At 45.5% G+C, this 113,016-nt stretch overlaps 1 protein-coding gene across 4 annotated transcripts; it reads left to right on the forward strand.

Moving 5' to 3' along the window:
• The first annotated feature begins 254 nt into the window (after positions 1-254).
• On the forward strand, positions 255-70,701 carry UCKL1 (uridine-cytidine kinase 1 like 1). 4 transcript variants are annotated; one of them, XM_088467127.1, is made up of 15 exons: positions 255-320; positions 11,002-11,186; positions 17,208-17,314; positions 33,365-33,535; positions 36,829-36,900; positions 38,653-38,842; positions 40,369-40,430; positions 56,001-56,020; positions 60,952-61,050; positions 63,400-63,493; positions 68,024-68,086; positions 68,442-68,564; positions 68,788-68,895; positions 68,985-69,141; positions 70,095-70,701. In XM_088467127.1, exons 1-15 carry the CDS (start codon positions 268-270, stop codon positions 70,163-70,165), a joined length of 1,575 nt encoding a protein of 524 aa, XP_088323253.1. In that variant the 5' UTR covers positions 255-267; the 3' UTR covers positions 70,166-70,701. The 4 variants fall into 4 exon arrangements, with proteins under 4 accessions (XP_088323253.1, XP_088323254.1, XP_088323252.1 ...); XM_088467128.1 differs by having other exon boundaries at positions 269-320; positions 11,007-11,186; XM_088467126.1 differs by lacking the exons at positions 255-320; positions 56,001-56,020 and adding exons at positions 6,464-6,570; positions 44,711-44,727.
• Positions 70,702-113,016: the final 42,315 nt, after the last annotated feature.

Raw genomic sequence — 113,016 nt, forward strand, 5'->3', positions numbered from 1 at the left:
CATCATTTTTACGTAGCTATCCTGTTGTTTGCATGTATGTAGGTACTGTATGGTAATACCGATAACACCATGACAACCAGGATACAAGCACAGTTTTGATGCTGCTGCTGCTACAGCTTGGATGTGCGTCGCTTAGTGTCGTGAGAGCTGCCGGGAGTTGTAGTCCATCTCTGTGTTTTACGCTCTTTATATAGCGTTAAACGTGTATCCGGTTTAAACTACAATTCCCATCAGCCTCTAGGGCAGCTCTTTGTGACATTCCCAGGAATGGCAGAGACTGAGATGGCCCGGCCTAGGAAGGAGGCTGGGAGCAATGAAAGGTGAGATGGATCTCGGGAAGTTTCCATGGAAATTGGTTACTTGGACTTGTAGGCAATATAGTTATTAAGCAGTTTCAATGGTGGCACTCTAAGAGCAGGTGCTGTGCTGGTGAGATGACTGCTGCGGCACATGTGGCTTTAAACAGCTGCTGTGAAACTACAAGTCACAGCAGGCCCTGCCATCCACGTGGCATGCTGACACTTGTAGTTCCACAGGAACTGAAAGTCACTAGATGGCTTATCCCAGCCATAGATTTATGCAGGTTACCAAAGCCTGGTCTAATGTAGATTTGCACTTCAGTGATGTCACTAAGCTCATTTACGAAACAGTGCTAATGCTATCCTTAGGAGGATTTAGGCATCTTGGGAGTGTTGCACATGAAAGAAAAAAAAAGATTATTAAATAAGTTAAAGATTTGCGATAACACTCATTATGGGGAACGTGTCAGTGTTACAGGAGTGTACATAGACCTGTTCTCCCAGTGAAAGGCTTTGGGTTAGATATTATATACTAAGGTGCAGGTTGTCAAAGCAACCAAACTTTGATCTATAGTTTTAAAACATAATAATAAGTGTCAATGCAAAACAAAACAGCAATAGGAATAAATTCTAAACCAGCCTAATTTAGCATTCATTTGTACTGTCGCTTTATAACTATTGATCGACTGGTGGCTTTGACAATCTGCAACTTAGTAAATCTACCTCTTCAATTTTTCCACCATCTCAGGTCTACTTGCGTTTTGAAACCACCAGTTGCATCCCTGCAGAAATGTGCTCTTCACCAATGTGATAACAATCTTCAATCATAGAAAAGTTACACAAGTAATAAAACCCAATATCCACTTTAACACCAGAGTAAACACTATAACAGTTAGTGCCCTCCCCATATAAATCACAACAACCCCAACAAATGACTTTCCTTTTAAATAAAGACAAATGACATGTATCTAGCAAAGACGATACAAAACAGCACAGCAAATGAACTCTAGCCATGCCTAAAACCACCCATCCCTAGCTCTAGGTCCTGAGGACTTCACCCACCTTCCCCTGGCTATGCCCAAAGCCAACCCCCCCTGATTAAATTTGGTGTCCCTGTGGACATTCCTAGAGCCCCCAAAAGCTGTTGACTGCTGTGCTTTTCTGCCACCGCCTGGTTCCCCATGGAAGCACAGCCTTCCACCACCACTGTGACCCATCACCACCCAATATCATGTCCCATTGTAAACTGTACATATGCTTTATATACTGTCAAGGGGGATCCTAGCCATCTCCCTGCCTGTGGCTGCGCTTTTACTGTTTACGCATACAATCATAAGGATTTGTATTAGTGTAAAATAAACTGCAAAATACATATAGTGCCACATATATCATTATGTAATTTACTAACTTTTAACGAGTCATATACATTATAACATTTACTATAATTTACAAACAGGATAGAATCTAAAAACAATACTGCCCAAAAAAATTGTCTTGTGTTGCTTGATGATTGGCAGATGAACCCTGTGTAGCATACCTACAGGAACAATGTACAAGATTATAATGGGTACAGAAATGTTACTTTTTAACACGAAAATATTATCTAAGTACCTAAACCTTGAGTGAGTTAAGAAAACTGTGCTAAGGGTAATTTCATACAGGGCGACAAGAAAGCTGTCAGTTTGCTGCTCATTTTAATTTTTGACTTTTGCTTTCATTATATATATATATATAATTTCCATTCAGGGTGATTAATATCTTGTGTACTAAGAACCACTAATCTTCATAGACTGTGATCGGAGGGAAAACCATAGATGAAGCATACCGTATATTCAGAGAAGAGTTTTGGAAAGTATTTGATGTGCCCTGAATGTTTAGGAGAGCTTTAGAAGTGTCTCTGAGTATACAATTACTCCCTTAAAGATTAGGGGGCTGACGCTTAGTTGCACGCAATACAGATGTTCACAGAGTTGAGCTTTTTTTTTTGCGCGGAAATCCCTAAAAACTTGTATGGTGCATGTGTTCCACAGAGTGTACGCACAGAGCAGTTGCAAGGTGGGGCCTGCAGCCCTTACCAAAACTGCCAGAGGAAATGCCGGTTAAACAATAAAATGAAGCAGAGGTGTCACTGGGTCTGGTGACGCCCAATGCGCACTATGACTATCCCTGCGCGCCTGCGTCCAAATCAGCGGCTTGACCTAATATAAAGGGGCGTGGCCTTGCGGGGGATCCCCATGACTTCACTCCGGGGGCAGCCGAGCATTGCCGGAGATGCAGGGCTGCACCCCAGAGTATGGGCCAGGTGCTGCAGGAGAATGTCAAACTGTAACACCCGACTCCTGTCACTGCAGAGGAGCCGGCATTTTGGTGTCACCCCCTCCGAAGGTGACACTCGGAGCGGCCCGCATGCCCTGCATTCCCCTCATGACACCACTGAAATGAAGTCTGCTCCAAACGCTGCTGCTGGGGATCTATCATTCTATCATTAAACTCACCTGGGAAGGATCAGCTAGGTCTCTGTGTGATTGACAGGTGCCCCGGATTAGTCCACCCCAAGACACCTGTGTCAGCTAGCTCCCATTGGCTAGTTTTGGCCAATGGGAGCTAGACCCAGCAGATCCCCAGTGAGTTTAACGAACCCCGGCAGCAGTGTTTGGAGCAGGGTAGATTAAATTTTATTGCTCAAACGGCACCCCCTCTGGCAGTTTTAAACTGTGCTGCAGGATGGACCTTGCAACCGCCACTGATTGCGATTGAGACGCATGGTATGAACAAATGTTTTGGAAATGTGCTGGATGGTGACTAGGGTGTGTCTATTCAGACTCACGGGCGGGTCATGGAAGTGTTGCTGAACTGGTTGCGTACACAGACTCTTAATCAGTCACATTGGAGGCCATCCTCAGACAGAGAATCTGCAACTACTATAGGGCTAAGTTTCAATGGTGGCGTTTAAAGATGCACCAAGCGGTATTACAGTGTCTATAGACGCTCAAGTGGGCCCATTCAGAGGCATGCTTGTACGCCAGGGGGAGGGCTGATACTAGCATTAGCATAATGTCACAGACGACAAAAGACGCTAAATCGGTTGCAGCAGTGGGTGACTCAGAACCAGGCCCTATCGGTTGCAGCAGTGGGTGACTCAGAACCAGGCCCTATCGGTTGCAGCAGTGGGTGACTCAGAACAGGCCCTATCGGTTGCAGCAGTGGGTGACTCAGAACCAGGCCCTATTGGTTGCAGCAGTGGGTGACTCAGAACAGGCCCTATCGGTTGCAGCAGTGGGTGACTCAGAACAGGCCCTATCGGTTGCAGCAGTGGGTGACTCAGAACCAGGCCCTATCGGTTGCAGCAGTGGGTGATTCAGAACCAGGCCCTATCGGTTGCAGCAGTGGGTGACTCCGAACCAGGCCCTATCGGTTGCAGCAGTGGGTGACTCAGAACCAGGCCCCATCGGTTGCAGCAGTGGGTGACTCAGAACCAGGCCCTATCGGTTGCAGCAGTGGGTGACTCAGAACCAGGCCCTATCGGTTGCAGCAGTGGGTGACTCCGAACCAGGCCCTATCGGTTGCAGTAGTGGGTGACTCCGAACCAGGCCCTATCGGTTGCAGCAGTGGGTGACTCCGAACCAGGCCCTATCGGTTGCAGCAGTGGGTGACTCCGAACCAGGCCCTATCGGTTGCAGCAGTGGGTGACTCAGAACCAGGCCCTATCGGTTGCAGCAGTGGGTGACTCCGAACCAGGCCCTATCGGTTGCAGCAGTGGGTGACTCAGAACCAGGCCCTATCGGTTGCAGCAGTGGGTGACTCCGAACCAGGCCCTATCGGTTGCAGCAGTGGGTGACTCCGAACCAGGCCCTATCGGTTGCAGCAGTGGGTGACTCAGAACCAGGCCCTATCGGTTGCAGCAGTGGGTGACTCAGAACCAGGCCCTATCGGTTGCAGCAGTGGGTGACTCAGAACCAGGCCCTATCGGTTGCAGCAGTGGGTGACTCAGAACCAGGCCCTATCGGTTGCAGCAGTGGGTGACTCAAAACCAGGCCCTAGGACGTTTCAGAGGTTTTTTTTTTATACTTATAGTAAACGCCAGCTACAGGAAGTGACAACATGAAATAAATGAAAAGAGTTGCTTATTGCATTCTGTAGAGACAAATGAAACCTTCTCTCTATATTTTTATTTTATTTTTTGAAGGGAAATGCCATACACTGGCATGGAAACAAAGACTCTTTTTACTTTCTCATGGGTGTAGTGACATAGGAAAAACCTTTATAGGGTCCTCCAAAAGTTGTAATTATTGTCTGAATGCAGCCAGAATGCTACAATTGTGGTATCTTTATGTGATATCACTCTAGCAAATCTGTTCCCAGCAATTACTTCATTCAGCTTGGCTTTATTCATTTGGCATATATCACTTCTATTTGTATATGTCTTATGCATATACCATGTCAGCTGAGCAGGTAGTCCATGTGCGGTGTAATGTTAAAGATCTTCCCTTCTCGGGACAGTTGATTGAAACATATCTTATATTATTCCTATTTAATCTCTATTTGTTTACAAAATAAACTTTTTACCAGTACTGTTAATTTTGTATTCCTATGAGAAAGATCTGCATCCAGACTGTAAGCACGTGCGAGCAGGTCCCTCTTCCCTAGGTCTTCTCTACAAAATTCTGCACAATGTAATAATGTATTTATGTGAAACTGTTAACTTGTTTATATTAGGCTGTATTTATACAAAATATTATCAGCTGTATACAAACTGTTCAGCACCTTTATAATTAAGTGAAAATATCAATATTATGGTCACTGTAAGATATTTATGATTACAATTAGCAAGTAACTGCATAGTCTAGTCGCAGTGGTTCCCAAACTTTTTTGAATCACGGAGCCCTAGAGTATCTGTATTGGTTTTACGGCACCCCTAAGCCAAATGTTTGTTATTGAGAAATTTAGAAACAAAAGTAGTAAAGTGAAGTAAATTGTGCTTACCTGTCATCCTTAGGTACAGTTATATAGTGGTGGACAGGTTTGCGCTTCTGTTTGTTCACATATTTACATTACATTAACCATAAATAATTAAATTTGATGCTGGACTACCAACCTGAGGCACCCCTGCAATTGTCCTGAGGCACCCTAGGGTACCACGGCGCACAGTTCGGGATGCAGGGTGTGCGGTGCACACAGTCACACCATGCACCCATATTATATTTATCACTCCAGAGTCCCACGTCGGCACCAGTGTCAGCGCTGTAAAAAACGCCTGGAAAATGGCTGGCGCGGCCATTTTCCCTTCGTTTTGCGCAAGCGCAGTACAGGAAAAATATCCGCCACAGCCAATTTCCCGGTGACCTGCGCATGCGCTATAGACTCCGGGCACACTCTAGAGCCCGAAGTCTATTAGTGCGGTGCTTAGTGCACTGCCGGCCGCTGGACTGGGAGGAGGGGGCCTGTGACGGAAATTGCAAATGAGCCCCCTCCTCTCTAGAAATGCCCCTGTTGGGAACCACTGGTCTAGTGCTTACAGCACGTGACATTTTCCATCTTGCTCCTCAGTCAATTCTTGTCATTGATATAGCTTCCAGATTTTCATGTCAGATGTATACATTTTAATTACTCTTTGCAGAGCACCCTATTTACATATCACCCTGTTGTTAAGTTACTATAATCTACTATCATTTTTTTTCTAGTATATTATCTAATTTCTCTGCGATAAGACACATCTCTACTTTTCTCTGAATAGAGTATCCAGAGGGCAGTTTGTGACTTATCTCAGGGCAACCAAAATAAACAACTGCAGGTTGATGATAGAAAGACACGATTGAAAAGCACAGAACAAAGCTGCAAAAATAAAATGTGGTATATGGTAAAAGAAACAGAAGGACATGCACAAACCATTCATTAATATCCTATAAGGGTAGAAACCTCATTATAATGAGATTCCTTTTCTCCCCCAGTGCTGGTGCTCATATTGTGTCAGTGTTAGCACTGCCTTGTAGAATGTGTGTAGATTGTGGACGGCACTAGGAAATGTTTGTGGCAGAAAGCAGCAAAGTGTATCAGGAAGTATCATGTACAATGATCGGACATGTCCTGTGACCAGATGTGTTTGTGATTGGTTGCACAGCCATGTTTCCATATTTATAACCTCCACGCTATTAATATCAGGCTGGAACATAATCTCACTGGACAGGGGCACACAGGATTTTCTCAGGATGAATCTGCCTGTGTATACGGGAACGGGGGTGACAGAGTGCTGGAACCTTGGGGCACACAACTGGTGAGTGCCACTTACCTATGGTAACACTATAATGATAGCACTTTTGTGACACTTTGCACTGCTCTCTAACAGAAGCAGCAGTAGTCCACGTGCAGTGGTGCCACCTGTTACACAAGCCACATCCGCACATTTCCCATACTATAAAGGTGCCACACTGTAACTCTGTACCTTTCAGACCTTGTTTATCTACTGCTCAATCTGAGCTGTCACTGATACTTTGGATATCCAGAAAATGATTATGGGACGTATCCACCTCCTGACATTACTCGGTCACCTCTTCCTTACAGTGCAGGGGATAGCTCTTTATATATCGTGATCACACCATGTTTTTTTGCAATGTGGGAATGGATTAAAGCTAACTGTAACATTTAGAGCAGTGAGAAATATGATAGGGAATGCCTCTCTTGAATACGTATTGTGTGTGTATTATACTTTGTTTACATTGGACATGGCAATACAGAGCCACAAAAAAAAGCCCCATAAGGGCCTGATTCAGAGATGGACACAAACCCCGTCTTGACTGTATCTATGTATGTAACAACCGTGCGAATATACGAAAATATGCAAATGTCGCAGCTGCCTAGATTTGTATTTTCAAATCCAAGCGATTGCTTACAAAGACGCATCATCGGATGCAGATCAGTCGATAATTGGACTTCTGAGCAGCCCTATGGTTACTCAGAATGTTCATTGGAACTAATACGCCACAGCCAGCTAATCTGCGTACAAGGATGCAGTCACTGGTTGTGACACGCTGAAAAAACAAAGTTGTGACACGCCCGCGTTTCACTAACTACCACCCTTTTACCTCCCACAAATGGTCCCCAACTGTCAATCACTCTGCGTGAAATCTTCTCTGCGAGTGATAATGGTAATCCATTGGCATATATGCACCATTCAACTCTTGACGCAAGCGCAGTCATTAAAACATTGGCCAACTGTGAAACTATCGAGTTTACGACCATCTCTGAATCAGGCTCATAGGCAAGAATATACTGGCAGGTTAATAGGCTCCTACAAAAAAATTTTCCCTAGTGTGTGTGTACATGTGGTAGGGAATATATATTGTAAACTCCACTGGGGCAGGTACTGGTACTGAGGTCCAGTGTTCGATTCCTGCCATGGCCCTACCTATATGGAGTTTGTATATACTCCCCGTGCTTGCGTGGGTTTCCTTCAGGTACTCCGCTTTCCACCTACCGTACAAAAATATACTGGTTGGTTAATTGGCTGCTGACAAACACGAGTCCTATGTGTGTATATATCTGGTAACGAATATAGGCCCTGATTCAGAGCCGGACGCTCTGACCAGAGCGCTCGCTCTGAATCAGGGCCCACCTCCATAAATATGGAGCGTCCTCCTGGACGCTCGTATAGCTGTGGGTCACCACCCACAGCATATACGAGCGTGCAGGATGATGGTCGCGATGGTATTGACCATCGCGACCATCGCCACTGCGAGCAGAAGCCTGCGGTTGAGTTTCTCAATCGCAAGGCCAGGAGTGATTTTGGCTCTATCAGAGCCAAAATCACTCCCACTGACATCACTAGTGATGTCAGTGGGGCCGGCTTCTGACGGTAGGCGTTCTCGTGGGAACGCCTCCGTCTGGCAGGCACGCCCACCAAAGGGGGCGTGCTGTCAATCAACATCGACAGCACGCCCCCTTTGATCAGACACTACGAGCGAAGGAAAGTCCTTCGCTCGTCGCGTCTCGCGCATGCGCATGACGGAGCTCCCTCCGTCGTGCGCATGCGCAGTGCAGACCATCGACCCACTTGCGAGTTGACAGCCGCTCGCGAGTGGGTCTAAATCAGGCCCATAGATTGTAAGCAGCACTGGGGCAGATACTGATGTGAATGGGCACTAATATTCTCTATAAAGTGCTGTGGAATATGTGTGTGCTATATACAGTCAGGTGCATAAATATTGGGACATTGACAGAATTTTCATATTTGGCCTCTATTCACCACCACAATGGCTTTGAAATGAAACAAACAAGATGTGCTTTAACTGCAGACTTTCAGATTTAATTTGAGGGTAATTACATCCAAATCAGGTGAACGGTGTAGGAATTATAAAGGTTTCTATATGTCCCTCCCACTTTTTAAGGGGCCAAAAGTAATGGGACTATCAACTCAAAAGCTGTTTCATGGACAGGTGTGGGCTATTCCCTCGTTATTTTATTATCAATTAAGCAGGTAAAAGGTCTGGAGTTGATTCTAGGTGTGACATTTGGATTTGGAATCAGTTGCTGTCGACTCTCAATATGAGATCCACAGAGCTGTCACTATCAGTGAAGCAAGCCATCATTAGGCTGAAAAATCAAAACAAACCCATCAGAGAGAGAGCAAAAACATTAGGTGTGGCCAAATCAACTGTTTGGAACATTCTTAAAAAGAAAGAATGCATCGGAGAGCTCAGCAACACCAAAAGACCCGGAAGACCACGGTATACAACTGTGGTGGATGACAGAAGAATTATTTCCCTGGTGAAGAAAAACCCCTTCACAACAGTTTGCCAAATCAAGAACGCTCTCCAGGAGGTAGGTGTATATGTGTCAAAGTCAACAATCAAGAGAAGACTTCTTAAGAGTGAATATAGAGGGTTCAGCACAAGATGTAAACCATTGGTGAGCTTCAAAAACAGAAAGACCAGATTAGAGTTTGCCAAACAACATCTAAAAAAGCCATTACAGTTATGGAACAACATCCTATGGACAGATGAGACAAAGATCAACTTGTACCAGAGTGATGGGAAGAAAAGAGTATGGAGAAGGAAAGGAACTGCTCATGATCCAAAACATACCACCTCATCAGTGAAGCATGGTGGTGGTAGTGTCATGGTGTGGGCATGTATGGCTGCCAATGGAACTGGTTCCCTTGTATTTATTGATGATGTGACTGCTGACAAAAGCAGCAGAATGAATTCTGAAGTGTTTCGGGCAATATTATATGCTCATATTCAGTCAAACGCTTCAGAACTCATTGGACGGCGCTTCACAGTGCAGATGGACAATGACCCGAAGCATACTGCAAAAGCAACCAAAGAGTTTTTTAAGGCTAAAAAGTGGAATGTTATGCAATGGCTAAGTCTATCCCCTGACCTGAATCCGATTGAGCATGCATTTCACTTGATGAAGACAAAACTGAAGGGAAAATGCCCCAAGAACAAGCAGGAACTGAAGACATTTGCAGTAGAGGCCTGGCAGAGCATCACCAGGGATGAAACCCAGCGTCTGGTGATGTCTATGCGTTCCAGACTTCAGGCTGTAATTGCCTGCAAAGGATTTGCAACAAAGTATTAAAAAGTGAAAGTTAGATATGAATATTCTGTCAATGTCCCAATATTTATGCACCTAACTCTACAAAACAGGTAATAAATGATAAATAGATAATCATTTTTCCTTGGTGATCCCTAGCAATAATCTATTAGATTCGCCTGCTTCCATCATCACTTTCTCCCCTCGCACACACATATTCAAGAAACACAATCTTTTTGCACCCTAAGCTCCTCCACAGCTCTTTTTGGGTGGATGGATGGGTGGGTGGGTGGCAAAACCATGTCCTACTCTCCCTGAGCTTGACACCACCCTCCTCCCCTAGAACATACCTACCAACTCTAAAACCAGAACACAACAAGAGGGAGTCCTAGTAGGGGCAGCAATGCTGTAGGTGGTGGTATCGGCTGCTGTGATTTGCGTCATTTAACAGCAGGGTCACAATGATGCAATTTATTGCAAATTGCGGCATCAAATCCCGGCCTCCCACTTATTTCAGTTACAGACGGCGGGCCAAACGGAGGGTTGTAATAGCCCCGAAGCAGTGATGAAGCTGGGGGGAAATCCAGAGCAGGGTATTGGCAAATAGAAGATCATGGGAGCAATCATTGTGAATCCGGAGCCCAGTCTGATGGTAGAAGTTGGGCCCCAGCAAGGGAGGTCACCAGGCACGTCTGCTCATCTCTCTGTGCTCATCAATAGAAAAGTCATATTCTGTGTTCAGCCGCTGCAACTGTTAAAGTGCTGCCTCCACTGTAATGCGCTCCTTTACAGCATATGTAAAGTGCTTTGAGTCCTTTTGGAGAAATGTGCTAAATAAATAAACATTATTATTATTTAGATTATAAGCTATCACAAGCAGGGCCTCCTTCCCTCTTTGTGTGCCACTGCCCCTCTGCTCTTATACATGTGCCCTATATTGTGCATGTCTGCTTTCTGTTATCCCTGTATTGCTCTATCTTTTACTTCTCATCTTCTGTCATGTGAAGCCAAATACTGCATAGCAGCCTGTATCTGTCATGTTATGTTATATCGTCCCGCTTGTTTTGTTTATCCGTATTGTCCTACCTACTGTCGGGCGCTACAGAATTCTGTGTGGCGACTTATCAATAAAAACAATAATAACTAATATGATACTTACTGTCACCTGCAGCACAGACAGCAGTCATGGCATGCTGCCCCCAGTCAGCTCTGGACGTTCCTCCCGCAGACGCACAACCAGTCAGTGTAAATCAGAGCCCCCACTGCTTCGAACCAGCAAAAGGACCATCTACACAGCTGGACGTCCTCCTTGGTACAATGAGCATGGGACCCAGTCTAAGGAGGCTTTTGTCATAGGTATGAAAAATGTCTGTACACACGTTGTAGTAATTATGTTACAATAAGCAATAATAGCAACATAGGGGCTTTCTGTCAGTTTTACGTCACTACATGTTTATAGGAAGACACAAAAACAAGATCAGTATTAGGGGCCTATTCATCAACACTAAAATAAAGTCTTTAAGGACATTTTCCTTAAATAATGTTATTTTGGTATTCATGTAGCCACTTAGCACAGGAGATATCACAGATATCTCCTTGCTAAGTTCCCCTGCGTTAATTTCCACACTCCCCATACATTAGTATGGGGATGTGGAAATTGTGGTATTCATCAAATTCCGAAAATTATCAATTTTCGGAATTTGATGCAGTTACTATTCGCCACTGTGAGGTGGCGAATAGCAGGTGAAACTTACCTGTATCCGTGTGTGCAAGTCTCCCGACGAGTCCCTCCAGCGCTCTGCTCCGTCCTCAGGCTCCGGATGCTGGTTGGACATGTGTGCTCCCCAGCAGAGCACAAGAAAGATTAGACAAAAAAAAAAAAAAGTTTTTTTTTTTTTCTAATCTGTCATGTGGTCTGCTGGGAAACCACATGACAGACCAGCAGGACGGAGACGGAGGCTGCTGCGCAGACAGGTAAGTCGGGGGGGGAGGTGAGCAGAGGGGGGGGGGGGGGTACACAAACTTAACGCATCTGTAGGCAGTGCTGCGCATGCGCTGGTTTTACAGATGTAACAGCGCATGCGCAACACTGTTTCCAGACGCGATAAGGTAGAGTAGATAGGGAAAAGTATCTATTTCCCGAAAAGCTGTCATCGCAAAAATGACAGCTTTTCGGAATAGATACTTATGGAGAGGTGGAATGATGAATTCCACCTATAATTAGCTAGAACTCCATGAGAGTTCTAAAGCTAATTATCTCCAGAGAATTTTTAGGTTTAATGAATAGGCCCCTTAGTCTGTTTTGTGCAGATACTTCACAAAATATAATTTTGACACGTGATGTGGTAGCACAGTGGTCAGCATTATTGTGTGATAGTGCTGTGTTATGGGTTCTGTACTGTCCAGTCAGTGTATCATTTGTGTGGTTATGGTATATTCTCTGTTTCCTCCGATTATTCCATATACTCTCACAGCCAAAAAATATAATGATTGGTTAATGTAAGTGGATGTGTGTGCGGTACAGAATTATTGCTGTACACTCTGGGGCACGGACTGATGTGAATAATTAAACATTCTCTGAAATCGATGTATATATGTTGGTGCAATATAAATAAAGGTTAACACATTTGAATTAACCGTTCCTTGGCTTTCATCTGTCTGGTCACAGAGTGCTGTCAGCTACAGTACTGCTCAGATTATGACCTTAGAAATATCTACTACTTGACATCCCAAGGGACACACTTGGGCTTTGTAATGTGATAAAGACCGCTGTGAAAATGTGTGTAGTTGAACTGCATAAAATACTTATGGAAAAAATACAACAGACTTGAAAATAATAGAACTGTCATCTGTAAGACAATTTTTTTCATACATCACGCGGCAGGCCCACGGAGACAGGACCTCACCATCCAAATACTGGAACAGGACTACACATAGAAACAGAAGGAGCTTTTATTGTAGAGTAATTGTAGGGTAATCCAAGGGCTACTATAAGCTTATAATAGGTCTGATTCACCCCAAACATTGTGAAAGGTCCTGTTCCTCCTTACCACTAAACACCACTTTTTGTAAAAAGAGTATAAACATTCAAAATTGTCTTATATACGACGGTTCAAATATTTTGTTGTGTTTTTTTCCATATGTACTTTATGCAGCTCAACTAGAAACATTTTCACAGCACTCGTTATTATACAGATGTGTCCTCATACATGTAGCCTCAATATGCCATGCGGCACCTGGCGTGTGTGAGCCGCTCCAAGCGGTGTATCGTATTTTACGCCTTTTTTTCTTGAATGTGCAGTTTAGGCACAACACGATGTGACAAAACCGCTTCATGAGTCTGCACTGATTAATTTTACATGTGATACTTGTATATGTTATACAGTCAGGTGCATAAATATTGGGACATTGACAGAATTTTTATATTTTGGCCTCTATTCACCACCACAATGGCTTTGAAATGAAACAAACAAGATGTGCTTTAACTGCAGACTTTCAGATTTAATTTGAGGGTAATTACATCCAAATCAGGTGAACGGTGTAGGAATTACAACGGTTTCTATATGTGCCTCCCACTTTTTAAGGGGCCAAAAGTAATGGGACAAACTAAACAATCTTAAATCTAACTTTCACTTTTTAATACTTTGTTACAAATCCTTTGCAGGCAATTTCAGCCTGAAGTCTGGAACACATAGACATCACCAGACGCTGGGTTTCATCCCTGGTGATGCTCTGCCAGGCCTCTACTGCAAATGTCTTCTGTTCCTGCTTGTTCTTGGGGCATTTTCCCTTCAGTTTTGTCTTCATCAAGTGAAATGCATGCTCAATCGGATTCAGGTCAGGGGATTGACTTGGCCATTGCATTACATTCCACTTTTTAGCCTTAAAAAACTCTTTGGTTGCTTTTGCAGTATGCTTCTGGGTCATTGTCCATCTGCACTGTGAAGCGCTGTCCAATGAGTTCTGAAGCATTTGACGAAATATGAGCATATAATATTACCCGAAACACTTCAGAATTCATTCTGCTGCTTTTGTCAGCAGTCACATCATCAATAAATACAAGGGAACCAGTTCCCTTGGAAGCCATAGATGCCCACGCCATGACACTACCACCACCATGCTTCACCGATGAGGTGGTATGTTTTGGTCATGAGCAGTTCCTTTCCCTCTCCATACTCTTTTCTTCCCATCACTCTGGTACAAGTTGATCTTTGTCTCATCTGTCCATAGGATGTTGTTCCAGAACTGTAATGGCTTTTTTAGATGTTGTTTGGCAAACTTTAATCTGGTCTTCCTGTTTTTGTGGCTCATCAATGGTTTACATCTTGTGGTGAACCCTCTATATTCACTCTTGTGAAGTATTCTCTTGATTGTTGACTTTGACACATGTACATGTACCTCCTGGAGAGTGTTCTTGATTTGGCCAACTGTTGTGATGGGGTTTTTCTTCACCAGGGAAATAATTCTTCTGTCATCCACCACAGTTGTTTTCCGTGGTCTTCCGGGTCTTTTGGTGTTGCTGAGCTCTCCGGTGCGTTCTTTCTTTTTAAGAATGTTCCAAACAGTTGATTTGGCCACACCTAATGTTTTTGCTATCTCTCTGATGGGTTTGTTTTGATTTTTCAGCCTAATGATGGCTTGCTTCACTGATAGTGACAGCTCTTTGGTTCTCATATTGAGAGTCGACAGCAACTGATTCCAAATGCAAATGTCACACCTAGAATCAACTCCAGACCTTTTACCTGCTTAATTGATAATGAAATAACGAGGGAATAGCCCACACCTGTCCATAAAATGGCTTTTGAGTTGATAGTCCCATTACTTTTGGCCCCTTAAAAAGTGGGAGGCACATATAGAAACCGTTGTAATTCCTACACTGTTCATCTGATTTGGCTGTAATTACCCTCAAATTAAATCTGAAAATCTGCAGTTAAAGCACATCTTGTTTGTTTCATTTCAAAACCATTGTGGTGGTGAATAGAGGCCAAAATATGAACATTCTGTCAATGTCCCAATATTTATGCACCTGACTGTACTTACAAACTTTGCATTGTGTAGCTGAGAGGGGGCTCTGATGACGCGATTCTGCTTGAATCGCGTTATCGCCCCCCAGACCGCCCACTTGTACTCTGTAAGTGGGGGTGGGGTGCGAGCGTTTGGAGGGGGTTGTCACTTTTCCAGGTGGCCGGGAGCGCAGCCTGATTTCCGGGAGCCTCCCGGCCATTCCGTGAGAGTAAACAAGTATGATATATCTGTGTGCCAGAGTGTTCCCGATCTCCTGAGCTCGCACCATCTTTTTGAATATTTCCTCGGAAAGGTGGGCGCCAGCAGCAGGTATAGTGACGGGGCCCACTGCACAGAGCCATTTGTATGTCTCTGGTCTGGCCACTACAATCCAACAATTTCAAGTATAAAAGTTGGCTACATTTTCCGAATACATCGCCCAAAAGATTGCTTTCAACACAAAGGTATAGCGGAAGGTGCCCTCACCCATTATAGATATGTCACTGAGCTAGATTTGACATCACTAAAGCAAAGAGAAGAGAAGGCAGAGGACAGCCGTGCCTAACACTATTATGTCTGTGAAAGTTGGCATGTTTGAATCCGGTCACTAAAACTGTGGCTGATGAATTTAAATAAAGATGCTACTTTTATTAAAGACTGATCTCCCATGCCCATAGCTAAGATTGTTGAAAGCCTTTTTTTACATCCAATGCTACACTAAGGGCCAGATTCAGTTAGCCACGAAAAGCCGCGTTTTGGTGAAAAGCGTTGACAGGTGCGAACTTTTCGCACAAAACGACATATCATGCAATCCTATTGCCGAAGTGTTTGCTGCATAGGCAAAAGTTTTCACCATCTCAGAGCAGTTGGAAAAAATTTTCAAAATCCATATTTTTGGCTAAAAATGTGAGGACTTGGTCAGAACCATTTGGACACCATGACTAATTAGGCACAAATAATATTTTAAATAGCTTAATTCGCCACCAAATAATGACGTCATTTTTGGGGTGAAAATTTAAAAAGTATTGGAAAATGGGGTTAAACTACTGGGTCAGGAATTATGGGGGGCTGTATGGATGGGACTTGTGTGTTTAGGATTGCAGGTGGCTGCAGCAGGTATATTTGACACAAAATTATACTAGAACTCATTTTAATGTACCCCCCAATTTAACTACAGCAATTATTTTTTTTTTAAATATAGCTTTTATTAATTTTTCCACACTTATGCAAATATGCATATAACAGCCATTTGACTCAATTTAAGAACCCACAATACTTTTATTAGGGCCACTAATACACTTCTATATTGATCTCCAGTGTCAGTTAGGCTTTTTATGGGGTACAGACTGCTTTCCCCAAAATGTGCTGTACTTTTCGCTGGTTTCGCCATGCGTAGTTTTCGCACGTATGCGTTTTCGCATCTTTTGTAATAGGAAAGGGTGAAAAACTGGATTTTTATGGGGTACAGACTGCTTTCCCCAAAATGTGCTGTACTTTTCGCTGGTTTTGCCATGCATAGTTTTCGCACGTATGCGCTTTCGCATCTTTTGTAATAGGAAAGAGTGACAAACGGGAGCGGGCATTGCTAAAATATGCAAAAAATAGTGAGAAAACTTCTCTGGCGTTAAGTTTTAATTTTATCACGGCTAATGGAATCTGGCCCTAAGACTCTGTATTATTCGCTTATTAGCAGTTTCTAAGATCGATTGCACTTCTAGTATTATCAGATGCTTGTGAACTGTGTAAGAACCCCGCCTGGTAAGGGTGTATGAGGGATGTGATAACCTTTTTACGTCTATTACCAATAGCTTGAGATCAACATTTAATATAATATAGGTTTATAGTTGCCACAGCAAGTAGGGCCCCTATATTGCTTGGGGATAACAACTATTTCTGCGCCTGTGCTGGCAGCATCAAATTTGTGGCTGTCTAGGAGAGATTAAAAGACCAAGAAGCATAGGCGTGAATTAATCAGACAATTTCTTATAACAGATGGCTATAAAACCATTAGGGCCAGGAGGTGAGACATTTTTGGCTCCTTAATAGTTTGAGAGATTTCATTTGGCTTAATTTCTTTATTCAGATGCTCGCTTTGTGATTCAGTTAATTTGGGATTATGGGGGAGATGTACTAAGCCTTGAAAAGTTATAAAGTACCAACCAATCAGCTCCTGACTGTTATTTTTCAAAAGCCTGTAACATGACAGCTAGGAGCTGATCGGTTGGTACTTTATCACTCTTAATTTTTCACTTTTCAAGCTTAGTACATCTCCCCCATAGAGGAGTCTAGAATTTCGCTGTTGTTAATTTTAAGACTGTGGAGTCTGAGATCTGAAGGCCAAGATTACACCTGTATCACTTTTCTATGTCTCAGGTTTGGGTGGTGGCAGTGCATCTGGTAAAACCACAGTAGCTAGAATGATTATTGAAGCTTTGGATGTTCCCTGGGTGGTTCTTCTATCTATGGACTCGTTTTACAAGGTAAACACAATTAGTTCCTGATGCAGCTGACAGGTACTGATGCCTGGTAATGTGATTAAATAATATGTGGTCTCCATCAAGTGAACTGTTATCTTGTAATATGATTAGATAATACATTGTATCTCTCCTGAGAACTATTGTGGGATAATATTAATATGTGGTACCTCTCACAAGTTCTGGTAATGCAATACGTGGTCTCACTCACAGGTAGTGATTTCTGGTAATGAGATCTATAATATTTGGCCTCTCTCTCGCAGAAACTGTTGTCTGGTAAAGTGATTAGATAATATGTGTTAACTCTCCCTAATCCTGACTTCTGGTAATGAGGTTAGTTAATATGTGGTCTCTCTCATTAGACAATAGTGCAAGAAACAAAAGGTTATGTCAGTAAATAGGTGCACATTAATTGTTGCTTATAATATAAAAACTTAACATTTATTAGATTATACATTAAAATATCCCTATATGGGACAATGGCCAGCGAAATAATGATTACAAATTAGAAGTAGTGAGAAAGGTATGTATTAGAAAATGTGTATTAAAATAAAATAAAGAATATCCCGGCTGTGGGTGTTCGTTATTGATTCATCATTAAATATATTTTGAATATTCGTGGAGAGGGTAAGATTAAATTATATTTAGATACCATCAAATCTCAATAGATAAGACTTCCAGGAATTTGTCCCAAACACTGTGTAGATGTGATATTATTTATGCGTAGATCTGTGGATTCGTCCAACAAATACAATGCTATCATATTAAACATCCATTTGCTCTCACAGGCAGGGCAATCCTATATGATCTCTAATATTGGTGATCTAGTCTTATTGTATGATGTTTATTCATATTATTATAACCCTTATCGATACCTGAGTCACAATTTTGCCTTGAAAAAGCCTTACTAGCGAAACGTGCGTCGGCAAGCCCACGCTGTGGACCTCATTCAGAGGCGCTCGCAAAATGCGAGCGCTCGCTCTGAATGAGGGCGGCCGCATCTATTTTCCAGCCCTGCCTCCTGGGCGCTCGCTAGGCTGTGGGTGACCATCCACAGCTTTAGCGAGCGGCCAGGATGGTCAAGACCATCGCGAACATCGGGGCTTGCGACGAGACCCTTGTGGTAGGGTCTCGTCTGCCGCAAGCCCCAGTGAGTTTTTGGCTCTATTAGAGCCGGGAGCTCACCACTGAAAGTAGGGCCACCCCCCCCTGCCCCTCCTGCAGAACGGTGCGAGCTGTCGATCACCATTGACAGCCGCCCCTTTTGTAGTAAGCCCTGGAGCGAGAGAATTTCTCTCTTGTTCCGGGCTTGTGCGTGTGCAGGGCCTCTACATCGACCCGCTTGCGAGCTAACGAAACTGGATCAGAACCTTTATATACCCCTGCCTATACCTTCTAAATATCCTTCCTATAAACCTCTAAGAATAACGCTAATTTGCGTACGCAGTCTGACCGCAAATAAAGACAGGAGTGGAATCTGTGGTTCCAACGCACAATCAGTCAGTTACACGCTATGATCTGTGTATAATAAGCGCAAATAAATACGAGATAGACAGAGAGAGAGAGAGACAAAGAGAGAGACAGAGAGAGAGAGAGAGAGAGACAAAGAGAGAGAGAGAGACACTTTAGGCGCAAAAGGAAATTATACAGACCCCAAGTACAGTATACATACGCTGCGCCTCCGGGCCCGGAGATAGACATCAGTAAGAGACCTTCAGTTCATACAACCTTCAGCATGGACTAAAAAACCAGTATTCGGGCACACATATTTATCCCCCTCAGACTAAAGCAGGACAATGGGGAAGTTTCTTGCTGATGTCATTGGTTCCCAGAGGAGAAGCATATGTTACAGCACATTTAACAGGCTGTTTCAAATAGACTCTCCCTGCCTCTAACAGCAGGGGAATCTTTCTAGTAACACCTTCTGTACATTCCAACAGTTTAAACATTTTGTTGCTTGTAGGTTCTGCGATCCATAACTTGAGTTTGCATGATGCGATCTCTCCACCGATAATACTGGAATGCTGTAAAAGGCGTACGCATCAGAACAAGACCAAACACAACTTGCTTATCATGTATAATACCTTAGTTATCAAAAACCTTTATTTCTCAGCATTTAAACTAAAATAACCAACTTAAATCATACATTTTGATGCTTATTGAACCTTATGAGTGAATATGAAATGTGTGGGTATTCAGGGTTTGATATAAAGACATATTTAATGTGTGTATGAAGATGAGTGCATTTGTCTCTAACATTTTAGCATGCTGGGCCAGATAGTTCTACCTGTCCTGTCAGCAGACCCTCCCACCTTTCCTGTGTCCAAAGGGAAAAACCTATTTTGTTCTCCTAGACTCTTGTGTGGAATCCAAATGTATTATCACCTCAAGCTGTGAAATTTGGGGCCATCCTGTCTAGGATTCAGACAAATCCAATTGTGTATATCAATGCCTGGATTATATTACAATTGCCACAACTTTACTTTATCTGCATCCAGGGATTCCCAATTTGTATGTAAAACTACCCATTGTCTATTTCTATTTACTTTTATTCAGAAAGCTTGTTTTTCCAGTTGCCCTTGGTAGATTAACATTGCCATCTGTTCTTAGCTCCTGAGTTATAACTTGAAATGACGTTGGTCATAAAATGGCGTCTTGCAGATTCTTGTTTCTAAAATGGAGTCTAGCTGCCATTTGCAAGATGGTGTCGCGCACGCTTCAATTTGAAACTGATCTTGTCTCAGCTAATAATCCAGTTTTGACAGTCCACCCTTTGATAGCGAACAACATGCTATCACAATCTGCTATTTAAATTTAATTTATGCTTACATTTACATATTATTTAGTGTTATTATGGGATGGCACAAGATGGTTCTTAATCCATCAATAATGTGTCTCTAGGTGGGGACATAAAACTACTATTATACGCACACCGCGGATCTTGGAAGATCATGTGACAGGTGTGGGAATGCACCTGTCTTATAATAGCAGTCTTGAAGGGGAATTGAGACTTTACATTGTCTGAGGTGTTCTATAAATAACATGTCAATAATATATTCTATGCATGTCTAAATATTATACATTTAAATGATGGTACTTCCTAGCTCAGGGTTGTAATGCAGTTCTGTATCTACCTCGGTATACATATTATCATTTCTGACCACCATCATAGTTTCATTCTTTTGTTTCACTCTGTTTTTACATTTTCCACACTTCAACACAATAGGAACACACCGGACGCATATGCCAATTACTGTGATGACAATCAGTATAAGGATCAAGAATTTGCCTATGCTGGCGATCATTCCCCTAGACCTGAGAACCATTTCACTGGGTTCAGCCATGACACCCATCCTTCTATCTTTTCCCCTGCTTCAGCCACTGATGCGTTATGGTTCTTACGAAATTCCCACTTTAGCTGCAGAATCTCATCCATCTTCTGGTCTATCACCTCCTTAGGGTCGCTGGTATCATGGGTGACATAAGTGCAACATTTTACTCCAAATTGGGTGGCTAACATTACGCAATACCCTCCATGAACAGCAGTTAAATAATTCAACACTAGCCTGTGTTGCACTAGTTCTTTCTTGTACGCTTACAATTCTCTCCCTGTGTACCTGAATGTGTCATCGTACATCTCGGTGATATTATCTATCAATTTAGCAAGTTCCTGGATATATCTAAAATTTAATGTACCCCGAGCAATCCTGGTGGGATCCAGTGCGACTAAAACTTGGAAGCCAGTTGTCTCACTGATTAACTGAGCGGCTTTATGCATATCACCAGGTATCATATTTCTCTTGCCTCTGTGTTCATATTGTGTGTGAAGATATGGTGACAGTGTGTTTTTATGTATTCCCAACATTTCAACATGTGTGAGGGTCATAACTTCTGGAAGTATTTTTCCCAAATAACATAACAATTACAATACTAAAATTGGTCAGAAACTCCCCTGATTGGCATTGCACTCCTCCTGACTCCACTCCATCAGCTCCGCCATCAGCTCACATCTCCTTTATCGGTCCCCCATCACAGACACTGAGTATCCCCAAACAGATCATCATGACAAAAACTCTGGAAAGAAAAAGAACTAGGATGACCACAGCAGACCACTCCATTGCTGGAAGCACTGATCTACACATTTGTTTAGCTCAGATATCTCACCGTCACCTTTTTAATTCTTCCGGCACAAGCTCGCAATCGACAGGTCCATGTTATCGGCCTTGTCTCTGCCTTATATCTCCACCGGTTGGTTAACCTCCCTATAGTGAGTGGAATGGACCCACGTATCTTCCCCGGCCACCCTTTGAGGATGCTGTATTGTCAGATACGGACCTTTCCACCGATCAGTCAAACCACCTGAGCAAAAAAAAGTTTGGATCATAACAAATTCTTCCAGATTTTGACATCATGACAGTTTGCATTAGACATGTTAGTTAATAACACTTTCAATTTCGGTTATTCTCATTCATCTTCGTGAGACCCTGCACAGTAACCTCATTATCATATTTTCACATGAGGCTGCCTGTTTGAACAGTATCTCAAAGGGGGGCAAATAAAGGAAAAGACAGTCTGGGATAATCTCAGTGTTGTTACCCATCATCTTACACATGTTCTTGGAAACGTCACCTGTAAAATAAGTCCCCCTATCATTTTTAATAATTCTAGGGATATAGTATATGCCTACAGGTTCCTGCAATGAAATCTTGTTATTAATAGCTACTGCTCTAAATAATGCCTGTGCCACTGTTTTGGATAGTATTCCGAGTAGTCGACCTCAGCCTGGCATGGCTGCCGTTTATCCTCAGCAATCTTGTGTCCTATGAGTGGGAGATAAAGCACAACCGTTTAATATCATTTAAACATGACCTAAAATACAACAATAAATCATCCACATTTTACATTAGAACAGATTCATTGATAGGACTATAAACAGTCATATAAGGCCTGGGAGAAGATACTGGGGTTACCTATGAACCCATGGGAAACTCGAGTTCCTGTGTGGTGTTCTTCATTTTGCAGTTCTTACTTACGTGTCCCACTTGGTGACAGTTAAAACATAATTTTGAACGGGGTGGATGAAAAGATTGTTGTGGGATTTGAGCAAGAGGGAAAGGTGGTGGGTATGGGTAAGGATAGGGAGGGTAAGGATATTGTGGGGGATATGAGTATGGGACCTGTGGTTGTGTATGATATGTGGGGTAAGGATGTGTTTGCTGTGGTGTGGGATTGGTGAGGACGTGTAATTGTTCAGGTGCAGGTGTGTCGGTTGGCTGTGATGTTATTGTCATTCCTTCCAGATCTTGGATGCTGATAGCCATTAGTTTTTCGCTCTGGGTCTCTCTCTTCTTTGTGATATTTTTATCATGTTCTATGGCAGACTCTATGAGGTTATCTATTGTGAGTCCCCTCCAGCCAGGTTGTGAGGTCTGAACCCGAGTCTTTAAATCGTCTTTCAGACCGTCCATGAGTACCGTGACTATCATTCCCCTGTGGTGAGTGCTATCTTTAATATCTTCTATCCCAGTGTACTGGGTGATAGCCTGCAGAGCCCGGTCGCAATAGTCTTCTGCAGTTTCATTCTCCTTTTGTTTGATTGTGAAGATTTTGTTCCAGTTAACTACTACTGGAAAATATATACCCAATTGAGTCACAATGCGGGAAATGTTACCTTGGTTTACTTGGTCTGTTAAGGGAACGTCACCATCCAATACACAATCCGTGATAAATTTTGTCACGTCGTTATTGCGTGGCAGACAGGCCCTTAACACCACACGCCAATCTTTATTAGTGGGCTCATGAGAACTACCCAAATTTCTCAAAAATCTTTGACATTTGGCTAGTTCCTTTTTGGGATTGGGGAAATCATTTATGATGGAATTTAGTTCTGCTCTTGTCATTGGACAATGCATTACTACTTCCCTCGTGGGCACTACACCGTTTGCATCCGCATTTCCATTCGGAACAGTTATTGTCCGAATGGGATGCAGACTGGCAGCGTTGCTACCTCTGACCTGGTTACCTGGCTGGGGGTTTAATCTGCTACTGCTACGTATGGTATTAACAATTTCCTCTATGGGTGCAGAGTGTGTTAACACTTCCATTGCTGTTACCAATGGAGATGGCGGCACCACCCATGATTGTGGTGATGCAACATCTATCATTTGCACAGCATGGGAAATGGCAGACATTACAATAGGCTCATCATCCGCATCATGAACATTTTCTTTATAGTTGCTTAAGAGAGGGTACAAGTTGCTTGTTACATTTTTATGGGGTTTTTTTGTAACTGTACTTGCACCTCCATCCACATAAGGTGGGAGAGGTGAGTGTGAACTGCTGGCAATACTCTCCACGATGCTACCTTGCCGCACGTGCGCGCCAATTTGCGGCTTGCCCGTATTGCAACTCAGAGTCGCGGATGTATTTTCTGGCAATGCGCTCGCAACGCTGGTTTGCGTTGTTTGCACATTTTTAAGCCTTCATGCTGCCATTTTTAAGCCTTCATGCTGCCATAGTTTTAAACATTCAAAATACTTAATCTTTTTCTCTCGGGATCGAACCATACTGATGTGATCCTGGACATTGTCTAACACATTTTTATCAAAACTACCAATTCTGGGAAACGGTCTAACACTCTTCCTCATCATATTAAACCATAAATCACAATACCTTATTGCATAAGTACCGTACTTAGTATGCATAATACGACTGGCCGATTCAATCGGAGCCTCCATTAGCAGCACATCATTGCCTAACATCTCTACTGTTTGCGTGGCTCCCATTCTGAGACAACTCCTACGCTTTTCAATAAAAATTTAAACTGGTGAAAGACAATCAAGATACTTTCACTTACCTGTGGACGATTTAAGTCGGCGGCGCCCACACACCTGGATAAGATTTAGTAAGGTAACTTCCAAACCTATGAGAGTTTATATGTCGGCTACTCTAACGCACCTCTATACAACATGTACACCTGCTACTGTGTATAGAACGGTAAAGCTGGTTACCGAGCGACTAGGCTAACCCTTGCACCTAGCCCTTAAGGATCATACGATACCCTTAACTTTGTTCAACAAATATTCACTGTTACACACTTTTTTCCTGCGTAGAAAAATACACGTTAACCCAGATATTGGTAATAGAAAAAAAAAAAAAAATGTAAACCTCAATGGCTTTGTTCAAACACGTGACAGCAGGACCGGAAGTGCGTATACGCTATTGTGCGACCATCCACATACACATTAATGCGACTACCACACAACCGTATAATGACTTTTTAACTGCGTACGCAAAAATGCGTTTTAGCCGCGTACGCAATACTGCGGCACCCCTGAAAACGCAAGGTTCTATCAACAGAGGAAAACAAACTTTTTCCTCTCTTGTCCCTGGATTCTAGTCAGCTTCCTTAATTCACACGGAGACGGATAGCGATCTTTCAGCACAAAGCGGTTGCAGGCAAACCCTGCATGTGGCCACTAAACCCTTTGCTGAAATATTGATGACCGTATGTACCGTGTGAGCAGGTAAGTGACTTCTTTACGAGCCCCCAACTAACGAAACTGGATCAGAACTTTTATATACCCCTGCCTATACCTTCTAAATATCCTTCCTATAAACCTCTAATAATAACGCTAATTTGCGTACGCAGTCTGACCGCAAATAAGGCAAGGAGTGGAATCTGTGGTTCCAACGCACAAGTATTATTCAAGTAAAAGTACAGTCAGTTACACGCTATGATCTGTGTATAATAAGCGCAAATAAATACAATGAGATAGACAGAGAGAGAGACAGAGAGAGAGAGAGAGAGAGACACAGAGAGAGAGAGACAAAGAGAGAGAGAGACACTTTAGGCGCAAAAGGAAATTATACAGACCCCAAGTACAGTATACATACGCTGCGCCTCCGGGCCCGGAGATAGACATCAGTAAGAGACCTTCAGTTCATACAACCTTCAGCATGGACTAAAAAACCAGTATTCGGGCACACATATTTATCCCCCTCAGACTAAAGCAGGACAATGGGGAAGTTTCTTGCTGATGTCATTGGTTCCCAGAGGAGAAGCATATGTTACAGCACATTTAACAGGCTGTTTCAAATAGACTCTCCCTGCCTCTAACAGCAGGGGAATCTTTCTAGTAACACCTTCTGTACATTCCAACAGTTTAAACATTTTGTTGCTTGTAGGTTCTGCGATCCATAACTTGAGTTTGCATGATGCGATCTCTCCACCGATAATACTGGAATGCTGTAAAAGGCGTACGCATCAGAACAAGACCAAACACAACTTGCTTATCATGTATAATACCTTAGTTATCAAAAACCTTTATTTCTCAGCATTTAAACTAAAATAACCAACTTAAATCATACATTTTGATGCTTATTGAACCTTATGAGTGAATATGAAATGTGTGGGTATTCAGGGTTTGATATAAAGACATATTTAATGTGTGTATGAAGATGAGTGCATTTGTCTCTAACATTTTAGCATGCTGGGCCAGATAGTTCTACCTGTCCTGTCAGCAGACCCTCCCACCTTTCCTGTGTCCAAAGGGAAAAACCTATTTTGTTCTCCTAGACTCTTGTGTGGAATGCAAATGTATTATCACCTCAAGCTGTGAAATTTGGGGCCATCCTGTCTAGGATTCAGACAAATCCAATTGTGTATATCAATGCCTGGATTATATTACAATTGCCACAACTTTCATTTATCTGCATCCAGGGATTCCCAATTTGTATGTACAACTACCCATTGTCTATTTCTATTTACTTTTTCTCAGAAAGCTTGTTTTTCCAGTTGCCCTTGGTAGATTAACATTGCCATCTGTTCTTAGCTCCTGAGTTATAACTTGAAATGACGTTGGTCATAAAATGGCGTCTTGCAGATTCTTGCTTCTAAAATGGAGTCTAGCTGCCATTTGCAAGATGGCGTCGCGCACACTTCAAGTTTAAACTGATCTTGTCTCAGCTAATAATCCAGTTTTGACAGAGCGCATCGGCGCTTGAGAGCGGGTCTGAATGAGACCCTGTGTGGTTAATAGCAAATACATGCTTTTGATGTTGTAATCCCAACTCATAATGTTATACCATTAAATTGCTTTGTTAAACTCGTCCTAGTTACATGGACGCTGAGCTACGTGTGAGCCCTTGATGCATAATCTGACAGGGATAGATATTGGCAACATTGTTGCTATGTCTCAGCCTCGAATCCTCAATGTAACCACAATAATAGAGATCTTATAATGTCATATTGTCAATACTAAATGAAGATTCATTGCAGATCTGGACAGTAATGTGGATTTGAGTGTAATTTAAGAGCTCTCATCACATAGTCTGAGTTCAATGGTTGGGAGTCACGCTGTTCATATGCATTTCTCCTGAATATCTGTATAGCAACCACAAGAATAAATCACTACAATTTGCAGTAAGAGACCCTATGATACTAATTGGAAACTGTGAAAGGGGCATTATTACAAATTGTGACTCAGATATCAGTAAGGGTTATAATATGAATAAACATCATACAATAAAGCGGCCCATACACGGTGCGATTTTTTGGACAATTTCGATCGATCGTAACGATCAATCGTGCGCATTGTGTCTTGTTTTTGGTCATTGACGATGCGCGTCACCGCCGTCGTAAATCTGCATCGTACAATTTATGGGAAAACCGTGAGATTACGACCTGTTGTGTACGATGTGATACACATCGTAGTAGTTTTTGTGTATTTACGATCCGATGTACGAGGACTTGGAAAATCCCTGGACACTCCCCTTCTCGATTTTGAGATTGAGACCCGACAAAACGGAGAACAAGCAGCATCGTGTCCATTGTCTGTGCCTTGGCAAGTGAGTATATATGTACTATGCAACCTCATTGTACACCCTGTAACCACTGTGCCAGCAATGTTTATTCCCCTGTTACACCCTTGTTTATACCACTGTGCCACCAATGTTTATTCCCCTGTCACACCCTTCTTTATACCACTGTGCCACCAATGTTAATTCCCCTGGCACACCCTTGTTTATACCACTGTGCCACCAATGTTTTATTTTACTCTGGCACACCCTTGTTTATACCACTGTGCCACCAATGTTTTATTTTACCCTGGCACACCCTTGTATAGATATTAAGGACCATAATTTTTTGTGGTATTTTATATTTATTTTTAAAACTATTCAACATTACAAACTTTAAAAATGAAACCGTCATAAACATTTAAAAACAAACTGTGTAAAAACATAATTTTTTACATTTTTAAAAGTGAAATCAACGCAGTTTATGTTTTTTATTTCAACAGACATGAAAAGCATTAGGGAACGGCAGTTCATCACAGGCTTCCTGGAGCTGTTTAGGGTCCATAAATGCCTTTGGCATATTAAAACAAAGGATTACAGCAACAAGCAGAAAAAGGCTGCTGCGATTGATGACATAGTGACCTTCAGCCTCAGGTACCATGACGAGGCAACCCCCAAGTGGGTCAAATTGAGGATCCAGAACTTGCGGACCGTTTACGTGAGGGAGAGGAAGAAGGAAAGTGACCCCCGGGCATCTGGAGCAGGGGCAGATGATATCTACAATAGTACCTTATGGTACTATAAACTTCTGGAGTTCCTCCATGAAGTGGAGCCCCAGTGTCCATACAAAAGTCTTTTAGTGGATACGGTCCCCGAGGAGCAGTCTTCTGAAAACCCAGGGAGTGAGCCACCGTCCTCTCTGGATCTTGAAAGTTAAATACTTTATCGTACACTGTCTTCCTGCCATGGTACTGCCCCTACTCCATTAAAATAGGCCAGGTATTGCTCCCTGACCTGTTTTGCCCGTGTACTTGGTAGTGTCTCCCTCATTGTGGGTGTTTCGACAGAGGGCATTTGTACACCCTCGTGTGGTGGTTGCTGGTCATCCATAGTCATACCCATTGGTCCGAGTTGGTGTGAATTTTTGGCCCATAAAAATTGTGTAGAACACAACAGGCCAAGACCACAAAATCAGTTGTGTCCACACGAAGGTTTATAGCCGAATGGAATATACGGAACCGACTACACATAGGGTCTGATTCAGACCCGCTCGCAAGCGCATAGCGCTCGCAAGCGGGTCGATGGTGGGCCAGTGCGCACGCGAGCCCCGGAGCGAGCGCAAAAAGCACTCCGGCGCTCGCATCCAAAAGGGGCGGCTGTCAATGTTGATCGACAGCTCGCCCCGTTTGGAAGGCGGGGAGGGGGGGGGGGGGTGACTTGGCAAACGGAGGCGTTCCTGCAGGAACGCCTGCCGTTTGTGGGCGGCCCTACTGACATCACTCGTGATGTCAGTAGGTGGACTTCCTGCTCTATTAGAGCAGGAAGTCCACTGGGGATTGCGGCCACAAGACCCTACTGTAAGGGTCTCGTCGCAAGCCTGATGGTCGCGATGGTCTTGACCATCGCGACCATCACCTGGCCGCTCGCATAAGCTATGGGTGGTCACCCCCAGCTATGCAAGCGGCCAGGAGGCCGCAACTTAAAAAACAAGCGCCCGCCCTGATTCAGAGCGAGCGCTCGCTTTTTTGCGAGCGGCTCTGAATCAGGCCCATAATCCCAAAAGCATTTTCAACTATGCGCCGGGCCCTGGATAGGCGATAGTTAAAAATGTGTTTCTCTTTGGTCAGTCCCCTTTGTCCATTCAGCTTCATTAAATGCTCATGTAGAGAAAATGCCTCGTCTGCCACAAACGCATAGTTCAGGCTGTGCTTCGTAACTGCAGTAGTAGGCAATTTTAGACGGTTGGTGGAGAGTCTGTCCTAAAATTCCGTTTGCTTGAAGGAACCACCATCAGAAGCACGGCCATTTTTCCCCACATCAACATAAATAAATTGATAGTTGGCATTTACCACCGCCATCAGCACGATACTGTGAAAGCCCTTGTAGTTGTAATAAAAGGAGCCACTGTGAGGAGGCGGGGTAATGTGCATGTGTTTCCCATCTATGGCTCCACCACAATTTGGGAAATTCCAATGACTTTCAAATTCGTCACCAATGGTCTTCCAGTCCTCCATCGATGTTGGAAACTAAAAAACAACTGAAAAAACCATTACATTATTTTAAACACATTAACGTGAAATTTTCCTAACTCTCCTCCTACAGTCTGCTACGCCGGAGTTTGAGTCAACTGAAAGCCCACACTTAGCCCAACCTGCTGAAAGTGTGCCAGAATTGTCAGAGCCACCGCGCCATATAAAAAGAACGACACGTCGTAACCAGCCAGCCCCTGATCCCCTATTGCAGCAGGTAAAGCAAGCCCTAGCCAAACCACCGGATCAATTCGATAGCCTTGGATCACATGTGGCGAGCATGTGCTGAAAGGAGAGATCATTATGCAGGGGAAAAGGAAGCAACTAGAAAATACTTCTAGGGTGATCAAGGAGCCGGTACCCACCTCTGCATCCAATACGGCCCATGGGTATATGGCATCGACTTTATTTCTCCCACCAACCTACCAGGACACTGGAAGAATGGGGCCAACCACATCCCAATCCACACCCCCTCCCACCTACAGTACGGCTGAAGCATCCTACCCCTCCACATCTTCCTCTTCAGAGGTTCTTTATCGGGCCATTTTGTCCGAAGTTGAGGAGGCACCCCAATTTGAGAATTTTTAATAGTGAAAATTTCCTGTGTCAGCCAGTTTTTGGTTGCCCAATACCTGCTGCAGGGTATAGGGTGCGGTTTGGAGAGGGTGACCAAACGCATGGCGCAAGGGCAGATTGTGGTTTGCCGGGGCCTCAATCTGCACTTGCGCCATGCGCTTCTTGCCCTCTTCAATCCGTCATCTTCAATACCATGCAGCTGGCTATCTATTGTGCCACCAAAAACTGGTTGATACACCTGTTATTTTGTGTGAAATATATATGTGTGTTCCTGTAAGGGGAAAAAGTTTCATGGAGGAATATTTCCTCGCCTCTGTATCAGCCAGTATTTAGAAGTTGATATACTAGTTTGACTAATATAAAGACCATGTTGGTTTTGTTGTACCAAAAAAAAAGAGTAACGTAGGTTGCACACCATTAAATACACCCATGTTGGTTGTTAAATATAAATACTGTGTTTAAAAAAAATAAAAAAATATTTTACACCAAAATAAATTGTTGTGTTTTTAATCACCTTGAAGTACTGGAACTTCAGGTCTTTCATAATGGCCTCACAGATGTCCGGGATAATGCGCCCACAACGCCTGGGCGGAAATCAGGGTCCCAAACTTCAGGTCTTCAAAAGACCGTCCTGTAGCCAAGTACCTCAGTGTAGCCACCAACCTCTCCTCAGCGGGAATGGCCATCCTCATGCTGGTGTCCTGCCTCTGGATATAGGGGGTCACCAGACGCAGCAACTCTTGTAATGTGGCGTCATCCATACGCAGGTAGTTGCGATAATCGTCCGAGTTGTTCTCCCTAATCTCCATCAGCAGGGGCATATGGGAGTGACTCTCCCTCCTTGTCAGCCATTCCTTGCTCAGCACGACCGCATCCTCCTCTCCTCAGCTCCTACACCTTTCAGCATCAGATAGCCATAGGCTAGCAGAAGCTTATGGCGATAGGAATCCATGAGAAGCTAAATATACACACTTTGTAAAAGGCAAGCCATAAAACAAAGCAAAACACACTAGCAAAGTACAGCGTTCAGCAGGGTTTAAATCCAAGCCTCACTAGTCACTGAGTAGAGTGTGCACAGATTTAAAATGGATACTGCCTTTTATACCCCCTAGATAAGCCCTCCCCTATTCAGATTACAGGAGATTTATCGTGAGGTTTTTAGCAATAAACGATGCATTGTTAATGATTTCAAATCGGAAACAATGCATCGTATCGTATGATCGTATGTCCAATCGTACACCATTTGTACACATCGTAGACAGAATTTCAAGGGCTATCGTACAACACATCTTACCAACATAAAATCGTACCATGTATGGCCGGCATTAGACTAGATCACCAATATTAGAGATCATATAGGATTGCCCTGCCTGTGAGAGCAAATGGATGTTTAATATGATATCATTATATTTGTTGGACGAATCCACATATCTATACATAAATATCTAATTATAACTTAACCCTTACCCTCTCCATGACTCTGAGCTCAGCACGAATATTCAAAATATATTTAATGATGAATCAATAATGAACACACACAGCCGGGATATTCTTTATTTTATTTTAATACACATTTTCTAATACATACCTTTCTCACTACTTCTAATTTGTAACCATTATTTTGCTGGCCATTGTCCCATATAGGGATATTTTTATGTATATCTAATAAACGGTTGCGTTTTTATATTATAAGCAACAATTAATGTGCGCCTATTTACTGACATAAACTTTTGTTTCTTGCACTATTGTTTAACTACTACCCTTGTCAGTTGGCAGCACCCCCAGATTGAATAATAATTCAAATGTGAACATAAATATGGGGTCCTGTATCTAATTTTGAATGTGTGTGCAGATGTACATATCTTTTTGTATCCTGATTAGTCTCTCTCACTAGTCCTGAATACTGGTAACGTGAATAGATAATATGTGGTCTATCTCACTGGCACTCATGTCTGATAATGTGATTAGGTCGTATGTGGTCTATCCCACTGGTACTCATGTCTGATAATGTGATTAGGTCGTATGTGGTCTATCCCACTGGTACTCATGTCTGATAATGTGATAAGATAAATTGTGGTCTCTCCCACTGGTACTCATGTCTGATAATGTGAATAGATGATATGTGGTCTGTCCCACAGGTGCTTAGTAGATAATATGTGGTCTCTCCCACTAGTACTCATGTCTGATAATGTGATTAAGTAATATGCGGTGTCTCTCACTGGTACTCATGTCTGATAATGTGATTAGATAATATGTGGTCTCTCTCTCTCTTTCTGATAGTCATGTCTGATAATGTGATTAGATAATTTGTGGTCTCTCCCACTGGTACTCATGTCTGATAATATGTGGTTTCTCCAACTAGTTCTCACATCTAATAATGTGATTAGATAATATGTGGTCTCTCCCACAGGTACTCAGTAGATAATATGTGGTCTCTCCCACTAGTACTCATGTCTGATAATGTGATTAGGTAATATGCGGTGTCTCTCACTGGTACTCATGTCTGATAATGTGATTAGATAATATGTGGTCTCTCTCTCTCTCTCTTTCTGATAGTCATGTCTGATAATGTGATTAGATAATTTGTGGTCTCTCCCACTGGTACTCATGTCTGATAATGTGATTAGGAAGTATGTGGCTTGTCCCAGTAGTACTCATGTCTGATAATGTGATTAGATAATATGTGGTGGTATCTCTCTCTCTGGTACTCATGTCTGATAATATGTGGTTTCTCCAACTAGTTCTCACATCTAATAATGTGATTAGATAATATGTGGTCTCTCCCACAGGTACTCAGTAGACAATACGCGGCCTCTCTCACTGGTACTCATGTCTGATAATGTGATTAGATTATATGTGGTCTCTCCCACTGGTACTCATGTCTGATAATGTGATTAGGTAATATACAGTCTCTATCACCGGAACTCATGTCTGATAATATGTGGTTTCTCCAACTAGTTCTCACATCTAATAATGTGATTAGATAATATGTGGTCTCTCCCACAGGTACTCAGTAGATAATATGTGGTCTCTCCCACAGGTACTCATGTCTAATGTGATTAGATAATATGTAGTTTCTCCCACAGATACTCAGTAGATAATATGTGGTTTCTCCAACTAGTACTCACGTCTAATAATGTGATTAGAAAATATGTAGTTTCTCCCACAGATACTCAGTAGATAATATGTGGTTTCTCCAACTAGTACTCACGTCTAATAATGTGATTAGATAATATGTGGTCTCTCCCACAGATACTCAGTAGATAATATGTGGTCTCTCCCACTAATACTTACGTCTGATAATGTCATTAGACAATATGTGGCCTCTCCCACTGGTACTCATGTCTAATAATGTGATTAGGTAATATATGGTCTCTCCCACTGGTACTCATTTCTAATAATGTGATTAAGTAATATGCGGTCTCTCTCACAGGTGCTGACAGAGGAACAACAGGCTCAGGCTGCCCGAAATGAATTTAACTTTGACCACCCAGACTCCTTTGACTTTGAGCTAATGATTAGTACATTGAAGAAGCTGAAACAGGGAAAAAGTGTGAAAATACCCACCTACGACTTCACCACCCACAGCCGAACCAAAGATTGGGTAAGGAATTGGTGTAGGACCAGTTTAGGGTGTGAGATGTTGGGGATTAGTTGCAGACAATTATGCCCACAGTTGAATATTTACATTTTTTGAGTATCTGTAAGAAAAAGTATTTAAGAATAATCTAAAAAACTCATATAATGTAAATTTGTATAGATGAATAACAATGCCCCTATGCAGCCTGAGGCTCTTTATACCAATGACTGTATGTGGGAGGTCAGGTCACAATAGTACATACAGTACCTCTGTCCCACCTTCTGCATTGAGAAGTTCTTATAAGATATGTATTACCATATGCTTCCACCTACTGGTTAGGAAGGAACAACCTTTGTCACCAAATATCATTGCACCATGTTATAAGTTGTGTTAGTATATATAATTGTATAGAAATTCTGCCCCACACCCTTATGCAGATCACTATGCACCCTGTCAGTGCTCAGTAACACCTCCTCTGGCACACATCAAAGCTTCCAAACTTTTCTTGTAGCCAGCTATGAGTCTCTCTATTCTTGCTTGGGGAATGTTTCCCACTCTTATGGGGCCCAAACTTCAGGAGTGTATCAGACCTGTTCTCCATTCTCCATAAAATCCAACATGTTGGACAATCTCGATTCACTGATTCTAACATAATAATGATCGTAATCAGGGAGTCTGGGATTCTTAACAAGCTGGATTTTGCAGACCCCCGACAAATCGCCAATCATCAGAGTCCGCTGATCGGCAGAACTGATCGCTGTTCGGCATCAGGAAATCAGGGAATCGGCCTGTAAATGTATGGCTCACATTATTGCTCTTCCAGCTATTCCAAACCTTTTTCAAAGCCATTTCAAACCTTAATATTGTCATATTAGTACTTCATAGTTGATTTTTATCCAACATCTTCATTTGAGTCCAGTCCTCCTTCCACCTTGCCAATATTTCCTGTGCCACTGGCTGCCGCAAAACATCACAAACCGACCCCAATGCTAAATGGGCGGTAAGGTGTTATTTTCTTCATATGCTGCACTTTTTTTTCTCCAAATGCATCTATTGTGGGGTTGTGGTCAATAAGTACATTTGTTATCTCAATAGCCCACTGCACTTTGTGCCAAATCATTTCTGACTGATTTAAAAAATGTTTTACATACTTCATATGGTGACTGAGGTCATGGAAATGGTCCCGTTTGACAACTTATTCCTGGAAATCATTTTGCTGAATGCTGTACCATGGACCGCTACTGTATTGTGACAACACCTTTTTACAGGTCCCTTATTGAGATATGTGGGGTTGGCTCTAAATATTTGACCAGGGGGGTGAATCAGCTTAGGACAGAATTTCAAAGATGCACACAAGCAGCTTTGCAATTCCATCCTTGCTAATATGCAAATACAGCAGGAAGTGTATGACACCCCTGCTGCATTTGCGATCCCAGCACTGTGACCTATTGTTGCAATGGTGGATGGCAGCCTGAGTAAGCTGAGGCTTACTCAGCTGGCTGGCTTGCCGGGCCAGGAAACTGCGTACATGGACGCAGCCCCTGGCCTAGCCACTCCCGAAAAACAGGGCTGACGCACCATTTCCGGGAACGCTGGCCATCCCCGCCCCTGCACCGCCCCTTAAATGCCTCTGCCTGTCAATCAGGCAGGGGCTGTGTATGATCATGCAGGACCTGTTCTGCACATTCACAGAACGGGTCATGCGCATACGCAGATTCCGGATCGGAATTATGCAATCGGCATTACATATACGTGCAATGCTGAATTAGCCCCCAGGTTATTAACAGTTTTATGAGATTTTTGCAGATTTCTCCAAACCTTGCCTTAGCTTTAGCAGGTATACGGTCAGGAGGTTGACAGTGATGATGTCACCAATGAGTATGTTGAACTCAATAAGACAGCACTGGGATCCCGACATGAAATGCTACTTGCAGCATTTTACTCCTGTGCGTGATATAACTATAAACATATTGCTTACTGGCATGTTTAAAGTTATATCATCTGCACAAATCAAATGCTTCAAGTAGCATTTCACCCGCATCAGAATCCCAGCGCCAGCATAAGTGACGTCAGTATAGTGACTGGTGACATAATCACTGTTGGCTTCCCGTACCCAACCCACTTCAGTAGATGCCCTTTACTTTCATTTGTGACCGTGTAAACTACAAGATGGAAACATTTAGATCTATGTTACCCTTCCTCTGCTTTGTAACAGTCAGTTATGAAGTCCTCTGTATGCTGCATAAAGGAGCACATAGTTGTTGAATGTATGCAGGTCTGATTAGAATGGTCATACTGGGCCTAATGCAGAATTGAATGGAAGTTGGTGGTATTTGGTACTGCTGCAATGCGTGCACAGAATCACCCCTATAATGAGTTGCACGCATCTCTACAGGCAAACCGCCCTTATCCATATGCTTGGGTTGTCATTATCAAGGCATACATGCACCAGCCTATACTTGGTGCAAATGAGACACCTGGCACAGTGGAACTCTTCATAGTCAGTAATTCCATCAGCACGCTCTCGTTGAACTGTGCCTATGTAAGAAGGTGCCAGTACAGCCCAGTTACTCCCTTCAGTCGCAAATGAAGATAGACTTGAAATGTACATGACCCATACATGCATACGCTTGGTCCTGGAGCATGCACAGTGTGCCAAACAGCAAGATGCTCTCCACAAAGAGGCGTATGTACAACTGCATCAGACCCATTATTTCTTCTGAAATCATCTTCAGCTCCCTGTCTTAATTTATGGCATAAAGGGTCAGTCAGCTTTCCATAACTGGAAGGATTACTGCAGGTTCAGTCGATCTAGGGATGCGATGTGCATGCAGCGCTATGCAGGTGGGGGAAGGGGGGAGTCGGCATATCGGGCGGTCGGCCCCCCTATTGCACCGTGTTGGGGCCGTCCGATATGTCGGACGTCGGATCCCCCATCGCGTCGCGCGGTGCATATCGCACGGTGTATGGCCAGCTTTAGTTTTTACCCTGCAGAGGTTGTGTCAACTTTTTGTCACTCATCGATTCAGTGAAATATATAATTTGAACAGTTGTGCCTCACACGTGTGTGTGTGTGTGTGTGTAAATACTTCTCATGGCAGATAAGCACAGTGGACTGGGACAATGTGAAGTCTACAACTAAAACTCTTGATGCGGCAACAGAAGCTAATGTTGATCCACTTACACCATGGAGGCAAAGGGGTGCGGGGGACAATTGGCAAAGGAAAGAACTAAGCAGCACTCCTGAGGGAACACTATCATTTTATTTTTGCTTAGAATTCTGACAAATAATAACTGTTCATTTCCCCTTTTATTAGAAAACCCTTTATGGAGCAAACGTGATAATATTTGAAGGGATCATGGCATTTGCACATACAGAGCTGCTGAAGGTAAGGGGCTAGGTGCAAGATCAGTCTAAATGAGTAGTTATGGATGCTGGTGCCCTGTCTGGTTTATTAATTTCCCTGTGTGATCATTTCTGACCATGGGGTATATTTACTAAAGTGCAGGTTTATGGAAGTGGAACTATAAGTGGAGCCTATAGCAACCAATCAGATTCTACTTTTCAAGTATCTAGCACCTTCTATAAGATAATAGCTTGAATCTGATTGGTTGCTATGGGCAACATCTCTAATTCTATAAACCCGCACTTTATAAAATATACCCCTAAGTCTAATAAAAATAGAGAGAGAGAGGGTACTTCAGCTAACATTGGAGGACACATAGCATGCATTGCTAGCTGTTTATATTGTAGTTCAGCAATACCTGCAGAGCCACAGGTTGGACACACCTGTCTTGAAGTGCATAGACTGCTGAAAGTGGTTGTCCTTTTGCTGCAGTTTGCCCTGAATCTTTACTGTATTGGAGGATATGAAAACAGAAAGAAGCATATTTGATTATTTATGCTGTGCTGTCCTAGAACCAATATTTAAACACAATAGGCCTGATTCAGAGACGGCTGTGCAATTCCGTCCATTTAAAATGCAAATGCTGAAGGAGGTGTCACACACCTCCTTGCTGCACTTGCGTGATCCCAGCGCTGGGGTCACCATTGGTCACCATCGAAACAATCACGACTGTTGTCGATGTTCCATTGGCCAGGCTGCGGGAGCTAAAGCTTCCTTTTGCAGCCTGGACGGGTCCTGGCAGCTTGCGAGGCCAGGAAGTTTTTCTGGCCTCGTCCCTCCCAGAAAACGAGGGGGACATGCCTTTGTTTCCGGGAACGCTGCCAGGTAATGCCCCCGCTCCGCCTCCCAACGCTGCAACCTGTCAATCAGGCTGCGGCTGGGACACACTGCGAGCAGGCTCGCAGTCGGAGGGCTGCACTTGCACCTGTGCGCTAACCATGCGTATGCATCGCAATGCGCGAACTAGCAATGCAATGGGGTTTCGTCTGCAAAGACTATGCAGACCCAGAACACAGTGATTGACTGAAAGTGTCATTTGTGTGTGGTGACGGAGGGAGGGGGTTCGGGTGAACGCAGGCGTGCCAGTGCATTGCAACGCTGTTGCTGGGGCGTGCATAAATTATCCACTGCGATACCATACGTAGCCTGAGGCCTCATAGTGTGTGCTGAGGTTAGCAATTCCTGAGTGGGGTCTGACCTTCCTGTGTATGGGTCCGATGTTACCGATTGTTTCGCTATGTTGTCCTGGTGTACGGATGTGAGTAAGGAGTAAGGGGAAGTAGGCGTCCTTATCTTAGGCTGAGATCGCATTGCGAATGCAAACGTTTGCATATCCCCACTGATAAAAGCAACTGCATTGCGTGCTTATAAGCAGAATAGCGATCCTTGCTGAATCAGGCCTTTAGTTCCACAACAGGGGATACTCACTTTAGTCCACAGCTTGTCCTCTTATTATGGGGCTGATTTGGTGCGGTATGGAGTTTTTATAAATCACCTCCAAAGAGAGAGAGAGAACAGAGCTGACCGTGCTTTTTAAATAATGTTTCCCTGCTGAGAGGGAAACAAGACCGGGACAGAGCCTTCACCAGAATAATGATTCAGTGTTCTTCCACCCTAGTAATCCATTCCACCAAGCCATATTTTCCTAATGGAATATGTCACCACACACAGTACTGCTGGTCCCGCACATGTCAGGCATTGATTAGGTGCCTTTGATTTCTTTCTTTTCTGCAGCTGCTAGACATGAAGATTTTTGTGGATACAGATTCGGACATTCGCCTTGTACGGAGGCTCCGCAGGGACATCTCAGAAAGAGGACGGGACATTGAGGGAGTCCTCAAACAGTACCATGTGTTCGTGAAACCTGCGTTTGACCAGCACATCCAGCCAACCATGCGTCTTGCAGACATTGTAGTACCAAGAGGTATGAGACTGTAATGTAAGAAGGAGGTCATAGAATACATCAGATACTAGCCTAACTACAGAGGTATATTTATGCATTTACATCCTACAGTATATTACTGGTGTTCCCTCAAGCTGTGACACCACAGGATTCAAGTTATTTGGTATTGGCTGCACCATGCTTACAATTAAAGGCAGAATCCCCAGGAACTGGGGGATTGCTCATAGTCTTTAGAGTCTCACTGTTAGTTACCTGTTGGCCAGTATGAGAAGTCTTGCTAGAGACCAGTCACATCACTGAGAATACAGCCAATTAATTTCCTTGATGTAAGTGACATGACTGAGAATACAGACAATTCTTTCCCTAGAGACAAGTGACATCACAGAGAATACAGCATATCCATTCAGATCAGTGACAACACAGAGAATACAGCATATCCATTCCTTAGAGATCAGTGACATCACTGAAAATACAGTGTATATATTCCCTAGAGATTAGTGATGTAACTGAGAATACAGTGTATCCATTCCTTGAAGTCAGTGTCATCACTGAGAATACAACATATCCATTCCCTAGTGATCAGTGACATCACTGACAATACAGCATAACCATTCCCTAGTGATCAGTGACCTCAATGAGAATACAACATATCCATTCCCTAGAGTTTAGAGAAGACATAACTGAGCATACAGCATATCCAGTCCCTAGAGATTAGTGACATAACTGAGATTACAGCGTATCCATTCTCTAGAGATCAGTGACATCACTAGTTCCTAGAGATTAGATACATATTGGTTTGACTCACAAAATGTCTTCCTCTACTCTTTGTAAGCAATATGAGAGGTACTCCAGTGCATATTTATAGGGTAGTAATAGCTGTCAGGGATGTTTAGACTCTAGGGCAGATTGAGGGCCAAATATTGTCTTCATTTGGTCTAAAGCAGTGGTTCCCAAACTGGCTGGCGTAGGTGGTCCAGGACCAAATCATATTATATATGGTCCAGTGCTGGTGGCTGCCAAACATAAAATATGTGGACAAACAGAAGCGCAACCCTGTCCACCACCAGCACATAACGGAACCTAAGGGTGACAGATAAGCACAATTTACTTAATTGAATAATTTGTTCTGAATTTCTCAATAAGAAACTTCAGGCCTGATGGTCCAAAGGATGGAAGAAGATTTGATTCTCTTAGATGGGGCACTAAGCTTTTTTTCTTGCTACAATTGTAATGAGTTCAAAGAGGAAAAAAAAAACATTTTTATCCATAAATGGCTGGAAGGCAAAAGGAAACCGAAAAATATTAAGGCGTGTATTTAGTAAAAGCTTCAGGAAGTTTACAGCAAAGTCAACAGAAGGTGCACAACCCATTCAAAGCTATTAATAGATACATTTCTTGAACAAGTACTGGGAGTCAAAGAGCAAAGCAGGAATTGTAAAAGGGGTCAAAGACCAATTTTATCTCTGTTTTTATATTTTATATATAATCTCCATCTGTCTCTTAATATATATTGTTTTCAACCCACCCTTTCCTTTCATGTATTTCAGGTAGTGGTAATACAGTGGCCATTGACCTTATTGTGCAACATGTACACAGCCAGCTAGAGGAGGTGAGTAACTTGGAAAAGACATGGTCAGCCCCAACCGTCCTAATACACTTCCTGGCCTACACATGCATTATTCTACTTGGACATAATTTCTCAGCATATTGATTTATCTACTGGGATGGTAGAACCAGGTGACATGGACTACAATGGATCAATGCCCCCTGCTGGCCAAATTAGAATATAAAATGGTAGAATATGTCCTTATCCTTATAAACCAATGAATATAGCACTTTTCCAGAATTGGTCAAATTACACTGGGGATGATTCAGTTATGCGCAATGTTGAACGCAGTTTCCCGATAGTCAGGAATCTGTGCGTGCACAGGACCCGTTTTGCGCATGTGCAAAACGGGTTCTGCGTGTTCTGATGTAGAGCGGCAGCAGACTGTCAGGTGAATGCGGTAGCCCCCATCCATTGTAGCATCAGAGAGTTGAAGATGACGTATGTACAGGGATCTTATGCAGACCTGGCCCTGAGGATCAGGAGCACGAGGGAGCAGAATCCTCCGCAGCTGCACACCCCAGTGGGGCACTCGGAGACAGGTGCAAAGTGACAAAGGAAGCTTTGGCCATGGTGGGCAAAAAAAAATTAAAAGAACAAATGTTTCTATTTTTTTCTTCTTTAGTAAAAGCTACTTTCTGTAGTGGGGTTTTTTTTTTCAAATTATTTTTCACTTTGTCATTCAGAAATCAAAATCAAAAGTATAGTAGCCTTTTACTTAAAAAAAAATAAAAATAATAATAGTGTGGGCAACTGAAAAAATGTATCCTATAAAAAAAAAAATCTAAATTTGGTGACAAATATATGTTTCTCTAAAAAAACCTCTCTTTTAATTTGTTGGAAGGAGAGAGCAATAAAAAAAAAAGTCATTAATAAGAGAACATGTTTTAAAAATTTTTGTTTATACCAGGGGGAAAATAGCACATGTAAATTTGTGACCAAATGTACAATGAGTCTGCAATCATTCCTGTTTGTGGGCAATCTTTCCACTCACAATACACACACGTGTGCACAAATGTACAGGAAAAAGCATACTACATTCACACACCTGTCTGAGCAAGATTTCCTTCTTCAATTCTCCCACTATCCTGCATTCAACTTATTATTATATATAGGTGTGTGTAATGAGGATTGCTGTCACCTGTGGATCTGAGGCAGCAATGTACCACTGGTAGACTGCAGGGGCATGTTCCCGTTCTTCATCATCAGAATTCTGCATTTGCATCTACCCTGTAGCTTTTGCAAATTGTTAGCCTCATTTCATGCATATCTGTGCAGCTCTGCACATGACGCAGTTACATGAACACGCCCGTACTGTACATTGACTACATGAGTAGTCCCATTCCAATCGCTGTTCCACCTATTCGCCCGTAACTGAGATCGGTTAGTATTACAGGAGACTCTGCATTGCCTGTAGTTGAGCGTGATTTTATTCCGGACCATTTACAGTGTGAAAACACAGAAGATATTCCACAAACTGGCATACGTTCAGCTCTGCGTCAGGCCCATTACTTTTAGATATTCCCCAGTTTTGTCATTTATAAAGTGCTTTCTTTGGGGCTGGTATAAATAGTCTGTGTTTATCATCTTTATATGGACCTCCCGAAGGTTAGCGGAGTACAAATATTGCAATGCGTTTTAGTTAGTGTGCCTTGGGGCTCTGCAGAGGGAACACATTTCCTCCAATCACCATGTGGCTTAACATCTGATTGACGTAAACACTTGTATAAAAATGTAATCTTGTATTTATCGTTGTTGAGGCAAGGAAGAAAGTGTCAGAAGTGGGCCAGGTTTGTTTATTGTGTGGAAACATGATAGCATAATGTTGAATCTGTATGTGCAGAGGCAGTGCCTTTCTCTCTCCATGCTAAGTGCTGCTTGTTCTCAAGGGAAAGCAGGGCTACCCCAAAGCTTCATATAGTTATTGGCTATTCTGGTCCTCTTCAATATTTGAATGACCATAACCCATGTTTTCATACATTCTGAACAGGGCTTGGGAGAACTGATTTAGGCAAGTGCAGGAAAGCCATGGGCTGGTTGGCAGCCAATTTTTAGCCTGGGGGGGAAACACACAGTAGAGGCCTAGTAATAGTGAGCTATGCCAATGCATGAGCCAGCTGTGGGCTTTCAGTCCCATTAATAAGAAAATAAAAGTTAAATAAATATATTCAAATTATACTGCCACGCCACGAAAAGATTAAAGTGCTTGTCTAGGTACCCTCCTGGATATCTAGATCCTATAATAGAATACGATGCAAAGGAGCCACTCACAGCGCTCCTACAGAAGTACTGTATGGGACAAAGAAGTCTACAACATGTTCCTAATTCAACATTTCAGTCTTTACTCAGAGACAAATAACAATACAAAATATCCTAACCAATATACCATACAGCACCTGTGTGCATTCCCGCTATCTCAGACATGGTGACGTATCATTTATCTATCACCTTCTAGAAGATAACTAGAATCTGATTGGTTGCTATTTCCAACAACTCCTCTTCTAAAATCCCACACTTTAGCAAATATACCCCTAGGACCAAGGGTGTAAAAGTACATTTATGTACATTTATAAAGTTAAAGGTCACACACTAAGCACCCACACCAGCTAATGTATGCAAACCAAGTCACCCAAAGCAAAATACTATACATGTGTGAAGTAGCAGCCACCTGTTGTAAAGTTAGCTGAGGAGTAATAATATAGATAGCTTTCAGTTCCGCTAAAAAGAAAATAAAAGTGAAAACATAGATAAATATATACAGTATATATATAAACCTTTAAAAACTAAAACATTTAAAAATAAAATGATTTATATGTTATTACTATCCCCATTTGCTACTGCGCAAACTCCATGCTTAAATTACCTCCGTGGAGACGTCATTCCCTGATACAAGATGGCTGCTGAGGTCACTATTGCGCATGCGCCACAGTGGGAGACGGACCTCTCCCACTTAGGTCTGGGAGACCCAGCATATTATCCTGCAATTACCACTGTTCCAGCATCCTGCACCACTACCCACAAGCTGTATACAGTAAACAGCTGCTGACTGTATCACACCCTGCTCTGGTCAAGCTTCCCTCTATTATAACCAGTGTATCACAGTGAGTACTTCTGTACATCACATATCGTTCAATAAACCACCTACTGGATAAGTAACTGGGCTGTCTGTAGTGATAAGGCATTCTGCTGGTGTGTACATAACTATATGGTTATCAGTGAACCTGTACACACATATTGCCAACAATTATGGGGTCATGGAGGGAATGGAGATGTTATAGCAAGTGGGTGGGATGTCTTGCTCTGTGATATAGAGAGAAAGGGCTGCCATTCAGAAATAAGATGTGGGAGTGGGGCATACACAGATGAATAGTGAAAGCAGGACCCTGTATGCCATGTTTGCTCTGACTTTATTTCAACTGCTAGGTTGAAATAAATGAAGAGTGGGGGGGATCCTTAAGTGGTAGTAGGCAAGACTTACCCCTACCACCTCTTTGGCTCACAAATATCAGGAGTGTTGGATGTGTGCTCTTTATCCCCCCTCCTGACGGGTGCATGTGTATTCCATATCATCATATATCAGTGCACATTGTTTGTTGTCACTCAGCAACTGCACTCACATAGTTACATATTTATCAGGCTACAGGATTTACCAATTGGCCTTATGTCATCTGTCCCAGATAGATTCTTTTATTTCTGTTGTGTGTGAGGAGTAGGATGAAGGATCACAGAACAAATCATAACTGTGTATACTGTATATGGAAGGGAATGTCTTTTGTTAAATAGTGCCTCCCTCCCTCCCCTCACATACAGACCTATAGATTGGATTCCCACACTGACTCCCTTTGAAATCTATATACCACAGCGCTGATTTCGGCCCTGTAAACTTTCAGAATGAATCATTCATTTCATGAAACGTGAAAGTGGCTCCTGTCATTTACTAACCATTGGGCTGGATGCCCAGCTGAATATGCTGCTTACTCTTTTGCACTCGGGACTAAACACCTCTCTCTTTGAAATGTCTCTTATCAAGAGGGATAGAGCAGTGGAAGAACCTTTGGAGACATTTAGTATACAGGAATTCCTTTTTAGACATTACAGTTGTATGCTGGGCTCCTGGCAATGCATATTATGTTCTCTTATTGAAATTGGTCAGTATTCATAAGAGGTGTTGTACGGTTGTTCTGGGCCTCTTTATTGGTGAGCTTTGTGTCTGTCTGTCTGTCTGTCTGTCTGTCTTTCTGTGTTCTCCTCACGCTGCCTGTGTGTCTGTCCTACTGCTGCAGAGGGAGATCAGTGTCAGGTAAGAGACACCACAGACGTTTGCAGGGTGATGCTGTTTCATTGTTGCTGTCCTTTTCCTGTGGAAAGATCTGTCATACTAAGAATTGATGTACCTGACACCTAATGAGACAGGCCTGTTTTTATAACACAACGCAGTTCTCTGTGCCCAAATAATAAAACCAACTAACATTACATTACAGAAATATGGCATCTTATATTTTTTAGACAGATAACAGAATTATACAATCTTCACATCTTTCCTTCGTACAGAGATACATTAACTATATAAGGTACGCTCTTACCACTACACATGTGTACTCAGATGTCTCATTCTCTCTACACTGGCACTTATAACACAGAAGTGAACCTTGTACAATTGAATAGCCATAATCGCAATAAATACGGCAAACCTGGGTCTTGATATAAAAGATAGAAAGTTTTATCTGATATTGAGATTAAACGTGTAGAAGCAGCAAGTGATCCTCATGCCAACTTTCATGTGTTTTCTCATGCGCAAGTCAGTCACCTTCTGCTGTTACCATTTCAGTTTCCAAATAAGAAACCTTTTATTATCAAGGCCCAGATTTGCCTTCATTTATTGTTTGTAGCAGCACGCTATATTTATTATTATTTATTACCAGTTATTTATATAGCGCACACATATTCCGCAGCACTTTACAGAGAATATTTGGCCATTCACATCAGTCCCTGTCCCAGTGGAGCTTACACTCTATATTCCCTATCACATGCTCACACACACACATACACACATGGGTTAATATTTGTTGGGAGACAATTAACCTACCAGTATATTTTTGGAGTGTGGGAGGAAACCTGAGCACCTGGAGGAAACCCACACAAGCCCAGGGAGAATATACAAACTCCGCACAGTTAGGGCCATGGTGGGAATTGAACCCACGACCTCAGTGCTGTGAGGCAGTAATGCTAACCATTACACCGTCTGTGCTGCCCTATATATACAAATCCCTTGTCTTACAAATATATACAGTACCGATGACCTCAAAACTATGATACATGCAACTTAAAAAAGTGTGTGAGATTGCAGACAAAAAAAAATTAAAAAGCTAACCTGCTCCCAAAGAAAGACATACAATAGCGCTCATAAGCTGGTAGGAAAATCTATTGTTCCTGTTATAGTGGTGCTATCCTCAGTTTGTTCAGCATAGGGCTGAAGTCCTTAGGGGAAATGAATCTGAATGAATGAAGCATCCTCAGTCACTTTTCCATTTACCAAGAAAATAATGTTTTTTTTAAAGGAGATGCTGGCAGCCTTTGAGCTAAAGCATTTACCTCCAGGTGCTTGAATAGAAAGCATTTGGATTTGCACAGGCATTGGGGAACACTGGAGTAATTTCTGCTATCTTACACCTATCATGGCAGACAACTCTTCTGTGACCTTGTGGAGGAACATATAGAAATCTTCTAGTGTAGAGCCCTCTTTCAGTCAGGTAAACACTCCCATGCAGAGTACAGTTGTTTTCTTCTTCGGGGTCCATGGGGTCCACAGCCATTACGTTGGGGTATGAATCCCGGTCACCAAACAGTTAATACAAACGAGCTCTCTGCTCCCAGGATGCACCGGGTTTCCTCCTCATATACCCCACCTCCTGCCTCAGGTAGCCAGTTCTTCCTGTTTGGAGTGTTCACCACATAGACAGTGGGACTGCTGGAGCAGTCCTGCAGACGAGTACAAAAAAAAAAAAAGAGAGTTTTACTCTCTATCTCAGCGGGTGGTCTGAGCTGTCCTGGAAGCAGCCTCGCGCCTGATTGGAGGCGCACCGGCCACGCGCTGCAACTACCTCCTCCGGCGCCGCACCGCTAGCCTCTGCTGGTCCTTGGCAGGGGATTCGGCAGGGGCTGTCTGGCCCTGGATCGCAACCGGATCAAGGGGATGGCAGGTAAGCAGGTGGCCGCGGCGTCCGCTGGCGCCAGGACCACGTGGCAGTCCGGCCTCCGGCGGTGAGACTGGCCGGAGGCGCGCTGCAGTCAGGAGGCATACGGCTTGTTCTCCTAGCCTGAACCACCGGGATTTGATGTTCCTGACCAGCCGGTGCTTGTGGTGGCGGCCAGGTCAGTTTACCGGGCAGGTCCAAGCAGCATAGGGGAGGTACGCTTCCCCGGCGGCCCCTCCCCCAATCCACACGCTAGTTCAGTCTTCTGGCACAGTTGATTGTGGATTGTTCCTCCCAGCCTCCATATAGGGCAGCCAGAGTGTATGTCAGTTGCTCTCTGAACGCTGCTCCTACAAGAGGGACGCTGGGCAGTCTCCCTGTATACCTTGCCTACTGCTGGTCTAGGTTTTTACAGGGCTCTATCCAACCTAAGCTGAGGCTGATTATGGTAGTGAGAGCTTATATGCATATGGCTCGCAGAGTATTTATGCATGACATGTGATTGTTGTTTATGGATACTATTTCTTCTGTAAAAGAACTGTAATTCCTGTATACTGTCACTGTCTCTCCCCTTCCCTTGCTACAGGTGTGTGGGTTGAGAGTAGAAAGCAGCACATATACGCTCAGAACCAGTGGCATAGTGTTATGTCTAAGGAGTCTGAGGGTCAGGTGGCGAGAGCCCCGTTGCTGATATCCTGTGTAGCCTGCAAGGCAGGATTGTCCCCACAGGACTTTCTACAAAATGGGCTTTGAGGGAACTGTTTCAGACAGCCACCACACCAATTAAGTTTGCCTGTTTCAGGCCCTGAGCCTCCTTGGGCATCATTTTCTCAGGTTATGGCTCAGGTGGCGGAACGGCTGGCTGCCCCGGTACCACCGGTTTGGGGTTTCCCTCACCAGTTGCATCCTATGCCCATGATGTGGCCGCCTTGGATGGACCCTGGTGCTGGTAAGGTTATGGCATCATCCTCGGGGGGTTTTCAGCCTCAGGCTGTCAAGCCAAAGCAGCCTAAATCTAGGCGCCATGTACCGCCTAACATGGGTGAGTACTCGAGTGCCTCCTCCGACGAGGAACAGGCACAGGACTTTTCGCAGGAGTCTAGCTCCGAGGAGGGTGATGATCGTTTCCCAGTAGCCGATGTCCCTTTTCTGATAAGGGATGTAAAATCGGTGTTAAATATCGAGGAAGGGGATCTTCCGCTTAGGAAAGCCCCCCTGTTCAAGCACCAAAAAGTGGTTAAGGCAGAATTCCCAAAGTCTGAACATTTATCAGAACTTATGGAGGAAGCTTGGGTCCGTCCGGATAAGATAAGCCATTCTTCTAAAAGAATGGCGCTTCTATATCCTTTTCCAGCAGAGGACTGTGCCAAGTGGGAGAATCCACCATCAGTTGATGCGCATGTGGCACAGCTGATTAAACTTACAAGTTTGCTAATCCCAGCAGTTTTGCTGAAGGAAACCACGGATAGGAGACTGGAGTCTTGTATCAAATCAATTTTTTCGCTGGCAGGAACGGCCACCCGCCCAGCTATGGCCACTGCCTGGGTAGCAAGAGCTATTGAGGAGTGGTCCAAAACTGAGTCTTTACCAGATGCCTCTAAGGAGCAACTGGATATGATCTCCTTTATTAGAGAAGGGGCCTCTTATTTGGGTGATGCCGCCTTGGATGCAGGGATCCTTTCCTCTAAAGTTTCAGCTGAGTCCGTGGCGGCATGTAGGATCCTCTGGTTGAAGGATTGGAGGGCAGATGTTGGGTCCAAAAATGCCCTAGAATTCCTTCCATTCACAGGAGGTGTGTTCTTTGGTCCAGAACTGGACAAAATTGTATCCTCCATGGCAGCCTCAAAGACGGCAGGTTTACCATCAGCAACCTCGTCTAAATTGAGGAGGGCGTCCTTTCGGGGTTTTGGCCGCAGGGCAAGGCCAAAGGTCAGCCCTCAGCGAGATTTCCACCAAGAAAGGCAGGACCCAGGAAGCCCTGGCAGAACAAACGTCCAGGATCTAGGGTCCAGGATAAACCAGTGGCCTGATGGGACGGGCCTCCCCCTTGGGGATCCCAGGGTGGGGGGCCACCTGCTTCGGTTCTCAGAGCCCTGGCACCTCATGACGGAGGATGCCTGGGTTCGGGGAGTTTCCCGAGGGTACGCCCTCACGTTTTGGAAGACTCCTCCTCAAAGGTTCTTTTGTGTAAACCCGCAGGTGGGTTCAGAAAGAGCTTTAGCCCTTCAGAAGGCTATTCTTGCCTTACTAGCATCAGAAGTAGTGATTACGGTGTCAGAGAACCAGTTCCGAGAGGGGTTTTACTCCAATCTGTTCTTGGTTCTGAGAGAGCTCAACAAATTTGTTAGAGCCCCCGGGTTCAGGATGGAAACATTGCGATTGTTTGTGTTGGCAATGGAACAGGGGGACTATATGGTGTCCCTAGACATACAAGATGCCTACCTTCACATCCCAATCACACAGGCTCATCAAAAATGTATTCGTTTTCCGGTAGGGGAGGAACAATTTCAGTTCCAGGCCCTGCCGTTTGGCCTGTCCACAGCCCCTCGGGTATTCACCAAGGTGATGGCAGTGATGATGGCATGCCTCAGGCGCCAAGGCGTCAGGATTTTGCCTTACTTGGACGACCTCCTGATGCTGGGGCAGTCCCCACAGCAGTTACAGGATCATTTGAGGCTGACAGTATCATGTCTGTACAGTCACGGCTGGATTATAAACTGGCAAAAGTCGTCACCTTGTCCGGTACAACAGATGTGTCATTTGGGAGCGAGATTGGACTCCGTGGTGCAGAGAATATATCTGCCGGAGGAGAAGATCCTTGCTCTACAATCACGAATACGCAGGTTGCTTCGCAACAGGCAAATATCCATTCTAGTAGCCATGCAGGTCCTGTGGTCGATGGTGGCCACCTTCAGGATGGTGGATTACGCTCAATTCCACTCCAGACCACTGCAGCAATTCATTCTGTCTCGCTGGAACAAGGATCATCGCACGATCAGGTCCCAGCTGCTGCATCTCTCTCCAGAGGTACGGTTGTCCCTGACCTGGTGGTTGCAGACAAAGCATCTCAGGCAGGGTCGCCCCTTTTGGGTTTCGGATTGGACATTAGTCAAAACCGACGCCAGTCTTCAAGGTTGGGGGGCGATGACGGGGTCACACACTTTCCAAGGAAAGTGGTCAGTGACGGAAAGCCGGCTACCGATAAATATCCTGGAACTAAGAGCTATATTCAAAGCTTTAGTGCAGGCTCAGGAAATCTTAAAGGGCAGGTCGGTGCAGATACAGTCGGACAATCGCACCGCAGTCGCCTACCTAAATCATCAAGGGGGCACGAGGAGTCGGGCCGCCTTGGCAAAGGTATCAAGAATACTGGTATTGGCAGAGACTCATCTGCCCACGATATCTGCCGTGTTCATTCCAGGAATCCTGAATTGGGAGGCTGATTTTCTCAGTCGGCAAGAGATTAATGCAGGGGAATGGGCCCTACATCCACAGGTTTTTGGAACCTTGTGGACAGGTGGGGTCTACCAGAAATAGATCTGATGGCATCAAGAAGGAACAACAAGGTTCCCAGGTATGGATCCTGGACAAGAGATCCGAGAGCCGAGTTTGTAGACGCACTGACAGTAAAGTGGCGTTACAAGCTGGTATATCTGTTTCCACCATTTGCTCTTCTGCCCAGAGTGGTCAGAAAGATCAAACAAGAGGGCAGCACCGTCATATTAATAGCTCCGGCGTGGCCGAGACGGCACTGGTTCACAGATCTATGGTCTCTCTCCATAGACACTCCATGGCCTCTGCCATTGAGACCGGATCTGTTGCTACAGGGTCCCTGCTGGTACCCGGATCTTCATCGGCTATCTTTGACGGCATGGCTCTTGAGGCCTCCGTCTTGAGGTAAAAGGGGTTTTCCGAGTCTGTTATACGGACGATGCTGAAGGCACGGAAACCATCCTCAGCCCGTATATATTATAGGGTTTGGCATACTTTCTTTCAGTGGTGTGAACTGAAAGGGTATGATCCACATAAATTCCTGATATCCAGAGTGCTGGATTTTCTTCAAAGCGGTCTGGAAAAAGGGCTACGCCTGGCCTCTTTAAGGGTACAGGTGTCAGCTCTTTCAGTCTGGTTCCAACATAAAATTGCTCTGAGACCGGATATAATGACCTTTTTTCAGGGGGTGTTGAGGATTCAGCCTCCCTTCGTTTCCCCGGTTGTTCCGTGGGACCTGACTCTAGTTCTGAAGGTTTTACAGGCTCCTCCATTCGAGCCTTTAAATTCAATAGACATCAAGTGGCTAACAGCAAAGACGGTATTCCTCCTTGCTATGGCATCTGCACGTAGAGTGTCGGATTTAGCTGCGCTTTCCTTCCGGGAGCCGTTCTTGATATTTCATCAAGATATAGCAGTACTACGTACTAGGGAGGGTTACCTTCCGAAAGTGGTGTCTAAATTTCATATTAATGAAGAAATAGTAGTTCCAGCATTTCAGGGCACAAGTCTCTCACAAAGTGAGGTTTCCCTAGATGTGGTCCGTGCGTTGAGAATTTATGTTAAACGCACGAGCAAATGGAGGAAGTCCGATACACTTTTTGTGCTTTATGGTTGTTTATTGGCTGGCCAGCCATTGGCTTATACACAGGCTGGTATGCGTGTGCCGGATTCAGTGACGGCACATTCTACTAGGGCGGTAGGTCCATCATGGACGGCCCGCCGGGGTGCTTCTGCTGAGCAATTATATAAAGCAGCCACATGGTCTTCCATCCATGCCTTTGTCAAATTTTATGCCTTTGACACTTTTGCCTCTCAGGATGCCTCCTTCGGGCGTAGGATTCTCCTCTCTTCCGAGAGTCAGGAGCATCCACGCCCGTAGGGTTAGTGCTTTGGGATATCTCCAACGTAATGGCTGTGGACCCCATGGACCCCAAAGAAGAAATAAGAGTTATGGTATAACATAACTTTGTTAACTCTTTTTCTTTGAGGTCCATGGGGTCCACAGGACACCCACCCAGACGCACCTGTAGTTCTGGGGGAGGTTTTCCGTAGTTTCTTCTCTTGAGAGTCTGGACTCGTAAGTATGGGTCTTTTCTTTCTTACCCTTTGTTTGTCTCTGCCTGCTTGAGCTTGGTAACGAACTGGCTACCTGAGGCAGGAGGTGGGGTATATGAGGAGGAAACCCGGTGCATCCTGGGAGCAGAGAGCTTGTTTGTATTAACTGTTTGGTGACCGGGATTCATACCCCAACGTAATGCCTGTGGACCCCATGGACCTCGAAGAAAAAGAGTTAACAAAGGTATGTTATACCATAACTCTTATTTTTTTCAACCAATCAGAATCCTGCTCCCTTGTCCACAAGATGTCTACCTGGAAGTCAAGTCCAGAAGAAGCTCTAGAATTCCAAGGCATTGTCTCCATGATCTTTTTGTCCCCTTCCCCCAAGAAACTCAGGAGACTATGGGGGGAAGGTTTCTGTTTAAGAGAAATGGCCCCGTTACATCAGCAACTACTGGGTGTTCAACATATCACATCAAAATGGAATCTCTTAGCTTCCTTATTCACTCAATGAAAATGGGCAACTTTATGATCCTAATTGGCTTCCAACTTAATTTTTCTGTTACTCAATCATTCAGAGTTGCAGTTGAGGTCTCAGCCAGCATACAGCCAACCCTGTCTGCCACGGAGGCCAGTCTACAAAGCTGGGGAGCAATGTCCTATCAGAGTTGTTAATCTTTACTGAAATCTCCTCTTAAACATTCTCAAGCTTTGAGCAGTACTTCTTCACTGATCACCTGTCCATTTCAAACATACACAACGGCAGTCACCTACATTTACCACCAGTCTGGATCCAGGAAATGAGTCACTGTACCCAGGAATGTTTAAACAACTGATAGGTCACTGCAATCACAAATAGATATCATGATGTCTGTAAAGTCAAAAGTTACCAGGTAAGTTTACCACCTATGTTTGCTGATGTTGGTTATTCCATATCTATTTCCACTGGCCTGTCTTTTCCCATTTATTGCACTTAATCTGCAAAGCTCACAATGAAAGCTGAATGTAAAAAAATGCGTAGAGCTAGTCGATTCTCAGACCCAGTTTGTTGTAAGAACCCTGCTTCTCATTTGCGGTTTCTTCCAAACAGTTCGCCATCTTCAACCTTCCTTACAGGAACCTACTCCTCCTTGTTATCTTAACCATGTCCTCTCCATGCTGTAACATCCTCCTTTTGATTGGCTTACATTATGATGATGTAAATGATTAAACATTCTCTGTAAAGTACTGCACAATTTATTGGTGATAAATAAACAATACTTAATCATTCTGGGCCTTCACGTAAAGCACCTGTTCAACTACATGACCCTGCTTGCATCCATTTACCCTGTTTTATATCCTTGGTCTGTACAGTGCCTTGGAAATTTATGGCACCTCACAATGAGATGTTAATAATAAAATGTCTTAACAGTAAGTGAAAACCTGTAGAGGTTTAATACTGTAGATATGATCAAAACAAAAAACATTTATACATAGAAAGCAACACTTAGGGGTATATTTAGTAAGGTGAGAGTTTTTAGAAGTGGAGATGTTGCCCATAGCAACCAATCAGATGCTAGCTATTATCTTCTAGAAGGTGCTAGTTAAATGTTGTAGAATCTGACTGGTTGCTATGGGCAACATCTCCACTTCTCACATTATTAAATATACCCCTTAGGGTTCAATTCAAGTTGGCTTTGTGCTTGCGAGTATGGAGGCCAATCCCGGGAACAGGATCCCGGGATTCTGGCCCAAAACCGCCGGGTTTACCTGGCACACCAGTGAAGAACTACTTGAACGCCCGGTCCATTGGTCCAGCTGTGGTCATGTGTGCTAGCCCTTCTCCGGACCTCGCTGGCGCGTTGCCAGGCAACAGCTGATGCGGTCTGGCCCGCCGCCAGAGACCAACGTACCAGGCATTCATAGTCATAGTGGTGGTGTGCTTGATTGCCAGCCAGCAGGAGCCACAGCTTTCCCCACACTCTGCCGCCACACACATAAGGATGCGACAAACGGGTCACTTTGTCTTTATTCCCCACCTTCTCCCCCCCCTCTGTATTTTCAATGATCAACTGAATCCCGGAATTGAAAAAATGGCTCGGGATTGGCCCCCTACTTGCGAGTGGAGCGGCTATATGCCACACTTACGGTACCGCCAAACTTGCACATTTTTGTTTGCAGCCCCATAGGACTGCGTACAAATAATCCATGAGTCTGGGAAGAGATTGGGTGCGAGGGGGTCGAGTAAAGTTGCTGTTGCCACCGTTACAGAGGCAACTCGCCCCACTCGCATGTAATTGATTCGACCCCTTAAAGTGCTAATGCCAGGTTCTTTTAAATATGAAAAAATGTCAGTCTGCATGTATCTTAGCACTCAGTTGATGTTTTAAATATTTGTTGAAGAAATGTTTCCATGTAGAACATAGCACAGTGCCACTTATTACTATGTATATACAGTAAGATACCGTTCTCACTGTTGGTTCTTATTCTCTAGGATTTTACATTAACATTAATATAGTTAAAATGAAAATGAATTACCAGCCTCAGTAAGCATGTCAAGGAGAGAGTTTTCATGTGCCAAAGGCCACAGCGTTTGAGACACATACCTGACACACATCTGCTCTGCCCCAATGTCTCTGAAATATATATATATATGAATATAGCATTATGTCTGTCTCTTTCACACTTTGTATGTCTCTCCCTCGCACAAACTGCTTCTCCTCTCTCCCCTCCCTCCCGTGTGTCTATTGTTGCCACAGAGCAACTTGATTTGGGTGGGGGGGCTATTTTTCCACTGTGGGCCAGGCTTGTGATGAGAGCAGGAAGCTACCCACACTCCTTCCTCTCATAGCTCCCCCGCATACTGCACAGGAAGCCCACAGATCTTCTATCACCTGCAGCCTGACACCACTCGGACACTGCACCCTAGGTGGCTATTTTAAGACATGACTTAGATCTGTTAGAACCTAAGAAGAACAGAGCAAGTGCAACCATTGACTGTGCAAATGACTGCAGCATGTACTATTTGTCAACTGCTGCCTGTTAAGACAGGGGTCATGGAACTATTTTACCTTTTACCCCAAAATATATTTAGATACGCCAACGTTACCCCCTTGATTTGAAAGGAAGGAAATCATATAGTAGTGCCCCCATATAATGCCCCTGTAGTAGTGCCCCATATAATGCCCCTGTAGTAGTGCCCCCATAGTTATGCCCCTGTAGTAGTGCTCACATAGTTATGCCCCTGTAGTAGTGCCCCCATATAATGCCCCTGTAGTAGTGCCCCCATATAATGCCCCTGTAGTGCCGCTTGTACAAAAAAAGGGAAGGAGCCGGGCGCCCGCTGGTAATAACATCTAAGCGGGCATTTGGCTTTGAGCCTCCCTGCGGCACCACCGGGGGTAATGGACGGACAGTCGGGCATGCATAGAATGATTCATATGCATGCCCGGCTGTCCGTCCATTACCCCCAGGAATTAAATTTTTACCCCATGTGTGGTAATTTACCCCTGTTCCCCGACCACTGTTTTAAGAGATTAATTAGATTCCTATATTGTAGTAGGGAAAAATGGATACAGTATGCATTTGTACATATATTTGCCTGCTTGCAGTGGAAATTGTAAAATTACTGTGTAAATAACAAAGAAACTGCTGTTGTATGCACAAAGTGTCATCCCTTAGTGATATAACTGGTTCCTATAGAATGGGAAGCCTACAGTCCCAATGGATATTGGCTCAACTCTTAAAATAATTGCCCCATTGCGTGTAGACTATGGTATAGACTTTCTCATTTTCTTTACAAATTTTGGATTTGTGTTAGTGTACTACTAGCCTCATACCATTGTACATTTTTGGTGATGGAGGCTGTGTGATAAGCTCCCTCACCTGTACATCATATCCCGTTATTATCAGTCCATTAGGCACATGGTGGGGATGTATGGGTTAAGATGGCTATACACCTAAATAGTTGGCTGATTGGAATGAAAATCTGGTAATGTATGGGAACAAGCTCCCAAACCCTGAAAAACAGACAAAAACAGTTCTTCAGACAAATTGGTTAAATCAAACGGATTCATAAACTTGTCTGAACGACTGATTTAATCCATTTTCCAGTGTTTGGGAGCAAATGGTCGATTGCCGCTTGTTCCCATATATTACCAGATTATCGTTCCAACCAGATAACTAGATGGCTAGTTGGAAAGATAATCTTCAGGTGTATGGCCAGCTTTAGCAGGTATGTATCCATCCATCATTTTCCCTTCCAATTGCTGACTTCTCCTTTCTCCTTCCATATGTGACCCATGCTCTGCTCATCCTCTTCCCTTCTTCCCGTGTATATTCTTGGCAGAGGAAGCTCCGCTGGGACATGTGAGATCTGTGTTCAGCCTGCATGTTCCTTCACCTCTGCTGACATCTCTTGTGTTCTCACTCTGCTTTGGTTATCTCATTTATTAAATCTATGTGCAAGTTAGTCATGTAAGACTCACACTGACACAATTAACCTGTAGTGAGAACATTGCACTGTATTTATACTTTGCCTGTGCAAGTTATTACAGGATTCACTTGTGGTCCCTGTAGATCACTAGCCCCTCTTACCTGTCTTTCATAATAAACATATAGTGATTATTATTATCACTTTGTAGAGTGCCACCATACTGTTTCACGTCCATGTGCTTTGGCAGAAAGCTAGATACACAGTGCCACAGAATAGAATTTTTCGCTGTGCCTTGGCTGTCTTGCACTCTGCAAATAAAGACAATGGGCTTTGTCTACGAAGCAACGCTGCTTCCCGGCGGGTTTCAGGTGAAATATAGAACGGCACCCACAGCTTTACACTGACTCTAGGTCGCGTTTCGTAAATATAGCCCAATTACTCTTCAGCATGATAAAATCTAGCAGTGGCAAACTGCTTTTCTTCTGGGTTTTTTTCTTATGTTGTAGAAACCTGGCTTGAATTGATTAATTGATGTTTAAAAACTCTTTCTCATTAGTTAATTAATGAAGCACAGGGAACTGCAATGGGAAATATAAGTTAGAAAAGCTACTAACATTTTGCACAAGGTGAAAGAGGTGCCCACTAATAGGGGCTGCCTCCATATACAATTTATTAGAATTTCTTGATCTGTTTTGTATATTTTTATTTTATCAGATGACATTAGATCAGTGGGACTCAAACTCCTCAGGACCCCATACAGGTCACGTTTTCCTGGTCACCCAACAGCTGCACAGGTGTATTCATTACTCACTGACACATTTAAAAGATCCACAGGCTGAACTAATTATTTCACTTATGATTCTGTGAGGAGACCTGGAAAACATGCACTGTTTGGGGTCCTGAGGAACGAGTTTGAGAACCTGTGCACTAGAGTATAGCAACAGCTCTCTTAGTACTTCTGCTATATGCACTCTTTGCTAAAGCCTAACATAACTGCTCCCCATCAGCATAAGTAATACTGAGCTCAATGGGCCGATTGCGTGCGTATTAGCAACTGCGATCCAAGCTGAATCACGCCCAGAGTCAAGGTGCCCATCCACTTGACGATTTTGACAGGCGATTGCACGATAACGAAGTCGTTATCGTGCAATTGTTTGCAAATCGGGCACTTTAAAGTCGTAAACGACCAGCGATGCGTGCGCCCGCTAGTCGTATCTGACATCTATCATCGGGCAAACATGCTGGACAACCTGACGATATCGTCAGGTTCAGCAGGTTGCCAAATGATTGATGAGCCTGCACTGAACGTCTACTTGTTCAGTTGGGCTCATCACAGACGGAGAAACTACAACACGATTACAATGTCGTAATCGTGCTCTCGTTTCTCCGTCAGCTAGTGGATGGGCACCTTAAGAAAGAGCAAGTAATCTTGGTAAAACCGTACTGCACTGCAGGTTGAGCAAATTTAAAATGTGCAGAGAGATTTAGATTTGGGAAGAGTGTGTACAAACTGAAATCTAAATTGCAGTGTAAAAATAAAGCTGTCCAGCATTTGTAAACTACATGCAGAAGCAGCCAGTATTTACCCTACATGTAGATAAAAATATATGTATTTGCAACCCTTGCATTGCTAGATGGTTTGTCCAGGTACACAGTTATACCTCTTTTCCACCAAAAACCCGGGTCCCACCTAGGTTTTCAGACATGGTTCCAACCTAGGTCAGACCCAGGTCTGACATCGTTTACACCACACCATCAATCTGGGTTATTCTCAGGTTAGCCCCGTTCACACTGGTCTGCCCTTCTAAACTTGTGAGGTCATAAAAACTGGGAGGTGACTGCTCCACAACCACCAATCAGCTCATTTTAGGCATGACCCAGGTCGGATAACCCGGGTTGCGCCGTTTACCACACCATTACCCAGGTCCATCCTGGGTCTGACCCTGGTAGCTACCTGGGTTGGATTGCCGGGTCACTTGACCCGGGTTATTTTTCAGGGACCCTTTTACACTGAGCTGCGACCCAGGTAGACCCAGCAATAACCTTCGTTATCGCAGCAGTACAAAAGAGGTATAACTTGCTCTATCTTACTTTATTCCCAAATCTGAATCAGGCCTGATATTCCTTACCACATGCTCTCACACACTATGGTTAATTTTTGTTGGGAGCCAGTTAACTTACCAGTATATTTTTGGAGTGTGGGAGGAAACCTGAGCACCTGGAGGAAACCCATGCAAGCACAGGAAGAATATACAAGCTCCACACATTAACACTTAGGGCCGTAGTGGGAGTTGAACCCACATCCTCATTGCTGTGGAGCTGTAATGCTAACCATTACACCGTTTGTGCTGCCCATATATACAGTACGTACAAACATTTTTTTAGTCAAAATGTATAAATGTAGGACTATTTGATGGTCATAAGCTACCTACACACTATACAATTAATGGGCCGATTTGCAAATAATCGGGTGGTCGGCTTGATTTATTGTATAGTGTGTATGAACGATCGTTTCATTGATAAAACGGTAAGAAAACATCTACAAATGCATGCCTTCGATTATCTCATCTGTCGGTCAAGAACGAAAATCTCGGCCTCGATTTCCCGATATTGAGCAGTGTATACGCACTTTCGATAATCTATGTTCTCCTATCAGTATGTCATCATCCTTGTGGGAGAATATATGCAAAATCAGTGTGGTGGGGTGAAAAATCACTAGCTTCTATGGAAAATTGCCTAATGTGTAGCACAGATATCGGGGCTTTCAATTTTCCGAAAAATCATCCCGTTCCTCATCCCAGTCAAAAAAAAATCTGACAGTGTGTAGCTAGCTATACACAGAGCCCCTGATTCAGAGCCGGACGCTCTGACAGAGTGCTTGCTCTGAATCAGGGCCGGTCTTTTTTTTTTTTTTTAGAACGGCCTCCTGGCCGCTCGCATAGCTGTGGGTGACCACCCATAGCTATAGTGAGCAGCCAGGAAGATGGTCGCGGTGGTCAAGACCATCGCGACCATTGTACTTGCGATGAGACCCTTGTTGTAGAGTCTCGTTGCCGCAAGCCCCAGAGAGATTTCGACTCTGTTAGATGTTAGTGGGTCCGCTGATGTCAGTGGGTCCACCCCCAAACGGAGGCGTTCACATGGGAACGCCTCCGTCTGGGCAGCCACCCCCCCGGCCCGCCCACCAAAGGGGGCGTGCTGTCACTCAACATCGACAGCACGCCCCCTTTGGTACGAGACCTGGAGCGACGGCTTGCCCGTCGCTATCCGGGTCTTGCACACTCTGGGCCACCATCGACCCGGTTGCGAGCACTCAGTTCTTGCGACCGGGTCTGAATCAGGCCCAGAGTGCACAGTGACCAAGCTTCAATCTCCTGTACGCCTAGACTTCACTAAAGCACATGGATATGTGGAGCAAGATAACAGTGTTTGCATAAAACAAGAATTTTGTGTGAACCATGGGGAGGAATTGGGCAGAGGGAGGGCGTTTCTTGGTGCACAAAAAGGATACCAACAATATGAAATTATGAAACAAGTGGTAGATATGGACCATTTTTAAGGACATTCCATGCTCATCTCACTTAGCAAAAGGATTTGATCTTCCTCCAGCTAAAAGCTGGCGGCCTTCAGGTCTCGTCCTGCTTAATTGGAAGCATTTTGCCCCTTCATGGTTTACTCTGTATTAGAGACTAATAATTAATTATTCAATTAGCAGCGAAAAATCCGTTATCGGGGCCGATGATGTCATTTTCGCCATTTTCACTTATCTCCATATTCAATTACAAAGACTTTTCTCAGGTGCGAAAAGTCTTTGTCAAAAAACGAGGATAAGTTTTCACCTATGAATAGGTGGCGAAAAAAGTACAGAATTGGGGTTTTGGGGTGCAGACTTCAAAAAAGTACCCTGCAGTCCTTTGAATGTCCCTTAAAAGTTAACTGTCAAAAAATTTAAATAAATTAGCATAGGACACCCCAAAAAAAAGTGTTTTCATTTTGGGGGCAAAAAAAAAAAAAGTTGGAGGACAAACTTACAGACTAGCCAAATAGACTCAGGGGGGGTCCCCAAGTATGCGGCAGGTGTTTTCTACAATGCGGATGGTTGCGGCAGGTGGAAGAATGTTAAAAGTTCACTTTAGGGACTTCAAAATATGCTTGCACCCATTTTCATGTACCCCAAATTTGATGGGACTAGTTGTATTCCCCAAAAAAGTTGCTAAATGTTCTTCTTCACCACTTCTTTAAGGACACATAAAAGCACCTGCCGACACCATTTAAAAACCCCAAATAGCTTCAGCAGGCCAAATTGAGAGTACCCATAGTGATTCCCCCATGTCAAACCAACTTTTTGGGGGGTGACAGGCTGATTTCCCCAAAAGTGACAGGACTTTTCGCTACTTACCTTTCCGCCGGGCCCCGTTTTCGCCAAATCCTAATTGAATACGGGGATACACGGGCACGCGCCCGATACTTTATCCCCTGGAAAAAAGGCGATGGTGAAAAGTCGGACTTTTCGCATATAATTGAATATGGCCCTTAGTATTTAGTATACATTATTTACTAAATATGTGTGTAGAGCAATTTGAAAGTGGAAACCCCCTTTAAATCTGATCTAGTAAAGGAACTGATCAGCAGTTGGGTAAATGGGCTCTGTATAAATGTAGGACTCAAAGTTATACTGATTTATGGGACACAAGTTCCCTTATTTTCTATCATGTTTGAAATCTTGCATGTGTTGTAAGGAGGGTCCCCTGCTAATGTATGATGTACAGCTGGCTTGACTCTAACATATACAGTATGTGGCATGTATACTACAGGTGTCCTACAGGATGGCACGTCTCAATCCCATCTCTGTTTCTGACATTAGGGCTGCCCTGGCTTCTGCCCACCAGTCACAACCACTGCCACGAACACTGAGCGTGTTAAAGGAAACACCCCAAGTAAGCGTCATGCACACAATTATAAGGTAGGTGCAGGGTCGGAGTAGGGCACATGGGCCTGGGGCTGAAAATGATCAAAGACCTATTGTGAGAAGGGGAGGAGCTGTGACAAGTGCTGTGTGGGTGTGGCCAGTGCCATATGGGTGTATACACCCCCCTACACTACCAACCCCAAATGTCTACCTAAATATGTAAAAGAATAAAAACTGCATCATTTTGTGGGGAAAATAGAGACTATAGTTTTAATATTTATGATTTATGTCCAACTATGTCCCTAGCTGGTGGCTGATCATCAATATAAGGTCATGGGCCTATGTTAGTGTGGAGACCCTGGGTAGGTGACACAAGTGTGTCTCTCATATACTTCTTTTTTTTTTTCTTTTTTTAAATCATGTGTTTCCATATTATTTTACTCTAACTTATGACAACAAAACAATGCAGATTAATATCACATACTTTCTATATTTTCTGTTCTGGAACTCGTGAGCTGCTGATGTTATAATAACTATTACAATTTTCTAGATTAACATTCCTTTCTGAACAGGTTTAGTTCTCACATATTTCCTTTCGAAAACATTTTATGTTATTCATGGGTTATAATTTTCTGATAATAGTATTGTAGTTGTGGAAATATTACTCCTCATTACTACATTAGAGTCTGTAAATGTTTGGCTTAGTCGATACATTTTTCTTTTTAATTTTATGTTTTACAAGTGTAACAAGGGTATTGAAATAAGGAATCCAGACAGGTAGGTACTTGGTAAAGCAGTGTCTTTTTGATGGTAGCAGACACTGCACCTTAGCACACATGAGGTTAGGCCTGGAAAAACACAGGTACATAACAGAAAATAAGCAAACAACATAAAAGTAAATGTCTCAGCACTCCTTGTGCGAAAGTCTGTGGACCCTCCAGGTCCTGGCACCCTAATGCTAATCACCACCCCCAGCCTATCTCCTGGCTAGCTTATCCAGCATCAGGAGCAATGAGCAACAGGTGTGTGAAAGTTTTAAACCCTTCTTGTGCTCCAGTGATTATTCCAGCTGGGTCTGTGTTAATGTGAAAACCTACAATTCCACACCTCCACTGCTAATGCAGAACGCACAGGTTTCACTCCAGCCTCCTTTGGAGGGAGCTAATTCCACCAGAATGTGGGCAATTCAGGTGAGAGACAACCCCTCTCACCACACAAGATTGTATGAAAATAACAATTTTCTTTATTGTAATTGTTAATTCTATTAGGCTTATATAAAACAAAAGCAGAATTTTGGATTATATTGTGCACTAGGTACATTTCTCGCCTTGGTCTCATGAAACAGGCATCCTATATCCATTATAGTGGTTCTAAAGATTCTGTGTATTTAGAACACTTCTGTATGTACAGATAAAGTTTTCACATATTTCCATTATAAATTATGTGCATGTTATATATTAGAGTTTATGGGACTGACGCAAAGTTGGCTAATTCGATTATCGTGAATCTGCTGTGCGCAGGACCCGTTCTGCGAATGTGCAGAATGGGTTCTGCGTGTTCACCCGCAGCCAATGCTATGCCTATGCCAGATTGATAGGTAGAGTCATTTAAGGGTTGGGGCAGGGACGGCCGGCGTTCCCAGAAACGCGGGCTTGTCCGTCTAGTTTCCCGAGAGTGGCAAGGCCAGGGGCTTCTTTCATGGACGCAGTTTACTAACCTCGCAAGCCAGCCAGTCTGAGTAAGCTGAGGCTTACTCAGCTGGCCGGCGGTCGCAGTGCTGGGATAGTAAATGGAGCAGGGGGTGTCATACGCCTCCTGCTGCACTTGCATATTAGCAAAGACGGAATAGCAAAGCTGCTTGCGAGCAGCTTTGCAATTCCGTCATAATCTGAATCAAGTTTGCATAGCACATCATGCTTTAATGCAATGTACACATATGCACCTCTGCGGAATTGAATGATAGAGCCGGACACATATGCATATACGCCTGAGAAATCCGTATTATTTGCTGTCACCAACAAATTTCTCCTGATTGGTTGTTTGTAAATGCACCACTGATGCTGTTAGGTGATTTATTGCTTGTTGAGTTCATATATTATACTTTTGTGAGTGCATTTTAGCAGTTGTATTTAATTATTTTATACAGAGGAGTTATTTCAGCTATGTTAGAGAGGTTTTATTGATGGCTAATAGCAAGTGTGTATATTGCAAAAAATAAAAAAATGGTTAAAAACCAATGCATTCCTAGGGTCACCTCTTTCTGTAGGAAAGATCTTTGGTCTGTCTTTATTATTAGCTTTAAGGACTGTGAGTGTGAATTTTTTGGAGGGAGTAATATATTGTATTTAATAATAGTAAAATTGTATTGTATAATGCATTTTGTCCATATTTACCCTCTATCAGGAATAGAGAGACGAGCCGGGATGAATTCATCTTCTATTCACGACGGCTCATGAGGCTCCTGATTGAGCATGCACTGTCCTTCCTTCCATTCAGGGTAAGCTTGAGGGGGTGAGGTCAGCACTTGGTTCTACTCACCCACAACCCCCCTTCCATACACACACACACTCTCTCTTTCTGCACAATAGTTATGTGTTGCAATGGCTCTACATTATTTTGTGTAAATTTGAAACAATAAAAAAAAAGATAAGTTTTAAAGATTCTTTTCCTTTTTGATTAGAAAAAAAAAAAAATTAAAAACAAATCCAGCAGGTTCTTTGTAGGCTTCGAGCATGTGGAATTGAGTAAGCTTAATAATTAATTTATAGTCCATTATTACAATTACAAAATTCCACTGTCACTCTTCAAGGATATACTGTAGGATGCAGGCAGACCGGTGTTACAAAGTCGAGGTGTGAAGTCTAATGGATCCCCCAGTTTTTACCAAGAACCACCGCAAAGCTTCACTGCCAGGGATCTGCTGTTCGCAGCGCTCTCACAAGCTGGGGTCAGGGTCATAAGCGAAGGTGCAAAACAAAGGAACAAGCCGGGGTCAGGGTGATAAGCGAAGGTGCAAAACAAAGGTACAAGCCGAGGTCAGGGTCATAAGTGAAGGTGCAAAACAGAGGACAAGCCGAGGTCAGGGTCATAAGCGAAGGTGCAAAACAAAGGTACAAGCCGGGGTCAGGGCCATAAGCGAAGGTGCAAAACAAAGGTACAAGCCGGGGTCAGGGCCATAAGCGAAGGTGCAAAACAAAGGTACAAGCCGGGGTCAGGGTCATAAGCGAAGGTGCAAAACAAAGGTACAAGCGGAGGTCAGGGTCTAAGCGAAGGTGCAAAACAAAGGCACAAGCCGGGGTCAGGGTCATAAGCGAAGGTGCAAAACAAAGGAACAAGCCGAGGTCAGGGTCATAAGCGAAGGTGCAAAACAAAGGTACAAGTCGGGGTCAGGGCCATAAGCGAAGGTGCAAAACAAAGGTACAAGCCGAGGTCAGGGTCATAAGCGAAGGTGCAAAACAAAGGTACAAGCCGAGGTCAGGGCCTAAGCGAAGGTGCAGAACAAAGGCACAAGCCGGGGTCAGGGCCATAAGCGAAGGTGCAAAACAAAGGTACAAGCCGGGGTCAGGGTCATAACCGAAGGTGCAAAACAAAGGTACAAGCCGGGGTCAGGGTCATAAGCGAAGGTGCAAAACAAAGGTACAAGCCGGAGTCAGGGCCATAAGCGAAGGTGCAAAACAAAGGCACAAGCCGGGGTCATGGCCATAAGCGAAGGTGCAAAACAAAGGTACAAGCCGGGGTCAGGGTCATAAGGGAAGGTGCAAAACAAAGGTACAAGCCAGGGTCAGGGTCATAAGCGAAGGTGCAAAACAAAGGCACAAGTCAGGGTCATAAGCGAAGGTGCAAAACAAAAGTTGAGGTTACAAGTGATGGTGCAATACAAAGGCACAAGTCCAAGTTGAGTTCATAGGCAAAGGTAAAGTACAAGGATACAAGCTGGGTCAGTACAATGGAATCTAACGGTACTCAAGCAGTAAACCTGATACTATGGCACTAGTATGATACACAGAGTGGGTTTAAATAGGTTGTTCAATCAGTTCCTGGCTCCACATTGATGTCACCAGCCAGCTGACCAAAGATCATAAAAGGGCTACTGTACAGCACGTTTCGGAACAAGTCAAGTGGCTGCAGCCAGTAATGGGGATCTCATCGCCACAGCCGGCAAGTGACAACTGGGCCCGACTGTGTGATACCAGCATACTTCAAGCCCACAAAGAACCTGCTGGATTTGTGTGTTCATATGGCACTACTCCAGTAAAGAGAAAGTAACTTATACCAGGTAGTGAATATACTGTAAAATTCCTCATGTGAAGGTCCTCCCTGCGATTTATGCAGTTTTACATATCAATTTGTTTACGTGTTTTAGACAAGTCGGAAATTTGGGTAGGAAAATAGGTATGCCCACCTAAGCCCAATAGTTATCTTATTTACACATAAAACGGGATATAACCGGGAAATCTGAGATGGAAAAATATTTAAGAATACTGGCATACACAGTAAACTAAATGAGATCAATCAGTGTCAGCCTGCTGCTACAAAGACTAAAGCTGGCCACACATCTAAAGATTATCTGTCCAACCATCCAACTTGTTGATTGGTTGGAATGAAAATCTGGTAACATATGGGAGTAACTGATGATCAGCAATTTGCTCCTAAATGCCAGAAAACAGATGAAAATGGCCGTTGAGACAAGTTTGTTAAATGTTTGATCTAACAATTTGTTCAAACTACAGTTTTTGTCCATTTTCCAGAGTTTGGGAGCAAATTGCTGATTGTCAGTTACTCCCATTCCTTACCAGATTTTCATTCCAACCAATCAACAAGTTGGCTGGTAGGATATAATTTGGTCTAGTGTATGGCCAGCTTAAGGCCCGTATTCAATTAGCCGTTATCGCTGGTTTCAGGTTTGAAAAAGTGTGTCCCCGCATATCCCCGTATTCAATTCCAAATCGGCGAAAACGGGACCCGGCGAAACTGAAATCGGCAAAAAGTTCTGTCAGTTTTGGGGAAATCAGCCTGACACCCCGCAAAAGATGCACTGAAATGGGGGATCGCTATGGGTACCCCCGAATAGCCCTGCTAAAGGTATTTGGGTTTTTTAAATGGTCTCAATAGGTGTTATTTAGCGTCTTTCAGCAAGTGATGAAGAATAGCATTTTGCAACTTTTTGGGGGAAAATAAGTTCACATCAAATTTGGAGTACATGAAAATGGCTGCAAGCATATTTTAAAGGTGCTAAAGTCAAGCATTAAAAAGCGCCAAAAAAGCACCTTCAGCAAACACCTGCAATCCAAAAATACACCTCCGCCACACTTGCAGACCCCCCCCAAAGGCTATTTCGCTAGTTTTTGAATTTGTACCCCCACTTTGATTTTTTTCGCCCATTTTTTCAAAGTGCGTTTTTGGGGTGTCCTTTGTAGTTTTTTTTTTCTGTTTTTTGACGCAGTTAGCGTCAGGGGGGGTGTTCAAAGGCTGCAGGGTGGTTCCCGCAAATTGCACCCCAAAACCCCAATTGTGCACTTTTTTTCCGCCGGGTATTCATAGGCAAAACTTTTTCACCTATTACGTTGCATTGCTACAATCGAATACGGGGATAAGTTGAAACTGGCGAAAATTACGTCATCGGCGAAAAAGTATCGCCGAATCTGACTTTTTTGCTTCTAATTGAATACGGCCCTAAAACTGCTTACACACTATACAATTGTTGGGCTAAAAAGCCAAATTCCGACACATGGGGTAGATGTATGAAGCTCTGGGAAGTGATAAAGTGCAGAGTGATAAACGACCAGTCAATCAGCTCCCAACTGTCATTTTTGAAACACAGCCTGTAACATGACAGTTAAGAGCTGAGTGGTTGGTCATTTATCACTCTCCAATTTATCACTTTCTAGAGCTTCATACATCTGCCCCCACTGTTTGGTCTGTGCACTATGGCCCTGATTCAGAGCCGGACGCTCTGACCAGAGCGCTTGCTCTGTATCAGGGCCCACCTCCATTACTATGGAGCGTCCTCCTGGACGCTCGTATAGCTGTGGGTCACCACCCACAGCATATACGAGCGTGCAGGATGATGGCCGCGATGGTCTTGACCATCGCGACCATCGCCACTGCGAGCAGAAGCCTGCGGTTGAGTTTCTCAACCGCAAGGCCAGGAGTGATTTTGGCTCTATCAGAGCCAAAATCACTCCCACTGACATCACTAGTGATGTCAGTGGGGCCGGCTTCTGATGGTAGGCGTTCCCTTGGGAACGCCTCCGTCTGGCAGGCACGCCCCCGGCACGTCCACCAAAGGGGGCGTGCTGTCAATCAACATCACGCCCCCTTTGATCAGACACTACGAGCGAAGGAAAGTCCTTCGCTCGTCGCGTCTCGCGCATGCGCAGTGCAGACCATCGACCCACTTGGTCTGAATCAGGCCCCATGGCCGATGATTGGTCCAAAATAGTGGCATCCAGGCCTAATATAAGAAGTGCTTCAGACCTGACATTCTTCAGACCTGACAGTAAATTATCAGGCTGAAAATGTAGTGTGTGCAGAATTCCGACGATTGGGCTCTGATTCCTGCTGATAGTTTCTGTTTAAAACATCACCTTTGTGGGTGTATTTAATTCAGCAATGACTTTCTCTTCTATTCTGAATAATTGTGTACGATCCAAATGGGAGGTTCTCAGGATCGTTATTAAGCTCCAAAAATTGTCTTGCTCCTAGCATTGTTTGGCAAATGTGTCAGGTGTGTAGCATAAAAAAGATATATGGGATGGAAATGTAATTTTGCAAGGGTATATAAATACCTTCTCAGGCCGATACAATGGTGTGTAAGATGGAGACACGTGGGCCTGATTCAGAGTTGTAGGCTGCTAGCATTGCTGCTGCGTCTTTGGATATGCTAATACGTGCTAATGCCGCATGAGGCATCTGAGGACAAGAGTCGCCCCCTGACAGGAACATAATGGTTTTCCACTTAAACATAATGAATTGAAGTCAATTTGCCCTTATTTATTTGCCCTATTCCTTTTCTTTATTTCCTTAGAGCTGCACTGTTCAGACCCCACAAGGACATGACTATAAAGGGCGGACATATGATGGTAAACGGGTGAGTATAGAATGTATGATCTGTGTAATAGTTGCAGAAGGAAGGGTACTAGTTAGGAAGTCCATCCTGACAGGGATATTGATGGCCTTAGACTGATAGCTTTTTTTTCTAAAAATCACAGTATACATAGGTCCTGAAAGATTGTCAATACATTACCATCTGATTATATTGAGCAGGTTTAAAAGGAACTCTAGTTGTGTGTATCTAGATGTATATGTGGTCATTGTCCAAGCACTCTGTTGATGCCACAACTGAGAGTGTTGAATGACAAACAATTTGGCCAGATCTGTCCAGTCCTTGTAGGCAAACCTTACGCCCAGTTGTAGCATTGTAACTGGTGTAATTCTTGTGCTAGATAACTGGAGTCTCTATACTGAGAGCCGGTGAGACAATGGAACCAGCACTAAGAGCTGTGTGCAAGGATGTAAGAATCGGAACCATCCTAATCCAGACCAACCCCAGCACCGGAGAACCTGAGGTGAGATCACAGAGTGTCCTTGCATTGTAAGGGCACAACCATCATGCTGAGCTCATGTTTCCCACCACAAATGGACAGACTGTAGAGTGAGAGCAAAAACATCAAGCTACAGAAACCATTTAGGGTGAGAGTTGCGTGGCAATTCATAGTGTTTGTTGTTGGTTTTCCTGACCCTGGGCTCTTATGTCTCCACCGCTACCGTTCTTTCCCTTTTTCCCCTCAGCTGCACTATCTCAGACTCCCTAAAGATATCAGTGAGGATCACGTTATTCTCATGGACTGCACAGTGTCCACAGGAGCAGCAGCCATGATGGCTGTACGAGTACTGCTGGTAAGTGGGTGATGGAAAGTAAGGGGAGGTTGGGGTTTTGTGAATACAAGGCATTAAGTTTCCCTCCATCATCTTTTTCACCCTGACAGGACCATGAGGTGCCAGAAGATAAGGTCTTCCTGTTGTCACTGCTCATGGCAGAACTGGGAGTGCACTCTGTGGCTTACGCTTTCCCCCGTGTGCGCATATTAACCACGGCGGTGGACAAGAAAGTTAATGACATGTTCCGAATTATCCCCGGAATTGGTATGTCCGTTCTCAGTGGTGTTTACATGTATTATTCATGCCTAAAATCTTCCATAAGATCAATTATCTATTTTTCTCAGAAGTTTACAAATAAATGGAAAAGAGCCCAACTCAGAAGTCTTAAGCTCGGTACACACTCTAACATATATCGTACAATATACCGTTCCGACGTGGATCTGAACGGTATATTTTTCGGGTTGTATAGTGTGTACGCCCGATCGCGCATGCACGAGGGTCGTTCATCAAATTGTCTTATTCGCTGTACTGCACAGCAGATGGGACGATGTTGGGAACAATGCGAGCATGGGACGATATATCACATTGTCGTACACTGGATGGTGTAATGTGTACGGCACACGCAACAAATCGTTGCATCACGTCATTACGTTGGCTGGGTACACATCGTATAGGACCTGATTCAGATCCACACGCAAATGCCATCGCAGCTACGATATCTCATGGATCGCAATTGTGAAAATATGCAACTGACTTACTTTCTGTCCAGTGCATAGAGACGCCCACTGAAACTGGAAACATCAAACATACAGTAGCTCAGGCAGCCATCAGCCTTCTGAGTAAGTCTTACATGCCGATACACAGTGTGTGTCCAGACAAGCAGAGGGCTCTCCTGCCGTGAGCAAGGACGCAGTGTCTAATTTATGCACGCCCAGAAAACAGTGTTTAAATGGTCCGATAAGTCTGTTTTTCTAACCACCCCCTGTTACCTCCCCCAAACTTTTACTACCTGTCACTCACTTTGTGCGTGAATCTTCTGTGTGTGTGATCACAAAACAGTCGCTATGCTTGCAAAATTGTTCTGGCTGTCACACTTATCCTATATGTGTTTGTGTTCATCAAGTGATCAAAAGTGGGCTAGAAGCCTCCCAATCTGTTATTTGACACTCAACTTCCACAAGTTTGGTTTTATTTATTGTTACCTTTTTTTGTTTCAGGTAATTTTGGGGATCGCTATTTTGGGACAGACGCCCCTGCAGATTGGAGCGATGAGGATGACCTTGCATGACTCCTCCTTGCTTTCTGCTATCATGATTGCACCTTATCACGCCTCTGTGGTCTACCACTGTTCCTGTTAGAATTTCTTTTTTTAAATAACTGTGTCGTTTTTGTTTTTATTATTTAAAAACAAAATATAAACAGCCTCCTTTTAGTCTCTGATCGGCTATCTTTAAAGACTAAACAGTGAAAATATGGGTAAATATCAAAGTAATATAAAATAAGAACTATATTTTACATAAAACAAATATCTTGCAACCTATAAATTAGTAGTCTTTGGATGTCATTTATTGGGATTTACAGAAGATGACGCTACCTTTTCCTTTATTATAGAATTATTAGAAAGTGCTGTTTAACGTTTTAATAATGAAACTGTAGTTAAAAAATAGTTTTGTATCAAAATGTTGCTTTATGCATTTTAGCGTGCCAGCTGAAACCACCCCACACTCGCCCACTCCACGACCGTCCAGAGTTTTTCATTGGCCACATTGGTGTTGCATGCTGGATATTTTCCCTGATGTTGCATAGTTGTGGTGCACCCTTGAAATTGTTGCACGTGGCATCTCTCTGGCACCTACTGTGAAGCCTCATTCAAAGTTGCTTAAATCATGATACGCTGACAACTTTTCTTTTATTTATTTATTGCACCTAGAATGGTAATATAATCACAGATCAAATAACATAATAATAGTCAGATACCATAATGAGGAAAGAGAAAAAGAGAATACAATCAAAGGGGGCGATTCAAATGTTGCGTGGGGGCAGATAATTAGTGAGCTCCCAGTTTTGCAATTCAATTGTTCTTGGCGCTCATTAATTATCAACCTATACAAGTCCTATTTGTCCGGGTTTAGCACATGTCTGCTCACACCCTCCTGAGGGTCCGAGCAAAAATGTCGGTGCCGGCGGCTATCGTGCTCAGATGGAGTAACAATTGAATTGCTCCATCTGGCACCTTAAAAAAACGACTGCCGCCCAAACAATTGACTCGCCTCCCAAGTGTTCATAACAATGTGCGGCACCTAAAGAAGACTATACAGGGTACAGTATGTAGTGTCAACGGGCATAATGTAAACAAGAACAAAAAAATAGTCCTTAAGGACCTCCAGTAAACTGAAAAAGAAAAAAGGTGGCGCCATCATCCATTCTTCCTTTTCCACTTTTTGTTGCAGTCCAGAGCCGAGAACTTTGGGAAAAGCTTAGAGTATACATAGGAATGAATAAGAGGAAAGAAAAAGAAAACAAAGGGGGCGAAGTAGGGAAAGGTCAAGTAAAGGGTAAAAGGTCAAGTAAAGGAGCAGTGAGCTTAAGAGAAGGAACCGTGACAAGTACCAGTTGCAACATGTAGGGCAGCAGATTAAACCAAAGGAAGAGGCAGTAACTATCTCTCCTCTACAGGGTAAGGTTGTGGGGGGGATGAAAGTCAGAAACAGAGACCCCCTCAAGGGGACACCCTGTAATTAAGTACTATTCCAGCTGTACTGTCACTGAGTAATATGTGGGTCTCATATCATTGTGTAGTCTGAAAGCAAGTTTTAATTCAAGACAGGTAAGGAATCAATATAACTTTCCTAAATGGTGAAAAATGTGGAGAGAGGCCGCCATCCAATCCATTTTAAACACAAAAAGGAGCTTTTCTTGGAAAAAGGGCAAGGGAGGACGGGAGAGGAGAAGCCATTGCTGCAAGATGCACTTACCAGCTACAACAGAGATAATGGTTAACAGTTTCCTGCTACTGTGGATCATTCAAACCTCAGAACTAAGAATACGCAAAACCATACATGCCTACTCTCCCGAAAGTCGCGGGAGGCTCCAGATTTTTCAGGTAACCCTCCTGCACCCCCGGTAGAGTAGGCATTTCTCCCGCATTCCTGTCCACTTCCTAGTGAAGTGGGCAGAATGGGGAGAATTTCCACAGCGATCGTGGGTCTCCCCCCCCCCCCCCCCCCCCCCAGAAAACCCTGTATTTGCCCCTGCCCAACAGGGTCGGGGTGACCCTGCGGAGAGCATGTGTCCAGTGGACCCTGGGCCTGATTCTGACACGCTCGCAAGCGGGTCGATGGTGCCCAATTGCACATGCGCACGACGGAGGCGGCTCCGTCGTGCACATGCGCGAGACCCGAATAATGACGGCCAAGCCGTCGTTAAGGGTCTCGCACAAAAGGGGGCGTGCTGTCGATGGTGATTGACAGCACGCCCCCTTTGGTGGGCGTACCGTGGGCGTGGCTGCCCAGACGGAGGCGTTCCTATGGGAATGCCTACCGTCTGGGGCCGGCCCCACTGACATCACTAGTGATGTCAGTGGGAGTGCTTTTGGCTCTGATAGAACCAAAAGCACTCCTGGGTTTCCGGTAGCGAGACCCTAGCGCAGGGTCTCGTCGCAAGCCCGATGGGCGCGATGGTCCATCGCGACCATCATTTTGGCCGCTCGCTATAGCTGTGGGTGGTCACCCACAGCTATGCGAGCGGCCAGGAGGCCGCTCCAAAGAGGAGCAGGGACGGCCCTGATTCAGAGCGAGTGCTCTGTCAGAGCATCCGGCTCTAAATCAGGGCCCCTGTTCCCGGATGGGGGCTGAGCGCTGATCTGTGTTCTGAATGCAACAGCACAGTCAACGCTGCCACATAGAGCACAGAGCAGCTCCCAAGTCCCCTCATCAGCATCACGTGACACATCACGTCCGTGACGCTGATCACTGATGTCGGGCCTCAGTAGCCACTCTGCACTCTATGCAGCAGCGCTGACTGTGCTGCTGCATTCTCAACACAGAGCCAGAAGGTAAGTAATCAGGGAGGGTGGGGGAAGGCTCCGTGTGGCGGGGGAGGGTAGGCTCAGTGTGGATTGGTGGGGGCCCCCACAGCTTAGTTGCCCCAGGGCCCCCACAAGCCTAAATCCGGCCCTGGCTGAATAGCTTGGGCCTATTGGAAGGAAGGGGTGTTTTTCAACGCAAATCCGGCTCTTGTGTTCATTTCTATAGCAAATTATCATAAGCATATAACAGGTTATCAGAGATATGTGTCATGCTGGGCATACACTATGAGATAAAATGTCTGTCAGACCGACAGACATTTTATCTGATAGCCTGACACCCAGCATACACTATGAGATATTTAATTAAAGTGTATGGCCACCACTAAAGTGTATGGCCACCTCCAACAAACCCATGAAGATACCCTGATGCAGACACAGCCAGGAAGAAGCCAGGGGAGGCAAGCTATCAGGAATTTAGAAAAAAAAAAAACATCGTAACACCATCAAATGATTTCTATTTGATGGTGGCAAACAGTGGACCGCCACCATCAAATGGTAAAAACACTACCATAGGAATAAAAACATTGATGGTTATTCACCATTGTATTCTAATGTCCATCACTACACTGAACCTAGAGGTGGAATCCGGCCACCACTCCTCCATGGTGATGTACCTGCTAAACCACATGCCCTCAGTGAACAGGAGGCACTTCCCATGGAGGTCAGCGCCGTTCTCGGACACGGGAACCAAGGCGAGGAAGCTAACAGGAAATACATGGTACATTGTGCAAAGAGAACATTGCTCATCGCCATGTTTGGCAGCCAGGGATGGGTATACATGGAGGCTGCAGAAATGTCTACAGGTGCCCCAGCCCCGGTGACATGCTGCTTATAATGCTTACAGTAGCTGCAATACAAACCTCACATTCATGATCCTCCTGCCCTTCCCAGCACACCCCAGAGCCCGGGCCCCAGCCAGCTGCAGGGCAGCAGGACTGGGGGTTGTGGTGTCACTGGTGAGATGCAGGGGTTGTGGTGAGATGCATGTGCTATGGTAAGAAGCAGTGGCAGGACTGAGTAACAGGGGTCTGTCCTGAGATTCAAGGGGCTGTGGAGAAATATAGGATGCTGCGGTGTGTAGGGGACAGGAGGCTGTAGTGAGATGCAGGATTAAGACGCAGGAGGCTGTTGTGAGATACAGGGGACTGTGGTGACATGACGTAGGTTGTTATGAGATGCAGGGGGCAGTGGTGACATGACGTAGGTCGTTATGAGATACAGGGGACTGTGGTGACATGACGTAGGTTGTTATGATACAGGGGACTGGTGACATGACGTAGGTTGTTATGATACAGGGGACTGTGGTGACATGACGTAGGTAGTTATGAGATACAGGGGACTGTGGTGACATGACGTAGGTTGTTATGAGATGCAGGGGACTGTGGTGACATGACGTATGTTATGAGATGCAGGGGACTGGTGACATGATGTATGTTATGAGATGCAGGGGGCAGTGGTGACATGACGTAGGTTGTTATGAGATACAGGGAACTGTGGTGACATGACGTAGGTTGTTATGAGATACAAGGGACTGGTGACATGAAGTAGGTTGTTATGAGATACAGGGGGCAGTGGTGACATGACGTAGGTTGTTATGAGATACAGGGGGCAGTGGTGACATGACGTAGGTTGTTATGAGATACAGGGGACTGGTGACATGACGTAGGTTGTTATGAGATACAGGGGACTGTAGTGACATGACGTAGGTTGTTATGAGATACAGGGGGCAGTGGTGACATGACGTAGGTGGTTATGAGATACAGGGAACTGTGGTGACATGACGTAGGTTGTTATGAGATGCAGGGGACTGTGGTGACATGACGTAGGTTGTTATGAGATGCAGGGGACTGTGGTGACATGACGTAGGTTGTTATGAGATGCAGGTGGCAGTGGTGACATGACGTAGGTTGTTATGAGATACGGGACTGTGGTGACATGACGTAGGTTGTTATGAGATACGGGACTGTGGTGACATGACGTAGGTGGTTATGAGATACAGGGGACTGTGGTGACATGACGTAGGTCATTATGAGATACAGGGGGCAGTGGTGACATGACGTAGGTGGTTATGAGATACAGGGAACTGTGGTGACATGACGTAGGTTGTTATGAGATGCAGGGGACTGTGGTGACATGACGTATTTTGTGATGAGATGCAGTGGACTGTGGTAACATGACGTAGGTTGTTATGAGATGCAGGTGGCAGTGGTGACATGACGTAGGTTGTTATGAGATACAGGGGATTGTGGTGACATGACGTAGGTTGTTATGAGATACAGGGGACTGTGGTGACATGACGTAGGTTGTTATTATGCAGAGGACTGGTGACATGACGTAGGTTGTTATGATACAGGGGACTGTGGTGACATGACGTAGGTTGTTATGAGATGCAGGGGACTGTGGTGACATGACGTATGTTATGAGAAGCAGGGGACCGGTGACATGACGTATGTTATGAGATGCAGGGGGCAGTGGTGACATGACGCAGGTTGTTATGAGATACAGGGGACTGTGGAGAAATGACGTAGGTTGTTATGAAATACAGGGGACTGTGGTGACATGACGTAGGTTGTTCTGAGACATAGGGGACTGGTGACATGACGTAGGTTGTTATGAGATACAGGGGACTGTGGTGACATGACGTAGGTTGTTATGAGATGCAGGGGGCAGTGGTGACATGACGTAGGTTGTTATGAGATACGGGACTGTGGTGACATGACGTAGGTGGTTATGAGATACAGGGGACCGTGGTGACATGACGTAGGTCATTATGAGATACAGGGGGCAGTGGTGACATGACGTAGGTGGTTATGAGATACAGGGAACTGTGGTGACATGATGTAGGTTGTTATGAGATGCAGTGCACTGTGGTAACATGACGTAGGTTGTTATGAGATGCAGGTGGCAGTGGTGACATGACGTAGGTTGTTATGAGATACAGGGGACTGGTGACATGACGTAGGTTGTTATGATGCAGGGGACTGGTGACATGACGTAGGTTGTTATGATACAGGGGACTGTGGTGACATGATGTAGGTTGTTATGAGATGCAGGGGACTGTGGTGACATGATGTATGTTATGAGAAGCAGGGGACCGGTGAAATGACGTATGTTATGAGATGCAGGGGGCAGTGGTGACATGACGCAGGTTGTTATGAGATACAGGGGGCAGTGGAGACATGACGTAGGTGGTTATGAGATACAGGGAACTGTGGTGACATGATGTAGGTTGTTATGAGATGCAGGGGACTGTGGTGACATGACATAGGTTGTTATGAGATACAGGGGACTGTGGTGACATGACGTAGGTTGTTATGAGATACAGGGGACTGTGGTGACATGACGTAGGTTATGATACAGGGGACTGTGGTGACATGACGTAGGTTGTTATGAGATGCAGGGGACTGTGGTGACATGACGTATGTTATGAGAAGCAGGTGACCGGTGACATGACGTATGTTATGAGATGGAGGGGGCAGTGTTGACATGACGCAGGTTGTTATGAGATACAGGGGACTGTGGTGACATGACGTAGGTTGTTATGCGATACAGGGGGCAGTGGTGACATGACGTAGGTTGTTATGAGATACAGGGGACTGTGGTGACATGACGTAGGTTGTTATGAGATACGGGACTGTGGTGACATGACGTAGGTGGTTATGAGATACAGGGGACTGTGGTGACATGACGTAGGTCGTTATGAGATACAGGGAACTGTGGTGACATGAAGTAGGTTGTTATGAGATGCAGGGGACTGTGGTGACATGACGTGTTTTGTTATGAGATGCAGTGGACTGTGGTAACATGACGTAGGTTGTTATGAGATGCAGGTGGCAGTGGTGACATGACGTAGGTTGTTACGAGATACAGGGGATTGTGGTGACATGACGTAGGTTGTTATGAGATACAGGGGACTGTGGTGACATGAGGGAGGTTGTTATTATGCAGGGGACTGGTGACATGACGTAGGTTGTTATGATACAGGGGACTGTGGTGACATGACGTAGGTTATGAGATGCAGGGGACTGTGGTGACATGACGTATGTTATGAAAAGCAGGGGACCGGTGACATGACGTATGTTATGAGATGCAGGGGGCAGTGGTGACATGACGCAGGTTGTTATGAGATACAGGGGACTGTGGTGACATGACGTAGGTTGTTCTGAGATATAGGGGACTGGTGACATGACGTAGGTTGTTATGAGATACAGGGGACTGTGGTGACATGACGAGGTTGTTATGAGATACAGGGGGCAGTGGTGACATGACGTAGGTTGTTATGAGATACGGGACTGTGGTGACATGACGTAAGTGGTTATGAGATACAGGGGACCGTGGTGACATGACGTAGGTCATTGTGAGATACAGGGGGCAGTGGTGACATGACGTAGATGGTTATGAGATGCAGGGAACTGTGGTGACATGATGTAGGTTGTTATGAGATGCAGGGGACTGTGGTGACATGACGTATTTTGTTATGAAATGCAGTGGACTGTGGTGACATGACGTAGGTTGTTATGATGCAGGGGACTGGTGACATGACGTAGGTTGTTATGATACAGGAGACTGTGGTGACATGACGTAGGTTGTTATGAGATACAGGGGACTGGTGACATGACGTAGGTGGTTATGAGATACAGGGAGCTGTGGTGACATGACGTAGGTTGTTATGAGATGCAGGGGACTGTGGTGACATGATGTAGGTTGTTATGAGATGCAGGGGACTGTGGTGACATGACGTAGGTTGTTATGAGATGCAGGGGACTGTGGTGACATGACGTAGGGTGTTATGAGATGCAGGTGGCAGTGGTGACATGACGTAGGCTGATTATGAGATGCAGGGGACTGTGGTGACATGACGTAGGTTGTTATGAGATACGGGACTGTGGTGACATGACGTAGGTTGTTATGAGATACGGGACTGTGGTGACATGACGTAGGTTGTTATGAGATACGGGACTGTGGTGACATGACGTAGGTTGTTATGATGCAGGGGACTGTGGTGACATGACGTAGGTTGTTATGAGATACAGGGGACTGTAGTGACATGACGTAGGTTGTTATGAGATACAGCGGGCAGTGGTGACATGACGTAGGTTGTTATGAGATACAGGGGACTGGACATGACGAAGGTTGTTATGATACAGGGGGCAGTGGTGACATGACGTAGGTAGTTATGAGATACAGGGAACTGTGGCGACATGACGTAGGTTGTTATGAGATGCAGGGGACTGTAGTGACATGACGTAGGTTGTTATGAGATGCAGGGGACTGTGGTGACATGACGTATGTTATGAGATGCAGGGGCAGTGGTGACATGATGTAGGTTGTTATGAGATGCAGGGGACTGTGGTGACATGAAGTAGGTTGTTATGAGATGCAGGGGGCAGTGGTGACATGACGTAGGTTGTTATGAGATACAGGGGACTGTGGTGACATGACGAAGGTTGTTATGAGATACAGGGGACTGGACATGACGTAGGTTGTTATGATACAGGGGGCAGTGGCGACATGACGTAGGTGGTTATGAGATACAGGGAACTGTGGCGACATGACGTAGGTTGTTATGAGATGCAGGGGACAGTGGTGACATGACGTAGGTTGTTATGAGATGCAGGGGACTGTGGTGACATGACGTAGGTTGTTATGAGACGCAGGGGTCTGTGGTGACATGACGTAGGTGGTTATGAGATACTGCGGGCAGTGGTGACATGACGTAAGTTGTTATGAGATACGGGACTGTGGTGACATGACGTAGGTGTTATGAGATACAGGGGACTGTGGTGACATGACGTAGGTCGTTATGAGATACAGGGGCAGTGGTGACATGACGTAGGTGGTTATGAGATACAGGGAACTGTGGTGACATGATGTAGGTTGTTATGAGATGCAGGGGACTGTGGTGACATGACGTAGGTTGTTATGAGATGCAGGGGACTGTGGTGACATGACGTAGGTTGTTATGAGATGCAGGTGGCAGTGGTGACATGACGTAGGTTGATTATGAGATACAGGGGACTGTGGTGACATGACGTAGGTTTTTATGAGATACAGGGGACTGTGGTGACATGATGTAGGTTGTTATGATGCAGGGGACTGGTGACATGACGTAGGTTGTTATGATACAGGGGACTGTGGTGACATGACGTAGGTTGTTATGAGATACAGGGGACTGTAGTGACATGACGTAGGTTGTTATGAGATACAGGGGGCAGTGGTGACATGACGTAGGTTGTTATGAGATACAGGGGACTGGACATGACGTAGGTTGTAATGATATAGGGGGCAATGGTGACATGACGTAGGTGGTTATGAGATGCAGGGGACTGTGGTGACAAGACATAGGTTGTTATGAGATACAGGGGACTGTGGTGACATGACGTAGGTTGTTATGAGATACAGGGGACTGTGGTGACATGACGTAGGTTATGAGATGCAGGGGACTTTGGTGACATAACGTAGGTGGATATGAGATACAGGGGACTGTGGTGACATGACGAAGGTTGTTATCAGATGCAGGGAACTGTGGCGACATGATGTAGGTTGTTATGAGATGCCGGGGACTGTGGTGACATGACGTAGGTTGTTATGAGATGCAGGGGACTTTGGTGACATGACGTAGGTTGTTATGAGATGCATGGGGCTGTGGTGACATGACGTAGGTTGTTATGAGATGCAGGGGACTGTGGTGACATGACGTAGGTTGTTATGAGATGCAGGGGACTGTGGTGACATGACGTAGGTTGTTATGAGATGCAGGGGACTGTGGTGACATGACGTAGGTTGTTATGAGATGCAGGGGACTGTGGTGACATAACGTAGGTGGATATGAGATACAGGGGACTGTGGTGACATGACGTAGGTTGTTATGAGATGCAGGGGACTGTGGTGACATGAAGTAGGTTGTTATGAGATGCAGAGGGCAGTGGTGACATGACGTAGGTTGTTATGAGATACAGGGGACTATGGTGACATGACGTAGGTTGTTATGAGATGCAGGGGGCAGTGGTGACATGACGTAGGTTGTTATGAGATACAGGAAACTGTGGTGACATGACGTAGGTTGTTATGAGATACAGGGGACTGTGGTGACATGACGTATGTTATGAGATGCAAGGTACTGGTGACCTGACGTATGTTATGAGATCCAGGAGGCAGTGGTGACATGACGTATGTTATGAGATGCAGGAGGCAGTGGTGACATGACGTAGGTTGTTATGAGATACAGGGGACTGTGGTGACATGACGTAGGTTGTTATGAGATACAGGGGACTGTGGTGACATGACGTAGGTTGTTATGCGAAACGGGACTGTGTTGACATGACGTAGGTTGTTATGAGATGCAGGGGACAGTAGTGACATGACGTAGGTTGTTATGAGATGCAGGGGACTGTGGTGACATGACGTAGGTTGCTATGAGATACAGGGGACTGTGGTGACATGAAGTAGGTTGTTATGCGAAACGGGACTGTGGTGACATGACGTATGTTGTTATGAGATACAGGGGGCTGTGGTGACATGACGTAGGTTGTTATGAGATGCAGGGAACTGTGGCGACATGATGTAGGTTGTTATGAGATGCCGGGGACTGTGGTGACATGACGTAGGTTGTTATGAGATGCAGGGGACTGTGGTGACATGACGTAGGTTGTTATGAGATACAGGGGGCAGTGGTGACATGACGTAGGTTGTTATGAGATACAGGGGACTGGACATGACGTAGGTTGTAATGATATAGGGGGCAATGGTGACATGACGTAGGTGGTTATGAGATGCAGGGGACTGTGGTGACAAGACATAGGTTGTTATGAGATACAGGGGACTGTGGTGACATGACGTAGGTTGTTATGAGATACAGGGGACTGTGGTGACATGACGTAGGTTATGAGATGCAGGGGACTTTGGTGACATAACGTAGGTGGATATGAGATACAGGGGACTGTGGTGACATGACGAAGGTTGTTATCAGATGCAGGGAACTGTGGCGACATGATGTAGGTTGTTATGAGATGCCGGGGACTGTGGTGACATGACGTAGGTTGTTATGAGATGCAGGGGACTTTGGTGACATGACGTAGGTTGTTATGAGATGCATGGGGCTGTGGTGACATGACGTAGGTTGTTATGAGATGCAGGGGACTGTGGTGACATGACGTAGGTTGTTATGAGATGCAGGGGACTGTGTTGACATGACGTAGGTTGTTATGAGATGCAGGGGACTGTGGTGACATGACGTAGGTTGTTATGAGATGCAGGGGACTGTGGTGACATAACGTAGGTGGATATGAGATACAGGGGACTGTGGTGACATGACGTAGGTTGTTATGAGATGCAGGGGACTGTGGTGACATGAAGTAGGTTGTTATGAGATGCAGAGGGCAGTGGTGACATGACGTAGGTTGTTATGAGATACAGGGGACTATGGTGACATGACGTAGGTTGTTATGAGATGCAGGGGGCAGTGGTGACATGACGTAGGTTGTTATGAGATACAGGAAACTGTGGTGACATGACGTAGGTTGTTATGAGATACAGGGGACTGTGGTGACATGACGTATGTTATGAGATGCAAGGTACTGGTGACCTGACGTATGTTATGAGATCCAGGAGGCAGTGGTGACATGACGTATGTTATGAGATGCAGGAGGCAGTGGTGACATGACGTAGGTTGTTATGAGATACAGGGGACTGTGGTGACATGACGTAGGTTGTTATGAGATACAGGGGACTGTGGTGACATGACGTAGGTTGTTATGCGAAACGGGACTGTGTTGACATGACGTAGGTTATTATGAGATGCAGGGGACAGTAGTGACATGACGTAGGTTGTTATGAGATGCAGGGGACTGTGGTGACATGACGTAGGTTGCTATGAGATACAGGGGACTGTGGTGACATGAAGTAGGTTGTTATGCGAAACGGGACTGTGGTGACATGACGTATGTTGTTATGAGATACAGGGGGCTGTGGTGACATGACGTAGGTTGTTATGAGATGCAGGGAACTGTGGCGACATGATGTAGGTTGTTATGAGATGCCGGGGACTGTGGTGACATGACGTAGGTTGTTATGAGATGCAGGGGACTGTGGTGACATGACGTAGGTTGTTATGAGATGCAGGGGGCTGTGGTGACATGACGTAGGTTGTTATGAGATGCAGGGGACTGTGGTGACATGACGTAGGTTGTTATGAGATGCAGGGGACTGTGGTGACATGACGTAGGTTGTTATGAGATGCAGGGGACTGTGGTGACATGACGTATTTTGTTATGAGATGCAGTGGACTGTGGTAACATGACGTAGGTTGTTATGAGATGCAGGTGGCAGTGGTGACATGACGTAGGTTGATTATGAGATACAGGGGACTGTGGTGACATGACGTAGGTTTTTATGAGATACAGGGGACTGTGGTGACATGATGTAGGTTGTTATGATGCAGGGGACTGGTGACATGACGTAGGTTGTTATGATACAGGGGACTGTGGTGAAATGACGTAGGTTGTTATGAGATACAGGGGACTGTAGTGACATGACGTAGGTTGTTATGAGATACAGGGGGCAGTGGTGACATGACGTAGGTTGTTATGAGATACAGGGGACTGGACATGACGTAGGTTGTAATGATATAGGGGGCAATGGTGACATGACGTAGGTGGTTATGAGATGCAGGGGACTGTGGTGACAAGACATAGGTTGTTATGAGATACAGGGGACTGTGGTGACATGACGTAGGTTGTTATGAGATACAGGGGACTGTGGTGACATGACGTAGGTTATGAGATGCAGGGGACTTTGGTGACATAACATAGGTGGATATGAGATACAGGGGACTGTGGTGACATGACGAAGGTTGTTATGAGATGCAGGGAACTGTGGCGACATGATGTAGGTTGTTATGAGATGCCGGGGACTGTGGTGACATGACGTAGGTTGTTATGAGATGCAGGGGACTGTGGTGACATGACGTAGGTTGTTATGAGATGCAGGGGGCTGTGGTGACATGACGTAGGTTGTTATGAGATGCAGGGGACTGTGGTGACATGACGTAGGTTGTTATGAGATGCAGGGGACTGTGGTGACATGACGTAGGTTGTTATGAGATGCAGGGGACTGTGGTGACATGACGTAGGTGGATATGAGATACAGGGGACTGTGGTGACATGACGTAGGTTGTTATGAGATGCAGGGGACTGTGGTGACATGAAGTAGGTTGTTATGAGATGCAGAGGGCAGTGGTGACATGACGTAGGTTGTTATGAGATACAGGGGACTATGGTGACATGACGTAGGTTGTTATGAGATGCAGGGGGCAGTGGTGACATGACGTAGGTTGTTATGAGATACAGGAAACTGTGGTGACATGACGTAGGTTGTTATGAGATACAGGGGACTGTGGTGACATGACGTATTTTATGAGATGCAGTGGACTGTGGTAACATGACGTAGGTTGTTATGAGATGCAGGTGGCAGTGGTGACATGACGTAGGTTGTTATGAGATACAGGGGACTGGTGACATGACGTAGGTTGTTATGATGCAGGGGACTGGTGACATGACGTAGGTTGTTATGATACAGGGGACTGTGGTGACATGATGTAGGTTGTTATGAGATGCAGGGGACTGTGGTGACATGACGTATGTTATGAGAAGCAGGGGACCGGTGAAATGACGTATGTTATGAGATGCAGGGGGCAGTGGTAACATGACGTAGGTTGTTATGAGATGCAGGTGGCAGTGGTGACATGACGTAGGTTGTTATGAGATACAGGGGACTGGTGACATGACGTAGGTTGTTATGATGCAGGGGACTGGTGACATGACTTAGGTGGTTATGAGATACAGGGAACTGTGGTGACATGACGTAGGTTGTTATGAGATGCAGGGGACTGTGGTCACATGACGTAGGTTGTTATGAGATGCAGGGGACTGTGGTGACATGACGTAGGTTGTTATGAGATGCAGGGGGCTGTGGTGACATGACGTAGGTTGTTATGAGATGCAGGGGACTGTGGTGACATGACGTAGGTTGTTATGAGATACAGGGGACTGTGGTGACATGATGTAGGTTGTTATGAGATGCCGGGGACTGTGGTGACATGACGTAGGTTGTTATGAGATGCAGGGGACTGTGGTGACATGACGTAGGTTGTTATGAGATGCAGGGGGCTGTGGTGACATGACGTAGGTTGTTATGAGATGCAGGGGACTGTGGTGACATGACGTAGGTTGTTATGAGATGCAGGGGACTGTGGTGACATGACGTATTTTGTTATGAGATGCAGTGGACTGTGGTAACATGACGTAGGTTGGTATGAGATGCAGGTGGCAGTGGTGACTTGACGTAGGTTGTTATGAGATACAGGGGATTGTGGTGACATGAAGTAGGTTGTTATGAGATACAGGGGACTGTGGTGACATGACGTAGGTTGTTATTATGCAGGGGACTGGTGACATGATGTAGGTTGTTATGATACAGGGGACTGTGGTGACATGACGTAGGTTGTTATGAGATGCAGGGGACTGTGGTGACATGACGTATGTTATGAGAAGCAGGGGACCGGTGACATGACGTATGTTATGAGATGCAGGGGGCAGTGGTGACATGACGCAGGTTGTTACGAGATACAGGGGACTGTGGAGACATGACGTAGGTTGTTATGAGATACAGGGGACTGTGGTGACATGACGTAGGTTGTTCTGAGATATAGGGGACTGGTGACATGACGTAGGTGGTTATGAGATACAGGGGACCGTGGTGACATGACGTAGGTCATTATGAGATACAGGGGGCAGTGGTGACATGACGTAGGTTGTTATGAGATGCAGGGGACTGTGGTGACATGACGTATTTTATGAGATGCAGTGGACTGTGGTAACATGACGTAGGTTGTTATGAGATGCAGGTGGCAGTGGTGACATGACGTAGGTTGTTATGAGATACAGGGGACTGGTGACATGACGTAGGTTGTTATGATGCAGGGGACTGGTGACATGACGTAGGTTGTTATGATACAGGGGACTGTGGTGACATGATGTAGGTTGTTATGAGATGCAGGGGACTGTGGTGACATGACGTATGTTATGAGAAGCAGGGGACCGGTGAAATTACGTATGTTATGAGATGCAGGGGGCAGTGGTAACATGACGTAGGTTGTTATGAGATGCAGGTGGCAGTGGTGACATGACGTAGGTTGTTATGAGATACAGGGGACTGGTGACATGACGTAGGTTGTTATGATGCAGGGGACTGGTGACATGACTTAGGTGGTTATGAGATACAGGGAACTGTGGTGACATGACGTAGGTTGTTATGAGATGCAGGGGACTGTGGTCACATGACGTATTTTGTTATGAGATGCAGTGGACTGTGGTAACATGATGTAGGTTGTTATGAGATGCAGGTGGCAGTGGTGACATGACGTAGGTTGTTATGAGATACAGGGGATTGTGGTGACATGACGTAGGTTGTTATGAGATACAGGGGACTGTGGTGACATGATGTAGGTTGTTATTATGCAGGGGACTGGTGACATGACGTAGGTTGTTATGATACAGGGGACTGTGGTGACATGACGTAGGTTGTTATGTGATGCAGGGGACTGTGGTGACATGACGTATGTTATGAGAAGCAGGGGACCGGTGACATGACGTATGTTATGAGATGTAGGGGGCAGTGGTGACATGACGCAGGTTGTTACGAGATACAGGGGACTGTGGAGACATGACGTAGGTTGTTATGAGATACAGGGGACTGTGGTGACATGACGTAGGTTGTTCTGAGATATAGGGGACTGGTGACATGACGTAGGTTGTTATGAGATACAGGGGACTGTGGTGACATGACGTAGGTTGTTATGAGATACAGGGGGCAGTGGTGACATGACGTAAGTTGTTATGAGATACGGGACTGTGGTGACATGAGGTAGGTGGTTATGAGATACAGGGGACCGTGGTGAAATGACGTATGTTATGAGATGCAGGGGGCAGTGGTGACATGACGCAGGTTGTTATGAGATACAGGGGGCAGTGGAGACATGACGTAGGTGGTTATGAGATACAGGGAACTGTGGTGACATGACGTAGGTTGTTATGAGATGCAGGGGACTGTGGTGACATGACGTAGGTTGTTATGAGTTGCAGGGGACTGTGGTGACATGACATAGGTTGTTATGAGATGCAGGGGACTGTGGTGACATGACGTAGGTTGTTATGAGAAACAGGGGACTGTGGTGACATGACGTAGGTTGTTATGATGCAGGGGACTGGTGACATGACATAGGTTGTTATGATACAGGGGACTGTGGTGACATGACGTAGGTTGTTATGAGATGCAGGGGACTGTGGTGACATGACGTATGTTATGAGAAGCAGGGGACCGGTGACATGACGTATGTTATGAGATGGAGGGGGCAGTGTTGACATGACGCAGGTTGTTATGAGATACAGGGGACTGTGGTGACATGACGTAGGTTGTTATGCGATACAGGGGGCAGTGGTGACATGACGTAGGTTGTTATGAGATACAGGGGACTGTGGTGACATGACGTAGGTTGTTATGAGATACGGGACTGTGGTGACATGACGTAGGTGGTTATGAGATACAGGGGACTGTGGTGACATGACGTAGGTCGTTATGAGATACAGGGAACTGTGGTGACATGACGTAGGTTGTTATGAGATGCAGGGGACTGTGGTGACATGACGTATTTTGTTATGAGATGCACTGGACTGTGGTAACATGACGTAGGTTGTTATGAGATGCTGGTGGCAGTGGTGACATGACGTAGGTTGTTTTGAGATACGGGATTGTGGTGACATGACATAGGTTGTTATGAGATACAGGGGACTGTGGTGACATAAGGGAGGTTGTTATTATGCAGGGGACTGGTGAAATGACGTAGGTTGTTATGATACAGGGGACTGTGGTGACATGACGTAGGTTGTTATGAGATGCAGGGGACTGTGGTGACATGACGTATGTTATGAGAAGCAGGGGACCGGTGACATGACGTATGTTATGAGATGCAGGGGGCAGTGGTGACATGACGCAGGTTGTTATGAGATACAGAGGACTGTGGTGACATGACGTAGGTTGTTCTGAGATATAGGGGACTGGTGACATGACGTAGGTTGTTATGAGATACAGGGGACTGTGGTGACATGACGTATGTTGTTATGAGATACAGGGGGCAGTGGTGACATGACGTAGGTTGTTATGAGATACGGGACTGTGGTGACATGACGTAGGTGGTTATGAGATACAGGGGACCGTGGTGACATGACGTAGGTCATTGTGAGATACAGTGGGCAGTGGTGACATGACGTAGATGGTTATGAGATGCAGGGAACTGTGGTGACATGATGTAGGTTGTTATGAGATGCAGGGGACTGTGGTGACATGACATATTTTGTTATGAGATGCAGTGGACTGTGGTGACATGACATAGGTTGTTATGATGCAGGGGCTGGTGACATAACGTAGGTTGTTATGATACAGGAGACTGTGGTGACATGACGTAGGTTGTTATGAGATACAGGGGACTGGTGACATGACGTAGGTGGTTATGAGATACAGGGAGCTGTGGTGACATGACGTAGGTTGTTATGAGATGCAGGGGACTGTGGTGACATGATGTAGGTTGTTATGAGATGCAGGGGACTGTGGTGACATGACGTAGGTTGTTATGAGATGCAGGGGACTGTGGTGACATGACGTAGGGTGTTATGAGATGCAGGTGGCAGTGATGATATGATGTAGTCTGATTATGAGATACAGGGGACTGTGGTGACATGATGTAGGTTGTTATGAGATACGGGACTGTGGTGACATGACGTAGGTTGTTATGAGATGCAGGGGACTGTGGTGACATGACGTATGTTATGAGAAGCAGGGGACCGGTGACATGACGTATGTTATGAGATGCAGGGGGCAGTGGTGACATGACGCAGGTTGTTACGAGATACAGGGGACTGTGGAGACATGACGTAGGTTGTTATGAGTTACAGGGGACTGTGGTGACATGACATAGGTTGTTCTGAGATATAGAGGACTGGTGACATGACGTAGGTTGTTATGAGATACAGGGGACTGTGGTGACATGACGTAGGTTGTTATGAGATACAGGGGGCAGTGGTGACATGACGTAAGTTGTTATGAGATACGGGACTGTGGTGACATGACGTAGGTGGTTATGAGATACAGGGGACCGTGGTGACATGACGTAGGTCATTATGAGATACAGGGGGCAGTGGTGACATGACGTAGGTGGTTATGAGATACAGGGAACTGTGGTGACATGATGTAGGTTGTTATGAGATGCAGGGGACTGTGGTGACATGATGTATTTTATGAGATGCAGTGGACTGTGGTAACATGACGTAGGTTGTTATGAGATGCAGGTGGCAGTGGTGACATGATGTAGGTTGTTATGAGATACAGGGGACTGGTGACATGACGTAGGTTGTTATGATGCAGGGGACTGGTGACATGACGTAGGTTGTTATGATACAGGGGACTGTGGTGACATGATGTAGGTTGTTATGAGATGCAGGGGACTGTGGTGACATGACGTATGTTATGAGAAGCAGGGGACCGGTGAAATGACGTATGTTATGAGATGCAGGGGGCAGTGGTAACATGACGTAGGTTGTTATGAGATGCAGGTGGCAGTGGTGACATGACGTAGGTTGTTATGAGATACAGGGGACTGGTGACATGACGTAGGTTGTTTTGATGCAGGGGACTGGTGACATGACTTAGGTGGTTATGAGATACAGGGAACTGTGGTGACATGACGTAGGTTGTTATGAGATGCAGGGGGCAGTGGTGACATGACGTATTTTGTTATGAGATGCAGTGGACTGTGGTAACATGATGTAGGTTGTTATGAGATGCAGGTGGCAGTGGTGACATGACGTAGGTTGTTATGAGATACAGGGGATTGTGGTGACATGACGTAGGTTGTTATGAGATACAGGGGACTGTGGTGACATGACGTAGGTTGTTATTATGCAGGGGACTGGTGACATGACGTAGGTTGTTATGATACAGGGGACTGTGGTGACATGACGTAGGTTGTTATAAGATGCAGGGGACTGTGGTGACATGACGTATGTTATGAGAAGCAGGGGACCGGTGACATGACGTATGTTATGAGATGCAGGGGGCAGTGGTGACATGACGCAGGTTGTTACGAGATACAGGGGACTGTGGAGACATGACGTAGGTTGTTATGAGATACAGGGGACTGTGGTGACATGACGTAGGTTGTTCTGAGATATAGGGGACTGGTGACATGACGTAGGTTGTTATGAGATACAGGGGACTGTGGTGACATGACGTAGGTTGTTATGAGATACAGGGGGCAGTGGATACATGACGTAAGATGTTATGAGATACGGGACTGTGGTGACATGACGTAGGTGGTTATGAGATACAGGGGACCGTGGTGACATGACGTAGGTCATTATGAGATACAGGGGGCAGTGGTGACATGACGTAGGTGGTTATGAGATACAGGGAACTGTGGTGACATGATGTAGGTTGTTATGAGATGCAGGGGACTGTGGTGACATGACGTTTTTTGTTATGAGATGCAGTGGACTGTGGTAACATGACGTAGGTTGTTATGAGATGCAGGTGGCAGTGGTGACATGACGTAGGTTGTTATGAGATACAGGGGACTGGTGACATGACGTAGGTTGTTATGATGCAGGGGACTGGTGACATGACGTAGGTTGTTATGATACAGGGGACTGTGGTGACATGATGTAGGTTGTTATGAGATGCAGGGGACTGTGGTGACATGACGTATGTTATAAGAAGCAGGGGACCGGTGAAATGACGTATGTTATGAGATGCAGGGGGCAGTGGTGACATGACGCAGGTTGTTATGAGATACAGGGGGCAGTGGAGACATGACGTAGGTGGTTATGAGATACAGGGAACTGTGGTGACATGACATAGGTTGTTATGAGATGCAGGGGACTGTGGTGACATGACGTAGGTTGTTATGAGATGCAGGGGACTGTGGTGACATGACATAGGTTGTTATGAGATACAGGGGACTGTGGTGACATGACGTAGGTTGTTATGAGATACAGGGGACTGTGGTGACATGACGTAGGTTGTTATGATGCAGGGGACTGGTGACATGACGTAGGTTGTTATGATACAGGGGACTGTGGTGACATGACGTAGGTTGTTATGAGATGCAGGGGACTGTGGTGACATGACGTATGTTATGAGAAGCAGGGGACCGGTGACATGACGTATGTTATGAGATGGAGGGGGCAGTGTTGACATGACGCAGGTTGTTATGAGATACAGGGGACTGTGGTGACATGACGTAGGTTGTTATGCGATACAGGGGGCAGTGGTGACATGACGTAGGTTGTTATGAGATACAGGGGACTGTGGTGACATGACGTAGGTTGTTATGAGATACGGGACTGTGGTGACATGACGTAGGTGGTTATGAGATACAGGGGACTGTGGTGACATGACGTAGGTCGTTATGAGATACAGGGAACTGTGGTGACATGACGTAGGTTGTTATGAGATGCAGGGGACTGTGGTGACATGACGTATTTTGTTATGAGATGCAGTGGACTGTGGTGACATGACGTAGGTTGTTATGAGATGCAGGTGGCAGTGGTGACATGACGTAGGTTGTTATGAGATACAGGGGATTGTGGTGACATGACGTAGGTTGTTATGAGATACAGGGGACTGTGGTGACATCAGGGAGGTTGTTATTATGCAGGGGACTGGTGACATGACGTAGGTTGTTATGAGATGCAGGGGACTGTGGTGACATGACGTATGTTATGAGAAGCAGGGGACCGGTGACATGACGTATGTTATGAGATGCAGGGGGAAGTGGTGACATGACGCAGGTTGTTATGAGATACAGGGGACTGTGGTGACATGACGTAGGTTGTTCTGAGATATAGGGGACTGGTGACATGACGTAGGTTGTTATGAGATACAGGGGACTGTGGTGACATGACGTATGTTGTTATGAGATACAGGGGGCAGTGGTGACATGACGTAGGTTGTTATGAGATACGGGACTGTGGTGACATGACGTAGGTGGTTATGAGATACAGGGGACCGTGGTGACATGACGTAGGTCATTGTGAGATACAGGGGGCAGTGGTGACATGACGTAGATGGTTATGAGATGCAGGGAACTGTGGTGACATGATGTAGGTTGTTACGAGATGCAGGGGACTGTGGTGACATGACATATTTTGTTATGAGATGCAGTGGACTGTGGTGACATGACATAGGTTGTTATGATGCAGGGGCTGGTGACATAACGTAGGTGGTTATGAGATACATGGAGCTGTGGTGACATGACGTAGGTTGTTATGAGATACAGGGGACTGTGGTGACATGACGTAGGTGGTTATGAGATACATGGAGCTGTGGTGACATGACGTAGGTTGTTATGAGATGCATGGGACTGTGGTGACATGATGTAGGTTGTTATGAGATGCAGGGGACTGTGGTGACATGACGTAGGTTGTTATGAGATGCAGGGGACTGTGGTGACATGACGTACGGTGTTATGAGATGCAGGTGGCAGTGATGATATGATGTATAGGCTGATTATGAGATACAGGGGACTGTGGTAACATGACGTAGGTTGTTATGAGATACGGGACTGTGTTGACATGACATAGGTTGTTATGATGCAGGGGACTGGTGACATGACGTAGGTTGTTATGATACAGGGGACTGTGGTGACATGACGTAGGTTGTTATGAGATACAGGGGACTGTAGTGACATGACGTAGGTTGTTATGAGATACAGCGGGCAGTGGTGACATGACGTAGGTTGTTATGAGATACAGGGGACTGGACATGACGTAGGTTGTTATGATACAGGGGGCAGTGGTGACATGACGTAGGTGGTTATGAGATACAGGGAACTGCGGCGACATGACGGAGGTTGTTATGAGATGCAGGGGACTGTGGTGACATGACGTAGGTTGTTATGAGATGCAGGGGACTGTGGTGACATGACGTAGGTTGTTATGAGATGCAGGGGACTGTGGTGACATGACGTAGGTTGTTATGAGATGCAGGGGACTGTGGTGACATGACGTAAGTTGTTATGAGATACGGGACTGTGGTGACATGACGTAGGTGGTTATGAGATACAGGGGACTGTGGTGACATGACGTAGGTTGTTATGAGATGCAGGGGACTGGACATGACGTAGGTTGTTATGATACAGGGGGCAGTGGCGACATGACGTAGGTGGTTATGAGATACAGGGAACTGTGGCGACATGACGTAGGTTGTTATGAGATGCAGGGGACTGTGGTGACATGACGTAGGTTGTTATGAGACGCAGGGGACTGTGGTGACATGACGTAGGTTGTTATGAGACGCAGGGGTCTGTGGTGACATGACGTATGTGGTTATGAGATACAGGGGGCAGTGGTGACATGACGTAAGTTGTTATGAGATACGGGACTGTGGTGACATGACGTAGGTGGTTATGAGATACAGGGGACTGTGGTGACATGACGTAGGTCGTTATGAGATACAGGGGCAGTGGTGACATGACGTAGGTGGTTATGAGATACAGGGAACTGTGGTGACATGATGTAGGTTGTTATGAGATGCAGGGGACTGTGGTGACATGACGTAGCTTGTTATGAGATGCAGGGGACTGTGGTGACATGACGTAGGTTGTTATGAGATGCAGGGGACTGTGGTGACATGACGTAGGTTTTTATGAGATACAGGGGACTGTGGTGACATGATGTAGGTTGTTATGATGCAGGGGACTGGTGACATGACGTAGGTTGTTATGATACAGGGGACTGTGGTGACAAGACGTAGGTTGTTATGAGATACAGGGGACTGTAGTGACATGACGTAGGTTGTTATGAGATACAGGGGGCAGTGGTGACATGACGTAGGTTGTTATGAGATACAGGGGACTAGACATGACGTAGGTTGTAATGATGCAGGGGGCAATGGTGACATGACGTAGGTGGTTATGAGATACAGGGAACTGCGGCGACATGACGTAGGTTGTTATGAGATGCAGGGGACTGTGGTGACATGACATAGGTTGTTATGAGATACAGGGGACTGTGGTGACATGACGTAGGTTGTTATGAGATACAGGGGACTGTGGTGACATGACGTAGGTTATGAGATGCAGGGGACTGTGGTGACATGACGTAGGTTGTTATGAGATGCAGGGGACTGTGGTGACATGACATAGGTTGTTATGAGATACAGGGGACTGTGGTGACATGACGTAGGTTGTTATGTGATGCAGCGGACTGTGGTGACACGACGTATGTTATGAGATGCAGGGGGCAGTGGTGACATGATGTAGGTTGTTATGAGATGCAGGGGACTGTGGTGACATGAAGTAGGTTGTTATGAGATGCAGGGGGCAGTGGTGACATGACGTAGGTTGTTATGAGATACAGGGGACTGTGGTGACATGACGTAGGTTGTTATGAGAGACAGGCGACTGGACATGACGTAGGTTGTTATGATACAGGGGGCAGTGGTGACATGACGTAGGTGGTTATGAGATACAGGGAACTGTGGCGACTTGATGTAGGTTGTTATGAGATGCCGGGGACTGTGGTGACATGACGTAGGTTGTTATGAGATGCAGGGGACTGTGGTGACATGACGTAGGTTGTTATGAGATGCAGGGGACTGTGGTGACATGACGTAGATTGTTATGAGATGCAGGGGCATGTGGTGACATGACGTAGGTTGTTATGAGATGCAGGGGACTGTGGTGACATGACGTAGGTTGTTAGGAGATGCAGGGGACTGTGGTGACATGACGTAGGTTGTTAGGAGATGCAGGGGACTGTGGTGACATGACGTAGGTTGTTATGAGATGCAGGGGACTGTGGTGACATAACGTAGGTGGATATGAGATACAGGGGACTGTGGTGACATGACGTAGGTTGTTATGAGATGCAGGGGACTGTGGTGACATGACGTAGGTTGTTATGAGATGCAGGGGACTGTGGTGACATGACGTAGGTGGATATGAGATACAGGGGACTGTGGTGACATGACGTAGGTTGTTGTGAGATGCAGGGGACTGTGGTGACATGACGTAGGTTGTTATGAGATGCAGGGGACTGTTGTGACATGACGTAGGTTGTTATGTGATGCAGCGGACTGTGGTGACATGACGTATGTTATGAGATGCAGGGGGCAGTGGTGACATGATGTAGGTTGTTATGAGATGCAGGAGACTGTGGTGACATGAAGTAGGTTGTTATGAGATGCAGGGGGCAGTGGTGACATGACGTAGGTTGTTATGAGATACAGGGGACTGTGGTGACATGACGTAGGTTGTTATGAGAGACAGGGGACTGGACATGACGTAGGTTGTTATGATACAGGGGGCAGTGGTGACATGACGTAGGTTGTTATGAGATACAGGGAACTGTGGCGACTTGATGTAGGTTGTTATGAGATGCCGGGGACTGTGGTGACATGACGTAGGTTGTTATGAGATACAGGGGACTGTGGTGACATGACGTAGGTCGTTATGAGATACAGGGAACTGTGGTGACATGACGTATTTTGTTATTAGATGCAGTGGACTGTGGTAACATGACGCAGGTTGTTATGAGATGCAGGTGGCAGTGGTGACATGACGTAGGTTGTTATGAGATACAGGGGATTGTGGTGACATGACGTAGGTTGTTATTATGCAGGGGACTGGTGACATGACGTAGGTTGTTATGATACAGGGGACTGTGGTGACATGACGTAGGTTGTTGTGAGATGCAGGGGACTGTGGTGACATGACGTATGTTATGAGAAGCAGGGGACCGGTGACATGACGTATGTTATGAGATGCAGGGGGCAGTGGTGACATGACGCAGGTTGTTATGAGATACAGGGGACTGTGGTGACATGACGTAGGTTGTTCTGAGATATAGGGGACTGGTGACATGACGTAGGTTGTTATGAGATACAGGGGACTGTGGTGACATGGCGTAGGTTGTTATGAGATACAGGGGACTGTGGTGACATGACGTAGGTTGTTATGAGAGACAGGGGACTGGACATGACGTAGGTCATTGTGAGATACAGGGGGCAGTGGTGACATGACGTAGATGGTTATGAGATGCAGGGAACTGTGGTGACATGATGTAGGTTGTTATGAGATGCAGGGGACTGTGGTGACATGACGTATTTTGTTATGAGATGCAGTGGACTGTGGTGACATGACGTAGGTTGTTATGATGCAGGGGACTGGTGACATGACGTAGGTTGTTATGATACAGGAGACTGTGGTGACATGACGTAGGTTGTTATGAGATACAGGGGACTGGTGACATGACGTAGGTGTTTATGAGATACAGGGAGCTCTGGTGACATGACGTAGGTTGTTATGAGATGCAGGGGACTGTGGTGACATGATGTAGGTTGTTATGAGATGCAGGGGACTGTGGTGACATGACGTAGGTTGTTATGAGATGCAGGGGACTGTGGTGACATGACGTAGGGTGTTATGAGATGCAGGTGGCAGTGATGATATGACGAAGGCTGATTATGAGATACATGGGACTGTGGTGACATGACGTAGGTTGTTATGAGATACGGGACTGTGGTGACATGACGTAGGTTGTTATGATGCAGGGGACTGGTGACATGACGTAGGTTGTTATGAAACAGGGGACTGTGGTGACATGACGTAGGTTGTTATGAGATACAGCGGACTGTGGTGACATGACGTAGGTTGTTATGAGATACAGCGGGCAGTGGTGACATGACGTAGGTTGTTATGAGATACAGGGGACTGGACATGACGTAGGTTGTTATGATACAGGGGGCAGTGGTGACATGACGTAGGTGGTTATGAGATACAGGGAACTGTGGCGACATGACGTAGGTTGTTATGAGATGCAGGGGACTGTGGTGACATGACGTAGGTTGTTATGAGATGCGGGGGACTATGGTGACATGACGTAGGTTGTTATGGGATGCGGGGGACTGTGGTGACATGACGTAGGTTGTTATGAGATGCAGGGGACTGTGATGACATGACATATGTTATGAGATGCAGGGGGCAGTGGTGACATGATGTAGGTTGTTATGAGATGCAGGGGACTGTGGTGACATGAAGTAGGTTGTTATGAGATGCAGGGGGCAGTGGTGACATGACGTAGGTTGTTATGATATACAGGGGACTGTGGTGACATGACGTAGGTTGTTATGAGATACAGGGGACTGGACATGACGTAGGTTGTTATGATACAGGGGGCAGTGGCGACATGACGTAGGTGGTTATGAGATACAGGGAACTGTGGCGACATGACGTAGGATGTTATGAGATGCAGGGGACTGTGGTGACATGACATAGGTTGTTATGAGATGCAGGGGACTGTGGTGACATGACGTAGGTTGTTATGAGACGCAGGGGTCTGTGGTGACATGACGTAGGTGGTTATGAGATACTGCGGGCAGTGGTGACATGACGTAAGTTGTTATGAGATACGGGACTGTGGTGACATGACGTAGGTGGTTATGAGATACAGGGGCAGTGGTGACATGACGTAGGTGGTTATGAGATACAGGGAACTGTGGTGACATGATGTAGGTTGTTATGAGATGCAGGGGACTGTGGTGACATGACGTAGGTTGTTATGAGATGCAGGTGGCAGTGGTGACATGACGTATGTTGATTATGAGATACAGGGGACTGTGGTGACATGATGTAGGTTTTTATGAGATACAGGGGACTGTGGTGACATGATGTAGGTTGTTATGATACAGGGGACTGGTGACATGACGTAGGTTGTTATGATACAGGGGACTGTGGTGACATGACGTAGGTTGTTATGAGATACAGGGGACTGTAGTGACATGACGTAGGTTGTTATGAGATACAGGGGGCAGTGGTGACATGACGTAGGTTGTTATGAGATACAGGGGACTGGACATGACGTAGGTTGTAATGATATAGGGGGCAATGGTGACATGACGTAGGTGGTTATGAGATACAGGGAACTGTGGCGACATGACGTAGGTTGTTATGAGATGCAGGGGACTGTGGTGACATGACATAGGTTGTTATGAGATACAGGGGACTGTGGTGACATGACGTAGGTTGTTATGAGATACAGGGGACTGTGGTGACATGACGTAGGTTATGAGATGCAGGGGACTTTGGTGACATAACGTAGGTGGATATGAGATACAGGGGACTGTGGTGACATGATGTAGGTTGTTATGAGATGCAGGGGACTGTGGTGACATGACGTAGGTTGTTATGAGATGCAGGGGACTGTGGTGACATGACGTAGGTTGTTATGAGATACAGGGGACTGTGGTGACATGACGTAGGTGGATATGAGATACAGGGGACTGTGGTGACATGACGTAGGTTGTTATGAGATGCAGGGGACTGTGGTGACATGAAGTAGGTTGTTATGAGATGCAGGGGGCAGTGGTGACATGACGTAGGTTCTTATGAGAAACAGGGGACTATGGTGACATGACGTAGGTTGTTATGAGATGCAGGGGGCAGTGGTGACATGACGTAGGTTGTTCTGAGATACAGGAAACTGTGGTGACATGACGTAGGTTGTTATGAGATACAGGGGACTGTGGTGACATGACGTATGTTATGAGATGCAAGGTACTGGTGACCTGACGTATGTTATGAGATCTAGGAGGCAGTGGTGACATGACGTATGTTATGAGATGCAGGAAGCAGTGGTGACATGACGTAGGTTGTTATGAGATGCAGGGGACTGTAGTGACATGACGTAGGTTGTTATGAGATGCAGGGGACTGTGGTGACATGACGTAGGTTGCTATGAGATACAGGGGACTGTGGTGACATGAAGTAGGTTGTTATGCGAAACAGGGGACTGTGGTGACATGACGTATGTTGTTATGAGATACAGGGGACTGTGGTGACATGACGTAGGTTGTTATGCGAAACGGGACTGTGGTGACATGACGTAGGTTGTTATGAGATACAGGGGACTGTGGTGACATGATGTAGGTTGTTATGAGATTCAGGTGGCTGTGGTGACATGACGTAGGTTGTTATGAGATGCAGGGGACTGTGGTGACATGACGTAGGTTGTTATGAGATACAGGGGACTGTGGTGACATGACGTAGGTTGTTATGAGATACAGGGGGCAGTGGTGACATGACGTAGGTTGTTATGAGATACGGGACTGTGGTGACATGACGTAGGTGGTTATGAGATACAGGGGACTGTGGTGACATGACGTAGGTCGTTATGAGATACAGGGGGCAGTGGTGACAAGACGTAGGTGGTTATGAGATACAGGGAACTGTGGTGACATGACGTAGGTTGTTATGAGATGCAGGGGACTGTGGTGACATGAGGTATTTTGTTATGAGATGCAGTGGACTGTGGTAACATTACGTAGGTTGTTATGAGATGCAGGTGGCAGTGGTGACATGACGTAGGTTGTTATGAGATTCAGGGGATTGTGGTGACATGACGTAGGTTGTTATGAGATACAGGGGACTGTGGTGACATGAGGGAGGTTGTTATTATGCAGGGGACTGGTGACATGACGTAGGTTGTTATGATACAGGGGACTGTGGTGACATGACGTAGGTTATGAGATGCAGGGGACTGTGGTGACATGACGTATGTTATGAAAAGCAGGGGACCGGTGACATGACGTATGTTATGAGATGCAGGGGGCAGTGGTGACATGACGCAGGTTGTTATGAGATACAGGGGACTGTGGTGACATGACGTAGGTTGTTCTGAGATATAGGGGACTGGTGACATGACGTAGGTTGTTATGAGATACAGGGGACTGTGGTGACATGACGAGGTTGTTATGAGATACAGGGGGCAGTGGTGACATGACGTAGGTTGTTATGAGATACGGGACTGTGGTGACATGACGTAAGTGGTTATGAGATACAGGGGACCGTGGTGACATGACGTAGGTCATTGTGAGATACAGGGGGCAGTGGTGACATGACGTAGATGGTTATGAGATGCAGGGAACTGTGGTGACATGATGTAGGTTGTTATGAGATGCAGGGGACTGTGGTGACATGACGTATTTTGTTATGAAATGCAGTGGACTGTGGTGACATGACGTAGGTTGTTATGATGCAGGGGACTGGTGACATGACGTAGGTTGTTATGATACAGGAGACTGTGGTGACATGACGTAGGTTGTTATGAGATACAGGGGACTGGTGACATGACGTAGGTGGTTATGAGATACAGGGAGCTGTGGTGACATGACGTAGGTTGTTATGAGATGCAGGGGACTGTGGTGACATGATGTAGGTTGTTATGAGATGCAGGGGACTGTGGTGATATGACGTAGGTTGTTATGAGATGCAGGGGACTGTGGTGACATGACGTAGGGTGTTATGAGATGCAGGTGGCAGTGGTGACATGACGTAGGCTGATTATGAGATGCAGGGGACTGTGGTGACATGACGTAGGTTGTTATGAGATACGGGACTGTGGTGACATGACGTAGGTTGTTATGAGATACGGGACTGTGGTGACATGACGTAGGTTGTTATGAGATACGGGACTGTGGTGACATGACGTAGGTTGTTATGATGCAGGGGACTGTGGTGACATGACGTAGGTTGTTATGAGATACAGGGGACTGTAGTGACATGACGTAGGTTGTTATGAGATACAGCGGGCAGTGGTGACATGACGTAGGTTGTTATGAGATACAGGGGACTGGACATGACGAAGGTTGTTATGATACAGGGGGCAGTGGTGACATGACGTAGGTAGTTATGAGATACAGGGAACTGTGGCGACATGACGTAGGTTGTTATGAGATGCAGGGGACTGTAGTGACATGACGTAGGTTGTTATGAGATGCAGGGGACTGTGGTGACATGACGTATGTTATGAGATGCAGGGGCAGTGGTGACATGATGTAGGTTGTTATGAGATGCAGGGGACTGTGGTGACATGAAGTAGGTTGTTATGAGATGCAGGGGGCAGTGGTGACATGACGTAGGTTGTTATGAGATACAGGGGACTGTGGTGACATGACGAAGGTTGTTATGAGATACAGGGGACTGGACATGACGTAGGTTGTTATGATACAGGGGGCAGTGGCGACATGACGTAGGTGGTTATGAGATACAGGGAACTGTGGCGACATGACGTAGGTTGTTATGAGATGCAGGGGACAGTGGTGACATGACGTAGGTTGTTATGAGATGCAGGGGACTGTGGTGACATGACGTAGGTTGTTATGAGACGCAGGGGTCTGTGGTGACATGACGTAGGTGGTTATGAGATACTGCGGGCAGTGGTGACATGACGTAAGTTGTTATGAGATACGGGACTGTGGTGACATGACGTAGGTGTTATGAGATACAGGGGACTGTGGTGACATGACGTAGGTCGTTATGAGATACAGGGGCAGTGGTGACATGACGTAGGTGGTTATGAGATACAGGGAACTGTGGTGACATGATGTAGGTTGTTATGAGATGCAGGGGACTGTGGTGACATGACGTAGGTTGTTATGAGATGCAGGGGACTGTGGTGACATGACGTAGGTTGTTATGAGATGCAGGTGGCAGTGGTGACATGACGTAGGTTGATTATGAGATACAGGGGACTGTGGTGACATGACGTAGGTTTTTATGAGATACAGGGGACTGTGGTGACATGATGTAGGTTGTTATGATGCAGGGGACTGGTGACATGACGTAGGTTGTTATGATACAGGGGACTGTGGTGACATGACGTAGGTTGTTATGAGATACAGGGGACTGTAGTGACATGACGTAGGTTGTTATGAGATACAGGGGGCAGTGGTGACATGACGTAGGTTGTTATGAGATACAGGGGACTGGACATGACGTAGGTTGTAATGATATAGGGGGCAATGGTGACATGACGTAGGTGGTTATGAGATGCAGGGGACTGTGGTGACAAGACATAGGTTGTTATGAGATACAGGGGACTGTGGTGACATGACGTAGGTTGTTATGAGATACAGGGGACTGTGGTGACATGACGTAGGTTATGAGATGCAGGGGACTTTGGTGACATAACGTAGGTGGATATGAGATACAGGGGACTGTGGTGACATGACGAAGGTTGTTATCAGATGCAGGGAACTGTGGCGACATGATGTAGGTTGTTATGAGATGCCGGGGACTGTGGTGACATGACGTAGGTTGTTATGAGATGCAGGGGACTTTGGTGACATGACGTAGGTTGTTATGAGATGCATGGGGCTGTGGTGACATGACGTAGGTTGTTATGAGATGCAGGGGACTGTGGTGACATGACGTAGGTTGTTATGAGATGCAGGGGACTGTGGTGACATGACGTAGGTTGTTATGAGATGCAGGGGACTGTGGTGACATGACGTAGGTTGTTATGAGATGCAGGGGACTGTGGTGACATAACGTAGGTGGATATGAGATACAGGGGACTGTGGTGACATGACGTAGGTTGTTATGAGATGCAGGGGACTGTGGTGACATGAAGTAGGTTGTTATGAGATGCAGAGGGCAGTGGTGACATGACGTAGGTTGTTATGAGATACAGGGGACTATGGTGACATGACGTAGGTTGTTATGAGATGCAGGGGGCAGTGGTGACATGACGTAGGTTGTTATGAGATACAGGAAACTGTGGTGACATGACGTAGGTTGTTATGAGATACAGGGGACTGTGGTGACATGACGTATGTTATGAGATGCAAGGTACTGGTGACCTGACGTATGTTATGAGATCCAGGAGGCAGTGGTGACATGACGTATGTTATGAGATGCAGGAGGCAGTGGTGACATGACGTAGGTTGTTATGAGATACAGGGGACTGTGGTGACATGACGTAGGTTGTTATGAGATACAGGGGACTGTGGTGACATGACGTAGGTTGTTATGCGAAACGGGACTGTGTTGACATGACGTAGGTTGTTATGAGATGCAGGGGACAGTAGTGACATGACGTAGGTTGTTATGAGATGCAGGGGACTGTGGTGACATGACGTAGGTTGCTATGAGATACAGGGGACTGTGGTGACATGAAGTAGGTTGTTATGCGAAACGGGACTGTGGTGACATGACGTATGTTGTTATGAGATACAGGGGGCTGTGGTGACATGACGTAGGTTGTTATGAGATGCAGGGAACTGTGGCGACATGATGTAGGTTGTTATGAGATGCCGGGGACTGTGGTGACATGACGTAGGTTGTTATGAGATGCAGGGGACTGTGGTGACATGACGTAGGTTGTTATGAGATACAGGGGGCAGTGGTGACATGACGTAGGTTGTTATGAGATACAGGGGACTGGACATGACGTAGGTTGTAATGATATAGGGGGCAATGGTGACATGACGTAGGTGGTTATGAGATGCAGGGGACTGTGGTGACAAGACATAGGTTGTTATGAGATACAGGGGACTGTGGTGACATGACGTAGGTTGTTATGAGATACAGGGGACTGTGGTGACATGACGTAGGTTATGAGATGCAGGGGACTTTGGTGACATAACGTAGGTGGATATGAGATACAGGGGACTGTGGTGACATGACGAAGGTTGTTATCAGATGCAGGGAACTGTGGCGACATGATGTAGGTTGTTATGAGATGCCGGGGACTGTGGTGACATGACGTAGGTTGTTATGAGATGCAGGGGACTTTGGTGACATGACGTAGGTTGTTATGAGATGCATGGGGCTGTGGTGACATGACGTAGGTTGTTATGAGATGCAGGGGACTGTGGTGACATGACGTAGGTTGTTATGAGATGCAGGGGACTGTGTTGACATGACGTAGGTTGTTATGAGATGCAGGGGACTGTGGTGACATGACGTAGGTTGTTATGAGATGCAGGGGACTGTGGTGACATAACGTAGGTGGATATGAGATACAGGGGACTGTGGTGACATGACGTAGGTTGTTATGAGATGCAGGGGACTGTGGTGACATGAAGTAGGTTGTTATGAGATGCAGAGGGCAGTGGTGACATGACGTAGGTTGTTATGAGATACAGGGGACTATGGTGACATGACGTAGGTTGTTATGAGATGCAGGGGGCAGTGGTGACATGACGTAGGTTGTTATGAGATACAGGAAACTGTGGTGACATGACGTAGGTTGTTATGAGATACAGGGGACTGTGGTGACATGACGTATGTTATGAGATGCAAGGTACTGGTGACCTGACGTATGTTATGAGATCCAGGAGGCAGTGGTGACATGACGTATGTTATGAGATGCAGGAGGCAGTGGTGACATGACGTAGGTTGTTATGAGATACAGGGGACTGTGGTGACATGACGTAGGTTGTTATGAGATACAGGGGACTGTGGTGACATGACGTAGGTTGTTATGCGAAACGGGACTGTGTTGACATGACGTAGGTTATTATGAGATGCAGGGGACAGTAGTGACATGACGTAGGTTGTTATGAGATGCAGGGGACTGTGGTGACATGACGTAGGTTGCTATGAGATACAGGGGACTGTGGTGACATGAAGTAGGTTGTTATGCGAAACGGGACTGTGGTGACATGACGTATGTTGTTATGAGATACAGGGGGCTGTGGTGACATGACGTAGGTTGTTATGAGATGCAGGGAACTGTGGCGACATGATGTAGGTTGTTATGAGATGCCGGGGACTGTGGTGACATGACGTAGGTTGTTATGAGATGCAGGGGACTGTGGTGACATGACGTAGGTTGTTATGAGATGCAGGGGGCTGTGGTGACATGACGTAGGTTGTTATGAGATGCAGGGGACTGTGGTGACATGACGTAGGTTGTTATGAGATGCAGGGGACTGTGGTGACATGACGTAGGTTGTTATGAGATGCAGGGGACTGTGGTGACATGACGTATTTTGTTATGAGATGCAGTGGACTGTGGTAACATGACGTAGGTTGTTATGAGATGCAGGTGGCAGTGGTGACATGACGTAGGTTGATTATGAGATACAGGGGACTGTGGTGACATGACGTAGGTTTTTATGAGATACAGGGGACTGTGGTGACATGATGTAGGTTGTTATGATGCAGGGGACTGGTGACATGACGTAGGTTGTTATGATACAGGGGACTGTGGTGAAATGACGTAGGTTGTTATGAGATACAGGGGACTGTAGTGACATGACGTAGGTTGTTATGAGATACAGGGGGCAGTGGTGACATGACGTAGGTTGTTATGAGATACAGGGGACTGGACATGACGTAGGTTGTAATGATATAGGGGGCAATGGTGACATGACGTAGGTGGTTATGAGATGCAGGGGACTGTGGTGACAAGACATAGGTTGTTATGAGATACAGGGGACTGTGGTGACATGACGTAGGTTGTTATGAGATACAGGGGACTGTGGTGACATGACGTAGGTTATGAGATGCAGGGGACTTTGGTGACATAACATAGGTGGATATGAGATACAGGGGACTGTGGTGACATGACGAAGGTTGTTATGAGATGCAGGGAACTGTGGCGACATGATGTAGGTTGTTATGAGATGCCGGGGACTGTGGTGACATGACGTAGGTTGTTATGAGATGCAGGGGACTGTGGTGACATGACGTAGGTTGTTATGAGATGCAGGGGGCTGTGGTGACATGACGTAGGTTGTTATGAGATGCAGGGGACTGTGGTGACATGACGTAGGTTGTTATGAGATGCAGGGGACTGTGGTGACATGACGTAGGTTGTTATGAGATGCAGGGGACTGTGGTGACATGACGTAGGTGGATATGAGATACAGGGGACTGTGGTGACATGACGTAGGTTGTTATGAGATGCAGGGGACTGTGGTGACATGAAGTAGGTTGTTATGAGATGCAGAGGGCAGTGGTGACATGACGTAGGTTGTTATGAGATACAGGGGACTATGGTGACATGACGTAGGTTGTTATGAGATGCAGGGGGCAGTGGTGACATGACGTAGGTTGTTATGAGATACAGGAAACTGTGGTGACATGACGTAGGTTGTTATGAGATACAGGGGACTGTGGTGACATGACGTATTTTATGAGATGCAGTGGACTGTGGTAACATGACGTAGGTTGTTATGAGATGCAGGTGGCAGTGGTGACATGACGTAGGTTGTTATGAGATACAGGGGACTGGTGACATGACGTAGGTTGTTATGATGCAGGGGACTGGTGACATGACGTAGGTTGTTATGATACAGGGGACTGTGGTGACATGATGTAGGTTGTTATGAGATGCAGGGGACTGTGGTGACATGACGTATGTTATGAGAAGCAGGGGACCGGTGAAATGACGTATGTTATGAGATGCAGGGGGCAGTGGTAACATGACGTAGGTTGTTATGAGATGCAGGTGGCAGTGGTGACATGACGTAGGTTGTTATGAGATACAGGGGACTGGTGACATGACGTAGGTTGTTATGATGCAGGGGACTGGTGACATGACTTAGGTGGTTATGAGATACAGGGAACTGTGGTGACATGACGTAGGTTGTTATGAGATGCAGGGGACTGTGGTCACATGACGTAGGTTGTTATGAGATGCAGGGGACTGTGGTGACATGACGTAGGTTGTTATGAGATGCAGGGGGCTGTGGTGACATGACGTAGGTTGTTATGAGATGCAGGGGACTGTGGTGACATGACGTAGGTTGTTATGAGATACAGGGGACTGTGGTGACATGATGTAGGTTGTTATGAGATGCCGGGGACTGTGGTGACATGACGTAGGTTGTTATGAGATGCAGGGGACTGTGGTGACATGACGTAGGTTGTTATGAGATGCAGGGGGCTGTGGTGACATGACGTAGGTTGTTATGAGATGCAGGGGACTGTGGTGACATGACGTAGGTTGTTATGAGATGCAGGGGACTGTGGTGACATGACGTATTTTGTTATGAGATGCAGTGGACTGTGGTAACATGACGTAGGTTGGTATGAGATGCAGGTGGCAGTGGTGACTTGACGTAGGTTGTTATGAGATACAGGGGATTGTGGTGACATGAAGTAGGTTGTTATGAGATACAGGGGACTGTGGTGACATGACGTAGGTTGTTATTATGCAGGGGACTGGTGACATGATGTAGGTTGTTATGATACAGGGGACTGTGGTGACATGACGTAGGTTGTTATGAGATGCAGGGGACTGTGGTGACATGACGTATGTTATGAGAAGCAGGGGACCGGTGACATGACGTATGTTATGAGATGCAGGGGGCAGTGGTGACATGACGCAGGTTGTTACGAGATACAGGGGACTGTGGAGACATGACGTAGGTTGTTATGAGATACAGGGGACTGTGGTGACATGACGTAGGTTGTTCTGAGATATAGGGGACTGGTGACATGACGTAGGTGGTTATGAGATACAGGGGACCGTGGTGACATGACGTAGGTCATTATGAGATACAGGGGGCAGTGGTGACATGACGTAGGTGGTTATGAGATACAGGGAACTGTGGTGACATGATGTAGGTTGTTATGAGATGCAGGGGACTGTGGTGACATGACGTATTTTATGAGATGCAGTGGACTGTGGTAACATGACGTAGGTTGTTATGAGATGCAGGTGGCAGTGGTGACATGACGTAGGTTGTTATGAGATACAGGGGACTGGTGACATGACGTAGGTTGTTATGATGCAGGGGACTGGTGACATGACGTAGGTTGTTATGATACAGGGGACTGTGGTGACATGATGTAGGTTGTTATGAGATGCAGGGGACTGTGGTGACATGACGTATGTTATGAGAAGCAGGGGACCGGTGAAATTACGTATGTTATGAGATGCAGGGGGCAGTGGTAACATGACGTAGGTTGTTATGAGATGCAGGTGGCAGTGGTGACATGACGTAGGTTGTTATGAGATACAGGGGACTGGTGACATGACGTAGGTTGTTATGATGCAGGGGACTGGTGACATGACTTAGGTGGTTATGAGATACAGGGAACTGTGGTGACATGACGTAGGTTGTTATGAGATGCAGGGGACTGTGGTCACATGACGTATTTTGTTATGAGATGCAGTGGACTGTGGTAACATGATGTAGGTTGTTATGAGATGCAGGTGGCAGTGGTGACATGACGTAGGTTGTTATGAGATACAGGGGATTGTGGTGACATGACGTAGGTTGTTATGAGATACAGGGGACTGTGGTGACATGATGTAGGTTGTTATTATGCAGGGGACTGGTGACATGACGTAGGTTGTTATGATACAGGGGACTGTGGTGACATGACGTAGGTTGTTATGTGATGCAGGGGACTGTGGCGACATGACGTATGTTATGAGAAGCAGGGGACCGGTGACATGACGTATGTTATGAGATGTAGGGGGCAGTGGTGACATGACGCAGGTTGTTACGAGATACAGGGGACTGTGGAGACATGACGTAGGTTGTTATGAGATACAGGGGACTGTGGTGACATGACGTAGGTTGTTCTGAGATATAGGGGACTGGTGACATGACGTAGGTTGTTATGAGATACAGGGGACTGTGGTGACATGACGTAGGTTGTTATGAGATACAGGGGGCAGTGGTGACATGACGTAAGTTGTTATGAGATACGGGACTGTGGTGACATGAGGTAGGTGGTTATGAGATACAGGGGACCGTGGTGAAATGACGTATGTTATGAGATGCAGGGGGCAGTGGTGACATGACGCAGGTTGTTATGAGATACAGGGGGCAGTGGAGACATGACGTAGGTGGTTATGAGATACAGGGAACTGTGGTGACATGACGTAGGTTGTTATGAGATGCAGGGGACTGTGGTGACATGACGTAGGTTGTTATGAGTTGCAGGGGACTGTGGTGACATGACATAGGTTGTTATGAGATGCAGGGGACTGTGGTGACATGACGTAGGTTGTTATGAGAAACAGGGGACTGTGGTGACATGACGTAGGTTGTTATGATGCAGGGGACTGGTGACATGACATAGGTTGTTATGATACAGGGGACTGTGGTGACATGACGTAGGTTGTTATGAGATGCAGGGGACTGTGGTGACATGACGTATGTTATGAGAAGCAGGGGACCGGTGACATGACGTATGTTATGAGATGGAGGGGGCAGTGTTGACATGACGCAGGTTGTTATGAGATACAGGGGACTGTGGTGACATGACGTAGGTTGTTATGCGATACAGGGGGCAGTGGTGACATGACGTAGGTTGTTATGAGATACAGGGGACTGTGGTGACATGACGTAGGTTGTTATGAGATACGGGACTGTGGTGACATGACGTAGGTGGTTATGAGATACAGGGGACTGTGGTGACATGACGTAGGTCGTTATGAGATACAGGGAACTGTGGTGACATGACGTAGGTTGTTATGAGATGCAGGGGACTGTGGTGACATGACGTATTTTGTTATGAGATGCACTGGACTGTGGTAACATGACGTAGGTTGTTATGAGATGCTGGTGGCAGTGGTGACATGACGTAGGTTGTTTTGAGATACGGGATTGTGGTGACATGACATAGGTTGTTATGAGATACAGGGGACTGTGGTGACATAAGGGAGGTTGTTATTATGCAGGGGACTGGTGAAATGACGTAGGTTGTTATGATACAGGGGACTGTGGTGACATGACGTAGGTTGTTATGAGATGCAGGGGACTGTGGTGACATGACGTATGTTATGAGAAGCAGGGGACCGGTGACATGACGTATGTTATGAGATGCAGGGGGCAGTGGTGACATGACGCAGGTTGTTATGAGATACAGAGGACTGTGGTGACATGACGTAGGTTGTTCTGAGATATAGGGGACTGGTGACATGACGTAGGTTGTTATGAGATACAGGGGACTGTGGTGACATGACGTATGTTGTTATGAGATACAGGGGGCAGTGGTGACATGACGTAGGTTGTTATGAGATACGGGACTGTGGTGACATGACGTAGGTGGTTATGAGATACAGGGGACCGTGGTGACATGACGTAGGTCATTGTGAGATACAGTGGGCAGTGGTGACATGACGTAGATGGTTATGAGATGCAGGGAACTGTGGTGACATGATGTAGGTTGTTATGAGATGCAGGGGACTGTGGTGACATGACATATTTTGTTATGAGATGCAGTGGACTGTGGTGACATGACATAGGTTGTTATGATGCAGGGGCTGGTGACATAACGTAGGTTGTTATGATACAGGAGACTGTGGTGACATGACGTAGGTTGTTATGAGATACAGGGGACTGGTGACATGACGTAGGTGGTTATGAGATACAGGGAGCTGTGGTGACATGACGTAGGTTGTTATGAGATGCAGGGGACTGTGGTGACATGATGTAGGTTGTTATGAGATGCAGGGGACTGTGGTGACATGACGTAGGTTGTTATGAGATGCAGGGGACTGTGGTGACATGACGTAGGGTGTTATGAGATGCAGGTGGCAGTGATGATATGATGTAGTCTGATTATGAGATACAGGGGACTGTGGTGACATGATGTAGGTTGTTATGAGATACGGGACTGTGGTGACATGACGTAGGTTGTTATGAGATGCAGGGGACTGTGGTGACATGACGTATGTTATGAGAAGCAGGGGACCGGTGACATGACGTATGTTATGAGATGCAGGGGGCAGTGGTGACATGACGCAGGTTGTTACGAGATACAGGGGACTGTGGAGACATGACGTAGGTTGTTATGAGTTACAGGGGACTGTGGTGACATGACATAGGTTGTTCTGAGATATAGAGGACTGGTGACATGACGTAGGTTGTTATGAGATACAGGGGACTGTGGTGACATGACGTAGGTTGTTATGAGATACAGGGGGCAGTGGTGACATGACGTAAGTTGTTATGAGATACGGGACTGTGGTGACATGACGTAGGTGGTTATGAGATACAGGGGACCGTGGTGACATGACGTAGGTCATTATGAGATACAGGGGGCAGTGGTGACATGACGTAGGTGGTTATGAGATACAGGGAACTGTGGTGACATGATGTAGGTTGTTATGAGATGCAGGGGACTGTGGTGACATGATGTATTTTATGAGATGCAGTGGACTGTGGTAACATGACGTAGGTTGTTATGAGATGCAGGTGGCAGTGGTGACATGATGTAGGTTGTTATGAGATACAGGGGACTGGTGACATGACGTAGGTTGTTATGATGCAGGGGACTGGTGACATGACGTAGGTTGTTATGATACAGGGGACTGTGGTGACATGATGTAGGTTGTTATGAGATGCAGGGGACTGTGGTGACATGACGTATGTTATGAGAAGCAGGGGACCGGTGAAATGACGTATGTTATGAGATGCAGGGGGCAGTGGTAACATGACGTAGGTTGTTATGAGATGCAGGTGGCAGTGGTGACATGACGTAGGTTGTTATGAGATACAGGGGACTGGTGACATGACGTAGGTTGTTTTGATGCAGGGGACTGGTGACATGACTTAGGTGGTTATGAGATACAGGGAACTGTGGTGACATGACGTAGGTTGTTATGAGATGCAGGGGGCAGTGGTGACATGACGTATTTTGTTATGAGATGCAGTGGACTGTGGTAACATGATGTAGGTTGTTATGAGATGCAGGTGGCAGTGGTGACATGACGTAGGTTGTTATGAGATACAGGGGATTGTGGTGACATGACGTAGGTTGTTATGAGATACAGGGGACTGTGGTGACATGACGTAGGTTGTTATTATGCAGGGGACTGGTGACATGACGTAGGTTGTTATGATACAGGGGACTGTGGTGACATGACGTAGGTTGTTATAAGATGCAGGGGACTGTGGTGACATGACGTATGTTATGAGAAGCAGGGGACCGGTGACATGACGTATGTTATGAGATGCAGGGGGCAGTGGTGACATGACGCAGGTTGTTACGAGATACAGGGGACTGTGGAGACATGACGTAGGTTGTTATGAGATACAGGGGACTGTGGTGACATGACGTAGGTTGTTCTGAGATATAGGGGACTGGTGACATGACGTAGGTTGTTATGAGATACAGGGGACTGTGGTGACATGACGTAGGTTGTTATGAGATACAGGGGGCAGTGGATACATGACGTAAGATGTTATGAGATACGGGACTGTGGTGACATGACGTAGGTGGTTATGAGATACAGGGGACCGTGGTGACATGACGTAGGTCATTATGAGATACAGGGGGCAGTGGTGACATGACGTAGGTGGTTATGAGATACAGGGAACTGTGGTGACATGATGTAGGTTGTTATGAGATGCAGGGGACTGTGGTGACATGACGTTTTTTGTTATGAGATGCAGTGGACTGTGGTAACATGACGTAGGTTGTTATGAGATGCAGGTGGCAGTGGTGACATGACGTAGGTTGTTATGAGATACAGGGGACTGGTGACATGACGTAGGTTGTTATGATGCAGGGGACTGGTGACATGACGTAGGTTGTTATGATACAGGGGACTGTGGTGACATGATGTAGGTTGTTATGAGATGCAGGGGACTGTGGTGACATGACGTATGTTATAAGAAGCAGGGGACCGGTGAAATGACGTATGTTATGAGATGCAGGGGGCAGTGGTGACATGACGCAGGTTGTTATGAGATACAGGGGGCAGTGGAGACATGACGTAGGTGGTTATGAGATACAGGGAACTGTGGTGACATGACATAGGTTGTTATGAGATGCAGGGGACTGTGGTGACATGACGTAGGTTGTTATGAGATGCAGGGGACTGTGGTGACATGACATAGGTTGTTATGAGATACAGGGGACTGTGGTGACATGACGTAGGTTGTTATGAGATACAGGGGACTGTGGTGACATGACGTAGGTTGTTATGATGCAGGGGACTGGTGACATGACGTAGGTTGTTATGATACAGGGGACTGTGGTGACATGACGTAGGTTGTTATGAGATGCAGGGGACTGTGGTGACATGACGTATGTTATGAGAAGCAGGGGACCGGTGACATGACGTATGTTATGAGATGGAGGGGGCAGTGTTGACATGACGCAGGTTGTTATGAGATACAGGGGACTGTGGTGACATGACGTAGGTTGTTATGCGATACAGGGGGCAGTGGTGACATGACGTAGGTTGTTATGAGATACAGGGGACTGTGGTGACATGACGTAGGTTGTTATGAGATACGGGACTGTGGTGACATGACGTAGGTGGTTATGAGATACAGGGGACTGTGGTGACATGACGTAGGTCGTTATGAGATACAGGGAACTGTGGTGACATGACGTAGGTTGTTATGAGATGCAGGGGACTGTGGTGACATGACGTATTTTGTTATGAGATGCAGTGGACTGTGGTGACATGACGTAGGTTGTTATGAGATGCAGGTGGCAGTGGTGACATGACGTAGGTTGTTATGAGATACAGGGGATTGTGGTGACATGACGTAGGTTGTTATGAGATACAGGGGACTGTGGTGACATCAGGGAGGTTGTTATTATGCAGGGGACTGGTGACATGACGTAGGTTGTTATGAGATGCAGGGGACTGTGGTGACATGACGTATGTTATGAGAAGCAGGGGACCGGTGACATGACGTATGTTATGAGATGCAGGGGGAAGTGGTGACATGACGCAGGTTGTTATGAGATACAGGGGACTGTGGTGACATGACGTAGGTTGTTCTGAGATATAGGGGACTGGTGACATGACGTAGGTTGTTATGAGATACAGGGGACTGTGGTGACATGACGTATGTTGTTATGAGATACAGGGGGCAGTGGTGACATGACGTAGGTTGTTATGAGATACGGGACTGTGGTGACATGACGTAGGTGGTTATGAGATACAGGGGACCGTGGTGACATGACGTAGGTCATTGTGAGATACAGGGGGCAGTGGTGACATGACGTAGATGGTTATGAGATGCAGGGAACTGTGGTGACATGATGTAGGTTGTTACGAGATGCAGGGGACTGTGGTGACATGACATATTTTGTTATGAGATGCAGTGGACTGTGGTGACATGACGTAGGTTGTTATGAGATACAGGGGACTGTGGTGACATGACGTAGGTGGTTATGAGATACATGGAGCTGTGGTGACATGACGTAGGTTGTTATGAGATGCATGGGA

Source organism: Taudactylus pleione, unplaced genomic scaffold (genome assembly GCF_031769625.1).
Source record: "Taudactylus pleione unplaced genomic scaffold, aTauple2 ptg000069l, whole genome shotgun sequence".
Taxonomy (NCBI): domain Eukaryota; kingdom Metazoa; phylum Chordata; class Amphibia; order Anura; family Myobatrachidae; genus Taudactylus; species Taudactylus pleione.

What these genes read in the sequence shown, in the direction of transcription:
- UCKL1 (XM_088467125.1), top strand. Translation starts at nt 6,506, where the DNA reads ATGAATCTGCCTGTGTATACGGGAACGGGGGTGACAGAGTGCTGGAAC. An exon ending in ACAGCCGAACCAAAGATTGG is followed by an intron (nt 33,536 to 36,828) that starts GTAAGGAATTGG and finishes CCCTTTTATTAG; the next exon opens with AAAACCCTTTATGGAGCAAA. An exon ending in GTCATGCACACAATTATAAG is followed by an intron (nt 61,051 to 63,399) that starts GTAGGTGCAGGG and finishes ACCCTCTATCAG; the next exon opens with GAATAGAGAGACGAGCCGGG.